The 144179-nt window shown below is 41.7% G+C and overlaps 1 protein-coding gene across 1 annotated transcript; it reads left to right on the forward strand.

Moving 5' to 3' along the window:
- Positions 1-328: 328 nt before the first annotated feature.
- On the forward strand, positions 329-81006 carry BARX2 (BARX homeobox 2). The gene is made up of 4 exons (XM_003819875.5): positions 329-3642; positions 64492-64792; positions 70600-70684; positions 78861-81006. The coding sequence occupies exons 1-4, from the start codon at positions 3456-3458 to the stop codon at positions 79125-79127; spliced, it is 840 nt and encodes a 279-aa protein (XP_003819923.1). The 5' UTR covers positions 329-3455; the 3' UTR covers positions 79128-81006.
- The last annotated feature ends 63173 nt before the right edge of the window (positions 81007-144179 follow it).

Below are 144179 nucleotides of genomic sequence, written 5' to 3' on the forward strand. Positions count from 1 at the left end.
GCAGATTTCAAATCAAAGAACTCGTCTGCGGGAGTGTCTGGATTTTGTGAGTTTTGTGCCTGTGGCCGAGTGGAAGCGGAGAGGAGTGAGAGCGCTGGGCGACGCGGCCAGCCAAGGCGAGGCCGGTCCCTCCTGGGCTTGGGCTCTGTCCCTGCGCGTGAGCCGCCTGCAGCCTTCCGAGGGGCCGCACCGCGACCAGGAACACGCGAACGCGAGTCCAGACCCGGGTTTGGAAAGAGGGAAGAAGGAGAGGAGGAGAAGGGAAGTTAAAAAGAGAGAGAGAAAACAAGGATGAACGATGGGGAGAAGGGAGGGCAGAAGAGAGAAAACAGAAGCGGGAAATTCGACAGAGGAGGAGAGGCCCAAAGGGCGGGGAGCAATGCGGGGAAGGGAGAAGTGGGAGGGAAGAGGAGGAGAGGAGTTAGTGGCGGTGGAAGGAAGGGGAAGAACCAGAGAGAAGAAAAGAGGTTAAGGAAAAGAAGAGCAATGCAAAGTCGGGGCCCCGAATAGTGCCGCATTCTGTGGGCACACGCCGGGCAGATAGAAAGTATAAACGCGACGCGCTCGGCCCCTGGTCGGGCGTCGGGTCCTGGTGCTGCCGCTCAGGTGCTGGTCCCCAGCTCCAAGCCCGCCTCGTAGTCGGCGCTGCGGGTGAGGTCGCCCGCAAGCACTCAGTTTACTGGCGGCTGCCTACCAGCGGCTCACTTTCCTCGGGGCGCCTACAGCTCCCCGCCCGGCATTGCCCCGGGAGCGAACGCTGAGCCCCTGCGCCCCAGCCCCGACTCAGCGCAGCGGTTTCCCTCTCGGCTTGCGCCCGGGAGAACCCCCTCCGTCGTGGCGTCGGACGGCGATGCCAGGGCTGAGCGGTGGGCTGTCCCGGGTCCCGCGCTTTGACCGCGGACCAGCCTCAGGGTCCCGCCGCGGAAGCAGGCGGCGCGCCTGGGGCCAGCCTGGAGACCCCAGAGTCCGGCGGCAGGACCCCCGGCGCCACCCGGACACCTGGCAGCAGTTCTCGCCTGCCCTTCAGCCGCCTCTGCATGGAGAAAGAGAATGAAAGAAAACAATTCTAGATGGAGAGGAGGGGAGGGGAGGCCAGTTTGCAAATACTTCGGGAATGAAGTTCCTCAAAGACGCGTTGCGGGCCTTGTCTAATGCTAGGCTGTGACTTGGCCTCTTAACATCTATTTTCTCACGCCTGTAATCCCAGCACTTTGGGAGGCGAAGCGGGTGAATCACGAGGTCAGGAGTTCAAGACCAGCCTGGCCAAGATGGTGAAACCTGGTCTCTACTAAAAAATACAAAAGTTAGCCGGGCGCGGTGACGGGCGCCTGTAATCCCAGCTTCTCGGGAGACTGAGGCAGGAGAATCGCTTGAACCTGGGGGGCAGAGGTTGCAATGAGGCGAGATCACGCCACTGCACTCCAGCCTGGGCGACAGAGTGAGGCTTGGTCTCAAAAAAAAAAAAAAATCTATTTTCTCTAACAGCCTAATGATTAGTCCTCTGGGCGTGTCCCTCCCTCCGAGGCCCAGGCGCCCGCATTTACTTGCTTCCGCGGCCACCAGGGCCCCCTGGGCAAGCAGCTCCGCAGAGAGCCCGCCGGCACTCGCGGACGCTTCTAGGCTGGGAGCGGGGAGGAAATGTCACCGGCCCCAAACTCGGCCCTAGGGAAGGCCATCCGCGTCTATACTTCTCAGTGTCCCTGTCGTGCGTTTTCCTTCCAACCCCATGCACACTCATTCCAACATAAAGTCGTGGAAACGGGCGTGCACTGGGCTGTTCCCGCCGAACACCGGGCGCGACTCAGGCTGCCGGAGGCTTCCCGGGCGCGGAGGCTCGGCGGGGTCCCCTTTACGCAGCAATTCCAATGAACAACTAAAGTCCGTACAGATTTTGATTGGAACAGACCCTAAGACTAAGAGCCTGGAAAGAAAAAGGCAAATCACCCAATAAACACCTGTCTTCGCGACTCTCTAACCCGGTCGTATCGCGAGGGATCCGGAGATTGAAAGCCCCTTTGCCGGAAGACTCGGGCGCTGGGAGAAGCCCGAATGGGACAGGCTGCCCCAGTGCCCGCCGGCTCCCTAGAATCGTGCAGCTCTGACCCTTTCCAACGAGGAAAAAATGTTTTTATAAACAATGTTTTTAAAAAAAACCGCACACTTTTTAAAAAAGTCAGAATCTCGCTCTTGTCGCCCAGGCTGGAGTGCAGTGACGAGATCCCGGCTCACTGCAGCCGCGAACTCCTGGGCTCAAGATTTCCTCCTGCCTAAACCTCTCCAATAGCTGGGACTACAGGTTTCCTCTTGCCTCAACCTCTCCAGTAGCTGGGACTACAGGCGTGCACCACCATGACTGTTTTTAATTTTTCTTTTGTAAAGACAGGGTCTCCCTATATTGACCAGGCTGGTCTCGAACCTCTGACCTCAAGCTATCGTCTCACGTCGGCCTCCCAAATGTTGGGATTACAGGCTTGAGCCACCGCGCCCGGCGATAACTCACACTTTTATTAGTTTTTCTTTTCTTATCTTTTTTTTTTCCTCAGTTTTTTATTAGGGTAACGGACGGGGCCAGGGTCATTTATGATTTGGGATCTTGGGGCAGTCAAGTTTGCAACTTCAGCTCAAAAGTCTTACGCTCGGAGCGCGCAGGCTCAGCGCGGGCTGCGAGACTGCGAGTGGAGGGCTTGGGAAGCCGCGGTCTTCGGGAAACCGTCCACGCGGGGAAGGAGAAAGGCACGGTGGGTCCTCGGGGGCACTGGCTCTGTGGCCCGAAGTCCCGGGAGCCTAGTGAGGACTAGACTTCTTTCTAGTAAGAGACCTGAACGTGCCCTCCCGCTGGGCTGCGGACACTGGGAGCCGGGCCGGCGGGTGGCAGGACAGGCAGTAAGGTGCTCATGGGGGACACTGCCCCGGGGAGCTACCGGCCTGGGCCTTGGCCGCGGGCTGGGGCGGTGCGCGCTCCCCGCACCGCGCGCACACTCCTGCACACACACCTGGAGCGCGTCCCGGGGGGGAGGGGGAGGAGAGCCAAAACGAGCGTCTTAAAATAGAGAGCCAGGCAGAGGAGCGCGAGACACCAGAGCGGGAGGCAGCGACTGAGAGCCGCCGGGCACTAGGCGCGCAGGTCGGCGACGGAGTGGCACGGGCGGGCGGGGGCGGGGTGGGCGCGGACGCCCCTCTGCACACACTCCGCACCCGGCCCTGCAGGAAGCTCGCGCTGATTGACAGCTGCGTTGTCCCAAAAAGGCTCAGCGAAGATGCTGATCTGCGGGTGGGTCTAGACGCGCGGCAGGCGCGCCCGCTACCCGCTCTCTTCCGCGCGCCACCCGAGCCCCGCCGCCTCCCCAGCTGCCGGGAGCGGGGCCCAGGCCCCGCCGTCGCGCCAGCCCCGCGGCCCCGGCGGGCCGGGCACTCGCAGCCGCGCTCGGGCCGGCGGACGCTCGCGCCGGCTCACCATGCACTGCCACGCCGAGCTGAGGCTGAGCTCGCCCGGCCAGCTCAAAGCAGCCAGGCGGCGCTACAAGACTTTCATGATCGACGAGATCCTCTCCAAGGAGACCTGCGATTACTTTGAGAAACTTTCCCTCTACTCCGTGTGCCCGTCGCTGGTCGTGCGACCCAAGCCCCTGCATTCCTGTACGGGTAAGACGCTCCGCTAGGGGATAAGTGGGGTTCGGTAGCTTTCACGTCCGTGTAGGTGGCCTGTGCTTTGCGACCCGAGGGCGAGAGGAAGGGTTAAGTTAAGGGATTCTTTTCCTGCGCCTCCGCAAGCGGTGGGCATTTCAAAGGCATCGGCGACGTGGCCCGGAAGGACCACGCAAGGTGTGGATCGCACGAGTGGAAATAAAATAAAGGCAGCAGGGCCTTAGGAGTGGGCTGATTGTCCACTCCTGATTGTCCTGCAACGCCTGATTGTCCTGCTCGGAGGAGAACGCTTCCTCGTTTCCTGCTGAAAGTTCAAACACTTGAGCAGGTTCAGCGCCTAAATCATTGTTTCAGGAAGTGGTGCTGTGAATTTCAAACTTGAGCTTGGCGGCCTTGCATCTCACCTTGAGTTAACTTGTCCAACCTCCTACTGTCTCCACTGTGAATTTTGCAAGTAAATCAGTATCCTGAGGTTCTCAACAAAATCTCGAATTCACTGAGCTTTGCTTAAAATGATCGCCCTCTGAGAAAGTAGTTCTGAAGTACATTGTCTTTGTGGCACAAGCCGAAAAGGTCACCCTCGTTTGTCTTAAGCCGAAAAGGTCACCCTCGTTTGTCTTAAGTGACCAAAACCAACAATGATAACAATGAAAACATTACTCACACCTGGGTTTCTCTCTTCACAGGAGCTAAGAGCAATAGTAAAGATAAAGAGAACTTAATACATATATTGAAAACGTAGTAGAGTTTCTATCGAAAATAAATCCAAGGTACTTTAAAAATTTTGAATGCATTAAGAGAAGATCCAAGTTTCAAAGTATCTCGGCATTGTTAGGATTTAGGTTATGGAACATGGGTATAATAAAACGAAAAAGAAGTAGGAGCACTTTTTATCAGAAAAAAGTTATTGAGTGTGCTTTCCATTAAAGGTAAGCATAAAGTATTTCCAAACCAAAAGAACCTTTGAGATTGTTAGTTGCATGAGAGGCATGAGATAAATTAAATTACACTTAAAATGAAAAAATGAAGGGCCAACAGTTTTGGAAGATATTTTTTGGAACATTTGAGTTGTTAATGCTCAATGCGTGGAATCCTGTATTTTCTCTTGGTTCCATTGATAGTCCCTATATGACAATCAGTAAACATATGATAAATACATACAGTGAAGTTCTTTTAAAACCAAATTGTTCCTATATGTATTTGGTTGTAAAATGTATACTGTATTCAGTTATGCCTTTTTAATTTGTCTGTAAGGTAGAATTAGGCCTGATGTCCCATAACAAGCCTTGTCATACTGAATTTTTAAAACCAAGAAATATATGAAACAAGGAACAAATAAGAAATTTTAGAAACAAGATAGATCTCCTGAGAACTGATATTTTTACATTTGTGTATAGGTGGTTGTGGACCCTTGGACACATATATACTGAATAGGGGTGATAAGTTGAATATTGTTTTGAGCACAAATCATCCTTTGTTATAATAACTCAATTCCCTTTGAGGAAAAAGAGAGGATCTGTTTCAGTCATTAACATTGCGTATGGGACATTCCCAGGACAAAACAGAACAACTTCTAAGCACCTAGGTAGAGCCTAGTGCCGGCAGAATTTTCAGTGACTTTGTGCTGTGTTGACTTGAAGGCAGCTTTTCCTGGCTTATAGGAGTCACAGAATTGGATCATAGAAGAAAACGTGGCAGAAGAGGAGTAATAAATAGCTGCAGAGAATAGTCATTCAGTCAGAGGTGGCTGAGTAAGTGCCATGTTTTATTGAACCTTGTGTGGGAAATAAATCAGAGGAAAATAAAATGATTCATATGTATTTTTGTGAGTGTTATAAGTGAAATGCACGTATGTCACAGACTTAAGTGTTGCTCAGCCTTGTGCTTTTCGAAGTTCACTGATGGTTCGTGGTAGAGGGTGGCTGTTGGCAATGGTTTTCTGGCTCCATTATTCCAGTACTTTCTTCTTTCGGATTGTTAGTTGAAAATGTGTCGTTATTTTGCTCTAGTTGAGAATTAAAATATAGAAACTGGGATTTGCTGGTGGAATTAAACCCATAAAAACTGGCTACAATAGTTCATACTTTCAGATCATAAGCCTTCAGTGGGTTTACAATTACAGTTAAAGCCTTACATGTATTAGATCATGGGAATCCCATTAGTGTCTTCTCAGGGGTTTTGCAAATACCATACTTTCAAAGCATTTTTGTTTTTAACAGTTAAGGTCAGGACAAAAATCTTTGATTAGATGAATGTAATCTTTTTTCTTATTAATTAAAAAAACCAATAAGTTGCTAGCATCCCAAAGGACACTGTAATTTTTTTCTTTTCTTTTCTTTTCTTTCTTTTTTTTTTTTTGCTAGATGGAACTAAATGTTGAGCACTGGTGGTGGAAGCAATGCATAAAAAGTTCAAGTGAAAGGCATACATTGGAATTAAAGTTACTGAACTTTCTCAGCCTTTCATTTGCTGATTTAAGATTTAAATAAGTGTAACCGAAGTGAACTGTGTCGGGTAAAATAATGAAAACTAAGAGAAAAAAAAGGCCTCAAAATTAAAAAGTTACCAGCATGTACAATAAGTACATAAAATTGGGATGGAAAGAAAACTACAGCATTAAAAAAAACCAAAAAACAAAAAACACTGCATAATGAAACAGTTCATGCTGTGTGGATTTAGTAACCTAAAGGTCAATTTATGGTACCAAATATCAGGCAGAATAGCATGTATTCAAGCAAACTGAGAAATGGAAATAGTTTTCATCTCAGGCAGATAATCACCTGACAGGAATTTATTGTTCGACATTCTAGCCTTGATGGAATCCTCACCTTCCAAAAATTGTTGTTTAACAGACCCTTTCTTATTAGAAACACAATAATTTTAATCTTGGAAAGATGTCTCTAAATTTCTTTCGGTTTCCTAGTACGTCTCGTAAATCATCCTAATAGACACTGCAAAAGGGAATCCTTTCCCTGTAAGCCCCACCACAGAACGGTTTATCATTACATTTAAACTAAAACTTGAACAGCTAAGCCCAAAAGAATGCCTCCATTGGAAAACAGTTGTGTCATTCAGGCCATTGGTGAGGGGTGGAATATGCTTAGAATTAAGTTAGTATATAAAAAGTTGGTTTTATTCTTAAATCTGTAAACAGTAATCCCTACTCAGAAGGCAGTGTAATGCCATTTAGAAATCAGCGATGAGCTCTCAAACTTCAGAGCATTGACCGTCATTACAAAGGCCAAAAAAGAGGTGCATTTTAGGATATCATAAATACGCTTCACTTTAGGATGCTTTATTTTCTTTTTCTGGTTGTGATTAATGTTTCTTGGTGGAAAAGCCCACTTGAAGAAAGCTGGTTTCTTGGGGTCGAATAGTTTGTGGAAGCATCGGCGTGGTCATTTTTGAAGCCTCTGCCTTTCTGTCTGATCTTTAGAATCAGGCAGTTTCTAAATTTGAGGCGTGTTGAGAAAAAATGGATAACTTGCTTCACAAAAATAAGGATTGTTACAATTACCCTAAGGGTTTTCACATGAAGATACTGATAAATGAACCTATGGTACTAATTACTTTTATTATAATTTTTCTACTTAGAACCTAGAATTACCTTACATTTGCACATGCATATTTGTGGGGAGGTGAGTGTAGATACTTGGACATTTTACAGCCTGCGAATAGGATGAGACTTTTAATTATTCCACTAACCTATAATCTAATTCTTTTCCCCTTCTCTGGCAGAATGGGTCTGTTGAATCTCTTACCTCTCTGATCTTTGGTGGTTAGACCTACAGAGCTGGAGGGGCTCATAAAATCATAGATCAATATCCTCAAGCAGAAGGTATTTTTTGCAAAGTGCCAGGGTCACGTCAGTGCTTCGTTATAGTTTCAGTCCACTGTATGCCACTCTCCTCCTTGTCATAGTACTCAGAAATCAGGAAGACTTTTCCAACTTGGTTACACACCCAGGACTCACCCGTGCAGTCACACCCAGGGGACAGTCAACCAGCCAGTTAGAAGGGACATTTGGGGAAGGGTGTTTATCTTTTAGGAGGTGGCATCAAGAACATTTTATCCTGTGGTGGATCCAAGAGAAGCAAGTCCTTTGGGGTAGTGTCCTTGGGTGCATTTTCATCACAAACATTGGGTGTCATCCCAGCAAAAAATTAAATGCGGTGCAGGCATGTATAGTGTCTCGTTTGGGAGTTAGGGAGCTGGCTAGCGCTTCATGGAGTTGGCTCTGGTGACTCTCCAAATCTCAGCTTGGTCTTTTTCAGTCAGAGACCCAAACTCATAGGATCTTAGGAACCTGAGAGTTGGATACTGGAATGTTAATGGAGAAACATAAACCAAGGTCTGGGAAAAATGATCGTTATCAACAAGCATTTGTATTTCTGCCAGAGGCACATAGGCTTTTATTAGCAATTACTCATAACTGCTTCTCCTGTTCCCATTGTAAGGGTAAATAAATAGAGGGATGCACGGGATCTGGGACTCATCCAGGGTCAGAATATATTTGGAACTGAGCTCTTTTGGGATCCTTAACTGTTATCTCACTACTCTTTTGTTAGAGATACCAAGGGATTCCTTAGGAGTCAGTTTTTTTTTTTTTCTTCCAATAGCGGGATCTTGGCTCACTGCAACCTCCACCTTCTGGGTTCAAATGATTCTCCTGCCTCAGCCTCCTGAGTAGCTGGGATTACAGGCGCCCACGACCACACCCAGCTAATTTTTGTATTTTTAGTAGAGACAGGGTTTCACCATGTTGGCCAGGCTGGTCTCGAACTCCTAATCTCGTGATCCACCCGCCTCGGCCTCCCAAAGTGCTGGGATTATGGGCATGAGCCATCGCGCCCCCTGTGGAGTCGGTTTTAACTCATGAATAGTTCATTAGCGGTGTCTTCTCTGGCTCTGATTTTTCTCAAAGCAAATGAAAAAACGATTAGAAATTTCGTTCACGGGTTGAAACGCCCCTCCAAATGTCCACTCTTCACTATCATTTAATTCAATAATTTCATTCAACAAATATTTATATTTGCTTGGTGATGGCATTGTCATTGAGTCTATTATTTTGAAACTTAATCTAACTGTTGACTAGCAGTTAGGGTGTTTAAAAAATCCCTCTCAACTACTTGTAGAACCATTGCTAAGCCCTTCTTTGTTTTGTTTTGTTTGTTTGTTTGTTGTTGTTGTTTTTTCCTAGTGTATGTGAGAGGCAGCTCGGAATTGGGATAGGGGAACATCTAATACTTTTGCTTACTATGTGGAATTTTCTCTTTGAACTCTACCTACAGGGTGTTATCACCAGCAAAATTGTCAAATCAACTTTGCTACATACAACTCAAATGAAACTCTATTATGAGGCTGATTTCCTACAGATATGTTTGTTTTTTGCTGGTTGTATTTCTGGATCCAAGACTGAATTTGTGATAGAAACATGGATAGTATAAAGTTGTTAGTTTTAGCATATCCTAGAAATCAGAGTGGAAACATTAAATGTAACATATCCCAAAAATCTATATGAAAAGGAGTTAGGGTTGCAAAGGATTATTTTATTTATAAAGAGAGATTGAAAGGAAAAAAAAGAAGGGAAGAAGGAAAGTAAGAGTGGGTTTCTTTGAAATTCTTGAGGCTGCACAGATTCAGCCTCATAGCACAGCATTCCTCCGAAGGGCTGTACAGGCAAAACAAAGGTGACTTGTGAAATTCTGTCGCTCCGTAGGTACTAAATGGCTAAAGTTGATTCTACTTAGACGCGTGCTGGGGCCTTTTCAAGGTTGAGATCCAGAGCTTAAGCTCTGCGCAGCATTTAGCCTTCACTCTGGAAGACTGAGTAAATGTTAAACCAGAAGCAATTTTAGGTGTTATTTGCACTTTGTTTTGAGGTCAGGTAGGAGGAGCAGCAGAGATGCAAAGGTAGGTACGTCACATGGGCTGAGGCCTCTTCATTTGTTTTTGTTTTTGTTTTATTTTTTTGAGACAGGATCTTGGTCTGTTGCCCAGGCTGGAGTGCAGTGGGGTGACCTTGGCTCACTGCAACCTCTGCCTCCCGGGTTCAAGCGATCCTCCCACCTCAGCCTCCCTAGTAGCTGGGACTAGGGCTGACGTGTGCCACCACGCCTGGCTAATTTTTGTATTTTTAGTAGAGACGGGGTTTCACCATGTTGGACAGGCTGGTCTCGAACTTCTGACCTCAGGTGATCTGCCCGCTTTGGCCTCCTGAAGTGCTGGGATTACAGGCGTGAGCCACTGCACCCAGCTGAGGCCTCTTAATTTGTACTGAGCTTGTGGACATGCATGCTATGGAGCCTGAGGGTCTTCCCTGCCACACGTCCTGCCCACGACTGTAGTTAGCAGACTAGAGTTGGTGGGTCTATGGCTAACTAAGCCCATTGACAAGCTCTCAGCTGGAATACGGTTAGAGGGCTGCAAGGACTCAGGTGGGATGCATAAATTAACGCCTCATTTTGCATCTTCTGTTGGGGATGCAGTTCTGTTTTACACTCTAGTCTTGTGGAATGGGTGTTTCTAGTGTGGCTCTAGGGACGCACTCACAGCTGGATTAACCACCTTTTCCCCGAGAACTTGCTAAAGCCCACAGGTGCTCAAAGGATGGGCGAAAGAACACTGTGCTGCAGGTGGCACCCTCTCTTGGAAGCAGCATGACGACGAGAAGAAGAGAAGCATTGAGGGCATTCGTGCAAAGACTGCGAGCGTGGAGAAGCACCTTGGGCCTGCCTGTCGGTGCCTGCCTCCATTTTAGCTACCTGAGAGGATAGAACGGTAGTTTCTTTCCACAGCACAGATGGCAAAATCAGAATTCATGTTAGGATTTATTAGTAACGGGAGTCAGACCAGGACTTTGTACAAACTTGGTGGCATTCACAAATACTCTCCAGGAAGAGAGGTGTTTTGTTTGTTTGTTTTTAAACCAGAAAACCTTTGCAAACCCTCAGGATTTAATTTATTTTTATTACAGCTTAGTAACAGTTAGAAGAAGGAAAGTCTTGTTAAAATAAATGCTCTAAATAAAAACACAGTTAATTTTCCATTACCATGTCTAATTACTCATCATCACCAGGGCATTTTTATATGGCAATTTAACTTCTTGAAAGTGGAAACTTGGCACACGTTTAAGGAAGAAAGCCATGCACCTAGATAGATATCAGAAGGCAGTATAATTATATTTGGGCTCGAGTTGAATCCTACATATGATTGCTCTGAAGAAGAGAGAAGAGAGGGCCTCTGTCCGTAGTCACTAAGGAGAGACTCTGGTTTCTTGAGTGCCAGTTGAAATTGAATACAGAGGGAGAGAATTCTGAAGATTAGGTGATGTTCAAGTACATCTGAAAAGGGCCCCTGCCAGTCACCAGTTGAAGCTGATTTCAGGGCTAGTTGAGAAGTCTGGAGGGCAGCTCTGTAGGCTTCCTCCTGGCAGAGCGCACACAGATGACACAGCCTTCCTCCATGCACAGGTCAAAAGACGACTGAAGAGAAGCCAAGTTGGGAGGATCTCAGCACCAAACTAACTACGTTCCATGTACAAGCGGACACGCACCAACCACGTCCCGCGTGCAAGCGGACACGCACCAACCACGTCCCGTGTGCAAGCGGACACGCACCAACCACGTCCCGCGTGCAAGCGGACACGCACCAACCACGTCCCGCGTGCAAGTGGACACGCACCAACCACGTCCCGCGTGCAAGCGGACACGCACCAACTACGTTCCGTGTACAAGCAGACATGCTTGCAGGATTCCTTTTTACCGCGTCCTTCCAGCTTACCAACATGTCCTTAGGAACATATTCTTCTGGGTATTGAGGAAAGATGAGTATTTTCTGTTTTTTGTTTTTTTTGTTTGTTTGTTTTTGAGACAGAGTCTCGCTCTGTCACTGAGGCTGGAGTGTAATGGTGCAATCTCGGCTCACTGCAGGCTCTGCCTCCTGGGTTCAAGTGATTCTCCTGCCGCAGCCTACCAAGTAGCTGGGATTACAGGCGTCTGCCACCATGCCTGGCTAATTTTTGTATTTTTAGTAGAGATGGAGTTTCACCATGTTGGCCAGGCTGGTCTCAAATTCCCAACCTTGTGATCCACCTGCCTCGGCCTCCCAAAGTGCTGGAAGCCACCGCACCCAGCCAGATGAGTATTTTCACAATGTGCATAGAATAGGATTGGCTGCTGCCTAGGTGATGTCAGATCATTTCTGATCTTTTTTTTTTTTTTAAAAACCAACATATGCATTTGGTAAGTGATATGATGCTTATCCTTTGGTTTTTCTTATTCAAGGATTACTTACCATGTGGAGAAATGGAGTGGTCTTGGGCCTGATGAAATTTCATGAAATAGTGGCTATATTTCTGTCCTGGGAAGTACCTGGTACTGGCAAGTCCCTGATATTGATAACCTGCCAACCTACACTGCCCACCTCTTTCTTTCCCAGAGTCCTTTTCACTCGGTGAATTAACCATCACTGAGACTCAGGATGATGGGCTTTTCCCAAAAGAGGTCACAGTCTCGTGTGGATTGAAGGAAGTGTAACTTCCATGCTTAGTTTAAGCAATATCTAAGGGAGCTGACTTTGCACATTTCCTAATGGTAACTTATAGACAATGGAATGCTGATATTGCATCTTCTTATCTTGAGGAAATATCATGGGCAAGAAGAGTTGCTGAGACTCCTTTTTCTGAGTCTTACAGTACTTATCCAAGGGGAGCCACAAACTTGAGAGAAATGCTAGAAATACTTTATACCCTAAACCATATTCATAGACAGGGCAATAATAGTAATAGCGACTGTTTAGAAATTACCTAACATGTAATAGGCACTAGACTCAGTGCTTTTTGATCAGCTTCAAAATATCCCTATGAAATAGGTTTATCATCTCCTTTGGTAATGGTGGAATCCTAGAAGCTAAGTGACTTTCCTAAAGTCTCAAGATACAAAGAGAGCTCTTATGAAGCAATAAGAAAAATGGGCAAAGGCTACAATCAGGCAATTCATAGAAAGGAAGATCTCAATGGCCAGTAAACATGAAAGGATGCTCAACCTCGCTGATAAGTGGGAACACCCGAATTAATATGAGATACCATTTCACACTCACCGGGTAGCCCAAAATGAAAGGACAAAATCGGTTGATGACAAGGAGATGGAGCAACAGGCATCCTCCACACTCCGGCGGGAGTGTTGTATGGTACGATTATTTTGGAGAGCAATTTGGCAACAAATGGCAAAGCTGCAGACGCACATACCCTAGAGCTCAGCAGTTCCACTCCTGGGTATGTGCCTGGAGAAACCAGTGTATGAGTGTAAAAGGATACCTGTAAAAATGTTCACCTGTGTGTTATGTTAGTAAAAAATAAAAAACAATTTAGCTGTCCTTTCAGAAGGAAAAAGGTTAAAATAATATATGCTATATCCATGCAATGAAATTCTATGCAGCAATTAAAATAAATGAACCAGATACACTTGTATTAATATGGATACATTTTAGGAATACAATGTTGAGAAAAAAAGTTGTAGATTGATACTTACTGTCTGATACCATTTATTTAAATGGTTGAAAAGGCACGAACTAATACTACGTATTGTTTAGAGAGGCAGGGGCATAGGAGTGGGGAGTGCTAACCACAGGTTTTTATTTTCCTATGTAATTTATGTATTTATTAAGACAAAAAGGCCTAATGTAAATATGGCTAAGTATTACGATGTGAAGAAACTTGGGTCATGGCTACATAGAAGTTATTGACATTATTCTTTGTACTTTTCCATACATCTGAAATTTTTCATAACATGAAGATTGAAAAGTGATAGCACAAGAGACCGCACATGTCCACAGAACTCTTAATCTTGTGGAACTTTTGATCTTTTTCTTAATAGCTTTTCTATCCTGAAACAGTAGCTTTTAAATGCAGAGCTTGTTGTACATAGTCTCACAGTGGGAAACTGAGAACACTTTATAACTAAACATATGTACAACTCACACTGAAACAACCACTGTGGCTTCTGAAAGTGGCTTTTGGACCTTACTAACCTTGCCTGGCTGATTGAGGGTATTATTTATCACCAAGATAACTGCTGTTTCTCCAGTAACGCTTTGGCATAGAATAAATAGTCTCTGAGTTGGGTACATGCTCTTGAAGGATGACTAGTGAAGTATTTGGTCCCCCAGTCGTGCAAGAGATAGTTGTCAGGGTTTTTCTGCTTCTTCTTACTGATGTTTAAAATCATTATAAACTGCCTCTGATTGCACCTTGCTTTTATAAGTATTTGTTGATATGACAATATACTACCCTTAGCATTTCACCAGTGGTCCTTTGCTATTGACAGTTTTATTTACAGAAATTATCTAAGGACAGCTGTGATTGAACCAAATAATCTAAAAATGTTAACGTGTAGCTTCTTAGCAGGAAAGAATAATGTTGATATTGGCATATTATTATCTGTCCAAGTTCTCTTTATAGTCCATAATCATGATCTGATTTTAAAAGTTTGTTCAATATGTGGTATTGGGGACTGTTAGAAGGGATGAATGTTACCATGGTGATCTCACAGAGATGTCTGTTACCAGTAATCAGTGGGCATCCTATTGTTTGGAGGAGTAAACCTGGACCACATTTTACTCCCTAATGACAACCGTAGTGGCAGAAACTTTATTCAGCCCAACACCAAAGACATTTTTCTTTTCTCAGCAAAGTAGTCCCAATTTAGAAATGTTGCTATTAGACATTTTGGCAAAAACGTGGCCTTTTGGGAGCTCTATCTTTCTGTGTCCTTCCAAAGGGAAAGTATTAGTGTGGAGGAAACAGTTTGTACAATCAAGAGTTTGCCAAAGCATTTCCCCTCCTGCCACCACTCCTGTCTGCCTAAATAAATACATAGACAAATAAACAAATTAAAGCTCTGGAGGGGGGGCCTCACCCCACCCACAGGATCTGTGGCCAGCGTGGCCAGATTTTCTTTGGTGCTAAGAACGAGGACTGTGCCCAAACTGGACGTGATGGAAAGGATGGTGGCTCTATCAGTTTCATTACCAGGGTTCAGACTTTCGCGGGTTACGGGACAAAGTCCTTCTGCATTTTATTATACCCAGGTAGTCGCACACTCTGGCTGGGATCAATTAAACAGACTGACACTTTTGCTTGTGCCTTACTCTTTCGACCTCCTGGAACTCTCCAGTGAAACCTTATTCCTCATAAAATGAACTAGCCAGGCTTGGGGCTGTGAATGTAGGAAACATTATCAAGGAAGATATTCCAAAGAGCTGCCGTGGGACTACATAAGTCAGAGAAAATGCAGAGGACTTCTTGCTGCGACCCAGGAGAGTCTGTTCACCGGCAACAAATCTGACAGATCCACTTTTGAATCCTCTGTCTGGAACTACTTAGGAAAAGACAAGCAAGGATTTAGGATATTTAGGGTAAATTTTAAACGTGTTTCACTGAAAGAGAGAGAGAGGAAGGTGTTTTAATATGGTTCCAATCTAAGACCTTTCTTTTCCATGACTAAACATTTCACTGAAATAATTGGTAAGTTACCCCAGAGGAGATATTTCGGGAAGGTGTTGTTAATATTGTTATCCCTGGATATCATGGTAACTCATTAATGAACCTCAGCACGTTAGACAGCTGTGGCTATTGGAAGCATGTTTTCAATCATCAGTTTAGAGCAAGGCACGAAGGAACACCCTATTGGAGTGCTTGCTTTTTTTTCTACTGGGAGATTGGGCCTTTGCTGGTTAGAACAATCAGGGGCTAAACAGCATGTTTCATTTCTTAGGGAGCTGCTAAATAGCAGTAACAACAATAATAAATGGTAACCATGTGCCCGGCACTGTGCTAGGTGCTTGTATACATAAATGTGTTCTAGTGAAATAGTTACTATTACCACTGCTTTTCAGGCAGGGGAAGTGAATCTCAAGGAGGTTAAGAAATGGGAACGGGGTCACACGAATAAGTGGCAGGGTTGAGATTGGAACTTGCATCTGTCTCTTTCAATATAGACTCCAGTACTGGATATGATTATATGAAAATGTGTAAATTAGAACATGTCTGTCTCATTACATATAGGCAACATAGTGTGTGTGTGTGTGTGTGTGTGTAGATATAAAAAATATATATGGCAAGGTCCAATTAATTCATCAGCTCTGTTGGAACTTATTTTGAACCTGCCAACTCTTTTACACATATTTATACTAATTTAATGTGTGCCAGTTAGTCTTTCATTTCCTGTGGTGATTGGGGTTTCTGAATGATTCCAGAGGGATTCCAAGAGGCGGTGGGGTTTTGGGGGGAAGGGAGGTGATTGGGAGATTGCAGACCTGTTACCATCTGGCTGTGTGACTCTCCACTCCTCACTGCCCTGGGGTCTGTGTCTGTGTCTGTGTAGCATTCGCTACCACTCTCTGGGTCACGGTGCTTCCATCAGCTGTCATTCTTTGAATAAAGCTTTCCTAGGGGAATCAAGGGTGGAATTCCTACTCATTCATTCATTATCAACTAGAGAGAAAGTGCTGAACAACTAAAGCCAACCAAATGCTTTGAGAGTTAACACTTCGGATATTTTTCATGGAATACTCATTAGGTTCAGTGAGAAAAAATGTCTGGCCGTTGATTGGCATCACTTAAAAGAACGAGATTATTTTTTCACATTATATCTGGCTGAGCTGGAGTGGATTCTGGGAATCTCTATTTTTAAAAACCTTTCTGTATGATTACAATGAAAAGTCAACTCTGGGAACCACTATAATGTAGATAACAGCTTAAATATGAGATTGATGTAATTTGTACCCCACGACTCAAATGTATGAAACCATTTAGTGGAGTAATCCTACTGTTGGGGTTTTGAGTCAGACGGTCCTGGGTTTTATTGTATTTTATTGCCTGTGTGACCTTAGGTAAATTTCTTAACTTCTATGACACTCAGTTTCCTCATCTGTAAAATGAAGATAATAATAATCACATACATAATAGGGTTATTGTGGAGGTTAAATGAGATAATGTATATAAAGCTCTCAGTATTTTATTGGCTGTGTGACCTTAGGTAAACTTAACTTCTATGACACATAATTTCCTCATCTGTAAAATGAAGATAATAATAATCACATGATAGGATTAGTTGTGGAGGTTAAATGAGATAATGTATATAAAACTCCTAGTATAGTTTGTGGTAACAAAGTGCTTAGTATTTGATAGCTTCTATTAAAAATAATTATCTTACAATAATAACCTCATCACTGAAGTACAACCCTTTAGGGAAAGATTACCATTATTGGTGAATTAAACTTAAGAAAAATTAAAATCTTAAAAAACCCCACTTTACTCCAGGGCATTTTTCTGGGTTACAGCGACACTGGCTGCTTTTAAGGCCCCTTGCAACCTGAGTGGTCTGTGAATTGTTTGAGTTCAAGTCTTCATGAATTAGGTATGTTTCATTCCTCCCACTTTTCTGTTTTGTAATATGAATTCAGAATTTTATAAATTCATAAACGAGTGGCACAAACAGGTCAACGCTACAACATCACAAGATGTGCTTTGTTACTTTATTTCTTTTTTTTACAAGAGTTTCCTAGGATTAATTGCCCCTAGGAAATGTTTCATCACACAGCTGTAAGAGTCTCGAGAACTGTCCTAGAAAAGTGGCAGAATTTCTCAACACGTTTGATTTCTTTTCTTCTTTCAAGAGTAGAGTTAGGGATAGTCTTTTTTTTTTTTTTTGGAAAGAAAAAATGAAACTATTCTTTTTTTCTTATTTTCGAGCACTGAGAGAGGAAAATAACTCCACTGAGATGTTCTTTTCCAATTAGGTAGCATGGAAAAAGGTAATCACTTTCCTAGTATATTATTGGGTCTGTGATTCAGAGTGAGTTCCAAATGAAGTGCCTTTGTGACAGCTTTTAAATTACTGGTGGGGCTAGCTTCTGAATGTATTCTAAGTGGTAACGATGGATGGCTGTCATGTGGAGGAACTGCCTGAGGAAGAGTTCCACGTGGATTTTTTTGGGATTGTGTTTCTCAGCTGGTCACTAGTGTCTTATGAAGTTTAGTATCTGCTGGTGAAATACTTTAATTGATGAATCCCCTCCACGGTGTGAGAACTCTCTTGATGAGGAGTTCTCACCTTCTATGGTGCAAAGGCATCGCCAGTGAACAGGGTGATGCCTCTGTCCAGCCATTTATAATGATATTCCGACAGGCAATCTCTAGCGGCCTCATCCAGGTTCTGTGGTGGGTGGGGGCCAGGTGGGATAAGACAGGTGGATGTGTCATCACCACTGAGACGGAGTGGCATGGATTTATGAAGAGTGAGAAGGCTGACTTTGTCCCCTAGGGTCCTCAGACCCATAGAGTCTGAGTTTTCTGAATTGTTGAAATAGGACTCAGTCAGAGACATGGATCGTTGGCATCTTGTTGAGAATATTCTATTCAGCCTATGGATTCAGAAAAACAAAATGCGCATGTGTTTGTGTTCCAGTAGGAGGGGAGTAGGCAGGAATGGGGTGGGAGTGGAAAAGGAATGTTGGCCAATAGGGAAGGGAGAGTGAGGGGTAAGGAAACAAGTTAGTCCACTGAAACAGGGATCCAAATGCTTACTCAGCATTTGTTGTCTCCAAGAGAAAAACAAATTGAAAAATGAGAATGGAAGATTTCATTTGGAAATGGCCCTGTGAGTACGTGCTTATTTTCAGAGGCGTTCCTCATAACTGACAGCAGTCAATGACTTCTGATTGGGCAATGGCCTGCCCAGCCACACAGGTAGCCCAATCATCATATGTATTAATGGTGCATTCAAAAATTTCATCATCCTGGGTCACAAAAGATCATGACGACTGTATTATAATACAGTAATGGTATTCATGCAGTGGCGCACAGAAAATTGTGTGTACTTGACGCACAGGCGGTGTGGAAGCAGGATTTAAAGTAGAACTCCTGTCAAAAACCTTTCCTCCAGAGCCTCCACTGCCTCATTCTGTGATGTTTCAATACGTCAGTTTCTGCTGTTGGTAAAACACATCTTACCTCCCCAGTATGTTGGGGAGCAGTGATTGATGAAGGAGGATTAATTTGCTGCTTTTCGGGAGGGACTCCGTGCAGTCTCCAGGGAATTACATGTATTATGGTGTTTCCACAGAAAGCTAGACCAGGGATTGGCTAAATCTGGCCCACTACGAATTGTTCTACTGCCACAAGCTAAGGATGGTTTTCACATTTGTAAACGGAGGAAAAGAAATCAAAAGCGGAACATTTTGTGACCTGTGAAAATTATGTGAAATTCAGAGATCAGTGTCCGTACATAAAAATGTTATTGGAACACAGCACATGCACCAGTCTGCGTGTTGTCTGTGGCAGCTTTCATGCTGTCACAGTGGAGGGAGAGGTTGTGACAGACACAGCATGGCCCATAAAGCCTAAAATATTGACTTGCTGGCCCTTTACAAGGAAGGTTCGCCAACCCTTCCACTAGACTGTTGGAAGCAGAGCTCCTCAGTTACGAAATAAGGTTTTTACTGATCCACAAACTATGATGTCATTCCAGGGCACAGAAATACCTCCTTTGATCCAGGGTTCTGTTGTCATCCTGTGACACGAGAAAGACCCGACAGTGGGAGTTTAATGGGGAATTTTGCAAGGACTCTCTTAAAGTGAGATCAGGCTCTGGGCTTTAAGGATAAATTTCCAGACCTTTCTAGAAGTAACACAGGATTTTCTGCACGGAGAGGGGGGTCAAAAATATTTATAGTAAAGTGGTAGAATTCAACAGAGTATTTTTGGGACTTTCTCTTTGCTGCCGCAACCCTGACCGGTTTTCCCAGGGGGAATCTGAGGATGGCCCCTGAGGAGAGGCTGGGCGTGTCAGCATCACTGGCATTTTTCAGTTTGAGATTTGGGTGACAGTTTATATGCTTCTTAATTGACTTTAACCTGCTGCCCATCCCTAGAAGTAATAGTAATGGTAATAAAAGTTACACAATCACATCGCCACAGCTCTGTCCTGAAGGGCTTGCATAGCTGGATGGAGCACTTAATTGGGATGGTCCACTCTGCTGGGGAAGTGCAGGAGACTATGTGCCTTTGGAATTTTCAACTCTTCAGGGTCAGGAACTGCCAGACCTCTCAGGAAGGATGAAGCATGACTCTTTCTAGTTGCTCTCTTATTTACATCGAGGCCCTTGGGTCAGGGTGAGGCTTTGCGTCTCCAAGGTAACCTTTGAGCTAATGAAACCCACTGTGGGGTGAGAGATGCGAAATTAACCTGATTTGCTGCAACTTCCTGTGCACTGTCGGGCTTACCAGCCAGTAGGCTGAAGAACCCTTGAGATCTGGCCCTTACCATAAAATGGAGAGGAGTGTGCACAAGTGCAAGGTTGATTAATGTCAGAGGAGATGACTGATGTTGGTAGGTAAAATTCCACTTCCAAGAAAAGTATGTGTGGTACAGGTGACACCTGATTTTCTTACTCCAAATCACAGATGATGTTGAGAAAACAATAATAATAACAACAATACACACACATAACAGGAAACACTGGTATAATACTATGTGCCAGGAACTGCTCTGAATGCTCTTATATGAATTAACTTTTTTTTTGTTTGATTCTTATTTTTTGAGACAGAGTCTCGCTCTGTTGCCCAGTCTGGAGGGCAGTGGTATGATCTCAGCCCACTGCAGCCTCTCTTTCCTGGGTGCAAGCAATTCTTGGGCCTCAGCCTCCTGAGTAGCTGGGATTACAGATGCGTGCCACCGTGCCCAGCTAATTTTTTGTATTTTAGTAGAGACGGGGTCTTGTCATGTTGCCCAGGCTGGTCTTGAACTCCTGGCCTCAAGCGATCCACTTGCCTCAGCCTCCCAAAGTGCTGAGATTAGAGGTGTGAGCCACTGCGCCCGGCTAACTTATTTAATTATACCACAGTCATATGAGGAGATACTATTATTATTCTCATTTGACAGGTAAAGAAACAGATAGAAGGCCAGAAATGGTTTTTCATGCCTGTAATCCTAGGACTGTGAGAGGCCAAGACAGGAGGATCATTTGAGCCCAGGAATTTGAGACCAGCCTGGGCAACATGGAGAGATCTTGCCTCTACTGAAAATAAAAATTAAAAAAAATTAGCTGAGACCAGAGGATCGCTTGAGCCCGGGAGTTCAAGGCTGCAGTGAGCTATGATTGCATCACTGCATTCCAGCCTAGGCAACAGAGGAAAATCCTATATCTAAAAACAACAACAACAAAAAGAGTGGAGGAACAGAAGACAAATCCGGTCCTGATCACCCTTTGGGAACTCTGTTGTCTAATGCGGCTTAGACTCAAGAATTTCTTATTTTGAAAAGTATGGTGCTGGGTACAGAGTAGATAGATCCTCAGTAATGCTTTCTAAAAATATTAAATATTTAAATATTTTCTGATTTTCTATTATTACTGATTTGATTTTCCTCATCTAGTTCTTTCTTTGTAGGCCATATAAAACTATCCCTAGAATGATTAGGATATCCTTTTTTTTTTTTTTCCTGGAGCAGTAAAGTTCTTACATAGCTGAAGTTCTAGGGAATGTATTAGTGTCCAAATTTGCAAAGTGAGTTAATGACACGGACACAGTTCAATATTTTATCCACAACCTTAGGAACTATTCCAGAATGGCTATGATTTAAATGAATTTTATCTTACTGTTAATATTTTCAAAAATTAAATATTGAGTAAGGAAAATGTTTATAAAATATATGTATGATAAAAAGAATAGTAATACAATGAACACTTGTGTCTACCCACCACCGAGTTTAAGAAAAATATTTCAGCTAGACAGGGTGGCTCATGCCTATAATTTCAACAGTTTGGGAGGCTGAGGCAGGAGGATTGCTTGCGGCCAGGATTGAGACCAGCCTGGGCAACACAGTGAGACCTCATCCCTATAAAACATTTAAGAAATAAATTTAAACAAAAGAAAAAGAACATTTCTTCTGGGTTGCCTGGGTTCCCCTCCCTGATGCTGTCTGCGTCTCTCGCCCATTAGAGGTCACCAGTATTTCAGTTCTCAGCTTTTCTCTGTAGTTTTGCCATGTGTTATCCCTAAATCATATGTTGTTGAGCTTTGGACATTTTTGAACTTTATATAGATGGAATCACACTATACTTTTTGTGACTTGCTTTTTCTCATAGCATTGCATTTCCCAGATTCCTCTCTGTTGCTGTGTGTACCTACGGTTCACTCATTTTCATTGATAGAGTGTCCAGTGTGTACATAAACCACACTGTTTATCTGTTTTGTTGATGGGCTTTGCGGTTGTTTTTGCTGCTTTGAACGTGCTTGTTAAATTCCTTTTTAGAAAACTAATGATCAGGAGGACTCATTTAAGTGAAATAGTTTTTCTATGAGAAAAATAGTTCTACAGTTTAATGAAAATTGTAATATCTGCGCCTTGAACAAACAGATGTAGTTTTTATTTTGGGACACATGCTAACTACCTATGAAGTGGATTTATTTTTAGTGGCTTTTTTTTGGTTAATTTTTTTTCCCCAGAGTTGAACAATGATTTATTTTAATTTCTAAACCAAATCAAGGCATTTATTGTAAAACCACTAGAAAATAAGTCTTCCCAATTTAACAGTATATGTTTTATAAATATTTTAATAAAATGAATTTTAAAATATTAAATAATTTTAGTTAGAATGTGAAGTACTTCTCTAAATTAAACATTAATAAAGCTTTTTCATCCAGAGCAACAAAAGAATTGCATTATATAGGTAAAATGGCCTCTGCCCTACTCACATTTATTTGCGGACTGGAAAAGAAATGTTTATTTCTAACATTTTTTTAGCTTCAAAAGACTTTAGAAACCTTTTGAAATAATCTGCAGAGCTGTGCAAAGGCACCGAGGTTTAGGACAGGCAGGAAGCTATAGTCCACTGAGCATTTTTTTTTTTTTTTTTTTGACTGGAAAGAAAACCAAAGCCCAGAGTAATTAAATTGCTCAACCAAGATCACTCGGAGGCTTGCAATGCCTTTGAAATACAATGACTCTAAACTAGCTCTATGAATCTGTACTACCATTTCTAAATTAGAAGCCACAAGTTGCTTTTTATAATAATATATATTTTGTTGCTTCTGTGCATCTTAATTTATTTCATATAATTTAAAAAACAAAGTCACTAATCAAATCCATAATGACAGTTTGGGATTTGATTTTTAAAATGCTTTTCTCTACCCTGTTGACTGTGCCGAGCCTAGAGAGTCTATTTAGTTCCCGTAGGCTGGTTTCTGGGATTGACAATATTTCCATTGTCATACAACTCTGCTGTCGCCAGTGATGTTCGAGGACCAGCACTACCCTTGAAGGATCCTGCTGTTGTGTCAACAAATAATGGCACAGGCCTCTCTGACAGCTTGTCCACAAACTGTCCTGAGGGTTTCTGTCTGAAGGAAGCAGCAGCTTTGCAAGAGTGATTTTAGTGAGGTCGTTTGGATTAGATTGAGTTAGTGGGCCGTGAGTTCCATGCATTTAGGGTTGTGTGTGAGGCTTTTCATGTTCTTGGAATCTCGTCCGGCCCTCCCGGTCACACCCCTCCAGTGCCACGTTCAGCCCTCTCTCTCTGCACCCATCCTGAAATAGCCATGGTTCAGCATGGAAGAAATCCACTCCTCTAATCCCTCAGTGCTGGTCAGCTCTGCATTTGCCTGGGGGTGGGTTTTGACTGTCTTCTCCTTAAAGAGAATCTCTGCACGCGTACAATCTGTTTCAGGAAAGTAATAGGAAGGCAGCAGGACTTGGAGCCTGATGGTGTGGGTTCAGCTTCCGGTTCTGCCGCTCACTGGGTGACCTGGGCAGGCTGCTCGTGGTGAAATGGGTATAGCGACACCCGTGCTCAGGGTTTGCTATAGAGATTGAATGAGCTCAGTCTCCTGAATCTCGTGTGGACAAAAGATTTCACCTCTGAAAAATATAGAATCTTAGATGTTTCTGTCTGTTTCTACAGCAGAAAGCCAGGAAACACAATCTGCAAGAAGCTAGGGTTGTAATAATAACCACCAGATCCATCCGTCAGCTGCCCTCTCTGTGTGCTCCGGTAGCACCGGCTTATTTAATGCATGACATCGACTGTCTCTCCCGTGGGGCTCTGAGCTTCCTTCCAGCAAAGACTGTTCCTTCATCTTGGGGCCCCTCACACCAGCATACATTTTTGCACTTAGTAGATGGTGAAAATAGTACGGTTTTGAACCTTACTAAACTGCTCGTGTTTCTTTACAGCACTTTTCTTCTCTTACTTGACGTAGGTAATATGTTTTCTCTTACTGGACGTCTCCCTGCCCTGGGATTTAGGGATCGCCCTGGCCCCACACCTGTGGCTTTCTGATATTGCCACTCCTCCCCACTCACCTTTTTTTTTTTTTGTCTAAGTATTTATAATATGCAGTTTGTCACACCTAGCTAGTAGACTATATTTTCTGCAGTGATCTCTTCCAGCTTGGGAATTCTTAAATTAAAGGATTTATTTGTAGGTAGTAAACAGTCTACTTTTTAAGAAAACTCTCTAAGTTCATATTGTCTGTACTTCATCATGAGGGATAATGGTTCATTTCAAGTTAATCTACACGACTAAAGTGTAACCCATGTGGTGGGTGGGGGGACGGGGTGAGGTGGCAGCTGTTAAACAGTGCATAGCAACTCTTCACAACAGTTTAAACATGAAAAAGGAATTGGAGTAATAGAATATGCTGGAATTTGATGAGGACACTGAGAGCTACAGGACGTGGGATTTGAACTTGCAGCTGTAGACAATGACTGTGTCTCCTAGAACCCCTGAACTCTTTGCCCCAAGATGCCCCAGAAGAAAGACTGGTGGAGTTACCAGCTCGTGGATTTTACATCCTATCTATTCTCACACACAAATGAACTCCCATAAAGTAGAGGCTGAGTAGTTCTTGTCACCTTAGTGTCCCATAAAGCTGATGATAAGAATAACTAGAAAACCTTTAAAAACTTACAAGGCTGGGCACGGTGGCTCACACCTGTAATCCCAACACTTTGGGACGCTGAAGCAGGAGGATTGCTTGAGCCTGGGAATTCAAGACCACCCTGGGCAACATAGTGAGACATCATCTCTACAAAAAATCAAAAGTTAGCCGGGCGTGGTGGTATGTGCCTGTAGTCCCAGCTCCTTGGGAGGCTAAATGGGGAGGATCTCTTGAACCTGGAAGTTCCAGACTGCAGTGAGCTGTGGTCATGCCATTGCACTCAGCTTGGGTGACAGAGACCCTGTCTCCAAAAAAAAAAAAAAAAAAAAAAAAAAAAAAAAAAAAAAATTCAGAGATGAAAAGTGCTAAGAAACTGAAGTCATTAAGTTATCTAATGCATATAACTAGTATTAAGCATCTTTTCATGAAGGAACCTGGCTTGTGCTAGTAGATATTGGAAAATGGCCTAAGAATGTTTAGAGTATCATTTAACAGTGCTGACCCATTTGAAATAAAATTATTCATGAGCTCACTTGGCTCTTTTTGTGCACAGGAGATTGTATAGGTGGCTATGATTATTTTTATAAAAAATTGGATCCTAAACAAGTTTATCAAATACTTAGTATCCACCTTAAAAGCTTTCACAAATTAAATTTAACCCTTAAATGATGCAGTGATCCGCACTGAACTTTCTGATTAAAACAAAGGAAAGCTAACAACACTTATCGTTTCAACTAGAGTTCATTAACAAAATATTGTGGAGCATTTACGCACCAGGCGCTATGTGAAGACTGCACAGATGATGGTGATGTGAGCGTCAGAGCCCCTGCCCTCGTTCTTGTGGGAGGCACAGATGAGTAAATACGCAGTTACCAGAATCATATGACCAATTCCATGATGGGGGAAGGTGGGTGTGCTGAGGGACACCTAACTGAGACTGAGACTTGGCCGAGCAGTTGATGAGGGCCCAGGGAGGGCAGCCTCTAAGTTGAGACCTACAAGATGAAAAGGAAGGCTGAGAGGAATGAGCTAGCAGAGGCAGAACATTTCTAAAATGAGTTCTTTTTCTGAACACTATGTTGAATACAGCTGAACATTTTCTGATGGTTGAGGATCTCATGACCTTCAGGGTAATTGTTTTTATCACCAATCTTTAGCTATCTAGTGCTGTGGATGTCACTGTATAAGATGTAGTAGGCTATTACTGATAACACGATCTCAACTGCATCTTTAGAAGTTGCATTTTTAAAATGAACCTGTGTAAACTCAACCTAATACTTGTATAATGGAAGCATGATGCAGACTGTGATGGTGACTTGGGTGTTTTTGTAGTTAGGTGGTTTTGGACTTACTGTTGCTCCATACATTTATAGCTGTTTTGCTTTCTTCTCTTCATCATTGCTGCCTTGGAGGGTCAGAGTATGATCCATGTGTCTTGATGAAATTAGATAGGGCTTTGTGTTTTACCAGGAAAAGAGGCTCACTCGATTAGGCTGGGTTTACTTCTAGTTTTGTAATGCGCCCCTGGAGTAGCATGGATGAGTTGTTTCACTTCTTTTGAACTCTGTTTCTCTTTTTGGACAGAGATATCATGCTAATTGCTGAAGTGCCTGAAGATTCTTAAATATCAAATAAGACACTTAGGAAAACACCAGATATGATTATGTGTAAAATTTGCCTATTCCAAGCACATGCTCAATAAATATTTGCTGAAGTAATTCTAATTGAGAGTTTAAACATTCACAGTTCATGGCAAAGCATTGGAATAGTTGCAACAGGTGAACTAAAAAATAAATCTTGTTGCTGTTCCCATTGGAAATTTAGAACCCCGTGTTTGAGTATTTTCGATTCTGGTTCATCCATCATTTGGTTAGCTAGGTTTATCAAAATTCTGCATGGGAGGTCAGGAAATGTGTTAGCTCACTTTGTGTAGAACACAGTTCAGCATTGTTGGTAAAAGCTAAGTTTGATTTAGTTCCAATAGTTGGCTCAACAGAACCTTAGGAGAACCAACTAGCTAAGCAGGGCAGTGAGAGAAGGGATCTACGTGGCTGTGTTTGCTTGACCTCAAAAGCCTGGGGATAACTATGTTTTGTTCCTTTATAATACAGTTGCTCAGAGAAAGTCATGCTGTACTCTTTACCTCCATGAGCACCATTCTGGAATTGCAGTTCAACCTAGGGATATTTTCAGCAAGGGAAAAAGCATAAACACTTTTCTCAATGTTCAAGGAACATCATGACAGACTACCTATATCATGGTCCCCTGGGTCAGCTCAGATTGGCCCAATGGATTAGCCTGTCAGTGGAATATTGAATTCATAATATATAGAACTTCAGTATTGTAGGCTCTCTGGGAGTGCAGTTAATTAGGCAGCTTCTTAATTGGATTGCTGTTCTTATGGGAAGACCTTCATATTGACCAGAGAGGCAAAGTGGGATGACAAGTCGTCTGGAATGTCAACAGAGCAAGTTTGACTTTAGGTTGGCTGCTGCTTTCTGCTTCTCTTGAATCTAGAGACCTTCTCTCTCTCTCTACCTCTCTGTCTCTCTCTCTCTCTCTTTTTAAACAAGGTGAGGTCTCACTATGTTATCCAGGCTGGTCTTGAACTCTGTGGCCCAAGCAATCCTCCTGTCTCAGCCTCTCCAGCAGCTAGGATTGACACAGGACAGGTGAGCCCCAGAATTGGGGCTTAGTCTGGGCAGGTTCTTGGCTTTGCCCAGAAAAGAATTCAAGGGTGAGCTGGTGGTGTTAGATAGCAGCTTTTATTGAAGTGGCAGTGTACAGCAGCAGCAGAGGGACGGCTCCCTGCAGAGCAAGGCTACCCCATAAGCAGTGTGCCCAGAATGGCAGCTCAGGGGCAGTTCTACAGTCACTTATATCCCCTTTTAATTATATGTAAATTAAGGGTGATTTATGCAGACATTTCTAGGAAAAGGGTAGTAACTTACAAGTCACTGGGTCATTGCCATGGAAAGGGGTGGTATCTTCTGGGTGCTGCCTGGCAATGGTAAACTGACCTGGCACACTAGTGGTCATGTCTTATGGGAAGCTGCCTCCCACCCCAGACCTGTTTTAGCTAGTCCTCAATTTGGTCTGATGTCCAACTTCCACCTGTGGTGTCTGAGCCCTGCCTCTGGCCTCGAGTCCAACCTCCTACCTCAGGATTCCAGGTGTGCATCACCATGCCCAGCTGAGACTTGGTCTTTGATTAGAACAGTAGACCTTTAGAGCCAAAGGGTACTTATGACTGCTTATCTAGTGAGCACCTTCATTTGGGAGAGGAGAAGTAGAAGTTTAACTCAGCTCTGAAAACATTCATTGAGTGCTTACTTTTTGCCAGGTTGAGAGGTTGAGGGAGCAGCTATAATGATGCATTATCCTCTCGAAGAGTTCCTGAGTAGTAAAAGGGTACAAACATGTTAGAAGTCAATTTAAATACCCTGGGCGCTGCTGTGAAAAAGGTAATAAGCATGGCGGCACCATGGGAGCATGAAGGAAGTGGGACTTAGCCCAGTCTGTGGGGGAGGCTGGGGAAGATCTTCTGGATGAGAAAACCTAAGCTGAATCTTAAAAGATAAATGAGAGTTAACCAGGAGAACGAGACTTCTGGAGTGAGGCTTTGGACATTCTGAGAAGAGGGGAAAATGTGACCAAAGATAAAGTGGCTGGAAACAGATAGTATGTGTCTGGGAACTAAGGGTAGGCCAATATTAATAGAACGTAAAGTATACATTCTGTACTCAAGAAGGCTTGTGCCGTGGAGATTTTATTCTGTAGGCTCTGGGGAATCACTGAATGGGTTTAAGCAAGAGAATAACATAATTGGATTTGGGTTTGGGGAGAATCATTGTGGAGGATGACGTGACAGGGATAAGACTGAAGGCAGGAGAGCCTGTTGGGAGTCTTCTGCCATCATCCAGGCAAGAGATGACCCAGGGCGGTGGCAGGCGTGGGTCAAGGATGGAGCAGAGGGACTCCCAGCATATAATGGGCAGGAGAGAATTAGGTGTCTAAGCAAAAGCCTACCCAGAGAGATAAAGAAAGATTAGAAAAGAGAGTCAAGAAGAGAATTTCCAGAGGAACAAGTGATCAGCTGTGTTAAAGGCAGCTGAAGGATCCAATGAGATAAAGACTGAAAAGTGGTCAGAGCCGTGCTCCTTAAAATGTGATTCATGGGCCAGCAGCACCGGTGATATCTGGGAACTTGTTAGGAGTGCAAGCTCCTGCTCTTCACTAAGAAACATATTCTGGATATAAAAATGGTTGTTGATGACCCTGACATTATCATCTTCATTGGCATGGTTGAGATAGAATCAACATTGCAGTAAATTTAGGAGTTAATGGGAAATGAGACGGTGGAAATAATATAGTCTTGCAAGAAACTTGGCTAAGGTAGGAAAGAGAGAAATTGTTAGAGATGGTTATAAGTTAAGACATAGTTTTAGTATGGCAGAGACTTGAGCACCTGTTTTTTTGCTTAAAGCAAAGTATAGACAGTTTGAGGTTTATGAGGAAGTTGGATAATGGATGATAGTGAGTCCTGGAGGAAACCAGAGGGGTTGGAAAATAGGTAAAGTGGCTTTATTTCTTTAAATTATTTTTTAAAATTTTTAGACTTCAATAATTTAATCATGCAATTTTGTGGTTAGAAAGAGGTTGTAGTGACTATAAATTGACATAGGATATGTAGAGACAAGATCAGAAAGAGCAACTAACTCCAGCCTGCAGTTTACACACAGTGGCATCTGCAAGGTTGATCCATTTGGCCAAAGTTGTCCATAGCACCTTGTAGGTAGAGACTTGTGATAAGTGGATCAAGCATTCAAAGAAGCTGGGCACGGTGGCTCACACCTGTAATTCCAGCACTTTGGGAGGCTGAGGCGGGCAGATCACTTGAGATCAGGAGTTGGAGACCAGCCTGACCAACATGGTGAAACCCCGTCTCTGCTAAAAATACAAAAATTAGCCGGGTGTGGTGGCAGGCACCTATAATTCCAGCTACTTCAGAGGCTGAGGTGAGAGAATCGCTTGAACCCAGAAGGCAGAGGTTGTAGTGAGCCAAGATTGCACCATTGCACTACGGCCTGGGCAACAGAGCAAGACTCTGTCTCAAAAAAAAAAAAAAGCATTCAAAGAAATGAAGGCCAACTTCCAGAACATGTGGTTGACAGTGGTTTTTTTTTTTTCAGATAAAATAAATATGCAAAAGACATAAATATCCTTACATAGACGTGTATGAACAAATATAAATCATCGTAGTGTATGGGATGAGGTGAAATGACTGCCGTTTTAGAGGTGTGAAGCTTGGCTTTCCGTCCAACTATGTGTCTCAGGGTTTCCTTAAGAGGCATCGCTGTATACCAGCAGAAGCCTGCAGCTTTGGGGGCACAGACCTGGCTTGAATTCTCAGTCCCTTACTTCTTAGCATGTTAGCTTGGGCACATTGCTTAGACACACTGAGCATTTGTTTCCCCATTCCAAAAAAAAAGGCATACTCACTACACAGGATTGTTATGATGATTAAAAGACAAAGTGTGCATGTAAACTGTCAGGGGTACCATACTATTATAGGCCTGATAAGCATCCAACAGCTGTTTGAATGCATAAATGAGTGAGTGAATGTAAAAATCAGTGCATGACTAGGCAGGCTGTTTAATATTGAAATGTCACTGTTTCCCCATCTGTTAAAAAAAAGGGCTAATAATGGTGCCCTTTCATTTATAGTATTTTATACAGAGAAAAATGAGCTATTCATGAAAATGCTGTTAATGAAATTCAATGTTTCAGAAATTAAAGCAATCAATCCACTATTTTGTAAATACTGGGGAGACTTCAGTGGTCAGAGGATTAACTGGTTGGTTAACTCTCTTTGTCTCAGGTTCCCAGCAGATCCTCTAAAGGAGAAATCAGTGAATTAATCACTTAGTCAACAACTGCTACTTGAATGCCTAAGCTATGGAAGATGCCATTGTAGACACAGAGGGAGATCCAAACCAAACAACAACAAAAACCCTAGGAGTCCTTGTCCTCAAGGAGCTTAAAGTCTATCAGAACATAAGACATTCCAGGAAGGAAGTGATTCAGGCCAAGTGAGGAGCCAAACAGCACACAGTGAAGAAGGTACTCAGATGAGGAGAATGGTATTTGCAAATCAACTCTATATGCAAATGCATATTTGGAGAAGTAGGCATGTAGTAAGACCAGGTGGAATGCTAATGGTGTCCTTGAAAGAAGGCTCAGCTGTCCTCGTGTTGCAATGGCCTCACCTGCCGCTCTGCTGCTTTACAGAGCTCTCAGCTCAAATGGGTTTTTCCAGCCTCTTTGGGTTCCCCAGTCAGGTGGCCACTGTTAGTCATTTACTTTGAAATTGTTTCTTCTACTGCACTCCTAATTGCTTATAAAATAGGTGGTGGAAGAAATTGAAGTGGATATATTAGGGCAGTGTTGCAAACTTAATTTTTATCATGGGAATGAGATGGCCTTGCACTGGATCATATTTAAAGGCTTGTGTGAAATCTAGATGTCTCTGCATGTTATTCCTAGTTCCTCCAGGAGGCTGCTACTGGTTTCTCAGCCTTCAGGAGAGGCAGCCTTTACTCTTGCACCACCATTTTCCAACATGCCATAGGCCACAGTCCCCACTCGGCACTCTGGGAGTGTTTCCTCAGCTAGAGGTGGTGGTGCCCCGCTTCCCCTCATGACTGTCCATTTTACGTTTGCCATACAACTGGCTGGCATTTCCTACTATAGATTTTATGTGGAATCTCCAGTGCCTGGATGGAAAACAGTAACTTAGCCCTCATCCTGCTTCTTGCTGAAATAGTCTTTGGTTGCTTTCATTACAATTGGAGTTTGGATCACATGGCAAATTGTATTTTTAAAATATTTTTTAGAGACAGGATCTCATTCTGTTGCCCAGGCTGGAGTACAGTGGTGTGATCATAGCTTACTGCAGTCTTGAACTCCCGGGCTCAAGTGACCCTCCTGCCTTAGCCTCCTGAGTAGATAGATGGGACTACAGATGTGTGCTGCCATGCCCAGCTAATTTTTAAGATTTATCTCAGAGACAGGGTCTTGCTATGTTGCCCAGGCTAACTAGTACTTTTCTGAAAGGCACAGAAAGGTCAACAGGTATAAGGACACCACCAGAACAAGGGTTTGGAGTCCTGCACTGGAAATCCACTCTAATGAATGATTCTATCAAAGATTTCATGAAAAATAATCCAGTATCTATGATGTCCTGAAATTTTCAACAAGGACCACTGTGGAGTCCCATACCTACACACATTGCTGCACTCATTGCTACACCCATACCTACACACATTGCTACACAGCCATTTTGGTCACGGTTCTGAATGACGTTGCCACGTCCTGAAGAAAACCCCAGTCAGCTTGGAGAGGGCAGCGAGGGAGGCTGCAGGCTGATGGGGTGAACAGTGCACCATCCACAGATTACAAGGGCATGCCTATCTCATGCACCAACCAAAATGATGGTGGGAATCAGTATCACTCCATGTGACACTTATCACCTTGCTTTGGGTGATTAGAACCAATTAAGAGGGTGACACATAGCAGAGATGGAGAAAGAAAACACAAGGGCATCAGTTTTTTCCCTTTTGCCCAACAGAGAAAGCAAGTGTTTGCCATCTGCCCACTTCCTAAGTCCACTTTCAAATTGCTGGATAACCTTTAGTTTGTCAGTTGACCTTTCCGGGCTTTTCCCTGCCTCCCACTTGGTTGATAAAACAACAGTGATGTTACCTGTTCTGCGAGAGTAATGTTGGCTAATAAGCCTGGTGGGAAATTCTTTTCTCTTCTGAGGGCCTTGCTGTTATTTCATGTTTCATTCCCAGGAAGACACAAAGCCTGTCCATTTGGTGTGAGCAGTGAATGGAGGATTCCGACAGGTGCCCTTGCAAGCTTCCTGGTGGAGGAGCCATTCCGAGGGCATCAGTCTTGTTTTGATCTTTGCTCAGATGGAAGGCTTGAATGGAGCACTCTCTCAGCCTGGTTAGGGGGCTCTTTGATCTTGCTGTGCCTAATAGGCAGAACTCTCTTCTCTTTTTCCTCTGAGGACAAAAATAAACATAGACGCTGAGTTTGTGAACAGCTGCATAAACAATGCAATTTGGAAGTATGCAAAAAATATGTGGGTTATATATACATCCATACGTATAGCCTCTTGATTTGACTTTTGCATCCTTGTGACCACCGCTTGATCTGAGAGACATTTCCATCTTATGCAATGATATCAGTCCCTTTTAATGCTCCGAGGGATTTAAGGCCTTAGAGCATTTGGACAGAAGCATTTCTTTCCTCTGGATGTGGCTTAATTCTGGGATATCCCGACTACAGCACAATAAAATAACTCTCCTTAATGTGCCAAGAGTAGGCTACTCACACTCTTGAGGGTAGTTGACTTGGGTTAATTTTCTAGAAGGGGTGATAATAGAGTTTGCTAGTCTGAAACCAAACTCATCACCTTTCTGCTACCGCTGCCTCCTAGGGAACCCTTTCTTTTGACATCCATCCCTATTTATTTAATGGGATCCCCATTTGTCCCCTCACATAGGCATGGGGCTCCAAGTACCCTTTATTTATCTCCTTCACTCCTTACCTCTGATTAGTCTTTATAAACTGTATAGTTCTTTTTTGTTTATTCCTTCATTGATAGTTTTAGTTCAGGCCATTATTACCAGCACTAGTATTGTGGCAGTTCCATAACTGATAATATAACTTTACACTTTAAGATGATAGATAAAATGTGATTTTTTGGGGAATACAGATGACAGAACAGAGAGTGCTGACATATCCTTTAGGCTCTCGGGAGAACATAGAAGAAATGATGACTTTGAATAGGCAAAAATGGTTTAAAGTTTAGAAATTCTATTTTGCATTCTGACCCTAGTCTCCACGTCATGCATGGTTTTGTATTTGTGCCTCTGTTGCGATGTCCCCTTTGCCTAGAATGCTTGCAACTCTTTCTTCTACCAATCGGAGTTATCTCTGTTACTCAGAGTCCAGATCATGTACCATCTCCTTCCCTGACCACTCCAGGCAGAAGTATTTGCTCTTGCTGCTGATTTCTAGAATGCTTATATTCTTTAGTCCACATTTAAGTGATTGTCTTGCTTTATAGGTACCTATGTATGTTACTTATCTATCTCATTACTAGATTATGAATTCCTGGACCAAGAGGTTTTTTTCTTAAACATATTTGTTACCTACCGAGCATAGCACAGTGCCTTGCCTATGGTAACTCTAAATCAATATTTAAAAAATAATAAATGGATGGTACTAAATCATGATAAACACACATTCATCTGAAATTCCTTGTGCCCATTGTTTTAAACAAACATTTAAGGAGCTCTTCATTCATAAAAGTCACACAAATCTCATTTAATTCTTACAGTAATCCTACGGCAAGATTCTTACTTTTGTCTTCATTTTCACAGTTTAGAAAAATGGCTCAAAGAGATTAATTCCTTCAGGGCTACCCAACTTGGTAGTAGCAGAGTCTAAACACAAATTCAGGTCTACCCGACACCAGAGTGCACACTCATATTCCCGGGCTGTATTGTTCCTTGGGTGACCTATGTAGAGATACAAGGTGAATAAGGCACAGTTCCAGCTTCTAAGGAGCCTCCAGCTAGTGGGGAGACAGATGTGCAAGCAACAGTTGTATTGCAGTAACATAGCTAGTGTAGGAGAGGTGGCTGCTGTGACAGTGCTTGGGGAGGTGGAGGAGGGAGGACACTGCAGGCACATCCCAAGGCTCTGCTCTCTGAGAAGGGACCCTGAAGGAGGTGGATCCCCAGTCCTGGGCTAACCAGCCTCAACGGTGATTGAGTTCATAACTGCCTCTTTAGTTCAGTTGAGCCTGCATGTCATGGCAAACTAGGACATCGACCCTCAGTTTTTGGATTCACATGAAATAATTGATGATGATGATGTTGATGATGACAGAATGGGAGCAAAGGGACCACTGGAGTAATTAAAGAACCGGTTTTATAGGAATATTTTTAAAATCTGGCTAAAAAAATGCAACTGTGACTTTCTTCTGTTTTCAAGTATCCAACCCATGGAGTTGGAAGCACTTAGTGGGCAGCTAATTAATAAAGCTGACAGTGGTCTACTTTGTATCCTACTACGGGAAGGATATTCTAGGATATGTTGGGCACACACCTCTGCTCTTGCGTATATTCCAGTATAGACTCTAAGTCCTACAGCTTGCTGGATGGGACCTCAGAAGTCACTTGTTTAACCTCCTGCATGCTGCAGAGCCTTCACCCACAGAGCCTCAGAGCCTCCATGGTGGTCTCAGCCTCTGCTTGAATACGGCTGGTGGAGAGGACAGCTTCCTATAACCCTACTCAGTCACATCAGACCAAACTCCTACATCTTCATGTAACACGTTTGAGAAACCTCAGTTGAGCACCTGTTTTGCGTATTTACTAGGGATACAAGTTGAAGAAGACATAGCTTTCCCTCATTAGGGGCTCATTTAGTTCTATTAGCAATTCCTTAGATGACATTGTTTCCAAACCCATCCCTGTTCTCAATACCCTCTTTTGCAGAGTTACAGGTCATTTAAAACCTGACTTCAAAATTGGACATAACACTTTATGCACAGTCTATGCTTTGCACTTCTGTTGAGACTTGCGCTGGGATCAGCCCAAATCCCATGTTTTACTCATCCCCACTTCACAGACAGCTGTGAAATCAGATGTTTTTCATATTATACTTATTAGTGGATAATACAGTTCAGTAAACTTTGAGTACCTACTAAATATGCAGCACTCTACTAAATGTTGTTTCGAAAATATGATTCTGGACTAAGATGCAGTTTTTGGATTCAAGTTCAGTCCAGTAGGAAAGACATGCATAAACAGAAATTATCCATACAGTGTGGTAGGGGTGTGACAAAAATGCGTGCAAGATGCTCGTCAAACACGGAGGAAAGGCTCTTACCCCTCACTTGCAGTGGAGGAGGGTGTGGATGGGGTCAGAGAAGCACCCTGGAGGATTTGGCGCCTCTGTTAAAGGTTGGAGCACAGGCTGGGCGCGGTGGCTCACACCTGTAATCCCAGCACTTTGGGAGGCCAAGGCGGGCCGATCATGAGGTAAGGAGATTGAGACAGAGCCAGACTCCGTCTCAAAAAAAAAAAAAGTTGGAGCACAAATGAAAGCTAACCAAGTGAAGAAGGAGGAGCAGGTAAACAGAACAACCTCTGCAGGAGTATGGCATGGAAAGGCCTGGGGCATTTGCGGGACTGACAGAAGGACTAGAACAATACATTCAGTGATTAGAGAAGAAGCTAAAGAGATTGGATTCCCGAAAGCCACTGGAAGATATATTCGGTTCTGTTGATGTTAGTCCATTTTAAGCTTTAAAAATCCCGATGATGTCATGCAATACATTACTTTTTTTGTGACATGAGATTTGATAGAATACCTTTTTTGTTTCTAGACACATTTTAGTAAAAATTTAGTAAAAATATTGAAAAAGGAATAATAAAACAAGGACCGCAGCCCCTCACAGGCCCTAGAAGATAGCCATTAATCAACCCGCACAGGGATGCTTAGCTCACAGTGCGTCGGTTTTGTTCCTGCATGACCTGGCCCTGCCTGTCTCTTCACTGTGCTTCATCCACATCCTCTTTGCTGTTCCTACAACATAAGCTTTTCCGTGTTTCTGGTTCTTAACCTATGTTGTTCCACTATCTGTAACACTCTCTGGCTGGTGCTTTTCAGCCTTTCGATTTCTTCTGAAATGTCTCCTCTTTGGAGACTATCTCGGCCTCCCCACCCTCAGCCTCCCCCAGACATGCTCCATCACTGAACCCTGTTTATTTCTTTCATGGTACAGTATTTACCCCAAGTCATGATTAAATATCTGTTTATATACTTCTTTATTGGATTATTTGTTTATTTTTCTCTCTCTAGACTGCAAGCTCCTTGAGCAGACCATGTTTATTTTGTCTACCACAGGTGCTCAATAAATATTTTTGACTATTTATTACGTGAGAAGGTTTCCATGCAAACACCCATTGAATACGATTGAACTTGAACCCTAAGAGATGGGCTGTGACCTTTATTGCCCTCAAACTAATCAAAGGGGAGTGGTATTCACCATCCAGAATCTAGAATAACTTAGACCTTGTGGGCCAGGAGCTACCCATATGATAATACAAGAGCTCTCAGAGAAATCATGGAAGTTTTGAGCAATCTCTCTCTCCCTTTGCTAATTTACTTTTCAAAACCGAAGTATAATGGAATAACTTCCCCACCTCTCAAATGTCAGCATGCTCTGAAATTTCATGTTTTCTCAGGGGAGCGATTCATGTTTTCCATCCCACCCACTGTTCTCTGCCTTGTGTTTAAGGATGCGAGTGATAGTCTATCTACTAGTCTAGGATGCTACTGAAAAGTAAAGCAACTAAATACTTGCTTTTAGTGAATTCTTCAGTCTGTTTTTTTTTAAGGGCTCAAGCACAATTTTTAAACGGTCTGTTCTAGGATCTCTATCATCCCCCACCACATACACATTCCCCCCACCCTCCAGGGGCTTGGTAACCAAGCTGACTAAACCATAGGCTTGTTTCTCTTTTATGAAACAGGAACATCTTTTAGATGACGTGGTGAAAAGTGAATATATTTGATGGGATAATTGCTGTCCATTCACCATTTTTAGGATTGATAACTTTGGAAGAGCTGGTAAAGGTTAAGTTCTGCCTTAGAGAAACTTTTACCAGTAACTGTTCTTTTATTGTGCTTTTATTGTGATATCAAAAGTGCACGTGGCCTGGTTTGATTTTTTCCCCTCTTTGGAAACTTTTAGGACTTGATTTCCATCCTGTTTCCTGAAACTTTAAAATGATCTGCATTTTGGTGAGTCTTTTTTCATTCATTGTTAAGATGGCTAATTCATCTTATTCACCTGCAGTTAAGAAATATTCTGTTATAGTCTTTTATTTATAATTTCCTCCATTATTTTTTCTTGGAATTTCTACCAATTGGATATTACAAGTCCTAGGTTGATCCACTAATTTTCTTATCTTTCGCTTCCCATTTCTCTACTTTGTATTCTGACTCTGTGTCCTATCTTAGAACCTTGACTTAACTTATATGGGCCTTAATAGCCTCATCCATAAAATGGAATTATTGATGGTACCTTTTTACAAAGATCAAATGTCAATGTACATTTACAAATGAATAGAAAATGTTTATGGAACAGTACCTAGTATTGTTGTTAATATTACTTTCTACAGATTTGTCTTTGCTCTACTATTGTTAATATTATATTCTATATCCTTGTGTTTTAATCTATTTTTTATTTTTTCCTCAATTTGATCTTCCAGCTGTCTTCTACTTTGAAAATTCAGCTATCATATTTTTATTTTCCAAAAGTTATTTCTTGTTCTCAAATTGTTTCCTTTTTGAAATCACATACTATTTCCTGGATACAGTATTTTTTCTCATCTCTCTGAGGATGTTAATGACAGCTTTCTTTATAAGTTTTTCTTCTACCCCCTGAATTGCCTCTGATTATGCCAGTTTCCTTTTTTCCACCTGTTTGTTTGATTTCTGTCTTTCATGTTTGAGGCTTTCCTCAGATGTTTAGTGACTTGGGCCATCTCTTTATCTGCAGGAATGAAGCTCTGAGACACTGAGTGGGAGGGGTGTGTGGGGCTGTGTGTGCATGAATGAATATATGCACACCCTGTGGGCCAGCAGGCCTCCCTATAGGGTCCAGGCAGGGAGCAAGCTGTTAGTTGGGAGCCTATAAACACCAGAGCCAGTAGGTCATTTACGGTGGCCATTTGGTTTCACTGGAGAAGAATCCCCCAGTTTTCTGCCAGCAGGTGGGGTGAAGATACATGTCTGCTTCTGGGATTGAGAGGGTTGAGTCACAGCAGGGTTCACCCCACAGTTCTGCACACAGCCATCCATTAAACTCTCTGCCCTCTGCTGTGCCTGACTCTGCCTGGTCCAGACCCTCTTCAGATCCTGAACTATTGAAATCATGTTCTCCTCACAGTATACACGGTGCAGCCACAGTATAGCCAAGCCCAAATTATAACAAGATTCTTTCCAAGTACATTCTTAGACAGGCTTGAAATAGGTCTGTAATACACAGATGTCCCAGTCTCTCTGTTGGTGCTATGGTGACACTCTATGTGGAGCGGAGTGTCTAAAGAATAGCAGAGTGGGCCGGGCCCAGTGGCTCACGCCTGTAATCCCAGCACTTTGGGAGGCCGAGGCGGGTGGATCACGAGGTCAAGAGTTCGAGACCATCCTGGCTAATATGGTGAAACCCCGTCTCTACTAAAAATACAAAAAATTAGCCGGGCGTGGTGGCAGATGCCTGTAGTCCCAGCTACTCGGGAGGCTGAGGCAGGAGAATGGCGTGAACCCAGGAAGCAGAGCTTGCAGTGAGCTGAGATCATGCCACTGCACTCCAGCCTGGGTGACAGAGTGAGACTCCATCTCCAAAAAAAAAAAAAAAAGAAAAAAAGAATTAAAAGACTAGCAGAGTGGATATTACTGAAAATAATACAGACATGAAGAAGTTATGCTCAGCAAATAGCACTTTCAGGGGAGCTTTGCTTACATGGCAATTCTATAAGTGAATTGCGGGCTCATGGGCTGGATGATATCAGGAAGAAAATAGTAAGAATCGGGATGAAGCCCGTGTAAAGGAAAGTTAGAGAAAAAGGGTTTACATACCCAAAGACAGAAGCGCTGAGAGACTTCATTATAGTCTGCAACTTGCCAATTAGCAAGTCAACAAGAATTTGTTGACTTTTGATGTGTGCTGGGAGCTGAGCTACTTCTCAGCTCTGGCCACACGGCAGAATCACCAGGCCCGGCCACAGGCCGATTAAATTAGAATCTCTGCGGGTGGGGCCTCAGCATTAATATTTTTTAAAAGCTCACAAGGTCTTTTGAATTGCAGCTGGGATCGAGACTCATAGGAATGGCACCTCTCTGGAAGAGCATCAGATAGAAAATAGGACTCCTGTCCTTTCGAGGAACTCGGTTGGAGCTTGAAATTTAACATGCAAAATTTAAGCAACATATAAAGTGTTTATAAGTGCCAAAGAAGTCGTTTATGGCTGGGCACGGTGGCTCGCACCTGTAATCCCAGCACTTTGGGAGGCCGAGGCAGGCAGATCACAAGGTCAGGAGATTGACACCATCCTGGCTAACATGGTGAAACCCCGTCTCTACTAAAAACACAAAAAGTTAGCCGGGCATGGTGGCGGGTGCCTGTAGTCCCAGCTACTCGGGAGGCTGAGGCAGGAGAACGGCGTGAACCTGGGAGGCGGAGCTTGCAGTGAGCTGAGATCACGTCACTGCACTCCAGCCTGGGCTACAGGGCGAGAATCCGTCTCAAAAAACAAACAAACAAAAAAAGAAGTAGTTTATAAAATATAGGTAGATGATTTTGAATAGGGAGTTACTTTGGTACTTGGAATGTTTATGATTCAGGACAGGCAAAACCCCAAATTGGGACTTAGCCTGGAATGGTTCTCGGCTTTGCCTAGGAAAGAATTCAAGGGCAAGGCAGTGGTATTAAACAGCAACGATTATTGAAACAGCAGTGTACAGCAGCAACAGAGGTCCTGCTCCTTGCAGAGCAGGCAGTGTGCCCAGAGCAGCAGCTCAAAGGCAGTCTGCACTCACATTGATACCCACTTTTAATTATATGCAAATTAAGGGGCAATTTATGCCGGGTCATCTGGTCATTGCTGTGGAAAGGGGTGGTAACGTCTAGCTGTTGCCATGGCAATGGAAAACACGTGGCACACACTGGTGGGTGTGTCTTATGGAAAGCTGCTTCTGTCTCGGCCCTGTTGCAGCTAGTCCTCACTTTGGTCCGGTGTCCAGGTCCCACCTCTTACCTCAGTTAGGGACTATTAATTGAGTTCCAATTATGTGTCTGGCCCTAAAATAAGTTCTGAAGAGGTTCAGAGAATAATACACAGTATATGTTCTCAAGAAACTTCTATTTTAGGTAGAGGAAAACCAAAATATACAGCTTAAAAAGAACCGGAGAGCTATTTGATGTTAAATTATGTTTGGAAACTTAAGTGCAGTGGGAGTTTGGAGAGGAATTCTTAGGTATGTTTGGAAAAAGTTTCTAGTTGTAGGTAGAATTTGAGTTTTGCCTTAAAGAACTGCAAATAATTCATTTGATTTAGTAATTTAAAAAGTGAATAATGGGTACATGCTACTTCCCAGGCACCGTGCTAAGCATTTACATGAATCATCTTATTCTCATAATATATTTTTGAGCTATGCATTATTATTATCTCTTTTCAACAGGTAGAAAAACCAAGGCTTATCAAACTTAAAGGAATTTGTCAAAAGCCACGCAAGTTACTAAGTGGTGAAGCCAAACTCAAAAGCAGAGCTGTATGGCTCTTGAGCTGGGCTTGTAAGCACCATCTGTAGGACCAGAGTCGGCAGCAGAGAGAAGCCAGAGCGTGGCAAATGTATTTCTTGAATATTGAGTAAGTGGCTGCTTATGCTGAGCAGATATTTGGTTGGAAAGGTGAATTGGGGCCCAGTTCAATTTGTCAGGGGTCTTGACTACCATTTCATGGAATTTAACTTTATTTTCTGGACGCTGGAGAGTCCAGAAGGTTTTTGAGGCAGGAATACAATGTTGGAAAGCATTTTCTAGGAAACCGTAAAGGCCGGAGATAGGGGAACCAGGTAAAAAGATATCTCAGTGGTCAAGGCATGAAGCTTAGGGGCCTGAGAGAGGCGGGTGGAACGGAAAATGGTGGGGAAAGGTGTCATCGGCACCTTGGAGAAGAATCTTCTTTATTTCTAGAGACAGCAGGGATGTGAGAATGGACAGTAGGCCGGGCGCGGTGGCTCACGCCTGTAATCCCAGCACTTTGGGAGGCCGAGGCAGGCGGATCACGAGGTCAGGAGATCGAGACCATCCTGGCTAACACGGTGAAACCCCGTCTCTACTAAATACAAAAAAAAAAAATTAGCCAGGCGTGGTGGCGGGCGCCTGTACTCCCAGCTACTGGGGAGGCTGAGGCAGGAGAATGGCGTGAACCTGGGAGGCGGAGCTTGCAGTGAGCCGAGATCACGCCACTGCTCTCCAGCCTGGGTGGCAGACGGAGACTCCATCTCAAAAAAAAAAAAAAAAAAAAAAAAGAGCGTGGACAGTAATAGCTCGGGGATTATTTAGGTTTGATATCAGTTTGAACTTCCTTACATTACCGTGAGGAAGGGAGGTTTTGGAGTTCAGAATGTATTAATACATTCTTCAGAGACTTTTAAGGAAAAGGCAAATTGTGATTTTTTTCTGACACGGTTTAAGTTCTATCTACATTAGTTCTAGGCTTGTAAGTATTGTATGACCTTTGACTCAAATCAGTTCTGGATATAATTTAGTTTAGGCCCTGTGACTAAGCTGTTTTATATGGCTTATCTAAGAGCTACTGAGATAAAGGATTTACATAAGTATAGTCTTTCATTCTAATGTTGGACTCTGGTAATACTTCTCAGTATGCCAATAAACCTTATTCCCTGTTCCCCTGCCTTCTTTTCTTTAGTATTAATGATAGCCACTAGGTTGGGTGCAGATCTCAAGGCCGTTCTCTACTGGATGAGATTCTCTCCAAGTCTCAGATGAGAAACTTCCATAAATCCTTTCCCTAGGCTTCCATAACCCTATGGTTATACCTAACTCATGTCCTCAAATCCCATATTAGCATGACATGCAAATGATAGCAGTGGGGAGAAGCAGGGAGTGAATCAGAGCCTGTTGACGGCTCTGTTTTGATTACAGCCATGGGTTTGCGTAAGAAAGAGATTGTGCCTTCATTGTGACTGGCATCAAAGGTATGTGAAGATACTACCTAAGCTAGGTGTGAGAAGCCCAAATACATTATTACTAATGATTTTCATAAGGGCTAAAGAGTTTAGGCCAAAAATAATTAAAGAGAACAATAGTGCTGTCAATAAAACTCCTAAATAATGAGATAGTAATTAATGGATGAATGGCCTCATTGTTCTTTTTGGCTCTAGGCATTAAGCATCTCATTTTAAAAGTCGAGGTAAGTAGTGCAATATTGCTCATTTATATTTTTATTTAGTACTGTTAATTTATTTCACTTTTTATTTAATCTTAAATCTTTTATTTTAATATAAAAATTGGAATAATCCTCTCCTTTCCCCCCATTATAAACTTTACAAGCAAGAGTGGTTTTGGTGCTTTGGAACTTTCTATGTTCACTCCCTATGATAGGTCCTGTAATCAGGCTCTTACTACATGTTTTGATGGTGTTATTGATGATCATGATGAGTTTCAGGTGTGTTTTTGTTGCCTAATAATACAGATTCTTTGGTGTTTTCTATGACCTCATTGTACGGGGTCAGCCTAGCCAGTTCTCCTCATGGCCCTTTCTCCCTTTAAGCCTCAGAAGCCATCAGGAAAAGCCTTTCACCTTATATTTTCAGCAAAGCCTGCAGGATGCCATGGGGGATACTCTTACAGGACTATTCTAGGCAGCAAGTTTTCTTCATACAGTGGTTCAGAGATTTTGGATAAGCAATAAGAATTGTTCTGCTGGGCCCACTGGTCATAACTTGTCTATTAAATGCATCTCCCATTACTTCTGATATGTCTCCCTTCTCCCCAGGAAACATCAGATACTTGCAAACCATTTTCCAAATCACAGAGCACTGGGCCCTGGAAGCTTTCTTGGGCCCCTTCTTAAGACTAGATTGCTCAAAGAGTTGTAGGCCAAGGAATGAATGTATCCTGTGTTGCACAAAATACATTTAGATATTTATCAAGACTTAATTTAATGAACTTTTCCTCCCTTGCTCCAACTTTCCTTTGTATCCCTCCTCCTGAAGAAAAGGTGCCAACATTCCACTTTAAGTCTAAGCTGAAGTCATAGATGATCCTAAGTGTTTTAGAAGTAAATTAGTGACTCAAGTCCCACCAATTTTCCTCTGTCTTCCAAGTGACACTTTTTCCTGAGGCTTCCGATTGGATCCAACGTGACTGGGGCTTTTAGCCCCCTTCTTAGGCTCCTCAGAGTCCATGCTGAGAATGACTCAGCCAATTTCAGAGATATGGATCCTTTTGAAGACCCCTGTTTCATCTTTGACTTTTATAGGAAGGGTTGGATTGGATGGGCTGGCTGTTCTCTGTGTGGGCACTTGAAAGGCAAGGCCTTCGAACTTGGCCTTCAGGTGTGTTCAGGGCCAGGGACTGGTACACAGAGGAAGTCTGGATGTGCTTTTTAAATCTTAGCACTGTGACTTGAGTTTTGCCATTTCATCTTGTGGTGTTTGGGAATCGTGTCGTAGATTGTTGACCTAGCCTTGACACTCAGTGGTTGTTGAGGAGTGAGGAGGGTGTGGCTAGGGGGCGGAGGCGGGAATGTTGGTTGAGAAAGACTACCAAAATGTTAGTGTGTTGAGAAGTAAGAGGAACAGTGCTTGGGCATGGAAAAGTTTGGCATGACAGCCTCTTCCTACAGAAACTTTCCCAGAAATTTCTCAGGAGGAAGGAGTTGGCTCAGGGTTTCCAATGGATTATCTTTGGCTATGATGCCCAAAGAATCTTGACACTAAGGATTTATAGCTTTTACTAGTTCTGAATATTAAGAAATAGTAGAGTCCATTAAAAATGCTTGGAGTTTGTTGATATGTTGGGGGCTGGTCATTTCCTCCTTGAACTCTGACCTGCTAGAAGCTCTAATGAGTAATGAATGGGCTAATGAGTTGTCACCTTTAGTTTATATTTAAATACTACCTTAGAGATGTGAAAACTTGAACCTGACTCTAATAGCTTCATTAAGGACCCACAAATGTAACCGACTGGATGGATGGTTTCCACTGAGATTTTGGCCTGGTGTAATTCGGCTGCTGCTTGAGGCTATTTTTGGAGGCTTTTGGAGTATCGTAGGAATACATCTATCCAGTGTCTTTGTTTTTTTTTTTTTTAATTTTTATTTATTTATTTATTTATTTTTGAGACGGAGCCTTGCTGTGTCGCCCAGGCTGGAGTACAGTGGCGCGATCTCAGCTCACTGCAAGCTCCACCTCCCGGGTTCATGCCATTCTCCTGCCTCAGCCTCCCCAGTAGCTGGGACTGCAGGCGCCCGCCACCATGCCCGGCTAATTTTTTATATTTTTAGTAGAGATGGAGTTTCACTGTGTTAGCCAGGGTGGTCTCGAACTCCTGACCTCGTGATCCACCCACCTCGGCCTCCCAAAGTGCTGGGACTACAGGTGTGAGCCACCACACCTGGCCCAGTGTCTTTATTTTTATTTTAAAAGATATTACAGCACTCCTGTCTTCTGCCAGTGCTTTGCTAAGTTGTGGGATAATAAAATGGACACAGCTAGATGGGAAGGATCACTGCTCTGCCCTGACTCAGCTCCATTCCCCAGGACAGGGAGGCCACGTCCCGGGAATATTTCTTATCTCCTGCTCTCAGCTGTGCGGTGAAGAGGGAAGGCAGATCTTTCCTGAAAGGATCAGGTGGCAGCTGGATGGAGAGTGGTGGGCTTGGGTCACTAGAAGAGAGCTGGGGCCCAACGAAAGGAACGCGTGCCTGCAGGGCAAACTGCATTTTAAACTCTTCTCTTTCAGGGCCTAAAAGTTGCTTTTGTCAAAAATCCTCTTTTCTGTGCCAAACCTGAATAGCAGAGATGAAAGCACTGGGGTGTCGGTCTGCTGCAGAATCAGAGTCTGTGTTGGTTGTTATACTTGGTGTGGGAATTGGGTTCTCCGATGCTGACTCCAAGAGAGGAGATGTTTGGCGAAGGATTGTGCTAGTCCAGAGTTCCTCTGTCAGGTAATAACAGTAGCCTCCATTTGTATGGCCTTTGCAGTTTATAATAGTGCCTATACAATAAAATATGTCAAATATTACATTGTCATTTTCGTAAGTTTCTATTTTCTGATGCAGTTTCAAAACCTTGTTCTGGTACCCATCTTATTAAGTAGGCAGAAGAGATCCTGCAGTTTAAAAATAGATACTTTAAAATTCTGTGCTTTGAAATAATCTTGGTAAAATTCGACACTGCAGCTTATTGACCTTATTTTTCTTTCTGTAGAGAGAATGATGATTTTTGACCCTGTAATCCTGAGCTTAGAACCTAGGGAGAAGAGGAAGCATTTATTTGTTTTTGCACTTTGTTTTGTACCACATTTGGTAGGTTGTTACCAGCTGAGGAAGTAAATTGACTAATCAGGGGAAACCCAAAGCACTATTGATATCTATCTCTAGGCGTAATGGTTGCAAATTCTATAAAAAGGCCTCTCTGCTTCTCATGTGGTCAATAAGGAAATGGCTCATGGAAAATGAGAAAATACCTGAACAGCTGGCTGTAAATCTGAGTTCTCTGCCCACGGGTGTGGCTTGGCTCAGTTCTTTGGACTTGGTAATGGGGTCATTATTTCTGTATTCGATGGATTTCAGAATGTCATGTTATTTCAGCCCAAGCGGTTCCCCAGGAAACACAACTATTTGCCCTCTTCTTCCCAGCACTGAAACTAGAGTGCCTTCTTTCTCCCAGTCAGGGAGAAACCTCTCCAAATAGGGCTTCCTTTATCTTGTAGAAGTTGCTTAGCTTTTCTGTATGTGGGAAAATACATAGCTGTTTTTAGTGTATACATTTCTACAGTTTGAAATTTTCTACACTGAAACATATTGTTTCCTATTGGGAAGAAGTTGATGTGATCTCTATCACGAATGAAAACATATCCTTTATACTGCCTTTTTCTTTTGGGAATTGGGTACCCTGTCATGAGAATTATGGGGGCCTATTCTCAAGTAGTATAACCAACGCCTGGCATAGCTCATTATTAACACACCCTACGAGGTTTTAACTATGTTGGAATGCACATCAACTGCCTGGAAGACAGAATGTCAGAAAGGAAAGTCTCTGGTAAGTTGTACAGAAAGTCCTCAAACAACATCGTTTCATTCAATGTTGTTTCATTATAACGTTGATGAAAAACCTTAATCTTGGCCTGGCCACTGTCCGTGTGGAGTTTGCACGTTCTCTCCATGTCTGCGTGGGTTTTCTCTGGGTCCTTCAGTTTCCTCCCATGTCCCAAAGCTGCGCACATGAGGTGAACAGGCATGCCTACATGGTCCCTGTGTGAGTGAGTGTGGGTGTACATGTGAGTGTGCCCTGTGTTGGGGGGTGTCCTGTCCAGGGCCGGCCCCTGCCTAGCACCCTGAGTGGCTGAGAAGCCTCTGGCCACCTGCACCCCTAAACTGGAAAAACTGGGTAAATACTTACCCTACTTGATTTTATTAATCATTCTTCCATGTTTATGTAGTTCATGTTTATTTCAGTGTTTCATATTAGAAATGTCTTGGCCTTTGTTTGGAAGTTTGATGTTTTTGTCGCTAGAAACGTGCTGTAGGAACTTCACTCTTGTTTATATCAATTGGCCTGTGGGAAAATTGGTTTCTTATATTGGTTTCACTTAAAGCCGAAGTTTCCAAGAACCTTTCTATAATATTAAGTGAGGACTTTATTTGAGAATTGTGGGAGGTAGCGTGATATATACTTAAAGGATGATGGCCATGAATCAAACAGACTTCTGCTCAAATCTCAGACATGTGACCTCATCATGGGATAGTTTCTGTGTGGAGTGAAGGATGTATGTGCAAAGTCCAGCCCCTAGTGGTGCCCAGTGAGCGAACTTCCTTTTGTCCCTCTGTCCTTGGCCTTGAGACTTGTGGGGGAATCTAAAAGACACCAGGCTGATTTAGGTCTTGTGGAGCCTCTCTGCTTGTGGGCGGTTGACTCTTCCTGAGGCCTTCACCACAGGTGCAGCATTACTGGCTATATTATTATTATTATTCTTGTTTTTGAGATGGAGTCTCACTCTGTCGTCCAGGCTGGAGTGCAGTGGCACAATCTCAGCTCACTGCAGCCTCCGCCTCCTGGGTTCAAGCGATTCCCATGCCTCGGCCTCCCAAGTAGCTGAGATTACATGCATTAGCCACCACGTCTGGCTAATTTTTGCATTTTTAGTAGAAATGAGGTCTCACCATGTTGGCCATGTTGTTCTCTAACTTCTGACCTCAGGTGATCCGCCCGCCTCGGCCTCCCAAAGTGCTGGGATGAGCACAAAGGCATGAGCCACTGCACCCGGCCTATCAATATTATTTTTTAGTGAACAAATCAGTGTCAGTGTTGTGGGCCTTTGGGTTGTAATGCAATCCAAGGTCTACTGTTCCTTTCCCCCCTCCTTCTAAACATATATTAGCCAAATTTGGGGAAATTTTCCAAGCAGAAGCTTTTTGGATTGGTTGTTAATACATCACATCATTAGCTGTGAATCTTGGATACACTCAAGCTCTCCCAAAAATAGACCACATGAAGGAGGAAAATAAGAACCTGAGGCCATGCAAGCACTCAGTATTTGGTGGCTCTTGCCCAGAAAGGCAATACAGTGATGTGAACAGAACACTCGTTTTCTCTCCTCTGGAGGCCTGAGCTCTGTTTCTAGTCCGGACCTCAGCTTTCTTCTATGTGACTTTGTTTAATGCCCTCTGCCTCATCCATCAAAGACTGGATTAGAAAAAATAATCTCTGTTCTGTTATTTAGTGTGTTATTAGCTATAAATCACCTAATCTCAAAGTCTTAATTGTGCATGGTGCAAATATAGTCTTTTGCCTCTCGTAGTTACAGTCTGGACCACCCATGGGAATATCAGGTAAGTAAATAGTTTATAGTTTATTACTTCACCTCCTTGTGAACTGAGATGATTGAGCAGAGCTGGAGAAGTTTATATGCATGCATTAATATTTTGTTCTTTGCACACGTATTCAACTAATATTTATTCAGTTGATACCCTGTGCAAAGTACAGGAAGAACACTGTGGGAGATAGAAGTAAAAGGCAAAAACTTTAAATGTGGTTGAGAAATATTAGACAGACATATTGTTTCCTAGTGTAATATTAGTCATAAAATCATTGTACCTTGGTACCAAAAAGGGACCTTCAAAATCATCTCATTCCCTCATTTACGGATGAGGAATATTCAGAGCAAGAAAGACCTCACTGTGGCCCAGAGGCTGAGCAAGTTTAACGGGGTTGTCAAGGCCAGAGTTCAACCTTCATAGACAGGATTTGGCTCCGTGCAAGGGAAGAGAAAGGCCTTCTTGCTGTAGGGAGCAACTGTCTTTGGTCCTGGTAGCCAGTTGGATCCCATGGTTTGTGAACTGATGTGCATTGTGTTGCAAAATCTTATTGCTGTTATTCCTGTGGTTACCCCTTATTATAGTAGTGTCTTCAAGAGGAAGACTCAAACATGAGTAAATATTGATGTCTCATGTAAAAAATTTCCCTCAACTGTCTGGGGATGCACTGGCTGCCATTTATTCTTAACTTAAATAAAAGAGAAAGCTTAAATAAAAGAGAAAGGGAGAGGAACTCTTCATTCTCTCCAACAAAATCCTTCCATCAAACACAGAGCTTCCCTTTCCTCCTTACTTCGACAGGTAGATTCCTTCAAAGTTGGAATCCTTTTTGCAACATAGTTTGATGACCCCTGTGTGCATTGGATGCATAATCACTAAGGATACACATCTATTAGAAATGAATAGAATACCAAAAAGAGAAAATCAATGGGATTCCATAGAAGTCATACAACTGACTGCGTGAGATGGAAACGTCCTGATGGAAATGCCTGTATGATGCCAGTCATCACAGTAATGGGAAATCTTCCGATCACTGACTATATTTTGGGGGCCTTGCCAGACACTGGTTTGTTTGCAGGTGCTCCAGTTTAATGATTTGCCTTCATGTTCCAGCAAAGAGCTCTTCCTGCTTGTCCTTACTCTAAGGAACCAATTCCAACATCAGAAGTTGAAATGAGGCACAAATGCCTTTTCCTCTATTTTCTCTACTCCTCAGGTTTTTGGTTTTACTTTTTTTTTTTTTGGTTTTATAATTTGGCAAATTTTTATACTTTTATGCTGGCATATCTTAAACTTTTACCTGTTGCTTTATATCATTCAGTTTGGATCACATTGGAATCTCAGCTAACCTCATTCTTAGAATGTCAGTTAAATGCCACTCTTTCATGAGAATCCTGACGGCCTATATTTGGTTAGATCTTCCTGAATACTCTTTTTCCTCCCCTTAGAGATGGGGTCTTGCTCTGTTGGCCAGGCTGGCCTCGACTGCCTGGCTTCAAATGATCTCCTGCCTCATCTTTCCCAAGTGCTAGCTTTACAGACATGAGCCACTGTGCCCAGCCCCTCAACACTCTTTATAGCACCTGAACTACTGCTTTTTAAATCATCTGCCATCCTGGCTAGACCCTACGCTGGACAAGGACCTGGTCTGTCTTTTATGATTTATTTAATTAAATTTTCTTCCTTTTCCTTTTTTTAGAGATAGAGTCTCACTCTTGACACCCAGGCTGCAGTGCAATGGTGCAATCATAGCTCGCTGCCTCCTCCAACTCCTCGGTTCAAGTGATCCTCCTGCCTCAGCCCCCCAGGTAGCTAGGACTACAGGCACACACCACCACACCTGGCTAATTTTTAAAATTTCCATTGAGATGGGGTCTCACTATGTCGCCTAGGTTGATCTCGAATTTCTGGCTTCAAACGATCCTCCTGCCTCAGCCTCCCAAAGTGCTGGGATTACAGGCGTGAGCCATCGTGTCCAGCCAGGACATGGTCTTCTCGTGTATTGTTTTATCCCCAGTTAGTGTGTAGATCTCTTGTGTGTACAGTAGGGATTCCACAATTTATTTAGTTGAATTGGATTTTATTCTCTTTTTTTTTTTTTTTGAGATGGAGTTTCACTCTTTTCGCCCGGACTGGAGTGCAATGGCACCATCTCGGCTCACGGAAACCTCTACCTCCCAGGTTCAAGTGATTCTCCTGCCTCAGCCTCCCAAGTCACAGGCATTACAGGTGCCCATCACCACACCTAGCTAATTTTGTATTTTTAATAGAGACGGGGTTTCACCATGTTGGCCAGGCTGGTCTCGAACTCCTGACCTCAGATGATCCACATGCCTTGGCCTCCCAAAGTGCTGGGATTACAGGCATGAGCCACCCTGCCCGGCCAGATTTTATTCTCTTTTATCTCCCTTTGTTTTTAATTCTTTGCAACTAAGTCAAGCCACAGAGAGATTTAAGTCAGGATTAGAATGTGTAGGGAGAAGAATGAAATCAGATTGGATTTTTTTTTTTTTTTCCCAAGACGGAGTCTTGCTCTGTCACCCAGGCTGGAGTGTAATGGCGTGATCTCAGCTCACTGCAACCTCCGCCTCCCAGATTCAAACAGTTCTCCTGCCTCAGGCTCCCGAGTAGCTGGGATTACAGGCACCTGCCACCACGCCTGGCTAATTTTTGTATAATTAGTAGAGACAGGGCTTCACCATGTTGGCCAAGCTGGTCTCGAACTCCTGACCCCTTGATCCACCCACCTTGGCCTCCCAAAGTGCTGGGATTACGGGCTTGAGCCACCACACCCGGCCCAGATTGGATTTTTTAAATTACATATTTTTTTGCATAAAATATTCTGAGTTTGGCAGATGTATTCTTCTGGGTAATCAGGAACTTGCCTGTGGACCCAGGGGGCCACATGCAGAAAGGTAATCTCCAGTGGCTTTTTCTAGTAACTGGGTCCAGTGCCCTGACATTATGCACATCTCCCCAGCATGCCTGGTGGAGATTTCTAAACCAGGACTATAGTCCACTTCCAGGGCCATAGTCAGAGAAGGGGAGAAAGTTTCAAAACTTATGTGAAAAGGTTAATGAGTAACCTCGTTGAATGTTTATCATTCTTGAAATTCTCTTTGGCCGTTTTTACTAGTCCTGTACTCTCTGGCTTGTGCTGCTGCCTCTTACGCTATATAATGCCTGTCTCTTCTATTGATGATTTCCTCTTCCAGCCCTGTTGATGAAGATGTACTCCAAGGTCCAGTCCTTCATTCTCTGTTTCTTTCTCTCTCTCTCCTTTTTTTTTTTTTTTTTTTTTTGTTGAGATGGAGTCTCACTCTATTGCCCAGGCTGGAGTGCAGTTGGCTCACTGTAACCTCCACCTCCTGGGTTCAAGCGATTCTCCTGCCTTAGCCTCCCAAGTAGCTGGGACTACAGGTGCCTGCCACCATGCCTGGCTAATTTTTGTATTTTTAATAGAGACAGGGTTTCACTATATTGGCGAGGCTGGTCTCAAACTCTTGACCTTGTGATCCTCCCACCTCGGCCTCCCAAAGTGTTGGGATTACAGGCGTGAGCCACTGCGCCCAGTCCATCCTCTTGTTTCTTAAATCTTTCTTCTTGGGAGATGAATTCTGCTTTCAACCCTTCAATTTTGGTTTTGAGTGAATTTATGCATTCATCTCAGAGCCCTTCTGGGGAGCATCAGCTTGTGACTGTCTCTGACACTTGGATGTGTGATTGTCACTTCAAACTGTAAGCCTCATGTTTTCTCCCAAAACATTCCCACATTGCAGACATCAGATTTCTCTCAATGGCCCTAAATCCGCAGTCACCTCGAGCGTCTTGAGTCTTCCCCTTCCTGTGTGTCTGCCTGTCTTCTCCCCGCCCTGCAGGTTGTTTCCAGATACTATTGGATTTTCCTCGACAATGCCTCTGGAATCCATCCCTTCCTTCCCCTGTTGGAACTCAGTTCCTGCTCTTTTCACAGCTCACCCTGTCACCAGGCACTGTACTCTCTAGAATTCCTACACTTCCTACGCCACTCAGCCTTTGCCACATGTTTCTTCATTTCCCTCTTTACCTTTAAATAATTAGTTTTTTTGAGGGCAGAGATCAGGAATTGCTTCTCTTCTTGTCTCTACCAGTCAGCACAGAGCTGAGTAGCTGTTCAACAGAGTTCCCTAATGATGATGACAGTGAACCAGAGGATTCCTCCCAGGAAATTTTGTGTGTGGGCTTTGCCTCTGTGAATGCCAGGACGTCAGCTAGAAATGATTGAGCACAAGCTATGAGGCAGAGGGATGGATGAGGTTAGCACAACAAAGCAGTGTTGTGACTTCTTAGTGAATAGAGACATCTTTACAATATGGAACATTCATTGGGTCTGCTAAGTTGGGTGTTTGAAAAAAATCAGTGCCTTTTTTGGAATAGTTCTTCATTGTCTTTCATATTCATTTGCAATGTTATCCCCCAACAAGCTTATAGAGAAGTATTAGTATTGCCTTTTTATAGAAGGGAAAACAGAAGCTTCGAAATATGACCAAGGTCATAGAGCCCAAAGGTGTCAGAACCACATCTCTAGCCCTGATATCCTGATTCCAGGTAAAATCAATTCAACAAAGCATGGAGTTAAGCACCAGGAAGATGGAGTTTCAAATTTTTTTCCTAAAGAAGTTTTCAATCTCGTGAGAAACAGATGGGTAAACAACGTAACTCCTAATTCAAGGTTTTAATTAAGTAAGAGTGAATCAGGACACAAACAGAATGTGTGGGTGCATGAAGGTAGGAGTGAGTGATTCTGTCTTTGTACTAAACAGCAGCTGTTCCTGGCAGCTTTCCGTCAGGGAGTGCTTGTGAAGCATGGATGAAAGCAGGTGTGGGTGTATATGGAAAACAGCATGGCCGGGAGGAGAAAGACCACACCATGTCCATGTGCTCACTGGCCAATAGAGGTGAAGGGTGGTGGAGGCTGCGGGCTGGATGATGACTGAATTAGGTGATGTGACATTTTAGGCAGCATGAGAAAGTCTAGAAACCTACCTGTTGGGCTAGCTTAATTGATCTCACTTAGCTCCAGCATTGCTGAGTGGTTTTGTGGGTGTCTACATTTCTAGTGATATTGCAGGGATAAGGTGATAAGACTTGGCTTGTCTCTGCAAAATGAAGAATATGAAAAGAAGGTGTGAAGCAATCAGGCTTCCAAGGTCTCTCTGATGTCCTTTGCTTATTTTCCAAACTTTCTTCATTTTTCTAAATCTCCCCAATCTTTTCTCCCCACTCCACCTCTCTGCCCTTTATTTTTAAACCTTTGTAAACTTCTTAAGTTTTTATTTAACTGGAGGGTTATTCCAGAGTCTCTATCATGGTAGTCTAATGTGGATTTTAGAATAAATTTATTCCGTGTTTCTAATTCATTTACATTTAACTCACAAAATGCTCTTCCTCCTCTTTTTTTTTTTTAATGAGGTAGTTAATGTTGCTAAGACATTTTGTCAGCCTTTGAGTTGGTCTCTTAAAACATTTTCTGTTTTCTTCAGTTACACAAAACTGGAATCTGTAGAGAGTGCATCTGTTTCATTCACTCTTGCTGGACTAGAAACTTGGTGAATCACAGTTAAAAGGCTACTCAGAATCTCTTTGTATTTCCTCCCTCCCTCTGTCCTCCTCTCTCCTAGGCTTACAGATTATGCGTATGGGGACACGGTCATGGAATTTTCACATCTGGTGACCACCAACACTCAGCTCGCTCTCAGCATAAGACAGGGCAAAGTAACTTACTTTAACCACCCTGTATCTGTTTTCCATGCTGGTTTTTTTTTTGTTTTTTTTTTTGAGACAGAGTCTCACTCTGTTGCCCAGGCTGGAGTGGAGTGGCACAATCTCGGCTCACTGCAACCTCCATCTCTCGAGTTAAAGCAATTCACCTGCCTCAGCCTCACAAGTAGCTGGGATTACAGGTGTGCACCACCACGCCTGGCTAATTTTTGTATTTTTAGTAGAGATGGGGTTTCACCATGTTGGTTGGCCAGGCTGGTCTTGAACTCCTGACCTCAGGTGATCCTCCCACCTCGGCCTCCCAAAGTGCTGGGATTATAGGCGTGAGCCACCACACCTGGCCCCGCTGCCTGCAGTTTTTAGAAATTGGCTTTGGTTCTGTCTTGTGACCCCCAACTCCATCCTTCCTTGCCTGTTACTAACCTTGAGAAGGGCTGTGCCTTGGGACCCTCAAACTTTTCTGTGGATTTTTTTTTTTTTAACAGATCTACTAAACCCAAGTAACTATTTGGGGAGTGTTGGTAGTTTTAGGAAGATGTCTGGCCAGGTGAGCCCTTCCTCTGACTTCTCTGAGCTCCCTGGTTGCTGTCAGTCTCGGTATATGGCTGCAAGGGCATTGGAAGACTTCCATTGAGCAAAGAGAAACTGGCCGACTCTGCTACTGCTGAATCTTGCTTTGCATGTGAATGCACAGATGATAAGAAGATACGTATGCATCCTTCACAAGTAGGTGTGCTTTCTTGATAAGAAAATTAATCTACTTTAATTTGGCTCAATCACTGAGCATTATGAAACTAAGTGAAGGGAAAGAAAGGGAACCAAGTGCCCCCTGGGCACTTCACATATATTAATGCCGTTAATCCTCACGATAATCCAGGAGGGAGAACTGTTATTGGCCTAACTTTATAGGACATTGAAATCAAGAAAGTCTTGGTAACCTGCTCAGGGTCACTGTGTGAGTCAGGAATAGAGGCCTTATTTTTTCCACTACCCCAAATTACCAGCCAGTTGGTAGGAATGGGAGCTTAGGGGAATACTTCGGTGTGGGTGATTTTATGTTTTTTTTCTAGGAAACTCAGCTATAGCTGCCCAGTTATCCATGGCGTACATCTTCCAGGTTATCTGCATACTTCTGGACCAGTGTCTTTGTGTGTGTGTTGTTTATGTCCCTCTGAAGCTTTCTGTGTATATATAGGTCACACATTCCTGCAATGTAAATCAGTCAAGCAGGCAGCTTAGAAATTCTTATCCATTCAGACCTTTGGCCTTTGCTTGTGTAAACTGGAAATGTGGGTGTGGAGAGTCAATTTGGGGACTAGAATGTTGGAAGAATAGAAGAGAAGCCCACAGGAGGTGTGTGAGGGCAGAAACTGTACTTGGGGGATTTTGCTCTGAGGTTCAAGTATGGCTGTAGCTGCAGGGACCTGGCTTCTGCCATGAAGGAGGACTTAGATGGAGGAGCTGTGCCAAGAACCAGCAACCCTGGAGTGGGTACATGCCTGGCCCAAGCATGTTCACATGCACGAGTTCACTGACAGCTTTCAGAACCAGCATGACTGAAAATACTCTGTTTAGCCTACCAAATGTTCCACATCTCCCCAAGCTCCCAGGATGTCTCCGGCACCCGCCAACCACTCATGTACTCAGGTTTTCCAGAATCCAAAAACAGATTCTCAAAAAGGCCGAACATTTGGCAGGGAAGTATTTCTAGGTAAATGATACGCACAGTTATGTGATCTCCATCCCAGAGGGAAACATTGGCTAAGGGGATTGGTTGAAGAAAAACAACTATTAGAAAATGTGTTCAATGGGGTCATGTTTACGCTCCTTCTGTCAACTAAAACTGTGTGTTTAAACAATGTCTTTGGTTTATTACAGTCATCACACTCTCAGTAGCAGATAATGTGCTTGAATTTCACAAGTGTATGTAAATGATCTAGGGTAGCAGGGCAGCTGTCCCCAGTCAATGTTTTCACATTGTGATAATTCTCAGGAAAGAGAAAGACATACTTAAGAGTTGTACGTTATCTGTCTTCTCAGTAACCAAAGTGTCTCCTAATGTATGCATTAATTTATAATTTGGCACTGTTTTTAAAACCTGGGTTTGATTTTTAGTCAAAATACAGATTTATGGTGGGATTTATTTCACAGTACTTTTTTGCAAGAGTAGGAAATGTTGGAATGCAAGCGCTTTGTGAAATTAAAGCTCTGGGTCAATGCTACTTTGTTGGAAATCAAGTCATATATTAAAATTAGAAAAGACAGCAAGCAGCTGGCTCAAGTATATTTTGTCTCACTTTTCTGCTCCCCATGGGTTTGCTTTTCAGAGAGATCCAGTGGTTTGTAGCACACACATTACCCACCAACTCCCATTCCAGCCGTGCCTGTTCTTCTGAACTTTAGAGACACATATCAAATACCAAGAACTCAAGACAGTGCCTCATTGCGATTCTATTTATTGACAATGGTGATCCTTTTAAGATCCTGAAATGTTTCTCAGCATCACGGCAGCTTTGTGTGTGCACCTCCAACTTCAGGGGGGTGCTCTCAGCCAGTGGGGAAGAGTACACTCTTAGAGCGGAATTTGCATCAGAACATTGGGTCAAGATTGCTGAAACAATGGACTTTGGTGATTAGGATGTTGCTTTAAGTCACTATTATTTATTAGAAGTTGTGTTTTTTTTTTTTTCATGAAGATTTTTCATTAGGTTTAAGCTTTATGGAACCAAATTGCCCAAATCTCTAGAAGTCATTTTTAAATAACCAGCAATTGCTTTTCAGCCTACTAAAGGATAGGATCATCAGTAGAATCATTTCTATAAATTAATCTATAAGGTTAGTGTAACTCTAATCAAGTTTTTAATGGGACTTGCTTTCTTTAGAGTCTAACAAGTTGATTTCTAAAATTCAACTGGAGGCCGGGCATGGTGGCTCACACTTGTAATCCCAGCACTTTGGGAGGCTGAGGTGGAAGGATCACTTGAGGTCAAGTGTTTGAGACCAGCCTGGGCAACACAGGGAGACCCCGCCTCTAAAAAAAAATTAGCAGAGTGTGGTAGCATGTGCCTGTAGTCCCAGCTACTTGGGAGGCTGAGACAGGAGGACTGTTTGAACCTAGGAGTTCAAGATTACAGGGACCTATGATTGCACCACTGTACTCCAGCCTGGGTGGCAGAGGGAGACCCTGTCTCTAAGGAAAAAAAACGGAAGTTCAACTGGAAAAATAAATTAATGTCAATAGCCAAGAAAATTCTGTAAGAAAAATAAAGGGGGGACTCGTTCTACCAGATAAGAAAACTCCCTAAAACCCCACAATCATTAAAGTGGAGTGATCCTATAATAGGATCATATATTAGTTCAGTAGAACAGAACAGAATCTGGGAATAGACCCATGTATACATAATATAACCCAACTATTTCTAGGGCCCCATATGGCCCAGTGGATGTAAATCAGAAATCTGACTGTGGAAGCCTTGAATATGAAGATCTTTATTTTACTTGTTCTTAAAGGAGTATATTCATGGATTTCACAAAGTATACTCCCTAAAATATTTTCCAGAAATCTTGTCTAAATAGCCTTCACTCTCCTGCAAGGTGCAAACTCACGGCAGCCTCTATAAATGTGTCCCCATCTCTCCGGTCCTCGTGGTTTTCTAACTTTCTCTTCCCCCACCATTCCCTGCCCCCCATACATTGTGTTCCCAATTTGTGACCACCTCCACAGAGGGCAGCCCTTGGGAAGGGTAGTTTTTTTCCCCAGTTGGCTGCTTTTCTGGAGAGCGGGAGATTCCCGGAATTCTGCTGATGGAAATTCCCCAGGAGACTCCCAGAATTCTGATGAGCAAAAATTCCCAACTTCATTTCTTTGGGAATTTACTATATCTTAACCCTGCCATTTTAAGGCACTGAACTAGTCAATATATGGTGTTAGGGTTTTTGGCTATCCATTCAGAAAAAATAATGTGACATACTTATATTTTGTAAAATAACCATTTTGTAATTATATGTTTCAATAGATTAATATACATATTACTGGATTTAGGTCATATATATATATGTACACAGGAACAATTCTGTAAGTTTATCTCTAAGATTTGGGGTTGAAAGCAGTGAGGGGAGTCTTCTACTTTATGTAGTTTTGAATTGTTTTAAATTTATTTTGTAGCAAATGTGTGTAACATTTTAATTTTTTTTGAAATTTCCTTTTAATTTATATTTAGTAAAAATTCACTATTTTGGTAGAAGAGCAAGTTTTGACAAATGCAAAAAATTATATAACCACCACCGTGGTTAAGATACAAAACAATCTTAGCACCTCCCCTGGCATCTCCTCCAGTCCCAGCCAGTTCTCCTGTGCTTCCCCTTTGTGGTTAAGCTCTTCCCCGACCCTTAACCTCTGGCAGTCTATTCTCTATTACTAGTTATGCCTTTCCTGTAATGTCCTATAATAGAATCATATAGCCTTTTGAGTCTGGCCTCTTTCACTTAAGCATAGTCATTTGAGATTCATCCACTATTCATCAAGTTTTTTGTTTTGTTTTATTTTTTTGAAACAGAGTCTTGCTCTGTCGCCCAGGCTGGAGTGCAGTGGCATGATCTCTGCTCTCTGCAACCTTCACTTCCCGGGTTCCAGCAATTCTCATGCCTCAGCCTCCTAAGTAGCTCGTATTATAAGCATGCACCACCACGCCTGACTAACTTTTGTATTTTTAGTAAAGACAGGGTTTCGCCATGTTGGCCAGGCTGGTCTCAAAGTCCTGGCCTCAAGAGATCTACCACCTCGGCCTCCCAGTGTGCATCAATCGTTTTATTGCTTTATATTTCTGAGTAGTATTTCGTTGTGTGTCTGTACCAGTTTTTGTTTATCCATCCCCAAATGAGGGACATTTGGATTGTTTCCAGTTTTTGATAATTACTAATAATTCTGCTATAAACATCTGTATACAGGGTTTCATGTTCTCTTTTCACTTGGGTTAATATCTGGGGGGTTTTGCTAGGTCAAATGGTAACCGTTTGTTTAACTTTATAAGAAACTACTAATTCTCTTTCCAAAGAGGCTGTACCAGTTTGCATTCTCGCCAGCAATGAAGGAGAGTTCCAGTTGCTCCACATCCTCACCAGCACTTGATATTGTCAGTTCATTAAAAACGTCAACTGTTCTAGCAGCTGTGTAACAGTACCTCTCTGTGGTTTTTAATTTGCATTTCCTTCATTAGCATCTTTTCATGTGCTAATTTGCCATATGTAGAACCTCTTTGGTAAAGTGTCTTTTCAAAACTTTGGCACGTTGTTATAGGGTTATTTTTTAATTGTCAAACTTTGAGAGTTCTTTATATATTCCGGGTAAAAATCATTTGTCAGGTGTGAGATCTGTCAGGTCTCACAGTCTGCAGCTTTTTTCATTTTCTTAACAGTATCTTTTACAGAGCAAAAATTGTTAATTTTGATGAAGACCAGTTTTTTGCCTTTTTATTTTATGCATCATGCTTTTGGTGTCATGGCTAAGAATTCTCTACCTAACCCAATGTCACAGAGATTTTTCTCTAATGTTTCTTTCTAAAAATTTTATAGGTTTGTGTTTCTACTGAAGGTCTATGATCCATTTTGAGTGAATTTTTAAAATAATTTATGAGGTCAAGGCTCTTATTATTTTATTTATTTTTATTTTTATTTTTTGCATCTGGATGTCCAATTGCTCCAGCACCATTTTTTTTAAGCAATTATTTTTAAAATTTTTTATTTTATTTATTATTTATTTTTTGAAATGGAGTGTTATGAGTGCAGTGGCATGATCTCAGCTCACTGCAACCTCCGCCTCCCGGGTTCAAGGGATTCTTATGACTCAGCCTCACAAGTAGCTGGGATTACAGGTGCGTGCCACCACACCAGCTAATTTTTGTATTTCTAGTAAAGACAGGCTTTCGTCATATTGGCCAGGCTTGTCTCGAACTCCTGACCTCAAGTAATCTGCCCACCTCGGCCTCCCAAAGTGCTAGGATTACAGGTGTGAGCCACCACACCCAGCCTCATTTGTTGAAAAGACTATTATTTCTCCACATTAAATGATGTTTCTTTTAAAAGAATGAATGTGATTCAAGAACCCAAACATCTTTTGACATAAAGGGAGAAAATTGACATAAAGCGAGAAAATTCTCTAGACCTTTGGATTCTGAATGGGCTAAAGAGCCCCCCTTTCCCAGGAGAACACCCACAATGTTTGTTTTACTAGAAGTGTCATAAAACTAAACACATTTTATACTCAATTTCTGGGATTTCTAGACTGATTTTCTTTGCCTAGCTATTAGAAGAAGTTTTAACCACTCCTTGGGATCAAGGGTCAATGAAAGATTATTCTTTTTGACAAACTGAACATAAAATTAAACTTTAGAATGGGAATGAAACTTATAACTCATTTAATGTAACTTTCCTTTTTAAAAAATTTAAAAAAAAAGATACGCACCTGTGCAAAATGTGAACAATGCAGAAGTATCATCTAGATTTGGGGATGCCGAGGGACATGGGCTTTCCTACTGCTTCTCTGTCCCCTCCTCAGTGTCTTTGGCCGGCTCGTCTTCCTCTCTGTGACCTGAGATGTTGGCGTGCCCCAGAGTTCAGCCCTTGTATTTCTTCATTTTTTTATTCCACTCACTCCCTTGGTGATCTCATGCAATCCCGTGGTCCAATATGCCACATAGACTCCCAGGAGTTGTGTCTCTAACCCAACCTCTATCTGACTGACTCCTCAACATGTGCAAGATGTCTAATAGCAACTTACCTAACACAGAAATCATGGTTTTCTCACTTAATCCTGCTTTTTGCCCAGTCTTTCCCATCTTGGTAAAGGGCACCATCCTTCCTCCAGTTGCTAAGACCAAAACGTCAGGCCTCTCCTGGCAACTCTCTCTCTCATACCTGACATTCAGTCCTTCAACAAGTCCTCTCAACCTTAACTATAAAATGCACCCCCTCTCACTGCTGTAGCTGCTGCCTCTGGTCTAGAAGAATACGGCCTGGCCTCCTCACTGGTTTCTCTGCTCCCACCCTAGCCCCTGCAGTCCAACCTCCTTAGGGATCATTTAAGACATCAGTCAGATCATGTCCTCCCTCAGCTCACATCTTGCCAATGGCTTTTTTAAAAATCACATTTTGAATAAAATCCAAGTGATTTGCCCTGACCTACAAGGCCCTGCGTAATCGGGCTCCAACAGATCTCTTCCCAGTTTTCTCTCCTGTGACTTCTGCCCTTGCCTACTCTGCCTTTCTGCTGGTCTTTCAACCCATGCTCATTTGGCCTTTAGGGCTTTGCCTGTGCTGGTTCTGGGGCTGGGGTGCTTGTCCCGTGCTTTCTCCAGGCTCTCCTCTGCGTGGGGGTGCTTACCTGCAGAAGGGTCATCTTCCCACCATGGCCTTCCCTGACTCCTCATCCCCAATACCTGCCCTCTGCCCCACCTGCCCCATCTTCACACTTTGCTGTATTTTTCATCATAGTTTATCACTACCTGGCACTATTTACATATTTACTTGTTTATTTGTTTGCTGTCTGCCTCCCCAAATGGATGTAAGCTCCATGAAGGTAGGACTTTATAGTATTCGTTGCTATCTCCCCAGCTTCCAGAGCGGAGTGTAGCCCATAGTAGATGCTCAGTAAATATTCATGGCTGGATTGAATGCAGGATTAGATGCAAATGTGTAGATTCCTTTTCACCCTGTTTTATTCCAAGCCCAGAGGTTATCACTGTTAACAGTTTGATAACTAGCCTTCTAGACTTTTAAAAATGCATTTATAAAGGAAGACCAAGAAAATCATAGTTTTAAAGAATAATACAAATGATTTTACATCATATTTTTCTCAATAATATATTAGGTATTTTCTCGTATTAGTTTATATATAGTTTATCCATCTATTCATCTCTCTTTCTCATCAGTTTGTATGTTTTTTTTTTAAGAGACAGAATCTCTGACTGGGCACGATGGCTCACACCTATAATCCCAACATTTTGGGAGGCTGAAATTGGAGGATTGCTTGAGGCCAAGAGTTCAAAACCAGCCTGGGCAACAGAGACCCTGTCTCTACTTTTTTAAAAAAAAAAAAGTAAGTAAAAAAAAAAAAAAAAAAAACAGAGACACGGTCTCACTCTGTTGCCCAGGCTGGTCTTGAACTGCTGGCTTCAAGCAGTCCTCCAGCCTCAGCCTGCCAAAGTGCTGAGCCACCACACCTGGCCTAGATAGTACTTTTTAATGGTTACATTGTAGTTCATACTATGGATGTACCACAATTTATTTAATTATTTTCCTGTTGAGAGATATTAATATATAGGTTATTTCCCCCGCTCACGATTATAAGCAAGGCTGCAGTGAATATGCTTGTATATAAATCTTTGTACGCATAGACCTCAAATTGCGAAATTCCCTGTCAGTGACTTGGTAGATACTGCTTAATTTGTCCTCAAGGATTATACTGTTTTATACTCCCACCAACAATATATGAATGCCTATTTCCCTGTATGCTTGCCAATGCTAGATATTACCACACTTTCAAAATATTATTCAATGTTGGGTAAAAAAATATTTAACTCTCTTACAAAAGAGAAAGGTGATACAAAGCCTTCCTTACAGGTGGATTGTTAGTCATTTCCTATAATGATAAGCTTCTTAGTTTCTAGATTACACATTAGCCTGCTAAAGAAAGATAGTCTCTTTTGAAAGAAGTGACAGACTTAAAGGAGTAAGGTGATTTAAGATGAGAAACATCTTATGCCTTTTTAAGAAGCTTCCAACTTCTTTTTCAAGAAGTATCATTTCAGGATGTGTGCTGTGAGATCCAAACCACAAGCCCACATATCCTCATTTTCTTGCTCTAAAATATCATTCCCAGGTGAGTTTTTTTTTCTTAAAAAGAATCCACAGCACAAAACATCAAGTGTTGGAGTTGGCTGGAGAGTTAATGGAAGTTGTAGCAAGTGGTGATTTATTTTTATTTAACCACTTTGTGGTTTCTGCTGGGCCTAGCTAGAAGTGTACTCAAAGAATAAGCGAAGCTATTTGTTTTAACAACTGTGACTGGGGGCCAAACAAAGGCATGGGAAGGAATAAGAAGAGAAATGCCAACCCAGAGAAGAGAGCTGGAGCACAGGTAGTACCTGGATGCTTCTGTGATGTTAGTCGGTTTCAACTCAGAGATAGTGTGAATGTTGGTTGGCTCAGATGCTGGCTGTGGCCTTGAAGTCACTTTTCAGGGCTGGACTGAGTCCCAAAGGGCAGCCCCTGGGTCTTCTCCATTTTCATCAGATATCAAATGGGGAGGATGAGAGGTCCTTTCGTGGCATCAGTATATTAGAGTTTGAAGGATTCTTTGGAATCAGCTAGCTTTCTTACTCACCTTATAGATGATGAAACGGAGAGATAAAATGATTCACATAGGTAATGATCCAGACATTTTAAGCTCTGTAGAATAATCAAAGGAAAAAGCTCTTTACTTGAACTTTACAGATTTAACAGATTGTTGGACAGAAAAGAACTCTTGCCTTGAAATTCCTAACGCAGGAGTGGCATATAACTGGTATGTATGCCACCATACCCTGCCCCTGCCACATGCCCATAGCAGACATTGTTAATCGACCCCAGCACCTTTTCCTCAGCCAAGCTCTGGCCAGCCTGAGAATCCTCCTTAACATAGTGCTGGAGGCGCCAGTCATACCGATCTCAGCTTTCATGTGATTTAAAATCTGTTTGCCTCCCTCTTCTGAATGATGTATCCATGTGATTCATGATGTGCTGATAGCATGGGACTTCAAGTCAGAAGAACTTGGTTTGACTCCTCCATCTGCTTCTTCCTAGTTACGTTATCTTAGGCAACTCACTTAACCTTCCTGGGGCAATTTACTCCCTCTGAGATGAGAAAGTTGAATTAAATAATCCGAAAGCATCCTGTCAAGCTCTGAAAAATGCTATGATTCAAGGTACACAGACTTCTCAGGAAGAATTCATAGCTACAAGCATGTCTTTTTATAAAGACCACAGGTGGTTCTCAGGAAGTTTGCATATTACAAATCTATTTCGGGTTTCTGAAATATGTGTCTCTAGCTTTTCCTGACTACTTCTTTTCATCTGCCTGGTCCCATGGACCGAGAATTTAGGGATTCCGAAGGGAGAGAGGGGAAAGATCTGCTTGAAACCAGAGGACTTGCAGGACCCTCTTCTGGGCCGTGGGCTTCATCCTCCCACACCGAGCAGAGCAGACCTCTGTGCCTGCCCCGCAGCTGTAGGTCTTGAGTTACTTCTCCTTCCCCTTCCTCCATCTGTACCTCCTTAAGAGCAGGGCCCTCCCTGTCAGACAGACCTCAGCCAGCGGCCCTCCGCAGGTCCTGGCCTGCTTCCCCACACCGTTCCCTGTGGTGACCTGCCTCCCTGCTTGTTTTCCAGGCTCCCCTTCCCTGCGGGCATATCCGCTCCTCTCGGTGATCACCCGCCAGCCCACTGTCATCTCCCACCTGGTCCCCGCCACCCCGGGAATTGCCCAGGCACTGTCCTGCCACCAGGTCACCGAGGCGGTCTCTGCTGAGGCCCCAGGGGGCGAGGCCCTAGCCAGCAGCGAGTCAGAGACGGAACAGCCCACGCCCCGACAGAAGAAGCCCCGCCGGAGTCGCACCATCTTCACCGAGCTGCAGCTCATGGGCCTGGAGAAGAAATTCCAGAAGCAGAAGTATTTGTCAACCCCAGACAGGTGAGGACGCGGGGAAGGGACTCTCCGCAGTGAAGGCCCCTGGGAACGGGAGACTTGCTCCCATTGTGGGCCGTGGAGCCACAGCACTGGTACAGTGAGGCAGGACACTATGGCAGAGTCCACTCCTTGGCTCAAATCATCTCAGCCTTGGTTAAGGGAACCCAGCCCACATGAATCCACCACACGGTCCCTGGAGCCTGCCTGCGGCTAAACTTAACTCACCACTCTATCTCCATATTTGAACTTAACTATTTCAGTATCATAAACAAGGTCCAGTTTAGCAAATGGTTGCTCAGGCGGTCAGCTGGGAAACAGGCTTGGTTTTTAAGCCACTCACTCTTAGGATTGGAGGCAGCAGGACTAGATTCGGAATTGGGATTCATGATCTTCTCAATCTTCTCCACAGCCTCCAGCTGATTCCCCACTGACTCAGTTTGCTGGCCTGGCTATTGCTTGGGAAGGACTGGAGTGATCCAGTTGAGGAGGTCAGACATGTTGGTGAATTTGCTGGATGTCAAGTCAGAACCATTTGACTGAGACCCAGGAGGACCTGGCTGAGAGCCCCTTCTTTGAACCCCTCTGAGATCCGTGTTGGGGAGGCTGTGACCCTTGCTTTCTTGGAGGCCTCAATGCCTCACCTCCTTTTCTTTAATTTACTATTTTAACTGAAACATATGCCAGAGTGTGTGTCTGGGCCGGGTATTGTGGCCCACACCTGTAATCTCAGCAGTTTGGGAGGCTGAGGCAGTAGGATCGTTTGAGGCTAGGAGTTTGAGACCAGCCTGGGCAACGTTGTGAGACCCCGTCTCTACAAAAATTAAAATATGAGCCAGGTGTGATGGCATGCACCTGTAGTCCCAGCCACTCAAGAGGCTAAGATGGGAGGATCACTTGAACCCAGGACTTTGAGACTGCAGTGAGGTATGATTGCATCAGATTGCATCGCTGCACTCTAGGCGAGACCCTGTCTCCTTAAAAAAAAAAAAAAAAAATAGCTGGGTGTGTTGGCTCACGCCTGCAATCCCAGCACTTTGGGAGGCCGAGGCAGGCGGATCACGAGGTCAGGAGTTCAGGACCAGCCTGGCCAAGATAGTGAAACCCCGTCTCTACTAAAAATACAAAAATTAGCTGGGTGTAGTGGCAGGTACTTGTAATCCCAGCTACTTGGGAGGCTGAGACAGAGAATTGCTTGAACCCAGGAGGTGGAGGTTGCAGTGAGCCAAAATCATGCCACTACACTCCAGCCTGGGCAACAGAGCGAGACTCAGTCTCAAAAAAAGTGTGTATCTCAGTGTCTCATCTTGTTCTTTCAGACTGACTCTGGAGATGGCTGAGCTAATAATGTGTGATCCTATTTATTGAGGAGATTTCTCAGGTCCTTCCTCCTCTTCTTTTGCCTACTGCCTTGGACATACCAGGTTGGACACCAGTCCTATCAAAAAGTAAAGGAAGGAACCTCAAATGAATCTCTTAAGCTGTGTAGTAGCTCTTTGATACAAATTTAAGTGACAGAGGAGTCTGCATATCACCGACTAAAAGGGAATTTAGCTTCTGATTCTGTTAACGAGGCACCGTCAGCTGTTTGGTAAGGGCCTTCTGGGTGCCACTGGGGCACTGTGGCAGGGATTACGGGTCCAGAAAGCAGTCGAGAGAGTCCTGTTGTGACAGAAAGGGATCATGGGGAAGGAACGACTACAGGAACAAAGACGCAGCAAGCCAGGCACTGGTGCCTGTGCGTTGCTGAGTGCAGTAGGAACACAGGATATTGCTGAGCGTGGGAGACGGGGTTAGGGGAGGCTTCTCAGAGAAGGTAACATTTAAGAAGAGCTTTGATTCCGGGAGGGACAGGAAGTCCCGCACTGAGGGGTTGGCACACACAAGGCAAAGAAGCGTGTCTCGCCGGGTATGTGGAGGAAACTGCAAGTAGCCAGGACATCTCCAGCTTAAGGTGTGAGCCAGGACATCTCCAGCTTAAGGTGTGAACAGGCAAATGGTGGACCTCATATGCCTGGTTGAAATGTGAACTTGGTTGTTTAAGCAGTTGGCACTGCCTTTATGAGCTGGAGGTGACATGATTAGACTTACATTTTAGAACTGTCTCTCTGGTGGCACCATAAATGATGGATGAGAGAGGCCAGAGACGGAGCAGGGACGAGTTAGGAGAGAATCCAGTGATCATCAGGAAGACTTGAATTAAAGGGTGGCAGTGGGAACAGAGAGGCAGGAATAGAGAGGAGGACAATTTTTTTTTTATTATTATACTTCAAGTTCTGGGATACATGTGCAGAACGTGCAGGTTTGTTACATAGGTATATACGTGCCATGGTGGTTTACTGCACCCATCAACCCATCATCTACATTAGGTATTTCTCCTAATGCCATCCCTCCCCTATCCTCCCCACCCCCAAACAGGCCCTGGTGTGTGAGGTTCCCCTCCCTGTGTCCATGTGTGAGAAGAGGACAATCTTGAAGAGAAAATTGGCAGAATCAACATTGCAGAAGGAAGCAAGAAGGGAGTTGAGAATTCTGTGGTTTCTGGACTGGGCCGGCAGGTGGATAGGGACGCCATGAACTGAAGTTGGAAGACAGAGGACAGAGTAGACTTAGGTGGGGAAAGGTTGAGTTCTGTTCTAGACCTGTGCATTTGGAGTGTCTTTGGGCAGATGATGGAGACAGGTCTGTGAACCGGAGGTTAGTAGATGGGCTCTCCAGGTATGACATGGCTGTTTCCACTTCCCTAGCATATAATTGAGAGCCTCATGAACTTGTGCACCCAGTGGAGTGGGCACCTTTGTCTATGGTAGCACGGTGGTATGTCAGACGGGCTTCAGCGTGCATGACTAACATATTAGGCTGATTTTTCAGAAGTCAGAGAATTTTTTTTTTCAGAAATATTCGTTCTTCTTAAACCTCCTGGGGCTCCCTGATACCTGCCCAGGCATCTCTCAGGTCACCTACACAGGATTGATTCACTTATCTGGGAGGACACCATTGGCTGGCATGGAAGCTGCCATCTTCACCCGCCCTCTCAGATGTTCCTCGCCTCCCTACGTGACCAGGGCCATGAGCACTCCCTCCTCCCACAGCTCTCACCCTCCTCCTCTGTGTTTGTTTCTCCAGTTTCCTAGGTGACCCCATTTAAGCGAATATGCAGAAGTGAGAATTTGTAACGGTGGCAGGTAATGAGAGAAAGCTGATGACAGTGAAGCATGTTTCTGTAGCCAGAGTGAGTCAGGGCTGCATTTTTCCCAAGTGAGCTAACACTGTTTGCTAATGCAGTTGCAGAGCTGTGAACTGAGCCTTCCATTGACTAATGCACCTGATGGCCTCAGGTGAACTGGGCTCGGGAAGGCACCGCCAGCCAGAACCATGGAGGACCCGTCTCCAGGGAGGCCTGGGAGACCAGAAGTCTGTGGGGTGGCCCCCTGGGTTCTTGGTTCTCAATGAGTGACTGCTTGGGAAGCAGTGCTTCATTTGTGGGAAGAGCCAAGTGCTGTTGGCACTGGGAATTTATTGGCTTTAGCCTGTTAATCACTTTCAATAAAACTGCCAGCTTCTAGTAGCTCTTCTACAGGGATGACCAGATGGATGTGAGTACTGATTTAAGACCACTTCCAGGGTCCTCTGAAGGAAGACTCTGTGTATTATTGGGGCTTTAAATTATGCAGCCTGGTCAGAGCAGGGCAACTGGGCAGCTGCACCTGAGACCATCAGGGCCGGTCCCTGTGGGCCTCCCTGATAGTTAGATCTCCCCAGGTGGAGAGCTGCAGCTGAAAACCCACACCTGAGACTCCCCATGGAGCAGGCAAGTGAGACTGACTGTGGGCCCGAGATCCACAGACGGCAATTCTCAGAAACCTAGGGCCTTTCAAAAAGTGGGGGTCGCTGCCCAAGCTCTGCCAGGGGTGATTGTCCCAAGTTGCTGCATTCGAAGTCCACACTGCTTTGCTGAGCAGGGCTGGCGTGGCAGTGAGGCAGCTTATGTTGGCTTAAGGAGGTGGCTCTCCAGTTGGTGCTGAGGTAGACCTGGGGTTCTTATCCTATTAGGTCAATGGTTGTTGTCTCAAGGACTGATGTTGGAAGTCTGACTGCAGACTTCCTTTTCTCATTCTACTTGTCCCACCCGGTTGTTTGCTGCTTCCTGGGATGAAGCATCCCTGCAATCCCCTTTGACAGGTTCAACTTGTGCAGATATATCGTGAGTGGGTGTGAGCCCCAGTGCAGGAGCTGGTGTACAGGTCAGACATCGTGGGTTTGAATCCCGCCCCACTTCTTAACTCTACGATCATCTGCCAGAGGTCGGTAAAGGTTTTCTGGGCAGAGCCAGACAGTAAATACTTTACATTTTGTGGGCCATATGGTCTGTGACAACTACCCAATTCTGATATTGTAGCACAGAAGTAATTTATTTTTATTTATTTATTTATTTATTTTGACAACGTCTCACTCCATTGCCTAGGCTGCAGTGCAGTGGCACCACCTCGGCTCACTGCAACCTCCGCCTCCCAGGTTCAAGCACTTCTCTTGCCTCAGCCTCCTTAGTAGCTGGGATTACAGGTACCTGCCACCACACCCAGTTAATTTTTGTATTTTTAGTAGAGATGGGGTCTCACCATGTTGGCCAGGCTGGTCTCCAACTTCTGACCTCAGGTGATCCACCCGCCTCGGCCTCCCAAAGTGCTGGGATTACAGGCATGAGCCACTGTGCCTGGCCTGTTACAACAAAACTTTATTTACACAACCAGGTAGCAGACAGGATTTGGCCACAGTTGCTGAGAGAGTCTAATCTCTCCAAGCCTCAACTCGCTTATCTGTAAAATGGGAATAATTATACTACTTCACTCTGTTGTGAATGGGATAGATAAGACAGCATGTCAGGGGCTTAGCATGTAGCCTGGGATGCCGTGGTGCTCAGGAAATGGTGGGTGTGTTAGATTTAGCCCCAGAAATGGCTTTGACTTTTAGGACTTTTCGGAAGACTACAGAGAAGTACAGCACCATGATTAGCAGTAGAATGGAAAACAGGAAGGGCTGTGGATTTAATGTTTCTTTTGGAATCTTTATAATATTTATTTATTTATAACATTTTAATTGTTATAACAATTTAGGACAGCTACAGCGATTGAATCAATCCATTAAGAAGTATTTTTTGAGCACCGGTTCTGGATTTAGCAGTGTGATGGGCACTTTCATGGGTAGAAAAGAAGTGGAAGGTATACGCTGCCCTGGCTACTGAGTTAGGGAGGCAGAAATAACACAGTCGGAGTGATCAGAGAACAGCAGGAAACGTGGGACCATCTGGGTGACTGCTGGCCTGTGGGAGGGTGCAGAGGAGACGAGCTGTGGGAGCCAGGAGAATCACCTGCCGGAGGTGGGACCGGGGCTGGGTCTGGAATGATGAGTGGATTCCCATCAGCAACATCTGGCTTTGCCTTTTGTTTCCAGTCTGGACGATGGGCCAGAGGGTCAGAGTGAATGCTCTTGTCAAGCCAGGAAAAGGACTGTGTGATGAGAAGCCCCAGGCATCCTTCTCAGGTCCCTTGCAGACTATGAATGTTTCAGGATGGGGACTGGCCCAGGTGTCCTCAGGCATGGGCATCTGTTTCTCAGTTTCTCAGCTTCCCAGAGTTTCCTCTGTTGGATTCTTGGAAGGAAAGAAAAGCGCTTTGGGGAAGACCTCGTTTAATGGGGGAGGTCCGAGCCTTGGTAGCCAGTGCTGGAGCCTGTCTGGAGCCTGTCAGCAGGATCCCATCTCTCCTGCTGCCTCCCATTCTGCTCACCTTTCCTTTGTATCTTGTGCCTTCTAGGTTGGACTTGGCTCAGTCTCTGGGACTCACTCAGCTGCAGGTGAAGACCTGGTATCAGAATCGCAGGATGAAATGGAAGAAAATGGTAAGAAAGGAGTGACTAACCATGATCCCTTCCTGATGGGAAGGACTTTTACTCCAGGGCTGTTGGGAGGGAGGCCGGACCATTTGGCAGTCTGGGCTGCAGAGATTGGAAGGCCTTCTATGCTGCTGGCTTGCGGGGAAGCTGTTGGATCTGTAGGTTGAGCCATTCCTCTTGACCTGGAGTTCCTAAACAGAGGGATATTCTTTTTCTGTTTCCTTAGAAATCAAAGGAAAAAAAGCTTACAGGCTTTTAACTTGCTAGTTTTATTATTATACTTAAGTTCTAGGGTACATGTGCAGAACATGCAGTTTTGTTACGTAGGTATACATTTGCCATGGTGGTTTGCTGCACCCATCAACCCGTCATCTCCATTAGGTATTTCTCCTAACTTGCTAGTTTTAACCCTACCTGCTAGCCTTTTCAAACAACTTCCTTCTTCCTCCTACCAAGAGCTAAAAATAGAAGTCAGTACTCTTTGTTTATAATGACGTAGAGGATGCATCTGTTCTTTTGGCTGTGCGTCCTCTAACGCAGTGATCCTCAGACTTTGGTGGGCATTAGGGTCCCCTGGGTAGCAGGTTAAATGCAGAACTCTAGGCCCCCTCCCAGGATTCTGGTCCCAGAGGTCTGGGCCAAGGCTGGGAATGTGCGTGTTAACAAGAGCCCTGGTTATTCTGAAGTGCCTGGTATGATGACCACAGTTTCCATCATCCTGCTCTAGTGCCTAGCTAATGAATATTTCCATCTTTGATTTTTAAGTATTAGAATAGATACATCCCTACGTTGTGAGGAACTCAATTTCATTATCATTTATTCTTTTCACTAAAAAAGGCACTATTAAATCAAAATTTTCCAGAGTAGTTGAGTGTTTCCTTTCTCAGCTTTGTAAACCACTGAGACAAGGTCAAAGCCCAGAGCAAAAGAAAACGAGGAGGGGTGGCGATAAGGGAAGAAGCCCTGCTGTTCTCTGGAGCCCAGGTGCCACCATGTCACCTGCCATAGGCTTCTTACCCCCTCACCAAACCTTAGTGGCTCTTTCTCCTCTCGTCCATGCCATGCCTTCATGATGACATTCTAATTTGCTAACCTGTGTGGTCACAGGCCCTATTTCTTGGTGTTTCCGGGCTAAAATATGATGTTTTTCACAATCATCAAATAACTACGGGGTTCTGCCAACCCCAGTTTTCAGGAAAAAAAAAAGTCAGTGGATAGATGTTTTCTCAATGTTGTGGTTTTGTCCAATATTGTTTTTTCTTAAGCTTTTAGTTCTTGCTATTCCTTGCTATTTTCTGCTAACAATGAGGAGAAAAAAAAACCAAAATAAGTAAATTGCAGATGAACATCAATGGGAAAAATTAGGGAAAAAGTCAACAAGCAGCAATTATTATATTCCCAAAAAAGAAATTTCTGGGCAAATCTTGTAATTTCCTCTGGGGGGATCTGACCCTGAAATGAAAGGGTTTTCAAATGGAGGCGACTTGGCTCATGAAGTGCCCACGAATTAAGACAGAGATGCCAGTTATGTGTTCAAACACATGGATATGGCATGAGTCAGCAAATATATATTGTGTGTCTCTTGTGAGCCATTCCTTGTCCTAGGCACTATAAGAAGTAATGAAATAAAATATCACCCTTGCCTTCATGGAATTTATGATGTAGTCAGAGAAACAAGGCCCAGGAGGTAGCTGCCGAGCATGTTATAATTAAGTGCTGGTTGTTACGGATTTATAAGCCCATCGGAGTTCAGAAGAGAGGTAATGGAGAAGGTGGCCGGGAGAAGTTGAAATTGAAGGAAGTGGCCGGGCACGGTGGCTCACGCCTGTAATCCCATCAGTTTGGGAGGCCGAGGTGGGTGGATCACATGAGGTCAGGAGTTTGAAACCAGCCTGGCAAACATGGTGAAGTCCCGCCTCTACTAAAAATATAAAATTAATTAGCTGGGTGTGGTGTTGGGTGCCTGTAATCCCAGCGACTTGGGAGGCTGAGGCCAGAGAATCACTTGAATCCAGAAGGCAGAGGTTGCAGTGAGCCAAGATCACACCATTGCTCTCCAGTCTGGGCCACGGAGCAAGACTCCATCTCAAAAAATAAAAATAAAATAAATAAATAAATAATAAAAATAAAATAAAAAACCAAGAAATTGAAGGAAGAATGGATTCGGTTAAATAGATAGTCTTCCAAAAACTCTACAGTGCCAAGCACACATGGACACGTTTTGGGGGATTGGTCTCTAAAGAACTAGACTTGAGAGTGAGAAGCACCAGGCCGTGTTCCCATGCTTGCCCTTCCCTGGCTGATTTTGGGCAAGTCCCTTCACTGCTTTCTGTGCAAGATCCACCACCCACCTTCTTCCTCGTCAGTCATCAGCATTGAAATCAATGCCTCCTAAGTAGCAGAGGCATTGTTTAAATTGGTTATCAGCAATCTTTTCGTGAGTCAGATGGTTAAGGAATTGACAGGCAGCCTCCTCTGCCAGCACCGCCCAGTGCCCGTGGGACAGTGCGTGTGCCTTCGTCTCTGACGTCACTTGTTTTTCACCAGCAACAGCGTTGCTGGCATGGTTGTGGGCCAGTTATTGATGGGTATCGATGCCATGTAAACCAAAATGGAAGAGTAACTTAGCAGATCTAACCTCAGAACATTCTGCAAGCCAGTCACCTTCAGGTCCCTTTAGGAGCCAAGAGGCCCAAGCTGTCAGTTCACTTTTGAGATCATTCATTGAGCATTTAACATTCGTCAGGCCATGGAGATGCAAAGATAAGACATGAGCCTGTCCACCAGAAAATAAAATTATAAAAAGGTACTCAGTCAAGTGCAGAAGACACACCTGCAAACTGGTATTATTATTTCACGGAGCGGTCAGGGCAGCAGCAGGGAGATTTATAGGATCAGCGCGGAGTGGAATAGCAAGGCTGTGTTGTGATCCTGATTGCTTCATCTAGTTTCCCAGTAAAACTCTTTCAAGGCTATCTGTTTAGGTACCAGGGAGGAAAAGAAAAAGATAATTGAGTAATAAAGATGTCTCAAGGCTAGTAACCTAATTGGAACTGGAAAAAGATTAGCAGTTGATTCTCAGACTTATTCACATGGCTGCCAAGGGTAACTTTGCCAGAACCAAGATAGCATCTCTGACGAGTTCTGACCCGTCAGCATTGGTAACCTATAGCGGGTTGGGTAAATTTAATCTTGCACATTGAAGATGGGATGCGCACCCTCTATTCCATGTCTGTTGGCTTTAGTTCCCGCAGGACCCACAGTGTTTTGCAACAGGCTGAAAGAGCCTCATTATTTGGTGGTCTCTTTGAGCTCTAAAATGCAATTCTGTTCCATGAGAGGATCCAAACAGATACCTCCTTTCTCTCCTAGTCACAGAATTGCGTGGGCCCCACACTATTCATGGTCATTATCTTTCTCATGAAAAGTCCCCAAATAGTTAACAACTCCATGAATTGTTACCAGTAGCTCTCTGTGTAATCTTGGGCAGGTTACTTAACCTCTGTGTGCCTGTTTCCTCTCCAGTAAAAGGCCTAACACGTACCTTGTAGGGTTGTGTTATTAACTGAGCTAATCTCTGTAAAACACGTAAATAGGACCTGCCATATAGGATACAGCCAAGAGATGTTATTGCCGTTATTATTATCATTATTAGTATTTTTATTACCTAGCCACAAAATCCATGTCTTCAGAGAATCCAAATATTTGGAGGCCAGGATACATAAGCCAAAAGTGAATTCTATGAGTTTCAGGGACTCCGCACAGCCCTGAGCATTTGTCCTTTCTCAGTCCCTGCTCCCCAGTCATCTCCAAGTCAGCGCCTTGGCATTTGGGGCCTTGCCTGAGGTCCAGTGGAACATCACATCTTCAGGCTGAGAAAGTCAGCTAATGGGAGCAGCAGTGTCTGGGAGGAGATTCATGCTGGGGAATCCAAACTTGTTTCTCAGCTTCATGGAAACAGTCATCAGTTATGTGGCCCTCGCTGCCCTATAAAGCTGCAGAGAGAGACAGAGAAAAAGGAACAAAGATCACCCCCACTAATAAGTCTACTGCCTGGAGTCTGCTGGGAGGTTGGGTAATTGCAAATAAATAACCAGACGTAGAACAGTGGCCCATTTTACATATCCCTCGCGCATTATGCTGAATGCAATACTGCTAAGACTGTTAGACTCAAATGGTCAGGAGGTTTGTGTTCAAATCCCAGCTCTGCCCTTGGCTTGCTCTTTGATACTGACAAACTCTGTCAGCTCAGTTTCCTATCTGAAAAGTAGAGGGAAGGAGAGAGTTCCTTCCTGCACTGACATTCCCTGCCCCCTACCCAGGCTGCTTGGAGGGAAGCAAAAGATCCGGTCTTAACACCCTCAGCAACAGAACGTCTGAATACCTCGTTGCAGAGTTTGGAGGAGGGCTGTCACCAGGCACGGCTAATAAAAGTGGATGGTGTGCTAGGTGTTCTTCCGAGAGGCAGAAGGAGGCATGTGACCTCTTAGACAGGGAGCTCTCTGGCTTCTCTGGACCACTGCGACTAAACTGGCTCTAAGAATAAATGGGGAGAGGGCTCCTAGGAAGAGGGCCACAGGGTGCATGTGAATGGGCAGCTCCTGATGGAGAGTGGTTCTGAGATAATCGCATGTCTCAGGTGTGCTGGAAGGCAAGGGGCCAGAGGTTGAGTGCAGAAAGCAGCCAAGAGGGTAGTTATCTCCTAATTATTGCTTGTGCTGGAATGTTTTATTCCATTTAGAAAATGGTCTAATTGTTTTGGGGATTTTTTTTTTCATGCAGTAGGAAAACAGCCAGGTGGGGTCCGTCCAAACCGTGTGGGTGGTGTTCTCTAATTGCTGGGCTGGACTTTCTTTTGCCAATTAGGTGGCTTCCATAGACCTGCCCTTTTCTAGTTTGATTACTACATGGGGCAACTTACTTTTGTATAACCTCTTTCATACTGAGTGGATCTGCTTTCAACATGTAAATTCCATCTTGGCACAATTGGGTGCTTTCAAAAGCCTGCACTCAGACTGAAATCAAAATCAGATAATGACTTACTTGAAAAGAAATACAGGGAACGTCTTCTCCCCAGGGTTGGTTTCTGTCAGCATCTCTACCTCGTTAAAGGTCCCCTTAATATCTGTGTGTTAGCTGTTGATGCAGAAAGGACAGTGGTTGAGCAGATTTTTAGCTAAAAGGAGGTGTTTACTGAGAACTTCTTGGTTTTCTTACTTCATACTCAAAAATTAACTCAAAATGAATCATCATCTAAATGGTGAGAGTGAAAACTATAAAACTTAGAATATGAGTAAGTATTCATGACCTTGGATTAGACAAAACCTTCTTAGATATGACAGCAAAAGCACAAGCAACAGAAGAAAACATAAATTGGGCTTCCTCAAAATTTAAAAATTTTGTGCTGTGAAGGACATCATTAGAAAAATGAGAAGACAGCCCACAGAATCAGAGAAGCTTACATCTGATAAGGGACATGTATCCAGAATATTTAAAGAACACTTACAACTCAATAATAAAAAGACAACCAAATTTAGAAATGGGCAAAAGATTTGAATAGACAATTTCTCCAATGAAGATATACAGCTAGCCAATAAGCACTATGAAAAGATGCTAAACTTCATTAGTCATCAGGGAAATAAATGCAAAGCAGAACCACAATGAGATACCACTTCCCACCCTCTAGGATGGCTGTGGTCAAACAGCCATCAACAAGTGTTGGTGAGGATGTGGAGAATTGGAACCCTCATATGCAGCTGGCTGGAACGTAAAATAGTGCTTTGGAAAACAGTCCTCAAAATGTGAAACATAGAGTTGCCAAATGATCCAGCAATTCAATTTCACTTCTTTCCCATGTTCAAAGCAGCTTCATTCACAGTAGTAAGCAACCCACGTGTCCATCAACTGATGAGTGAATGAACAAAACATAGTATATCCATAAAATGGAATATTATTTACTGATAAATGCTACGGCATGGATAGACATTGAGAACATTATGCTAAGTGAAAGAAGCCAGTCACAAAAGTGCACATATTATATGATTCTGTTTATATAAAATGTCCAAAAATAAGCACATCTGTAGAGACAGAAAGCAGACTAGTGGTTGCCCAGGGCTGTGGGCAGATCGGATAGGGGCTGGGGGAAAATAGGGACTGACCGCTAATGCTATGGGGTTTCTTTTTGGGGTGATAGAAGTGTTGGAAAATTGCACTGTGGTGATAGTTGTACAATTCTGTGACTATCCTAAAAATCACTGAATAGTGCACTTTAAATGGATTTGGCATGTGAATTATATCTCAGAGCTGTATACAAAGTAAGTTATGGTTTTATCCTTAAAATTCAGCACCTGGAGGTCCTCTGCTACTCTTGAAGGAAAGAGGAACAGTCAGTAAATATTTAGGGACTGCATAGAAGTTAGCTGGAAGTTTGATTCTTGGAGCATGGAGTAATAGAGAGAAGCAGGGTTTGTCTTCAAGGAGCTTATATACAAATATAGAAGACAAGATTAGGCTAGGTTTATAAATAGCAAAAATATCTCCCACCCCTAATCATCTGTGCTAATCCAAGTCCTCTGGAAGCCCTTCTCACTAACTGCCCAGAAAATCAAGAACTATGCCAAGCCAGTGAAGGAAGGAGTGTCTATTACATTCCAAAGTAAAATATAAATATTTTTAAAATTATCCCTGTCTGCCTCCTGGGACTCTTGTGTGGGTCACAAATTGGGATAATAAAGGTGCCAGGCCTTTGAAGTCAGCCAAGGCCATTTAGGGTCCAGTTATTTGGCTTGCTTTATATCTTTTCTTGACTCTAGGGAAAGGTTTGTTGAGAAAGCTTAGTTCATTTGGTAACAGTTGTCAAACACCTGCTATGTGCAGGGGCTGAGTGAGAGGGGCAGCAGGTAAACATGCAGTGACCATAGTTTCTGAAAAGTGCTCTGGCCAGGACAGTAGAGGCTGCTCCTAGGGCACATGGCAGAGGGCATTTAACCTAGACCTGGGGGATGAGGAAGGCTTCCAGGAGAAGTTAGCCAGGAGAAGGAGGGCGGATGGTATATATATTCTGGGCAAAGGAAACCTACCATTCAGGTGCCGTTCTGGTCCTTTCATACACATTATCTGTTGGTCACCCTGTCACCCTGTAATACAAGGTATTATTATTCTCATTTTACAGATTAGAAAACGGACACTCAGGGCCTTTAAAGGACTTCCCAAAGACAAAGATGATAAGTGGCAGAGTTGGAATTTAACCCAGTTTTTCTACTATCAAAGCCAAAATGCTTTTTAAACTCTGCTGTACTACTTCTTCGAACACTACAAGACTACATGTTTTATAACATATTTTTTCTGATTACAGAAATACTTATGTTTGATCATTGTTGAAAGTTTAGAAAATATAGAAAAAACATAAAGATTAAAAATGATTCATGATCCTGCAAACAAGGTGGTGTATAGGTTGTCTAGCCTCCAAACTGGATTATGCTAAGAATCTGTTTTTTACAAAACTATATTAATAATGTTTTCTGTGTTATTAAACATTCTCCTATATAATGGTTGTCAAGTATTCTGTCTTTGGGATTTACTATAATTCTACCCAATTACATGGCTAAACTTTTAGGATATCACCCCCCTCCAACTTTTGCTGTTATAACCAATATTGTGATGAATATTTTTGCAGATCAATCTTTGTCTCAGTCTTAGATAATTTTTTAGAATTTAGCCTAAGGAATTTCTGTGTCAAAAAGCCATGCACATTTTAAGGCTTTTGACTTGAACTCTCAGGTTGTCTTGAAAAGTGTGTAACAATCACACTTTCATACAGTGTGTTTTTTTTCCTGCTTGCTACAAATATTGTTGTCTTTTTAGCTTGTCAACTTGATAGTTATTGCATTAACATTTTAATTTTCATTTCTTTCCTTATTGTTGAAGTTGAATTCTGAAGCTGCCTATGATTGTTGTATTAAATGCCAAAATATATAATGTTGACCAAAAGTGCATTGAGCATTTAAAAAATGGAGGTGTCTTTGTAGACCAGAGGTGATGGGTTGAGAATATATTTTGCCAAATCCTGCAATTTCACTGCTGGAACAGATGGTTTAGATGCAATGTGAGGTTATACTGGGAGTGGAAAGGTGGAGGGAAGGAATTATTTCTTAGATTCAATAACAATTTTTTACTCACGTAGGTTCTTAAAGGTGGACAGGAAGCACCCACAAAACCCAAAGGTCGCCCCAAGAAGAACTCCATCCCCACATCAGAAGAGATTGAAGCTGAAGAGAAGATGAACAGCCAGGCCCAGGGTCAGGAGCAGCTGGAGCCCTCTCAGGGGCAGGAGGAGCTCTGTGAAGCACAGGAACCGAAAGCACGTGATGTCCCCTTAGAGATGGCAGAGCCACCAGACCCGCCCCAGGAGTTGCCAATACCCTCTTCGGAACCCCCACCATTAAGCTAAAGTAAAACCCTTTTGAGGGAAGAGGGAGACTGGGGAGAAGGGAAAAGAGAGAAGGCAGGGAGAGTAGGGAGAGAAAACCTTCTAGCAGCCCAGTAAACTGGGGGCGAAGAGATCTACCCGTCTCCCTCCCTCCCACAGTTACCATTGGCCTTGTCATCGCAAGCATTTGACAAAGACTTGCTTGTCTTGGGCCTGTCACTTCCTGAAAAGCTGCTTTAGCTGTGGATGCCCTTGATTAAGGGAGAGAGCGCCTAGGAGCTGCCTGCCCCAGCTGGGGTGACGGCTGTAGGGCTGGGTCTATGTTGCAAGCCGTATATCCTAGCATGCAGTGGAAAGTGCTTAGCTCTCTCCCTCCCGACCTCTGGGCAGCCAGTCATCAAAGCAGAGAGACGTGGCGGCATGTGGGCAGCATGCCCAGGTTCCTTGCTGACTCAGCACTTATTTCTGTAGTTTTAAAAAAGAATTTAATGTTTTTGGTTGTATTTTTGGGGGGGTGAGGGTGGGCAAAAACATGGGGGGAGTTCTGCGTTGTTAGAAATGTTTCTGAATCAAGTTTGTTTGAAGACACGTGTGCCTTTGTACCCATTATAAGATGGTCATAAGACCCAAGAACTGATAAGCTTTGGTTTTTTTTTTGGTTTTTTTTTTTTTGCTTCATTTACCCATTCATGCCTAGGGTTCCATTATTGGAACGCTAAGCTTTTGGGAGTTATTTCTATCCTACTGCTCAAGGTCATCACCAAGATCTGATTTTTCATAAAAAACATTTGTGACCTTCGGCATAAATGGGTTAAGGTGCCATCCCTGAAACTGCAATGCAGATATGTTCAGATAACTTTTATTTTTTAATTAAAAATAAATCTTTCAAAAGGATTGAGTGTTTTGTGTCTTCTGAGGAGTGTATCTAACCCTTCCTGAATGTGTCCTATGGGAAGAGAGACCCAGAGAGTGAACCAAACTAGGGGGGCCGCCTTTTCCCCATCTATAAAACAAAGGATTGGGCCAGGCCATTGGTGTCCAAGTGCTGAGAGCTGTGGGAGTGGAACCGAGCCTCCGGGATGAGGACAGGGCAGAGTAGCTAGGCTCTCCCTTCCACCTCTCCCACCGCCTTCTGCCAGAGCAGCTCCCTTCTCAGCCGCTTCACATTTGGGGCGTCCAATGGTCTTACTTTTTTAAAGAGGTAAGAAATGTATATGCTTCAAAAGTCAAAACTATAAAAAAGAAGTCTTGGGCTGGGAGCAGTGGCTCACGCCTGTAATCCCAGCACTTTGGGAGGCCCAGGCAGACGGATCACCTGAGGCTGGGAGTTCGAGACCAACCTGACCAACACGGAGAAACCCTGTCTCTACTAAAAATACAAAATTAGCCGGGTGTGGTGGTACATGCCTGTAATCCTAGCTACTTGGGAGGCTGAGGCAGGAGACTCGCTTGAACCTGGGAGGCGGAGGTTGCAGTGAGCCAAGATCATGCCATCGCACTCCAGCCTGGGCAACAAAAGCAGAACTCTGTCTCAAAAAAAACAAAAAACAAATAAACAAAAAAAAAACTTTCTTCCACCCTGCCTTCTCCTCCCCTGAATCCCCGGTAGGTAATTATTTTTATTGGTTTCTTGTTCATCTTTCCAGCGTTTCTTGACTAAGTATTCATTTGGATGATGGGCTCTGCAACTTTTAACAAAAGAAGACCTGAGAACTACTTGACTAGATGTGCTGGGTGATTTTAAATTTAAAAATGTTGTTCCACGTTAATTTAAGACCAAAAAGAAGGAGGCTCTAGACTTCTTAGCAGGAGGACTCTGCCTCTGTTTTTTTTTTGTCTGATTCTCATGCATTCTGGCCCAGAGCCTGATCTCAGAGGGGTCACCTTTACGATCACTGCCCCAGCGTGCTCACCTGTGATGGCTTACAGGGCCGAGTGCCCATTTAGTGGACTCTCAGTTATTAATTACACACGAACTCTGCCCAGTTGCAGGCTTGGAGAATACCGACTTTCAACAGTGGCCTTAACAAGGAAGCCAAATCTGTTACTACTTCTGTAAAACAATCACATAATTCATTTCAAAGTTAAACAGGAAAGATCTGCGTGTTTTCCATCACCTGGCAGGGTGCCTGCTTTTCTCCATTAACAATCAGAAAGTGACTGCAATTTTGACTTTGCCAAGGCAGTGCCTCATCCCCTTTGTTATTGAGATCAACAGAGAAAGCAGTCTTTTTCTTAACTCTTGTGAATAGACAAAGGAGGGGAGGATTTGGCTTCTGAGAACCAGTTTGAGCAGACCACACCTAGCTGCCTGTGCGAGGTTGCTTGCACCAAGCAGGCAGAATGCTGTCTCCTCCACCTCTAGCCCACCCCATGGTACAGTTTTATGATCTGCCTACCAGGTGGTGTCACAATGAGCCAAAGAATGTGCACAATGGCCAAAGTAAGCCGGTGGGTCAGTGTTAGTTCTGTGTCAATCCTAAGGAAGTGTTCTGTCCCATTTGCGCCACCGCAGAGAGGCCTCCTGTCTGGATGCTGGCTTCCCAGGATGGTGTTCCATCTCTTGCCCTGGGCTCCCATGATGTCCTTTTCTTTTTTTTTAAGTTCAGGGGTACATCTGCAGGTTTGTTACATCGGTAAGTTTGTGTCATGGGGATTCGTTGTACAGACGATTTCATCGCCCAGGTATTTCAGCCTAGTACCCATTAGTTATTTTTCCTGATCCTCTCCCTCCTCCCACCGTCCTCCCTCTGGTAGGCGCCAGTGTATTTTTTTTTCCCCCTCTATGTGTCCATGTGTTTTCATGATGTCCTCTTCTGAGGTGCCTGACAGTGACTGTCACCGCACAATATACGTGTCCATACACAGTGGTATTCCTGAGCGCTGGGTTCTGGGAGCTATTTCGGACCTCCGACTCTCACTCCTTGGCATGTGACCTGTGCTTTTGTGTCTTGCCCGTAGGGGTTGAATTCATTGGTGAAGGTAAGACCTCTGATGATCTTTCCTTGTGTTTTGGAGGGTCCAAGCCCAAGACTTTGGCTTGTCTTCCGGCCTCAGTTATGCGTAGCTTTGCCTGGTGACCCAGAGAGGCCAGGCTGGGCCTTTTAAAATGTTATTTTTTTAATTGACAAATAAAAATTGTGTATATTTATGGGGTATAACATGATGTTTTGAAACATGTATGCATTGTGGAATGGCTAAATCAAGCTAATTAACATCTGCATGACCTCACATATTTATCTATGGTGAAAGCACTTAAAATCTACTCTCTCAGCAATTTTCATGTATACAATACATAATTCACAATAGTCACCATGTTGTACAATACGCCTCTTGAACTTATTTCTCCTAACTGAAATTTTGTACCCTTTGACCAACATCTCTCCAACCTCCCTCTACCCGCTACCGCTGGCAATCACCATTTTACTCTTTGCTTCTATAAGTTCAGCTTTTTTAGATTCCACATGAAAGTAACCTAAACGCCCATCAATGATAGACTGGATGAAGAAAATGTGTTACATATACACCATAGAATACTATGCAACCATAAAAAAGAACAAGATCATGTCCTTTGCAGGGACATGGATGGAGCTGGATGGAGGCCATTATCCTCAGCAAACTAACGCAGGAACAGAAAACCAATTACCACATGTTCTCACTTATAAGTGGGAGCTGAATGATGAGAACACATGGACATATGGCGGAGAACACCACACACTGGAGGCTTTCAGAGGGTGGAGGGTGGGAGGAGGGAGAAGATCAGGAAAAACAACTAATGGGCACTAGGCGTAATACCTGGGTGATGAAATAATCTGTACAACAAACCCCCATGACGTAAGTTTACCTCTGTAACAAACCCACGCTTATGCCCGGAGCTTGAAAGTTAAAAATAAAGTGACAATATGAGATATTTATCTTCCTGTGTCTGGCTTATTTCCCTTAACATAATGTCCTCCAGGCCATCATGTCACCACAAAGGACAGGATTCCCTTCTCTTTAAAGGCTGAGTAGCATTCCATTGTGTATATAGACCACATTTTTTCTCTCCATTCTTCTTGTGATGGACACTTAGGTTGTTTCCATAGCTTGGCTATTGTGACTGTGGCTGCAGCAAACATGGGGGTGCAAGTATCTCTAACACGCTGATTTAATTTCCTTTGGTGTACACCCAGGAGTGAGATTGCTGGGTCATATGGTAGTTCCACTTTTAATTTTTTGAGGAAAGGGCTGGCCTTTTGAATGTGAATAGGGACCCTGCTGTCTGAGCCCTGCTTAAGAGCCAAGCCCTGCTCCTCCAACTTCATCCTTCCCTTTTTTTCCCCAGTTCCCAAGGCTTGCGACTGGCAACCAGAAACCAGCTTCACAGCTTTGCTCTGAAGCATGTTGAGTTGGAGGCAGTCCTGTGTGGGTCTGGAGCAGGGCTACGCAACGATCTCCAGCATGGAGTGCACTTTCCTCTCTCAGCTTCTTTCTCTGGGTGTCTCAATTTTTGCTTTCCCACGGCCATTTACCTTTCCAGGCCTTGACAAACAAAAGCATCCTCTCCCTTTTCCGGCATCCAGGATAGTGGCTCCTGCAAGTTCAGGGTGTTACGCAACACCCTGCTGCTGTTTTGAAGTTTTCCAGAAAAAGGAGAGAGCCATGACAAGTTCTCAGGAATCTGACGTGGAGAAGCCGACCTCTTAGGGACTTTAGCTCTCTCCTCTAGGAGGCTTGGATTGCACTTACACAAGCACACTGCCCTTCTGCAGCCCCCTTGGGCTTTGAAATGGGCTGTTTCCTCCAGTTTTATACAAACTCATTAATTCACAGAGAGCTTAATGTCTTTCCTGGGGTCCTATGGTTACTCAGGGGCGTTGTTGGGAACTAAGGTCCCAGGCCAGACTCCCCGCAGTGAGTCTTTGCCATTAGCACGCCTTCCCTCCTCCTGGAAACGCTGCAGTGGAAAAGCTCCCCGCACTCAGTTTTCTTCCCAGTGCAGGGATTTGGAGGTGGGGGATTCCTGCCTCTGCCTCCGCGGTGTGCATCTTAACTGCAATTCCTGCAGCAGGTCCCAGACTCCAAGTCTGCGTGTCTGAGTTCCTGTTCTGGATCACGGTGCCCTCGGTTTGCTTACACAGGGTCTGCAAAGGTTTGCTAAGACACAACAGCAGCCCTATTTTTTTTTTGAGACAGAGTCTCACTGTTGCCCAGGCTGGAATGCAATGGCATGATCTGGGCTCACTGCAACCTCTGCCTCCTGGGTTCAAGCGATTCTCCTGCCTCTGCCTCCTGAGTAGCTGGGCTTACAGGTGTGCGCCACCACACCCGGCTAATTTTTATATTGTTAGTAGAGACGGGGTTTCACCATGTTGGCCAGGCTGGTCTCTAACTCATGACCTCAAGTGATCTGCCCGCCTCAGCCTCCCAAAGTGCTGAGATGACAGGCGTGAGCCACCGCGCCCGACCCCAGCAGCCCCACCTTGACAGCCAGTTCCCACACGGGTCTCATGCTATGAGCCATGAGCCCTCAAACTCGTCTGAACAGATCTATCCAAAACCAGCCTTTCTGAGGCTGGCTTAAGGTTTCTCTGAGTCTGGCCAGTTCTAGAACTGTCTTGAAGAGGGGTTATGAGGGCACTGTGAGCCTTTTCTCCCATCCACAGAGTGCGTAGAGTTCAGCCACCCTTCTCATGACCCTTGAACTTTATTCCACCTCAGCCTTGCCCCACGCCCCTGGGCTGGGTCTGGCTTAGAACTGGACTGGAGGCTATGAAGCTCTGTCCTCCTTAGAAATACTGTTTTGTTAGCCTGGCCTAGTGTCCGCTCAGCAGGAAGTGAGCAGGGACTTAGCAGTCACCTGGCTGACAGTCTGCATTAAAGACCATCCCAAGGGCTTCCCCCCCCACTCTCTCCCACCCGGATCAACGCTAGCTGGTAGTCGGATCGTCTGGCAGTTTTCCACAGGTGCTACCTCAATCTTCCCCCGCATTATATTTGAAAGGAACCTTTGAGGGGCAGGTAGTGTTGGGGTTAAAGAGCTAAAACATGCTTTGCACAAAAACTTGTTTCTCAGGATTTCTACGCATTTAATTGCCTGTGTTTGCCTACAGCCCTGAGTGTCTCTGTTGCTCTTTGTGTAAATATCTCCTCTTCCAGTCCCCTCCCACTCTCCACGTGGTAGCCCTTGTTAGTGCTGTGTCCCTTCCAGGCACAGCGGTATCTCTCCTCCTCTTTTGACTCTGCCCTAGAGTGCCCTGTGGCCAAGGGTCCTTTCTTCTGGCCACCTGGCTTGCCTCTTTCTTAGGCTTCTCAGCATAATGGTTTGAAGTCACCATTCCCTGCAAGTGTTCTTAATTAACCTCACCTTTTCTCCAGTCTATTCTGTTAACTCCTGCCTCATCTCTTCCTCTTAATGCAGCATTTGTAATTATCATTGCAGTCCTGACATATTTCCAGGGGACATGGATTAGTTTTTTTCCCCGACTAGAGTGTAAATTCCTCGAGGCATTTTTTCAGTTTATATGTTCTGAGTTCCTTTTGCTGTGCTGAAGTCTCCAAAGCCCAAAGACAGGACTTAAAGGATCTGGATTCTCGTGGTCTCCAGCTGACTTCTGTCTTGGAGGCTTCTCCAGGAACTCAGCTTTCAGGATTGGAGCCAAAATCTCAGAATAAGCAGCAGCCAGAGACATCCTTTCCATTTTGCAGAGGGGTAAACTGGAAGAGATGGCAACGACTTGAGAGAGGGCCTCAAGGCCAACCAGGGCCAGAGCCGGTGCAGCCCTGCCCTTAGAAAGCAGTGCCTGGGACCTCCTACCACCAGAAGCTCGTCAGCCACCATCCATGCCAACAAGTATTTCTTCAACATTTATTTTGTGCCTAGCCCTGTGCTAATACTATGGGAGGAAGGTGGGTGGGAGGGGGAGAAGGGGGCAAAGTAACCTGTTCCTTCCCTCAAATACACTAAAATCTTGTTGGAGAAACTTATAATCTAGTGAATTTGGGGGTGGGGCCAGGGATTCCAGCCAAGGTTTTATAATATTTACGCCTCCCCTTACGCTGCACGATGGCGTTCTTTCTGGGCAAGAAAGGTGATTCATGGAAGATGCATTCCTAAGCACATCCTCACCAGGCTAAGACACTAAGAGAGGGTTCATGCCTTAGGTAGGCCTCTTGTGCCCCTGGAAGGGTGATTAACACTGGAATAAGAGGTGTTTGCTAAATTCACCTGAGTATGCCTCTAATCCCAGATTGTCAACCAACCAAATCCTGGGTGGAGAATGGTTTGGGACAAGCAGGCAGATCCAGATAATACTGTCTGTAATCTGGGCACCGATCCTGAGGAAAGTGGCTGCCGCCAGCCTGGTTTCCCTGCCTTGCACTTTGCCTTTGCCTTACCCATGGACAGTGGATGGGGCAGCCTTCCTGCTTCCTTTCCCACTCTGCTTGCACTCCATCCAGGTGTGCTCTGGCACTGGCCTCCACCTGCTGCTCTGTGCTGTCAGCCTCTGGCATCTGCAGGTCAGCCATGGCCAGGAGGGGCCGGGGCGGAAACCGCCTGCCGAGGGGTGCTGTGTAAATCACCATGACAGGCTCCTTTCATGCCTGCTGGCCTGGCCTCCTTTCTTTCCCAAACCCTCTTCCTTTCTGTTTATTTTTGTTGCGGATTTATTAGACACACAGTTAAGTGCCCATTTAGCTCTGCAAACTGTCATCATGCCTGCTTCATGAATAAGATCATTCACTCACAAAAGCCTTTAAACATTTTTTTTAAAGGGGGTGGGGGAGGCATGGGGGACAGGAGAGGAGGAGGAAATAGTGCCCCAGGTTAGTGAGGAGGCCAAGAACAACCAAAACCCAAGCAGCGGCCTCTCCTGTAGCTCAAGAATGTAACAAGGGCCCTCACAGTTGCCCTGAATTTACCCTGTTTGTCAAGACATGTATCATCGCTCCTGCAGGATTCTGAGGTCTAGAGTTCTTCTTTGTCTGGGCTGCCAGAGAGCAGACGGTGTGGGGCGGGTTCAGTGGCTGCTGTGCACCTGCTCAAAATGGTTCCCAAGAACCTCCGGGCATGTCAGGCCAAATCTGTGCCCCTTTGGGATCCTCAGTCAATTTCCTCAATCCAAACTCTCTTGGTTTTCCCAGGGCTTCCCTCCTTCTGGTGGCATCTCTTCCCAAGCACCTGGCTCCTTAAACACACAAATTTCTCAGCTGCAAGTAGCAAGAGTCCTAAGTGTGGTGGCTCATGCCTGTAATGCCAACACTTTGGGAGGCTGAGGTGGGAGGACTGCTTGAGCCCAGGAGGTTGAGGCTGCAGTGTGCTGTGATCATGTCACTGCACTCCAGCCTGGGCAACAGTGCAACCTTGTCACACACACACAAAAGGTAGCTAGAGTCTGGTCCAGTGTCATTTTAATGCATGCAGACTATACATCAGGCACCAGAACAAGGAAGTTCTTTATATCATCACGTTTCATCACCTCAGCAGCCCTATGCAGTAGGTCCTATTACTGTCTACATTTCAGAGGTGGGGAGACTGAGACTTAATGTGGCTAGGTAACTTGCAGAGTTATCAACACAGCTGGGAGGTTTTTTATCCTTATATTGGGCCTGTGCTTACCTCCAAGGAGTCTGAGTTGGCCAAGCCTGATCTCAGAGCAGAGTGCCGAGGCAGGCTGACCCTGCACGCCACAGCATGGGTGGGTGCCCCTGCCCCTACACTGCTGTAATGGGGCTATCTCTCACAGCCTACTCTCACTGTTTAGGGTGCAGTCCTCCCCTCGAGTGTGAATGATCAAGCCCTCCATCCACTCACCTGTACATACTAGCAACAAGTCTGGGTTCCCTGCCACCTCTTTGGTTGTGTATCAGGGGGTCAGGAACATTTGAGGGCATTGGAGTGTGTTGGCACGTGCACTGACCTTGGGAGGGGTGCCAGCCTCTGGAGGAACTTGGAGGGTGAGCCCCCATCTGAAGCACAGTAACAGGATAGCGTCCTCACTGTGGTGCAGCAAGCCTCGCTAGGGTACATGGCTTCCCACATCAGAGCAGGAGGGGCACAAGTGGAAGTTTGAATCTCAGTAGATGCTCCTGGAATGCCGAGTCCTCTGTCCAAGCTGCAGATGCGGATGCTGCCCCTTCTCAGCCATTGTCGCAGTGACCGCTGAGGTCTCAGTAGCCTTGGGGCCCTGGCTCTGGCCCCAGGATCACTTGGCTTCTGCTCCTTAAAGGCCCGGAGCTACTCTTCCTTTCGCTGCTCCCCTATCTCCTTTTCTTCTCTGGTTTCTCTTTTGGCATTTCTTTTTATTTGCAGTGTGTTTTCAATGCAAATACAGTCCATAATATGAAAAAGTTACTATGAACAGAGCATAATTACACACATACAGTGAACAGTCAAAACAGATGTTCCACAAGCAAATATGAAGCAAGAAGGAGTGTTCATTCACCCATACAGAAGCTTGGGATGTGTTGGAGCTGGTTGTTTTGTATTGCTTTCTAAGGATGGCAAATATTTGCTTTTGTTATCAAAGGTACTATGCTTGCTGGGCCCTGGAACACCAGTGCGTGGTCATGGGAATCAGAGACTTCAATGGGTGCATATTTCTAAAGGCTTTTGCCCTCGGAGGCAGCTGTAAAAAACTTTCCAGAATTGAGCCAATTCTAGACTTAGTGGCAGGATCTGACTATTTAAAGCATCAGCTGATATAGAGTGCTCCAAAGACAGCTAACTTTATTCATAAAGGTGAAAAAAAGTATTTATAGACATAGCATACCAGAATTTTTGGGAGGTGAGTTTCCAATGTTCAATTTACCTTATTTTTGACTTTTTGAAAATTAAATAAATCTTTTACAATTTTACATATATTTTACATATGTTGAAATAAAAAGCTCTAATTTAAAGTTATTTGGGGTCATATTCCTGTAGCTAAAAGAATCCAGCCCTCTTTTGGTGAATGGGGATGTGTGAAAGGAAATATCTAACTTTTGACCTTTTTAACACATAAACCAGATTTAATAACTAGCCTTAGACTTTGAGTAGCTTCCAATCCATCATTGCCCTGGCACATGTCAATTACTTACAGCAAGTTAAATGCAAAACCCTAGAAAAGACAATTTAGTTCCCAAGAGAAGAGTAAAGGCTTAGCAATGGAAAACTTTAGAGCACATGAGCACTAAATTAGCATTGCTGAAACAATATGAAACATGGAAACTTTTCATATTATCTAAGACTTTTATAAAGCCTTATAGATTTCATAAGCCAAAGTGAAAACTGAATCTCCATTCCACATCCTATTCTTTTACTCTAGATCAGAGGAAGACTTCTGATTTTTATTCCCAAGGCAGAGCATTTAGATGTCCAAATTTCCTGAGCCATATTTAATAAATTTACAACTCCTTTCAGTCTTGAATGAAAAATTCCATTTGCCTGATTTGTCATGGGCATCCACCATCCAATTAAATCCCTCTCCAATCACATTTGGGATTCTCAATATTTTCCTAATCATATTTATGTCAATAAAATTAAAGTGTGTGATGCCTCCATCTTTGTTCTTTTTGCTCAGGATTCCTTTGGCTACCCAGGCTCTTTTTCAGTAGCAAACGACTATTAGGATTGTTTTTTCCATTTCTGTGAAAAATTTCATTGGTATTTTGAGGGAGAATCTATAGATTGCTTTGGGTACTGTGGTCATTTTAATGACATTAATTCTTCTGATCCATGAGCATGGGATGTCTTTCCATTTGTTTGTGTCCTCTTCAATTTCTTTCATCAGTGTCTTGTAGTTTTCCTTATAGAGGTTTTTTTTTTTTTGGCCTCCTTAAATTTATTCCAAGTTATTTTATTTTTTGATAGCTATTATAAGTATTGTAAGTGGGATTGTCTTCCTAATTTCTTTTTCAGCTAGTTCATTATTGGTGTATAGAAATACTACAGATTTTTATAAGTGAATTTTATATCCTGCAACTTTACTGAATCTGTTTATCAGTTATAAGAGGTTTTTGGTGAAGTCTTTAGGGTTTTCTAAATGTAAGGTCATGTCATCTGCAAAGACGGACAGTTGCCTTTTATTTCTTTCTCTCATCTGATTGCTCTGGCTAAGATTTCAAGTACTTTGTTAAATAGTAGTGGTGAAAGTAGGCATCCCTGTCTTGTACCAGTTCTGAGAGGAAAGGCTTTCAGCTTTTCCCATTCAGTATGTTGTGTGCTATGGGTTTATCATATATGGCCTTTATTATGTTAAGGTATATTCCTTCTATGCCTAGTTCATTGAGTTTTTCTCATAAAGGGATGTTTAATTTTATCCAGTGTTTTTCTGCATATATTGAGGTGATCATAGAGTTTTTGTCCTTCATTCTATTGGTGATGTATAACATTTATTTATTTACATATGTTGAACCATCCATGCATTCCTGGTATAAATCACACTTCATCATGGTGTATTATCTTTTGATGTGCTGTTGGATTTGGTTTGCTAGCACTTTGTTGAGAATTTTTGTAATCTGTTTTCAACAGGGATACTGGCCTGTAGTTTTTGTTTTGTTCTGTTTTGTTTTTTTCTTGTGTCTCATCTGGTTTTGGTATCAGGGTAATACTGACTTTGTAGCATGAATTGGGGAGAATTTCCTGCTCTTTAATTTTTTGGAATAGTTTGAAGAGAACTGGTGTTCTTTATATGTTTGGTAATTTGGCATTAAATTCATCTGGTCCTGGGCTTTTCTTTAGAGGGAGGCTTTTTTATTACTGATTCGATCATTACTCATTTGTTCAGGTTTTCTATTTCATTCTGATTCAATCTTGGTAGGTTGTATATGTCCAGGAATTTATTTATTTCCTCTAGGTTTTCCAGTTTGTTAGTTTGTAGTTGTTCATAATAGTCTCTGATGATCCGTTATATTTCTGTAGTATCAGTTGTAATGTCTCCTTTTTCATTTCTAATTTTGTTTATTTGGGTCTTCTCTCTTGGTTAGCCTACCTAGTGGTTTGCTGACTTTGTTTATCTTTTCAAAAAGCAATCCTGAGCAAAAAGAATAAAGCTGAACACATCACACTACCTAACTTCAAAATATGTTACCAGACTATAGCAACCACACAGCATGGTACTGGTATAATAACAGACACATAAACCAATGGAACAGAATAAGGAACTCAGAAATAAATCCACACATTTACAGCCAACTGATTTTTTACAAAGGCACCAAGAACATGTACTGGGGAAAGGACATCCTTTTCAATAAATAGATGGTGCTGGGAAAACTAGATATCCATACTTAGAAGAATGAAACTAGACTCCTATCTCTCATAATATACAAAAAGCAATTCAAAATGGATTAAAGACTTAAAGATCTGAAACTATAACACTACTAGAAGAAAGCACAGGGGAAACACTCCAGGACATTGGTCTAGGCAAAGATTTTATGACTAAGATCTAAAAGCACAGGCAACAAAAATAAAAATAGACAAATTCGACTATATTAAACTAAAATCTTCTACACAGCAAAGGAAACAATCAACAGATTGAAGAGGCAACCTATTGAATGGGAGAAAATATTTGCAAACTATTCATTCAACAAGGGACTAATATCCAGAATATACAAGGAACTCAAGCAACTCAAGAGCCAAAACCAAATAATCCTATTTAAAAGTGGGCAGAGTAGCTAAATAGATATTTCTCAAAAGAAACAAATGGCTAATAGGTACATGAAAAAATCCTCAACATCACTAATCATTAGGGAAATGCAAATCAAAACCACAATAAGATATCATTTTAATCCAGTTAGAATAATTATTATCAAAAAGACAAAAACTAACAGATGTTGACAAAGATGCTGAGAAAAGGGAACTCTTTTACACTATTGATGGGGATGAAAATGAGTATAGCTCTTATGGAAAATAGTACAGAGATTTCTCAAAAAACAAAAAAGTAGAACTACCATATGATCCAGCAATTCCACTACCAGGTATCTATCAGAAAGAAAAGAAATCAGTATATCAAAGTGATACCTGCACTCCTGTGTTTACTGCAGCAGTATACACAATAGCAAAGATGTGGAATCAACCTAAGTGCCCATAGATGGATGAATAGATAAAGAAAATGTGGTACATATACACAATGGAATACTATTTGGCTATAAAAAGGAATAAAATCCTGTCATTTGCAGCAACATGGATGGAACTGGAGGTCTTTATGTTAAGTGAAATAAACCAGGAACAAAGGGACAAACATTGCATGTTCTCACTCATATGTGGGAACTAAAAGAATTGGTCTCATAAATGTAGAAAGTAGAATGATTGTTACCAGAGGTGGGGATAAGTGTGTGTGGGCAGGATGGGTAAGAGAGGTTGGGTAATCAGAACTAACATATACTTAGAAGGAATAATTTCTAATGCTTAGTAGCAAAGTAGGATGACTATAGTTAACACGAATGTATTTTCTATTTCAAAATAGCTAGAAGAGAGGACTTAAAGTGTTTTCAACACATAGAAATGATAAATACATGAGGTGATACTTATCCTAAATACCCTAACTTGATCATTACACATCATGTACTCCAGAAATTTATACAAATACTATGTAATAATTTTTTAAAAATTGTAAAAAGGTAAAATTTTAAAAAATTAAGGAGAAAATTTCATAGATTTGATAAAAACATTTTGAGTCTTGATTTCTTTTATTGCCATTCTGGACTTCGAGAAGTAGCCTTCCCAATTTTGGAAAATGGGTTAGTGAAACATGATGGCTTTTGGCTGGGGCCAAGGACTTAGCCTGGGCTTATGAGCTATTTCCCTTAAGTCTCTTTTCATCCACAGATTTCTCTTCCATGTCTTTCCCCCATCTTGTAATTTTTTTTGGAAATTGAATATATTGTTCCCATGAAATTTATAGTCATTGATATCAGAATGAACCCATGATGTATCTTATATTTTTAAAAAGTGTTTTCTAGCATGGTTCACTCAGTGGCAATGAAAACTCCTAGCACCTAGATGATAGTCTCCAAATTCTACTTCCCACTAAAAAGAACGAAGACTTCTTACAGGAATGGATCATCCAGATCTGGGGCAGGCCTTGTGTAAGTTTTGCTTGGAATATCTTGTCATGCCAGAAAGCAGTGAAGCTATCAAACACTACTAGGTCATGTCAAAAGGATGTAGAGGACAGAGGAACTAACTTGAAGAGGCTTCTGTCAACTTAAAGTGGAACAATGCAAGTATCAGTAAGAATACTAATTGTAATGGATTGTAGCACATCAAATATGTAAAAATCCATGCGTTCAGAATTTTAAAAATAAAACTAAATCCTTATCTTCAGAGAGAAGCTAGGAAACCAACTCATGATTTTGAAAACTAGTAAATAAAGGTGGGAAACTTGTCAGAAGCAAAACAGAGTCGCTTACATCAAACCATAACACAATGAAGCCAAGAGGCCATGAAGAAGGCAGAGGGCTCACACACAATTGCCTGATAATAGAAACTATCCCAGGAGACTTTGCTGGACTGCAATCCTCTTGCTGAAGGCCACTTAGAAAAAGATACCAGCCCAGCAACTGCCTGTTCAACCTTGGACAGATGCCACCCTTGTTATTAATTGTAGCCAAGGATAATTGTTTCAAAACAATGTATGTAACCCTCCTCACTTTGCCTTTAAAAGTCTGCCCTACCCAGCCTCTCCAGATATGCCTGTGATCCATTATGCCTTGTGTATCCAAACTGTAATCCTCATCACTCCCAAATAAACTTGTATGTTTTTGGAGAGCCTCTCTCTCTGTCATTAATTTAGGTTGACAAAGGGAAAGCATCAAGCATATATTCTATATAACCTGTGCCTGCAGGTAACTAAATAATTGATGAGGGGAAGTTTCTCTTTATAGAAGACAATAAGTGAACAAGAAATTACTGATTTAGAATGCTACCTTTAGGAAACTTATTGAATTAATGAGTCTAGGTGATGTCAGTCATTATGTACATCCCAATAAAAGTACACACCACTAACCACAAAGGAATCTTGCAAAAAATAAATAAATAAATAAAACCTGGGGGTTTCCAGGGCAAGATGGCCTAATAGGAACAGCTCTGGTCTGCAGCTCACAGCGAGACCAAAGGAGAAGGCGGGTGATTTCCACATTTCCAACAGAGGTACCTGGTTCATCTCACTGGGACTGGTTAGACAGTGGGTGCAGCCCACAGAGGGTGAGCAGAAGCACAGTGGGGTGTTGTTTCACCTGAGAAGTGCAAGGGGTCAGAGAACTCCTTCCTCTAACCAAGAGAACCCATGAAGGACCCCGCAGTGAGGGACGGTGCTATCTGGCCCAGATACTATGCTTTTCCCATGGTCTTCACAACCCACAAACTAGGAGATTCCCTTGGATGCCTATACCTCAAGGGCCCTGGGTTTCAAGCACAAAACTGAGTGGCCATTTGGGCAGACACTGAGCTAGCTGCAGCAGGATTTTTTTGAACCCCAGTGGTGCCTGGAACACCAGTGAGACAGAACCATTCACTCCCCTGGAAAGGGGGCTGAAGCCAGGGAGCCAAGTGGTCTTGCTCAGTGGAACCCACCTCCATGGAGCCCAGCAAGCTAAGACCCACTGGCTTGAAATTCTTGTTGCCAGCACAGCAGTCTGAAGTCGACCTGGAATGCATGAGCTTGGTGGGGGAAGGGGCGTCTGCCATTACTGAGGCTTGAGCAGGCAGTTTTCCCCTCACAGTGTAAACAAAGCCCCACCAGGAAGTTCGGACTGAGTGGAACCCACCACATTGTGGTAAAGCCACTGTAGCCAGACTGCCTCTCTAGATTCCTTCTCTCTGGGCAGGACATCTCTGAAAGAAAGACAGCAGCCCCAGTCATGGGCTTATAGATAAAACTTCCATCTTCCTGAGACAGAGCACCTGGGGGAAGGGGCGGCTGTGGGCGCAGCTTCAACAGACTTAAACGTTCCTGCCTGCCAGCTCTGAAGAGAGCAGCGGATCTCCCAGGACAGTGCTAGAGCTCTGCTAAGGGACAGACTGCCTCCTCAAGTGGGTCCCTGACCCCCGTGCCTCCTGACCTCCCAACAGGGGTCAACAGACACCTTATACAGGAGAGCTCTGGCTGGCATCTGGCAGGTACCCCTCTGGGAAGAAGCTTCTAGAGGAAGGAGTAGGCAGCAATCTTTGCTGTTCTGCAGCCTCTGCTGGTGATACCTATGCAAACAGGGTCTGGAGTGGACCCCCAGCAAACTCCAGCAGACCTGCAGAAGAGAGGCCTGACAGTCAGAAGGAAAACTAACAAACAGAAAGCAATAGCATCAACATCAACAAAAAGGATGACCATGCAAAAACTCCATCAGAAGGTCACCAATAGCAAAGACCAAAGGTAGATAAATCCATGAACATGAAAAAAAGGAGCGCAAAAAGGCTGAAAATTCCAAAAACCGGAATGCCTCTTCTCATCCAAAGGATCACAACTCCTTGCCAGCAAAAGAACAAAACTGGACGGAGAATAAGTTTGATGAACTGACAGAAGTGGCTTCAAAAGGTGGGTAATAACAAACTCCTTCAAGCTAAAGGAGCATGTTGTAACCTGATGCAAGGAAAATAAGAACCTTAATAAAAGGTTAGAGGAATTGCTAACTAGAATAACAATTTTAGAGAAGAACATAAATGACTGATGGAGATGAATAACACACCACAAGAACTTCGTGAAGCATACACAAGTATCAATAGCCGGATGGATCAAGCAGAAGAAAAAATATCAGAGATTGAAGATCAACTTAATGAAATAAAGCATGAAGACAAGATTAGAGAAAAAAGAATAAAAGGGAACAAACAAAGCCTCTGAGAAATATGGGACTATGTGAAAAGACCAAACCTATGTTTGATTGGTGTACCTGAAAGTGACAGGGAGAATGGAACCAAGTTGGAAAACACACTTCAGAATATTATCCGGGAGAACTTCCCCAACCTAACAAGAAAGGCCAACATTCAAATTTAAGAAATACAGAGGACACTACAAAGATACGCCTTGAAAAGAGCAACCCCAAGTCACAAAATCATCAGATACACCAAGGTTGAAATGAAGAAAAAAATGTTAAGGACAGCCAGAGAGAAAGGTCAGGTTACCCACAAAGGGAAGGCCATCAGGAAGTGGATTTCTCAGCAGAAACCCTATAAGCCAGAAGAGAGTGGGGGCCAACATTTCACGTTCTTAAAGAAAAGAATTTTCAACCCACAATTTCTTATCTAGCCAAACTAAGCTTTATAAGTGAAGGAGACATAAAATCCTTTACAGATAAGCAAATGCTGAGGGATTTTGTCACCAACAGGCCTGCCTTACAAGAGCTCCTGAAGGAAGCACTACATATGGAGAGGAAAAACTGGTACCAGCCACTGCAAAAACAAACCAAAAGGTAAAGGCCATTGACACTATGAAGAAACTGCATCAACTAATGGGCAAAATAACCAGTTAGCATGATAATGATAGGATCAATTTCACACATAACAATATTAACCTTAAATGTAAATGGGCTAAATGCCCCAATTAAAAGGCAAAGACTTACAAATTGGATAAAGAGTCAAGACCCATTGGTGTGCTGTATTCAGGAGACCCATCTCATGTGCAAAGACACACATAGGGTTAAAAAGAAGGGATGAAGGAAGATTTACCAAGCAAATGGAAAGCAAAAAAAAAGCAGGGGTTGCAATCCTAGTCTCTGATTAAACAGACTTTAAGCCAACAAAGATCAAAAAAGACAAACAAGGGCATTACATAATAGTAAAGGGATCAATGCAAAAAGAAAAGCTAACTATCCTAAATATATATGCACCAAATACAGGAGCACCCAGATTCATAAAGCAAGTTCTTACAGACATACAAAGAGACTTAGACTCCCACACAATAATAGTGAGAGACTTTAACACCCCATTGTCAATATTAGACAGATCAACGAGACAGAAAATTAACAAGGATATTCAGAACTTGAACTCAGGTCTGGACCAAGCAGACCTAATAGACAACTACAGAACTCTCTACCCCAAATCAACAGAATATACATTCTTCTCAGCACCACATAGCACTTATCCCATAATTGCCCACATAATTGGATGGAAAATACTTCTCAGCAAATGCAAAAGAATGGAAATCATAACAAACAGTCTCTCAGACCATAGTGTAATCACATTATAACTCAGGATTAAAAAACTTACTCAAAATAGCACAACTACATGGTAACTGAACAACCTGCTCCTGAATGACTACTGGGTAAATACCGAAATTAAGGCAAAAATAAATAAGTTCCTTGAAACCAATGAGAACAAAGACACAACATACCAAAATCTCTGGGACACAGCTAAAGCAGCGTGTAGAGGGAAATTTATAGCACTAAATGCCCACAGAAGAAAGCAGGAGAGATCTAAAATCAACACTCTAACATACAATTAAAAGAATTAGAGAAGCAAGAGCAAACAAATTCAAAAGCTAGCAGAAGACAAGAAATAACTAAGATCAGAGCAGAACTGAAGGAGATAGAGACATGAAAAACCCTTCAAAAAATCAGTGAATCCAGGAGCTGGTTTTTTGAAAAGATTAATAAAATGGATAGACCATTAGCCAGACTAATAAAGAAGAAAAGAGAGAAGAATCAAATAGACACAATAAAAAATGATGAAGGGGCGATCACCACTGATTCCACAGAAATACAAACTACCATCAGAGAATACTATAAACATCTCTACACAAATAAACTAGAAATCTAGAAGAAATGGATAAATTTCTGGACACATACACCTTCCCAAGACTAAACCAGGAAGAAGTCGAATCCCTGAATAGACTAATAACAAGTTCTGAAATTGAGGCAGTAATTAATAGCCTACCAACCAAAAAAAGCACAGGACCAGGTGGATTCATGGCCAAATTCTACCAGAGGTACAAAGAGGAGCTGGTACCATTCCTTCTGAAATCATCCCAAACAATAGAAAAAGAGGGACTCCTCCCCAACTCATTTTATGAGGCCAGCATCATCCTGATACCAAAACCTGGCAGAGACACGACAAAAAAAGAATATTTCAGGCCAACATCCCTGATGAACATCGATGCAAAAACCCTCAGTAAACTACTGGCAAACCAAATCCAGCAGCACATTAAAAAGCTTATCCACCATGATCAAGTCGGCTTCATCCCTGGGATGCAAGGCTGGTTCAACATAGGCAAATCAATAAACATAATCCATCACATAAACAGAACCAATGACAAAAAACACATGATTATCTCAATAGATGCAGAAAAGGCCTTCAATAAAATTCAACACCCCTTCATGCTAAGAACACTCAATTAATTAGGTATTGATGGAATGTATCTCAAAATAATAAGAGCTATTCATGACAAACCCATAGTCGATATCATATTGAATGGGCAAAAGCTGGAAGTATTCCCTTTGAAAACCAGCACAAGGCATGGATGCCCTCTCTCACCACTACTATTCAACATGGTATTGGAAGTTCTGGCCAGGGCAATCAGGCAAGAGAAAGAAATAAAGGATATTCAAATAGGAAGAGAGGAAGTCAAATTGTCTGTTTGCAGATGACATGATTGTATATTTAGAAAACCCTATCGTCTCAGCCCCAAAACTCCTTAAGCTGATAAGCAGCTTCAGCAAAGTCTCAGGATACAAATTCAATGTGCAAAAATCACAAGCATTCCTATACACCAATAACAGACAGAGAGCCAAATCATGAGTGAACTCACATTCACAATTGCTACAAAGAGAATAAAATACCTAGGAATACAAGTTACAAGAGATGTGAAGGACCTCTTCAAGGAGAACTACAAACCACTATTCAAGGAAATAAGAGAGGATACAAACAAATGGAAAAAAATTTCATGCTAATGGATAGGAAGAATCAATATCATGAAAATGGCCAAACTGCCCAAAGTAATTTATACATTCAATGCTATTCCCATCAAGCTACCATTGACTTTCCTCACAGAATTAGAAAATACTACTCTAAATTTCATATGAAACCAAAAAAGAGCCCAGATAGCCAAGACAATCCTAAGCAAAAAGAACAAAGCTGGAGGCATCACACTACCTGACTTCAAACTATACTACAAGGCTACAGTAACCAAAATAGCATGGTACTGGTACCAAAACAGAGATATAGACCAATGGAACAGAACAGAGCCCTCAGAAATAACACCATACATCCACAACCATCTGATCTCTGACAAACCTGACAAAAAGAAGCAATGGGGAAACGTTTCCCTATTTAATAAATGGTGCTGGGAAAATTGGCTAGCCATATGCAGAAAACTGAAACTGGACCCCTTCCTTACACCTTATACAAAAATTAACTCAAGATGGATTAAAGATTTAAAAGTAAGACCTAAAACCATAAAAAGCCTAGAAGAATACCTAGGCAATACCATTCAGGACATAGGCATGGGCAAAGACTTCATGACTAAAACACCAAAAGCAATGGCAACAAACGCCAAAATTGGCAAATGGGATCTAACTAAACTAAAGAGCTTCTGCACAGCAAAAGAAAATATCATCAAAGTGAAGAAGCAACCTACAGAATGGGAGAAAATTTTTGCAATCTATCCATCTAGCAAAGAGCTAATATCCACAATCTACAAGGAACTTAAACAAATTTACAAGAAAAAAACAACCCCATCAAAAAGTGGGTGAAGGAGGCTGGGCACGGTGGCTCATGCCTGTAATCCCAGCACTTTGGGAGGCTGAGATGGGCAGATCACTAGGTCAGGAGTTTGACACCAGCCTGGCCAATATAGTGAAACCCTGTCTCTACTAAAAATACAAAAAAAATAGCTGGGCGTGGTGGCAGGTGCCTGTAATCCTAGCTACTCGGGAGGCTGAGGCAGGAGAACTGCTTGAACCTTGGAGGAGGAGGTTGCAGTGAGCCGAGATGGTGCCACCGCACACCAGCCCAGCTGGCAGTGCGAGACTCCATTTCAAAAAAAAAAAAGTGGGTGAAGGATATGAACAGACACTTTTCAAAAGAAGACATTTATGCAGCCAACAAACATGAAAAAAAGCTCATCATCACTGATCATTAGAGAAATGCAAATGAAAACCACAATGAGATACCATCTCATGCCAGTTAGAATGGCGATCATTAAAAAGTCTGGAAACAACAGATGCTGGTGAGGATGTGGAGAAATAGGAACACTTTTACACTGTTGGTGGGAGTTTAAATTAGTTCAACCACTGTGGATGACAGCGTGGCAATTCCTCCATCATCTAGAACCAGAACTACCATTTGATGCAGCCATCCCATTACTGGGTATATACCCAAAGGATTATAAATCATTCTACTATAAAGACATATGCACACGTATGTTTATTGCAGCACTATTCACAATAGCAAAGACTTGTTACCAACCCAAATGCCCATCAATGTTAGACTGGATAAAGAAAATGTGGCAAATATACACCACGGAATATTATGCAGCCATAAAAAAGAATGAGTTCATGTCCTTTGCACGGACAAGGATGAAGCTAGAAACCATCATTCGCAGCAAACTAGCACAGGAACAGAAAACCAAACACCGCATGTTCTCACTCATAAGTGGGAGCTGAACAATGAGAACACATGGACACAGGGTGGGGAACATCACACACTGGGGCCTGTTGGGGGGTGGGGGGCTAGGGGAGGGATAGCATTAGGACAAATACCTAATGTAGATGACAGGCCGATGGGTGCAGCAAACCACCATGGCATGTGTGTACCTATGTAACAAACCTGCACGTTCTGCACATGTATCCCAGAACTTAAAGTATAATAAAAAACAAAAACAAAAACAAAATACAGACATCTAAGCCTCCTCCTCCAACAATTTTAATCTGGACAGTGGGGGTAACTGGCTGTTACACCTGCTTTTACCATGTTCCTCAGTGATTTCGGAGCCTGTCTAAAGTTGAAGACAGTCATTCCTTCCTGCCTTCAATCACTCGACATATATTATTGAGCTTCTGTTTAGAGCACACAAGAGTGAGTGAGGCAGACATGATCCCTGCCCTGCAGAGCTTTCACCCTGGTCAGGGAGACAGACTAACCAGTGCTTTAAGTTCATAGAAAACTGAAAAGCCTCCTCAACTTGGAGTTTCAGAAAATCCCTTCAGAATAATCAGGGAGAGGGAGGCTTAGGCCAAGCCAGTTGCAATCCTAAGGTGTAAGGATCCTCTCCAGGCCAATGCAATCTCCATTTTCCAGTTCTCTACACGCGAACCCTTCCAGCTCTCTACTAGTCTCCCGTTGGTTTGGGGTTGTGATTTGAATCTATTCTTTTAATACATAGGGCTCTGATTTTTTCTTTCTGCTTTGCTGTTTCATTTGATCTCCATTTCAAATCTGCCTTAAGCCTGCGAGTATCATGGTATAATTTGAAAAGAATTCCACAGGGGGGTGGGAGGAAGGAAATAGTGAAATGGCTCTCAGTAAATTCCTAAGAAATATAAAATTCAAAATTGAAAAGGCCTCATTTCTCCTCCTGCAACTGTGTTCACTTCTATGGCTCTTTGATAGTCCTTATAATCTTATCCCTTTTCTTTCTGTTCTGAACAAACCAGGTAAAAAGACACACCACGAAACTTTATGAGGGTCTCATGAGGTGGTCTGTAAGCCGATGACAGTACCTGGTTAAGTTTCTGAAGTCCTTGCTGTACCCAGTCTACCCTGAGGCTTGGGTCTCTAGAGGCCAACTTTGAAAGTGACCGACTGCCCCTTTTTCATGTGTATTTTAGCTATAGTGACCTCTAGTTCTCACCCAACATTAGGACAGAAAGAAACTGCGGAAGATCATTTCATTTGACTTCTTCATTTTGACAGATGTGGACAGTGAGGCCAGGGAGATAATGAGTGACCTTACTTTACTGAATATGTTTCCTCCAGACCTGTGTGCAATCAACTTCTTCTCAGTTAAGTATTATTATTCTCTTGACTTTAGAGTGTTAGGGTTATCTTATTCTTTTATATTAGTGTACAACCCCTAAGCAGTAACGACACTTACGGTGGCCCAAGGGTCATGGGAGCCTGGCTGTACCTGGTTACCTCCGTAACACCTGTAGTGCTCTTCCGGCCATTAGTTGGAAAGGACAACCTCAAGGAGGGCAGCCAGTGCAGGTGCAGGACACACTATGTTTGCTGCTTGCTATTCACTTATGGTACATACACAGTCAGTCGGGGAGTGAAGGGAGGAACCTTTTTGTTCCTCTTTTCAAGCTTTGCTGTTTTCATAACAAACAAACAACATCAGGGAATTCTGTCTTTGCTGCTACCTCACTCACTCTCTCTCACCAAGTAGCCTTCCAAAAACAACTGGCTTTTCTTCCATACAGTCTCCTCATTTAACCCTTTCTCCATCTTCTACATGACTGCTATCACCTCCTTTTCACAAAATCTCAAATTCCTGTATAGGTCTACTTTGAAAGCCATCTCCCCTTGGCTCATACCATGTCTTTCTCTTGCCTCAGCATTCCCTCACTTTCTGTAGGAACTGAATCAACCATTGATCAATATATGTACATGTTATGCCTCTTCTTCCTCCTGCTTCTAATTTCTTCACCTTTCTAGAAGGTTCATATCTGAGCCTCATTTATTCCATCCATGTCATTCTGATTCCTAGTTACAGAAAAACAAACTGTTACAGCTGGAAGGGAGCAAAGAGATTAGCAGGCCCAACCTCCTTAGTTTACAAACGAGGAATCTGAGGCCCCAAAATAGTTCATAACATATCAGGCACAATTGTAGGCAGGTGATTGGTGAAAGCAAGACCGACATTCTGGTGTCTGTCTTGACTGTCACTCTGCCCCAGGCTTCTTTCTTCCCTACCATGACTGGACTTAGAATGAATGTCTCATTTATTTATTCATCGTTCATTCTCCTGCCTCAGCCTCCCTAGTAGCTGGGACTACAAGTGCACGCCACCAAGCCCGGCTAATTTTTTTTGTATTTTTAGTACAGACGGGGTTTCACCATGCTGGCCAGGCTGGTCTCGAACGAGTAGGAGTGATTTTTAACATTCATCTTTGTTTTCCAAGAGCCTGTCTTGGGGCCTGGAAATGTTGAATGAACATTTTGTTTTAGTTACAATATGTTGCAAAAATCTTTTTTCCAGTGTGTGGCATTTCTTTTTCACTTTATGTTTTAAAAGTTCTCTGTATCTTCTTCTATAAATTTTAAATGTTTCCTTTGAAAAAATTAATATCTCTGAATTCTACTTTTTTTGTATCGTGTGAGGTAGGGATACATTTTCTCTGCCATATGGATAGATACCATTCGTTAAATACCCAATCCATTTTTCATAGATTTGGAATGACACCTCTGTCACATACCAAGCTTCTATATATATTTAGGGCTGTGGGTGGGCTCTCTGTTCACTTCATTTGTCTTTTGTCTATTCTGGTGAATAAACACCATGCTTATTTTATTATCTGCTTTTCTAGTGAGTCTGTCTGGTGAGATTAATTATTCTTCATGCCTCTTCATCTACATAATTGTTTTGGACATTTTTAAATATGAAATTTAGATTAGCTGAACAAGTTATATGGGAAAAAAAACCCTGTTGGTAATTTGACTGAAATTACATTAAATTTGTACATTAATCTGGGGGAATATAGGGTTCTTTTAAAATTCTTTAAATTCTTTAAGTTCCTTTTAATAATTTAAAAATATTTTCTCTCCAAATGTCTTGTGTATCACTGTTAGAATTATTCCTAAGTACCTTATATTGTTGATATTGTTTTTAAAAACTTCTTTTTAAAATTATATTTTCTATTTTAAAATTGTTGGCCTATTAGAACACTGATGAGTTTTGTGTATTGATTTTATATACAACTTTGTTAAGTTGTCTTATCAGAATTACGGATACTCTCAGGCAGTTTGGGTGAACAATTATATCCTCTGTGAACAATGACAATTTTCTTTTATGCTTTCCAATTTTCTCCCTCCCTCCTTTCCCTCCTTCTTTTGTATTAGTGGAAAGGATAAGATCACAGTGGAATGTGGTATTAAAGTCATGATATCAGGAATTCTTGCTTTATTCCTGACTTTAAAGAGAATATTTCTACCTTTTTAGCATTAAGTATGCTGGTGTTTGTAGGTTTTTGGCATATATGCTTTAGCAGATTGAAAGGTTGTGTTCTATTCTTATTTGCTTAGAATTTATAGTTTTTGTAACCATGCATGGATGCTGTATTTTATCAAATACTTCTGAGTGTGATCATATGACTTTATGACTTTTCCCCTTTCATCTGTTAAGATTTTCTAATATTAAACCATTCTTGCATTCCAGAAATTAACCTACTCGATATGATTTATTTCCACATACATTGAGAAATTGGATTTGATAACATCTTATTTGGAATTTTGTATTCATGAGTGACATGTATGAGTAACATGAGCTTACATATCTTTTTTTTTTTCTGAGACAGAGTCTCGCTCTGTCACCCAGGCTAGAGTGCAATGGCGCAATCTCGGCTCACTGCAACCTCTGCCTGACCTGGTTCAAGTGATTCCCCTGCCTCAGCTTCCCGAGTAGCTGGGATTACAGGTGTGCACTGCCACACCCAGCTAATATTTTGTTTTTAGTAGAGATGGGGTTTTATCATGTTGGCCACGCTGGTCTCTAACTCCTGGCCTCAAGTGGTCCCCCTGCCTCAGGCTCCCAAAGTGTTGGGATTTCAGGCGTGAGCCACAGCACCCAGCCGAGCTTACGTATCTTTTTGAATTATTGCTATTTTTTGGAATCGAGGTTATATTAGCCTCAAAAACAGTTATATCACCTTCACTTTTTCTCCTCTCCAGAAATTTTTATGTAAGATAGAGATTATTTCTAGAATATTTGGAAAACTTTTGTGCATAAATTCTAATCACTGAATCAATTTTGACAACTACAGGTTGATTCATATTCTCTGTCTCTTGTTGAGATAGTTTTTATCATCCTATTTCCCTGGGGAATTTTCCAATTTGGCTAAGATTTTTTTTAATTTGTTGGTTTAAAGTTTCCACAACATATTCCTAAAATTTTTTAAATGTTTACTTTATTTGTAGTTTTTTTACATTTAAATCCTGATATTGCTTATGTATTTAAATTTTTTATAGCATCAATTTCTGCTCTGACCTTTACTATAATTTCTTTTTTTCTCTCCTGTATATGCCTATGTGTATGCAGCATCCTTTGTACCATTTCTAACTTTTTGTCTATTTAGCTTTTTAGTGTCTAGAATATCTTTCACTTAAATATATACATGTTAGGCTATGAATTTCCTTCTAAGTGCTGCTTTATCAGCATCCTATAAGTTTTAAAATATGCTAGTTTTTATTATTTAGTTTTAAATATTTTATAATTTCAATCTTTATTCACCTTTGACATGAATTATTCAGAAGTACCTTTTAAATATTAAACAAATACTTCTAGTTATGTTATCAGTTTCAAAGAAATACTGATCAGGTAAGATTTTCATAACATCAATTCTTTGAATACTTGTTGATATTTGCTCTATAGTATAGGGGTGGTCAATTTTTAGAAATATTTTGTGTGTAATTAATAAGAAGGTATTTGTCTAATTGTTAGGTGCTATTTCTTACATGTCTAACTTGTTAATTGTGTTATCCTAAACTTCTCAAATTGTAAAAATTTTTTTTCTACTTGATCTCAGTACAGCTATGTTAAAATCTCCCACTATGTCTGGGAATATCTCTATTCTTGTAATTCGGTCATTTTTAAAAATGCATTTGAAACACACTGTGATGAGCCAAATTATGTTCTCCCCAAATTCATAAGTTGAAATCCTAATCCCCAGTACCTCAGAATGTGACTGTATTGGAAATAGGGCCTTTAAAGAGGTAATTAACTTAAAATAAGGTTAATTACATTTGGCTGAAAAACAGATACCAGGTAAATAAAATAAGATCATTAGGGTGAGCCTTAATATGACCGTTGTTTTCATAAGAAGAGGAAATTGGGATGCAGACACACACATAGAGGGAAGACCATGTGAATACACAGGGAAAAGAGTCATCTACAAGCCAAGGAGAGAGGTCTCAAAGGAAACCAAACCTGCTGATACCTTCATCTCAGACTTCTAACTTCAAGAACTGTGAGAAAATAAGTGCCTGTTGTTTAAGCCTCCCAGTCTGTAACACTTTGTTATGGAAGCCCTAGAAAACTAATATACACATGTTGTTAGACTCATAGAAGCTCAGAATTGTTAGACTTTATTTCAGAACAGTTGCTTTTTCATTCTTAAGCCCTTACCTCTTTCATCCCTTATTTTTTTTACAGAAAGTTCATTTTTTTGCAGTACATATTTGTAAATATATATTACTATATATAGTGACATATCTATAGAAGCTTATTTTAGTATTTACCTAATATTTTTCAGCCAAATGTTAATTTTAATGTTTGTATCTTTATGATTCTGATGTGCTCATATATATACAATATATACAAGAATATAAATACATATAATATATAAGTATATAAAAATATATATTTGGATTTTTGAAATTATATATTCTTATATATTCATATGCATAATTGTAAAAATCCAAACTGACAGAAATCTACATTTAAGTGAGCATATATTTTTCAGCCAACTTTAAATTTAGTCTTCCTCTGGCCTTACGGTTCAGGTAGGTTCGTTAAAAAGAATATATATACAGGCATAATAAGCATATATGCCTATTATGCCGATTACAAATAGGAAATTTGTCCATTAATACAAATTTAATCGTTTTACATTTCTTGTGATTACAAATATATTTCAAGGTATTTCTCACATTTTTGTCATATTTTCTAAGCATTTGCTTCTTTCCCCCTTCCCTTTCTCTGAGCTCTATTAAATTGATCTAATTTTATCCGCGTCTGGCCCCTAGAGTCTCTGTTTCGCTGCAATGTGTACCTTGACACAACACCTCCTTTTCTTTCTTAATAGTGAATTGTGTGGACCAATGATGATAGTGTGTTCTTAACCAAGTATTATTACTAACCAAGCTATGTGCATAAAATAATATAAAATGTAACATGTAAACTATAAAATATAATAAACACCCACGAATTCACCACGTAGCCTAAGGAGATTGCGCCCACTGTGTGCTCCTCCCCATTCCAACTTCTCTTCCTCCTCCCTACCCTCTTCCAGAGATTACTATCCTGAGTCTTATGGTTATCATTCCTTTTCTTCCAAAAATGCATAAATATATATGCCTAAGCATATAATTAAATTTTGCTTTATTTGAGCTTTATTAAAATTATATCATACTCTCTGTAGGCCAAATGAAAAGGGACTTGCCTTTTCATTCAACATATTTTTTCTAAGATGTAAACATTTTGTAGTGCTTAACTGTAATTCAGTTATTTTCACTACTACATGTGAATTACCATTATCTTCTATCCATTCTCTCGCTAGTGGATATCTGGGCTGTTTTCAATCTTGTCTGTTCTGCCTCTCATCCCTAGAGCCTCTGCTCTGGACCATCACAATGCAGAAATACAGTACTCAAATTTTATGAGGGCCTGAGACCAGGGAAAGGAAAGAAAGTCAATGGAAGGCAAATTTCTTCCGTCCAAGTGTCAAAGAAGTTGTGCACATTACTTCCACTTACATTTGACTGATGCAAAACTTAAGTCATATTGCCATAACTAGCTGCAAAAGAGGCTGGGAAGGGTGGTCACTGAGAGGCTACACACCCAAAAACTCTATTAATGTGAAAGAAGTGTAGAAGGAATTTTGAAAGAAAACTACCACTCTCATCTTCCTGACACCAAAGACTTTGCTCTTCACATTTACATACTACAGCTTCTTGACTATACAGAGCATTGAATAACCTAGGAGCTATGTGTATTGGTTGGTTGGTTGACCTGACATGGTTGCCAACGAATTGACTCAAGCTTCTGCAGAACATCTTAGAGAATGAGCATAACTCTATTTGTCCAAAGCTTGTACACTGTTTTGCCCAGCGAATCCATTTTTGCTTTGATTTTGCTGTGAGGGTGTCAATAAGCCCATGGGGATTTTTCCAAATGGAAATGGAGGACATCAAATTAGAAAATGATCTGTCAAGACATTTTACCTAACCACAATTTCCATTTTGAAAAATTCTAGCCAGTACCAAGGAACCTGTCCCCTCCCCATCCATATTCATAGAAAGATGGCAGTTTTAAAATATGAGGAATGAAAAATATGATGAGGAAATTTAGGATATTTAGCTTGAAAAAGGAAAGACAGTGGGTGGGAGCATGACAGTTGTCTTCCAATGTCTGAACAGCTGTCAGGTTAAAAAAAAATCTGAACATTTTCTGTGTATTTCTAGAGAGCAAATCTAGGCTTGATATGTGGAAGGGAAATGGATGCTCACGAATTAGTGAATTTATTGTGAAGAAGTGAATTAGTCAGGGAAGGGCAACTTGCATAATAAACCTTTTAATTTCAGTATCCTGATGATAAATATATGTTTTATTTCTTGTTATGGCAATAGTTCAGTGGGCTATTCCTGGCTAGGCTGCTACTGCACCTCTCCTCCCGTGGAGTTGCAGTGACCCAGGCTCCTTCCCTTTAGTAGGCTGTATCCCCAAGGGCTCCAGAGTCCTCTAGGAAGAAATGCAGCTGTGGAGGATAACAGGTTTAATGGGCCAGGCTTGGAAGGGATGTGTGTCAGTTCTCACCACATTCTACGGGATAGAACACAATTGTGAGGCCAACCCCCAGTTGCAGGGGAGATTGCAAAATGTAATTTAGCTGTGTGCCAAGGAATGAGAGGAAATCTATTCATTCTGTTTCTACCCAATCTCTGCCATGAACTGCCCTTACAGACACCAAATACTGTTTTATTCTTCTTCCCACACATAGAATATACTTCCTGCTTTTCAAGGAAAATAGCCACAAGTCTGGCCCAGACTTACTAGATCGTGTCTAGCTCAAATCCAGTGTTTCTGAGTATTGCATAGACCTCTCTCTCAGATTCAATTGATGCTTCTTGTGGTGTGAAAACCTATGAACTAAAAAGACAAGTTGTCTGCCCACTCGCAATACCCCAACATTCACACACACACCTAACAGACTGTGATGGAGCAGTGGCTGGATAACCTCAGTAGGTCATCCTATTTACAAACAGGGGACACATAGCAATCTTTTGTCTATAGTATTTGTAAAAGCATATTGGGCAGGCATTACAAAATCCTCCTATTAAGGCGGGGAAGAGGGTGAGAGAAAAGCTTTTTGATTAGACCTTGATTCTACTAAGGGAGAGACACTCTTTTTTATTCTCTATAGTCCTTGAATCCACTCACTGTAAGGTTCTTCCATCTTTATTTCACTATATTGAAGTGAGTATTTTGGAGTATGCCTCTTTGGGGGTCAAACAACCTTAGTAGCTAATCCATGCTTATGTAAGTTTTGGGGCCCAAGGATTATTTTGATGCTTGAACAGTTAAAAATGTTTTAGGTCCAGGCACGGTGGCTCACGCCTGTAATCCCAGCACTCTGGGAGGCCAAGGCGGGTGGATCATGAGGTCAGGAGATCGAGACCATCCTGGCTAACACGGTGAAATCCCGCCTCTACTAAAAATACAAAAAAATTAGCCAGGTGTGGTGGCGGGCGCCTGTAGTCTCAGCTACTTGGGAGGCTGAGGCAGGAGAATGGCGTGAACCCGGGAGGCAGAACTTGCAGTGAGCCGAGATCACGCCACTGCACTCCAGCCTGGGCCACAGAGCGAGACTCCGTCTCTAAATAAATAAATAAATAAATAAATAAATAAATAAATAAATAAAATTGTTTTAGTATGGGGTTGTGGGGGCTTTTTTGGTAATACAATAGTCTTAAAATTTTACTGGGATTCTGATCTGTTTGCTTCCAGTTGGTTCCATGTACAAGTAACTATACCTTAATTTCTTTAATTTCTGTCCCAAGCATAATTCTCAAACTTGATATGTTTCTTTGCTTCCTCACCAAGCTTATTGTTCCTTTGAAGCTAGCCAAGCTAATAGGTTTGGGTGGGAAGGCCACACTCCTCATCTCATCTTTACTGGAAGACCTTTTTTTTTTTTTTTTTTTTCTGAGCTCATGTCCTTCTTGTAATATGTACCCATTGCAGCCAATAGTAGCCAATACACACGGACACTAGAATTATTTCCAACACTTGCCCTAAAGTTACACACTCAGTGTGCATGGGGCCTCCTTCCACATTATTGTAGGCAATATTTTTACCAAATACTTTGCCATTGCAAATACCTTTCCCAGCAGTAGTTTTGCTGCCCATCATCTTACTGCTAAGCCAATGTCACATATTTTAGTCCTTTTTTTTTTTGAGATGGTGGTACTCTATTTCAAGGCGCCAAGTTTTGTGCACGTCAAAGCATACTAACTGCTCCAAGAGACAACCTTCAAATTCCTGTCCCTCAACACAGTGAAATCTATATCTTGCTCCTGCAATAGTCCATTCTGTATATTCCTAGTCAGGCAGTTCTTCTATGTGGTTTTCTTCCAAGCTCTGCCATCCCAATCCTCTCTGAATGCTCTGCATACAGCTGGCAGGTGAGGGCAGAGGATGCAGCGGAGGACACGGTGAGGGGAGCTTAGTGTCCATGCCTACAAGTGGGATACATTCTAGAACTTACTCACATGCCACATCTACTTGATGGAAACGTGGGAAATGTCATCTAGCTGTGTTCGCAGGAAGCGGAAATAGGTTTGCTGAGCAGTTAGCCAGTCTCTGCCAAATCAAGGATGCTTTCTTAACAACTATAGCTATCTGAAAATGAGAGCATGCTGTCACTGAAACTTCTCAGGGCCCAACAACTGTCCATTTGGTTTCCATCCTGTATTGGGTAGAAAGTTAGATTAAATTATCTTTGAGGTCCCTTCCAGCTTCATTATCAGAGAAGACTAAAAGTCAACTAATAGCCACATGGAGAAAAGATAATTAACATGTTCATAGATACTGATCCTGTTTACCTTTTTCTTTTTTTTTTTTTTTAAACACAGGGTGTTGGTCTGCTGCCCAGGCCGGAGTGCAGTGGCATGAAATGGCTCACTGCAGCCTTGACCTCCTTGGCTCAAGCAATCTTCCCACCTCAGCCTTCTGAGTAGCTGGGACTATAGGAGTACACCTCCATGCCTGACTAATTTTGTTTATGTTTTGTAGAAACCAGGGTCTTACCATGTTGCTCAGGGTCTCGCCATGTTGAATCCCTGGGCTCAAGCAACCCTCCCACCTCAGCCTCTGAGAGTGTTTAGATTACAGGCATGAGCCACCGTACCTAGCATATTCTTTTTTTAATGGAGCTTTTACTGCACTATGGTTTTACTTTATTTTCCCTCAGCTTTATTAAGGTATAATTGATAAGTAAAAATTGTATTTATTTAGGGTGTACAACTTGATGTTTTAAGATATATATATTTATACATATATCATGAAATAATTAAATCAAGCTAATTAACATATCCATCACCTCACATACCTCACATACTGTAGCATTTTTTGTGGTGAGAACATTTCATATCTACTCTGTTAGCAATTTTCAAGTATTTCAATTATTATTAATCATAGTCAGCATATTGTACAATAGATCTCCAGAACTTATTCATCCTGTCTAACTGACACTTTGTACCTTTGACTAACATCTCTTCATCTCCCTGCTCCCACCTCCTAGCCCTTAGCAACCACCATTCTGCCCTCTGCTTCTATGTGTTCAACTTTTTAGATTCCACATATAAATGAGAAAATGTATTACATGTGTCTCTGTGCCTGGCTTATTTCATGTAGCAAAAATAGCCTCCAAGTTCATTCATGTTGTAAATTACAGAATTTCTTTCTTTTCAAAAGCTGAATTGTATTCCATTGTATGCATATATACCATATTTTGTTTAGCTATTTATCCTTCAGTAGACACTTAGGTTGATTCCATATCTTGGCTATTAGGAACAATGCTGCAATGAACATGGGAGTTCAGGTATCTCTTTGACGTGCTGATTGCATTTCCTTTGGATATCTATACCCAAAAGTGGGATTACTGGGTCATATGATAATTCTATTTTTAAGTTTTTGAGGAACCTCCATGCTATTTTCCACAATTGCTGTATTAATTTGCATTCCCACCAACAGTGTGTAAGCGTTCCCTTTTTTCCCCATCCTCACCAATACTCATCTTTCATCTTTTTGATAATAGACTTTTTTTTTTTTTTTTTTTTTGAGATAGTCTCCCTCTGTTGCCCAGGCTGGAGTGCAGTGGCGCGATCTTGGCTCACTGCAAGCTCTGCCTCCCGGGTTCACGCCATTCTCCTGCCTCAGCCTCCCGAGTAACTGGGACTACAGTCGCCCCCCACCGCGCCCGGCTAATTTTTTGTATTTTTAGTAGAGACGGGGTTTCACCGTGTTAGCCAGGATGGTCTCAATCTCCTGACCTCGTGATCCGCCTGCCTCGGCCTCCCAAAGTGCTGGGATTACAGGCGTGAGCCACTGCACCCGGCCTTGATAATAGACATTTTAACAGGTATCTTATTGTGGTTTAATTTGCCTTTCCCTGATGATTAGTGATTTTTTCATATGCCTGTTGGCCATTTGTATGTCTTCCTTAGAAAAATGTCTTTTCAATTCCTTTGCCCATTATTTAATTGTAGTATTTGTTTTGTTGATATTGAACGCTTTCTAACACATTTTTTTACATACTGCTATCCTTTTACCAGACTGAGAGCTCCTTGAGAAAAGAACTATGTCTTACTCATGTTAAGCTGTAGTGTCTAATGTACTGTAAGGCTGGCACAACTAGAAGTTTAATAAATATCTGCTGGATGACTGAAAGAATTACTGTTCTTCATAATTTAGATGGCCCTCTCCCAGCCCTGTGTGATTTAGGACAAGCCCGTTCTGCAGAGAAGGAGAGAAAGTTAGGGGGAGTTCTCATCCCAGATCCTGTTCCAGGGGCTTCAGGGCAGGAGTGCCCCCCCGTCACTCCACCCCACCTCCCTCCCCCTCAGATCGCTGACAATATTTTGGGTATTAACCTCTTATCAGATGTATGGTTTGCCAATTTTTTTTTACCATTCTATAAGTTGTCTGCTCACTCTGTTGTTTCCTTTGCTGTGTACAAGTTTTAAGTTTCATACAATCCCATTTATCTATTTTTGCTTTTGTTGTCTGTGCTTTTGGGGTCATATCCAAAAAATCATAGCCCAAACCAATGTCAAGAAGCTTTTCCCCTATTTTTTCTTCCAGTAGTTTTGCGTTTCAGGTCTTATATTTAAGGCTTTAATCCATCTTATTTTTTATGTGCTGTGAGAAAGGGTTCAATATCATATTTCTGCATGTGGATATGCAGTTTTCCTATACAACTTATTGAGGAAATTGTCTTTTTCCCGTTGTGTGTTCTTGGTGCCTTTGTCAAAGATCAACTGACCATAAACGTGTGGATTTATTTATAGGCTCTCTGATCTATTCCATTGGTGTACATGCCTCTTTTTATGTCAGTACCATACTGTTTTGATTATTGTATTTCTGTAGTATATTGTGAAATCACATAGTGTGATGCTTCCAGCTTTGTTCTTTTTGCTCAAGATTATTTTTGCTATTTGCAGTATTTTGTCATTCCATATGAATTTTAGGATTTTAAAATTTTTATATAAAATGTCATGGGAATTTTGATAGGGATTACATGAATATGTAGATAGTTTTGGATAGTATGGATATTTTTACAATATTTTTCTAATCCATGAACATGGGATATCTTTCCATGTATTTTTGTCTTCTTCCATTTTTTTAGATTAATGTTTTATACTTTCAGTGTACAGATCTTTCACATCCATAAACTTATTCCCAAGTATTTTGGGGGTTTTTTTTGGATGCTATTATAAATGGAATTATTTTCTTGATTTCTTTTTTAGATAGTTTATTGTTAGTACATGGAAACTCTACTGGCTTTTTTGCATTAATTTTGTATCCTGCAACTTTATTAAATTTGTTTGTTTTATTCTTAAGATCTTCTATTCATAAGGTCAATTAGTTACCTAAGTTAGGCTCTCACTGTGATTAGAGACAATAACAAATGTTTGGTGAGCTTTTTGAATGCAGACAAACTCAAGAAAATGTGAGTACATTTTTGTTTATTATTATCTATAATTAGGCCAAAATATTTACTTAAGTGACTAATTGCCTCTGGGAATGAAAGTATAAACTAAAGCACAGTGAATACATTTGCTAACTGCCAGGCTTTGCTGAATCTTTAGCCATTACATTACTATTATCTTTATGAGTGGAACTTGCCTTAATATAGCAGTCTTTATATTAACCTGTACTTACAAAATGTAAGGGTTCTCACAAATCGAAAGATCATCTTTCGCCACCTAAAGATTCAAAGGGATTCTCTTATTTAAGGGAAGGTTTTATCACTACAGTCTTCACTCTTACTTCTCATTAGTAAACCTCTTTTTGCATGGAAAAAGTTGGTTATTAAAGACTCAGTCAGCCATAAAGAGTGCAAGAAAATTCTGCAAAACGAAGTGGAAACAGTTATTACAATTTGTATAGTGTTTTACACTATATATTTTATATAAATTATATAATATATCATTTGTATATTATGTTACATAATTTATATAGTATGTATATTTAAAAATATAAACTATTATTTATACAATATGTATATGTAATTAATATACAAAGATGTTTTTATATAATTATAAATATATATAATTATAATACGTAACATATATCTATATTATATCTAATACATCTAAATTATGAAGAACAGTAATTCTTTCAGTCATCCAGCAGATATTTATTAAACTTCTAGTTGTGCCAGCCATACAGTACATTAGACACTACAGCTTAACATGAGTAAGACATAGTTCTTTTCTCAAGGAGCTCTCGGTCTGGTAAAAGGATAGAAGTATGTAAAAAAATGTGTTAGATATCACTACACAGTAGAATAGGGCATGAAGGGCAAAGTGCTGATGTCTAACTAGGGGATCCCAAGGTTGGGGTCAGAACAGATTTATAGAAAGGGTAGTGGTTGAGCAGAGTCGCTTGTCTAATTACAACAATATCGCTGAGAGGCAGATGTTATTCCAACCATTCACATGAAGAAACTGAGGCTCAGTGAAGCCAAGTGACTCATCCTTGCAGAGTTAGACATGGAACTTCCCCCAACCCCCTAGACCCTACCTCTGTGTCTTTCTGCTCTACTACACTTATACCATAAACCTTACACAGGTTGCTCAGTTATAGGTACACAGCAGAGTTACAGAACCCAATTTTAGAGTTTAGTTGATAAAGCTGATCTCTGCTTTTAGTTACCCCTCATCATCGGGTTAATTAAGTTCTTTCTCAGGACAAAGCAAATTAAGTTCTCTTTTGAGAAGACAGACTGTTTCTTAGCTGGTAATACTCATCTAGGCCACCCCCTACATTCACAATTGGCTCCTTCTCCTCCCCTTCTTGAGTGTTTTCATTCCAAGGACTCAGTTGGGGTTCCACCTTCCTGGTGAAGTTCTCCCCCAGACCCCTGTTCCTAAGAGCCAACTCTTGCTCCCACCTTCTTAGCACATCTTGAAATGACTTTGAATTGTTCTTCACTGGATAACTGTTACCCTGTTCCCCCACCCCTCCCAGGCCGTTGGACCCTCAGGGAGGGACTACCTTATTGGGTTCCCTACTCTCCAGTGCCAGGTCCAGGGCTGAGTCCATACACAAGACTCAAAGTAATACTTAAGGGGTGACAGCTTTATCCAGGAGACATAAAGAGCAATTTCCTTTTCCTCTGATGATTTATAGTATCCTTACTGAACAAAAAAATAAAGTGGCAGCCTACAGTGAGCTCCTCAATCGTGTGTGTGTGTGTGTATGTGTGTGCACATGCACATGTAAATCTTATTGATTGTGAAATACAAAAGTCTAGAAGGTGGTTCCTAAGTCTGCAGGACATAAGAACAATTTGGGGCAATCAAAATACAGATTCATGGGCCTTATCCCAGAACTAAGGAAGTGGGAGATCCCAAGAACCCAGGGAATCTATGTTTTCAACAAACACCTGCTGATTATTCTGATGGTGGACTGAATTTAAATTATGCCTCAAACAATCAGGAGCATTTGGGGTAGATAACAATTGCGGGGAGGTAGTGGCAAAAAGAGGCTCTGTGAGCATGAACATTGTGAGCAAAGTGGAGAAACAAGCTCTAGGAATGGTGAGTGAACCTAATGGGATAAACAACTCATAAAAGGGAGTCAAAGGGGTTCTAGTCAAGAAGACAGATGGTGGCTAAACTGTGACAAATTTCAACCTTGTGCTGAGAATAGTAGACCCTCCAGCAGAAGATGGGACAAAAGAAAGAGAATTACTGAAATCCTAATATGCAACAATCACTGTCTTTGGGCAGAACAAATAATGTCCCACTCAAATATGTATTATTTAGAATGATGTAGATGCTGCTTGGATTAATAAGATATGACTTAATATAAAAGATTTCCTGAGTTATAAGTAGCTTTTTGTTATTTTCATAACCAAAAGTACAATTTCTATCATGATTATAAAAGCACAATTTCTATTATGTGGGAGGCTCTGAATGTTTTTAACCAAAAGGTTGAGAAACACTCTTGGAAGCAGAGGGAGTCCCTGAGCAGGAGAATAATGGGTCCTTGGGGTGGACTGAGGAAGGGCGCTGTGGAAGGTGGAGACACAAGAGATGAGGCTGTTCAAATAGCTCCAGAATGAGGTAATGAGGACCTGGGTGGAGGTGAACAGCAATGGGTTTGGTGTCAGCATCATATTTTGTGGTCTGCCTATGAGTCAGTTGCTCCCTGCTCTCCTTTGTCACATGTCTGCCCTTTAAAGACCTGTCCAAGACCCCATGTCTGGGTTGAGTTATATGCCCCAGATGCAGGGGCTGTGCCTCCTGCTGCTTTTTCCCAGAGTCCTGGTGGAGCAAGTGGTAAGAAGGGATTTGATGGATGTGTCTTGCTAATAATGATCTTTCCACATACCCCTACTGGCTTGAAAAGACTTCTGAATCCGGAGATCTTTTTCTCTGGACAAAATTATAGTCCTGAATGAATGATGGCAGAAAAATTGGCAAAGAACAGCCTACTAATAACTCTGAGAGAGATCAGATTTAAAGAGGCAGCAATCCTTTAATCCCAGGTGATATTACTTCCGCTGTAAACCCTGGAGTCCACATCACCACATAGATGAGCCCTGGCTGCAGTCCTCAGCCACCCGATCCCCAGAAGCAGGACAGAACATTAGCTATTCCAAAAGTGGTCATGATGGGCTAGCTACTGGGGGGTCAGGTGGGGCTGGTTACTGTAATTTTAGCCACGGCCGGCCTCTGTCTTTTCTGGGAGCAATTGATGTAACCAAGATGCAGAGAACCCTAATCCTATCTTGGCACAGAGGCAGCCTGACATTCGCCAGGGCTCTCCTACCCAGAAATTCTGCTTTATAAATAGAGGAACGAGTGTGCAATATTGTAGCAAGGGTCACTCAGGTATATTGTATGGTGACGGAGTGATGGAATTTCCAGGAGGGAGGGGCGCTCCTGGCACCACATCTAGTCTTCCTGTCTCAGGCAAGACTGCTTTGAGGGCTACTTTGGCTTCTTTTCATATCCCTCGCATTTCCACTTAAGCAGAGAAAAGTAAATCCAAATGGAGGCTTTTACTGATCTTCAAAGTTCAGAGATTTGGGGCAACTAAAATTGTGCATCTCTGTGTATACATACAAGTGTATTAAATTATAAATGTGCACTATGGGTAACAGTGGCTAAAAATTCCACAACTTTAAACTTCTTACATTTTGGTAATTTCCCATATTATGAAATCTGTCTTCCCAACGTAGAAGCCAGAAGATGCACAACTGCAGACCTCGTGGAGCTAGGTACAGTCAAATGATCCAAATTCTGGCAATCAAACACACCTTCATGAGACCTGGATTTGGAAACAAGCAATATGATGAAACAGCTTCACGTGAGTGATCTCAAGTCTTCAAGCACGTGTGGTGGCAGAGGTCTCTGGATCTTTGGGAGTGGCAGAGGTGGAGTTTCTCATATCCAGTAAACTGTTATGAGACCACATAGTTGGACACTGTTTCTGGCTGTTTACCTTCAGGGTTTGGCTCTTCTGGCCTCAAGGAGATTCTAGGAGTTACTTAATATTCTTAAATCATTTTTTTTTTTTTTTGCTTAAATTGTCAGAATAGATTCTACTGATTTCATCTAAAGACCCTGACAGATGTACTGATTGGTACTTAGAATGGTTACTAGCAACAGATCCCCAATAAAATGGGGACTTGGTGGTTGGTTATCCGACATGGTTGAGTTTGAAGGCAAGGTCATGTTTAGTTAGTTAGTACTGAAGGATGGGATTCTGGCAGCCCATGACACAGAGTGATGAAATAATTACTTACATTATCCCTGATCTACCTACTTAAGGCTTTGGGGGCCTCCATGACATAGGAGGGGCTGAGGAATGCAAGTAGTATGGACTGAAATTGCTGCTTCTAACTCAGGTGGGGGCTTTAAAGAAAGAAAATGATAAATCAGAAGTTAAAATTTTAAGTTTATTAGACTGTCCTACAAACAGATAGTTTCTATGCTATCTTTTGCAGCCATAGGGCTGATGTAGCTGAAAAATCAAACTCACAGTGAGATGCTGAATTATGAAATAGGTTGAATTCATAGCCTTAAGAGGATTCTTATGTGGAAGTTAGGGTACTGACTGAGAAAGACTGAAACATGGAGAATCAGTATGGGACTTTTTTTTTTTTTTTTTTTTTGAGACAGAGTCTTACACTGTCATCCAGGCTGGAGTGCAGTGGTGCAATCTAGGCTCACTGAAACCTCTGCCTCAAGAGTTCAAGCGATTCTCCTGCCTCAGCCTACCGAGTAGCTGGGATTACAGGTGCGCGCCACCATGCCCAGCTAATTTTTGTATTTTTAGTAGAGACGAGGTTTCACAATGTTGGCCAGGATGGTCTTGATCTCTTGACCTCGTGATCTGCCCACCTCAGCCTCCCAAAGTGCTGGGATTACAGGCATGAGCCACTGACGCCTGGCCAGTCTGGGAACATTTAAGAGCATGTCAATTTCCAAAGTCTCAGCAGGAGAAACCTTTCCTTCCTTCTTTATTAAGGCTTTTCCTGCCCTGATTTATATCTGAAATTACCTTGCTAAAGGATGTTATCTTAGTAGTAGAAATTAATATTTTCCTCATGTACTGTTACCCACTTCTCATTGCCTCATATCTGTAATAAAGTCAGATTGCAAGATATTACCAAAGAGGCAATTACAATGTCATTCTGGCAAAGTGAAGCAAAATAACGAGATTTTGCTAATTTATATAGTCAAAAACTTGGAAATATGCATTTTAATAAATGATAGGCTACATGAGAGTGGATCTAAACAATTTTAGATTGTGTCAAATTCATTATTATGAGTTCACTTAGTGAAGATTTTGGATCTCCACTAGTGTGCTAGCTCAAACAGTTGGGGGTAATTCTAATAATTTCTTCTTTGGTTGGCTAAAACTTAGTCTCAGCAGAGATCTATACCAAACGGAAGTTGAGATGCTAGACGGTGTTAGAGAAAATGTAGAGATGAAGAAATTCCAAGACTTTAGAAAGAAAAAGAATGTTGGAGTGAATTTAATATGTGGTCCATTCACACAACCAATAAATATGTCCTTGAGACAGCCCAAAATATACTCCATTTTCCAAAGCCCTAAGATATAACATTAGTGAAGGGAGCACCAATGGATTGGTGTTGTATTGTAGCAGCTATTTTCTGTAGACTGGGGATGCATGTGGAAGATGTTACCATTGAAATTATCTCTCTGACTGAATAAGGATGACGAAGGTATTATGGTAGCAGAGGTCAAGCAGAATTTATCCAACAGAAGCAAGGTTGACATAAGTATCAGTCAAGGATCAATGGCAGATAATGAGGACATTAATGTCTGGTCAGGATGGAATAGCAGGAACTAAATTTACTCTCTCACCTAAAATATCGAAAAAACAAAACAGAATATAAGAAACAATGGTTTTAAAAATGAAAATCTGGTAATAAAGAGATGTATTCCCCAAGAGATGAGAAACAAATGAGGGGCCCCTATGATTGTACCAACTTCCAGTCTAGAGAGAGTTTCTGGGGAACTCTCACTTGGTTCAGGGAGGGGGAACCCAAGCAGTGTTTGGTGACATCCCTAAGTTGAGGAGACAAAGATAGAGATGTAGGGAGAACATGAAAATTCAAGTTTGTAGAGCAAAGGACCAAGAAGAAAGAGCTGCATGGAGTGAAAGACCTCTGCATATCTACAAAGGATCCCTCTTGAGTCCTCACCAGAGAAAAGATTAGTAAATGCATGTGAGGAAGCTACCCAAGGAGAGGGAAAGAATCACATTAAAGGATTAGAGTGAACAATGTTTGGAGCTCACACAAGGCTGACAATAGCTCCTATTCTCATCTTCTAGAGTGTAAAATTTCATCATCCATGAAACATCAGACAGAATATTTGGAAGGGCTTTGATTCAACAGTGGAGAAAATTTAGTCCTAGATTAAATGCTGCTCTGATGTCATCAAACTAAATGTAAAAGCAAGACTTGAAAGAATAAGAATGTTTACAAGCAATTTAACTGAATTCCAGAACAAAGCCCAGAATATTTATTGGACTATAAAAATGTTCAGCACCAAATAAAGCGAAATATACAACAACTAACATACAGTCAAAACTTACCCAACATACACATGAGCAGTAAAATATGACTTGTGATATGAAAAAAAAATCAGTTCAATGGGAGGGCTTCCAAGATGGCCGAATAGGAACAGCTCTGGTCTGCAGCTCCCAGCAAGATCGACGCAGAAGACAGGTGATTTCTGCATTTCCAACTGAGGTACCTGGTTCATCTCATTGGGACTGGCTGGACAGTGGGTGCAGCCCATGGAGGGCAAGCTGAAGCAGGGAGGGGCATCACCTCACCTGGGAAGCACAAGGGGTCAGGGTATTTCCCTTTCCTAGCCACAGGAAGCCATGACAGACTGTTCCTGGAATACGCTCCTGACCAAATACTGCACTTTTCCCACAGTCTTAGCAATGGGCAGATCAGGAGATACCCTCCCGTGCCTAGCTTGGTGGGTCCCATGCCCACAGAGCCTTGCTCACTGCTACCGCAGCAGTCTGAGATCGACCTGTGAGGCTGCAGCCCGGCAGGGGAGAGGGGCGTCTGCCATTGCTGAGGCTTGAATAGCTCAGGCTTGAGTAGCTCACAGTGTAAACAAAGGGGCCGGGAAGCAAGAACTAGGTGGAGCCCACCACAACTCAGCAAGGCCTACTGCCTCTATAGATTCCTCCTCTCGGGGCAGGGTATAGTAGAACAAAAGGCAGCAGACAGCTTCTGCAGACTTAAACGTCCCTGTCTGACAGCGCTGAAGAGAGCAGTGGTTCTCTCAGCATGGCGTTCGAGCTCCATGAACAGACAGACTGCCTCCTCAAGAGGGTCCTGACCCCCGTGTAGCCTGACGGGGAATCACCTCCCAGTAGGGGCCGAAAGACACTGCAAACAGGTGAGTGCCCCTCTGGGACGAAAATTCTGGAAGAAGGATCAGGCAGCAGTATTTGCTGTTCTGTAGCCTCCACTGGTGATACCCAGGCAAACAGGTCTGAAGTGGACCTCCAGCAAACTCCAACAGACCTGCAGCTGAGGGACCTGACTGTTAGAAGGAAAACTAACTAACAGAAAGGAATAGCATGAACATCAACAAAAAGATCATCCACACCAAAACCCCATCTGTAGGTCACCAACATAAAAGACCAAAGGTAGATAAAACCACAAAGATGGGGAGAAACCAGAGCAGGAAAGTGGAAAACTTCAAAAAACAGAGCACCTCTTCGCCAAAGGCTCGCAGCTCCTCGCCAGCAAGGGAACAAAACTGGATGGAGAATGAGTTTGATGAGCTGACAGAAGTAGGCTTCAGAAGGTCAGTAATAATGAACTTCTCTGAGCTAAAGGAGCATGTTCTAACCCATCGCAAGGAAGCTAAAGTCCTTGAAAAAAAGGTTAGATGAATGGCTAACTAAAATAAACAGTGCAAAGCAGACCTTAAATGACCTGATGGAACTGAAAACCACAGCATGAGAACTTTGTGACACATGCACAAGCTTCAATGGTTGATTTGATCAAGTGGAAGAAAGGATATCAGTGATTGAAGATCAAATTAATGAAATAAAGCAAGAAGACAAGATTAGAGAAAGAAGAGTGAAAAAAAAAAAAACTATTAAAGCCTCCAAGAAATATGGGACTATGTGAAAAGACCAAATCTACGTTTGATTGGTGTACCGGAAAGTGACAGGGAGAATGGAACCAAGTTAGAAAACACTCTTCAGGATATTATCGAGGAGAACTTCTCTAACCTAGCAAGGCAGGCCAACATTCAAATTCAGGAAATACAGAGAACGCCACAAAAATATTCCTCAGGAAGAGCAACCTCAAGACACAAAATCATCAGATACACCAAGGTTGAAATGAAGGAAAAAATGTTAAGGGCACCTAGAGAGAAAGGTCAGGTTACCCACAAAGGGAAGCCCATCAGACTAACAGTGGCTCTCTCAGCAGAAACCCTACAAGCCAGAAGAGAGTGGGGGCCAACATTCAACATTCTTAAGGAAAACAATTTTCAACCCAGAATCTCATATCCAGCCAAACTAAGCTTCATAAGTGAAGGAGACATAAAATCCTTTACAGACAAGCAAATGCTGAGAGATTTTGTCACCACCAGGCCTGCCATACAAGAGCTCCTGAAGGGAGCACTAGTCATGGAAAGGAACAACCAGTACCAGCCACTTCAAAAACATGCCAAATTGTAAAGACCATTGATGCTATGAAGAAACTGCATCAATTAACGGGCAAAATAACCAGCTATCATAATGACAGAATCAAATGCAAACATAACAATATTAACCTTAAATGTAAATGGGCTAAATGCCCCAATTGAAAGATGCAGACTGGCAAATTGGATAAAGAGTCAAGAGCCATTGGTGTGTTGTATTCAGGAGACCCATCTCACGTGTAAAGATGCACATAGGCTCAAAATAAAGGGATGGAGGAAGATCTACCAAGCAAATGGAAAGCAAAAAAAAAGTAGGGATTGCAATCCTAGTTTCTGATAAAACGTAGTTTAACCCAACAAAGATGAAAAGAGACAAAGAAGGCCACTGCATAATGGTAAAGGGATCAATTCAACAAGAAGAGCTAATTATCCTAAATATACATGCACCAAATACAGGAGCACCCAGATTCATAAAGCAAGTCCTTAGAGGCCTACTAAGAGACTTAGACTCCCACACAACAATAATGGGAGACTTTAACACCCCACTGTCAATATTAGACAGATCAACGAGACAGAAGGTTAACAAGGATATCCAGGACTTGAACTCAGCTCTGCACCAAGTGGACCTAATAGACATCTACAGAACTCTCCACCCCAAATCAACAGAATATACATTCTTCTCAGCACCACACCGCACTTATTCCAAAATTGACCACATAATTGGAAGTAAAGCAGTCCTCAGCACATGTAAAAGAACAGAAATCACAACAAACTGTCTCTCAGACCACGGTGCAATCAAATTAGAACTCAGGATTAAGAAACTCCCTCAAAACCACACAACTACATGGCAACTGAACAACCTGCTCCTGAATGACTACTGGGTAAATCACGAAATGAAGGCAGAAATAAAGATGTTCTTTGAAACCAATGAGAAGAAAGACACAACATACCAGAATCTCTGGGACACATTTAAAGCAGTGTGTAGAGGGAAATTTATAGCACTAAATGCCCATAAGAGAAAGCAGGAAACACCTAAAATCGACACCCTAACATCACAATTAAAAGAACTAGAGAAGCAAGAGCAAACAAATTCAAAAGCTAGCTGAATACAAGAAATAATTAAGATCAGAGCAGAACTGAAGGAGATAGAGACACAAAAGAAAACCTTCAAAAAATCAATGAATCCAGGAGCTGGTTTCTTGAAAAGATCAACAAAATGGATAGACCGCTAGCAAAACTAATAAAGATAAAAAGAGAGAAGAATCAAATAGATGCAATAAAAATGATAAAGGGAATATCACCACCGATCCCACAGAAAGGCAAACTACCATCAGAGAATACTATAAACACCTCTACGCAAATACACTACAAAATCTAGAAGAAATGGATAAATTCCTGGACACATACACCCTCCCAAGACTAAACCAGGAAGAAGTTGAATCTCTGAATAGACCAATAACAGTTTCTAAAATTGAGGCAATAATTATTAGCCTACCAACTAAAAAAAGTCCAAGGCCAGATGGATTCACAGCCGAATTCTACTAGAGGTACAAGAAGGACCTGGTACCATTTCTTCTGAAACCATTTCAATCAATAGAAAAAGAGGGAATCCTCCCTAACTCATTTTATGAGGCAGCACCATCCTGATACCAAAGCCTGGCAGAGACACACAAAAAAAGAGAATTTTAGGCCAATATCCTTGATGAACATCAATGCAAAAGTCCTCAATAAAATACTGGCAAACTGAATCCAGCAGCACATGAAAAAGTTTATTCACCAGGATCAAGTGGGCTTCACCCCTGGGATGCAAGTCTGGTTCAACATACGCAAATCAATAAATGTAATCCATCACATAAACAGAACCAACAACAGAAACCACATGCTTATCACAATAGATGCAGAAAAGGCCTTCAACAAAATTCAATGGCCCTTCATGCTAAAAACTCTTGATAAACTAGGTATTGATTGGATGTATCCCAAAATAATAAGAGCTATTTATGACAAACCCACAGCCAATATTATACTGAATGGGCAAAAACTGGAAGCATTCCCTTTGAAAACTGTCACAAGACAAGGATGCCCTCTCTCACCACTCCTATTCAACATAGTGTTGGAAGTTCTGGCTAGGGCAATCAGGTAAGAGAAAGAAATAAGGGGTATTCGATTAGCAAAAGAGGAAGTCAAGTTGTCTATGTTTGCAGATGACATGATTGTATATCTAGAAAACCCCAGTGTCTCAGCCCAAAATCTCCTTAAGCTGATAAGCAATTTCAGCAAAGTCTCAGGACACAAAATCAATGTGTAAAAATCACAAGCATTCTTATACACTAATAATAGACAAACAGAAAGCCAAATCATGAGTGAACTCCCATTCACAATTACTACAAAGAGAATAAAATACCTAGGAATTTAACTTACAAGGGATGTGAAGGACCTATTCAAGGAGAACTACAAACCACTGCTCAATGAAATAAAAAAGGACACTAACAAATCGAAGAACATTCCACGCTCATGGATAGGAAGAATCAATATCATGAAAATGGCCATACTGCCCAAGGTAATTTATAGATTCAGTGCTATTCCCATCAAGCTACCACTGACTTTCTTCACAGAATTGGAAAAAACGACTTTATAGTTCATATGGAATCAAAAAAGAGCCCACATAGCCAAGACAATCCTAAGCGAAAAAACAAAGCTGGAGGCATCATGCTACCTGACTTTAAACTATACTACAAGGCTACAGTAACCAAAATACCATGGTACCGGTACCAAAATTGATATATAGACCAATGGAACAGAATAGAGCCCTCAGGAATATCACCACACATCTACAACCATCTGATCTTTGACAAACCTGACAAAAACAAGAAATGGGGAAAGTATTCCCTATTTAATAAATGGCGCTGGGAAAACTGGCTAGCCATATGTAGAAAGCTGAAACTGGATCCCTTCCTTACACCTTATACAAAAATTTACTCAAGATGGGTTAAAGACTTAAATGTAAGACCTAAAACCATAAAAACCCTAGAAGAAAACCTAGGCAATACCATTCAGGACATAGGCACGGGCAAGGACTTCATGTCTAAAACACCAAAAGCAATGGCAACAAAAGCCAAAATTGACAAATGAGATCTAATTAAACTAAAGAGCTTCTGCACAGCTAAAGAAACTACCATCAGAGTGAACAGGCAACCTCCCCAATGGGAGAAAATCTTTGCAATCTACCCATCTGACAAAGGGCTAATATCCAGAATCTACAAGGAACTTAAACATATTTACAAGAAAAAAACAAACAGCCCCATCAAAAAGTGGGTGAAGCATATGAACAGACATTTCTCAAAAGAAGACATTTATGCAGCCAATAGGCATATGAAAAAATGCTCATCGTCACTGGTCATCAGAGAAATGCAAATCAAAACCACAATGAGATACCATCTCACACCTGTTAGAATGGTGATCATTAAAAAGTCAGGAAACAACAGACAGTGGAGAGGATGTGAAGAAATAGGAACGCTTTTACACTGTTGGTGGGAGTGTAAATTAGTTCAACCACTGTGGAAGACAGTGTGGCAATTCCTCAAGAATCTAGAACTAGAAATACCATTTGACCCATTGACCCCATTACTGGGTATATACCCAAAGGATTATAAATCATTCTACTGTAAAGACATGCACATGTATGTTTATTGTGGCACTATTCACAATAGCAAAGATTTGGAACCAACCCAAATGTTCATCAATGATAGACTGGATTAAGAAAATGTGGCACATATACACCATAGAATACTATGCAGCCATAAAAAAGGATGAGTTCATGTCCTTTGTAGTGACATGGATGAAGCTGGAAACCATCATTCTGAGCAAACTATCACAAGGACAGAAAATCAAACACCACATGTTCTCACTCATAGGTGGGAGTTGAACAACAAGAACACATGGACACAGGGCAGGGAACATCACACACCCGGGCCTGTCATGGGGTGGGGGGATGGGGGAGGGTTAGCAAACCAACATGGCACATGTATACCTATGTAACAAACCTGCATGTTGTGTACGTGTACCCTAGAACTTAAAGTATAATAAAAAATCAATTAAATGAAATAAACTCAGAAATGACACAAATGATGGAATTAGCAGACAAGGTTGTTAAAACAATTATTATAACAGTCATAAGGTCTGAGATGAGAAATTCACTAAATCAGATTAACAGCAAAGTAAACATTGCGGAAGAAAAGATTTAGACATGGCAATAGAAACTATCCAAGAAGAAACATAAGAGAAGACTGAAAAACAAAAACAGAGCACTAGGGAGCTGTGGAAAAACTTTAAACAGTACAATATACATGTAATCAGAGCTCCTGAAGGAAAGAAGGAGTGGGTGGGTAACAGAAAAAAAATATTTAAGAAATAATGGCCAGGTGTGGTGGCTCATGCCTGTAATCCCAGCACTTTGGGAGGCCAAGGTGGGCAGATCACTTGAGGTCAGGATTTCAAGACCAGCCCAACCAACATGATGAAACCCCATCTCTACTAAATACAAAAAATAGCTGGGTGTGGTGACCCACACCTGTAGTCCCAGCTACTTGGGAGGCTGAGGCACGAGAATTGCTTGAACCATGGAGGCGGAGGTTTCAGGTTGCAGTTAGCCTAGATTGGGCCACTGCACTCCAGCCTGTGTGACAGAGTACGACTTTGTCTCAAAAAAAAAAAAAGGAAAAATAATGGCTGAAAATGTTCTAAATTTAATGAAAATGTTAAGTCTACAGATCCAACAAGTTCAGCAAATCCCAAACCTAAGAAACATGAAGAACACTACACTACAGCACAAGTCACATCATTGTGAAATTAATTAAAACACATCATAAGGAGAAAATCTGAAAAGCAGCCAGGAAAAAAGCTACATTACTGTACAGAAGAACAAAGATAATTACTGCCAATTTCTTCTTGGAAACATTGTAAGCCAGAAGACCGTGGAGCAATATGTTTGAAATACCAAAAGGAAAAGAAAACCCTTTCAACTTAGAATTTTACACCCCTTAAAACTTTCGAAAATGAAGGTGAAATTGACTTTTTTCAGACATTCAAAAGCAGAAAGAATTTATCACCAGCAGACCTATTTATTCTTCAGGCAGAAGAAAAATGAGAAAAATGACAGAAATCAGGTTCTACACAAGGGAATGAAAAGCACTGGAAATGGTAACTACATGGATCAATACAAAATAACTTTTATTTGTGTATCTTTAAAAGATAATTGATAATGCATATAAAAATAAATATCATGCCTGTAAGCCACTCTTCACCAAAGCATTAAGAATTGCATTGGTAACAAAAGAAATTCAAGACCAGACACAGTGGCTTACACCTGTAATCCCAGCATTTTGGGAGGCTAAGGCAGGAGGATCACTTAAGCCCAGGAGTTCAAGACCAGCCTAGGCAACATGGTGAGACCTCATCTCTACAAAAAATAAAAAAATTACCTGGATGTGGTGCACGCTTGTAGTCTCAGCTACTCAGATTGTTGAGGTGAGAGGATTGCTTGAGCTCAGGAGTTCAAGGCTGCAGTGACCTATGATTACTGTTGCACTCCAGCCTGGGTAACAGAGTGAAACCCCATCTCCAAAACAACAACAACAACAACAATAATAATAATAGGGGTGTTTATAGCATGTGTATATAAAAGGTACAGATACCAGATAAAAGTTTGAATCTACATAAACGATTAAGGAGACTGGAAATGGTAACTATGTGGATAAATATAAAAAATTTTTTCTCATTTTACAAACCTTTTAAAAAGTAATTATTTAAGCAAAAATAATAATAATAACACATTGTAGAATTTCCAACATGTGTAGAGGAAAAACATATGACAATAATAACTCAAAGGCTAAGAGGAGAGAAATGGAAGCATATTGTAGTAAGGTTTATGTAGTAAGTTTTATGTGAAGTACTATAATATTATTTGAAGATAAACTGTGATAAGTTACAGATATATACTATAAACCTTAAAGTAATCTCTAAAATACTTAATAATACATATATTAACATATCATATACATGATACAGGTTGAACATCCATAATCCAAAAATCTGAAGTCTAAAATTCTCCCATAAGCATTTTTTTGAGTGTCATGTTGACAATTAAAAAGTAGATTTTGGAGCATTTTGGATTTTGGATTTTTAAATTAGGAATACTTAATCTGTATATATAAAAATTGTATTTATACATATTTAAATGTAATATATGTGTAGGTGTTTATCAGCTATTTTATTAGGCTCATGAACATGTAGAATTTTTATATCCTCTGTTGAACTGGCCATTTTATCATTATGAGATGAACTTCATATGGAACTATAAAAATAATCTAGAGCATCACAGGAGGAAAAAATAAACAAACGCAAGTGGAACAAATTGAAAACAAATAGCAGGATGAAATATTCGAGCCTAACAATTACATGTAAATGGTCTCCACCACCCCAATTAAAAGGCAGAGATTTTAAGATTGGATTGAAAAAAATAGCAAGATCCAACTATATGCTGCCTACAGGAAACCCACTTCAAATTCAAAGACACAGCTAAGTTCAAAGTAAAAAGAATAGAAAAAGACATACCATGCTAACACTAGTTAAAGGAAAACCAACGTAATATATTATTAACAGACTAAGTAGATTTCAGAATAAAGAATATTACCAGGGATAAAAACGGTTTGCTCATAATGATAAAACAGGCCATTCATTAGAGGACATGACAATCCCCAATGTTCATGCATTTAATATAACATAGCATTGACATATAGGAAAGAAAAACTGATAGAAAAATAGACAAATACACAATTATAGTTAGTGATTTTAACATGCCTATTTCAATAACTGATAGAGCATATAGACAGAAAATCAATGAGAATACAGAAAACTTTAACAACACTAGCATCCTGACATATTGGCATTTATAGAGCCCGCAGTACATTACACATTATTTTTAAGGGTGTACAGAACATTTACCAAGATAAGGTATATTCTAGGCCATAAAACAAGTCACAATACATTTAATTCAAATCCAAGTATGTTGTCTTTCCACAATAGAATTAAATTAGATATCAATAGCAAAAAGACACTAGGATAATTTCTAAATATTTGCAAACTAAATAACATACAAGTAAATAACTCATGAGTAAAAAAAGAGATGACAGAGGAAACTAGAAAATTATTTTAAACTAAATGAAAATTCAACATACCAAATTTTGTGAGATGCAGCTAAAGCAGTAGATAAAGGGAAATTTATAGAACTAATACCTATGTTAGAAAAGATTAAATGATAAATAACAGAAATCATCTATTTTCAGCAGAAAGAGATTAAATACTGGGAGTGAGTGCTTATGAAAATCCTTGGAAGGGCTGAAGAAATGAATTTTAGGACGACACTACTAAACTTGCCAGTCAGAGAAGGGAGCTTCCTGCTTACCTTTTCAAGAAGCAGGAAAATTGGGAATCAAGAATCCACCACTATAAATGATGACTCTAGAAATACACCATTTTATCCACCATCCACACCACAGAAAGCCACCATTATGCAATAGTGAATTCCATAATCAAATGATGCTTCCTAAATCCAAACAGCAAAACATATATGCTCCCCTAATTCTGCCTTTTAACAACAATAAAGCTAAGGATTGGATAGTAGGAATCCTGCCAACTCTAACCAAAGAACAAAAAATCAAAACCAAAACCAAAACAAGAAAAACAAAGCACTTACACACATACACACCCCAAACTTCAACACAACCAAGACTAGCTAGGAGAATCAACAGAGATAACTAACAAAAGCATGGCCTCCACCTCAATTCTGCCTTCCAAATCTTACGTAGGAGCATGGGATTGGTGAATCCTAAATTACATCCTGAGTCATAACTGCAAAGGTATCTGAGACATGTTTTTAGTTTTCTAGACTCTGTTGTACAAGAAGGGTAAAATGGATAGCCATTTCTTATCGTGGCAGCCAGCATTTTAAAATATCCTTCCTGTATTTTTTCAGATCTCCTATATTTTAAGACTACTCTTCTAAGGTAGAACTCAACTAACTTTGCAGTCATGTGATCTAGGTTCTATCAATCAGATCCTTGCTGTTAGGACTTGAATGAAGAAGTGAGCTATGTGAGGAGGTGGCCAGATATGGGGGAACAAGTAACTGGTAGGCATTTTAGTGGAAGGTGGATGTTTCAGCGGAGGTGGCACTGGTAGTATCTCTGGCATCTGGCTCCAGGCATTACAGGTGCCAAACAGCATTTGTAGAGATATTTTTGGTGGAGAAGCTCTTGAGTGTGGTTGCTACTCAGCTTCAGAATATGGCTCTCTGGCTTTTCTGGAAATGCTGTGTACTATCTACCATACTTTAACAAATTCCTAACATTCCTTTTTTAAATAAATTAGTCACGGTGGATCCTGTTTGCAAACACAAACCCTAACTGATACAACAAATCCTCGGGTATGCATTTTAAGCAGGTTCCTTAGTGGAACTCTAGTTTCTTTCACAATAAAAAGAAAAAACAAAAGAAGAGAAAGATCCTCAGAAAACAAATGTACAGTAGGAGTTAGGTAATAAGGAGTTTTCGGAGTACGTTTTGGATTCAGTAGATACTTAATGTAAATTTTCAGGCCATCTACATAAATTGGGCTTACGGTGAAATCATTCAGTGTAATGCCACTGAAACTCTGTAAGATCCTCTACCATCAGAGAGATATGGGGTATAATTCTTTTGTCAGATGTATGCATCCTGGAAACATTTTCTTCTCATCTGTAGGTTGCTACAGTCTAGCAAATCTAGTTTGTAGATTTTCCAAATAGTATCTTTATTGGGTAGTAGTTTTAATTTTGACGAAGTCTAAGTTATCAAATATTTCTTTTACAGTTATTGCTTTCTGAGTCTTGTTGATGAAATCTTTACCTACCACCTTTTGGTTACAAAGATATTCTTTCTGTTTTCTCTTAAAGAAATTTCATGTTGGAAGAAAATAATAATAGGTACCATTTAGTAAGCACCAATCATATGCCAGATGTTTTATCTATATGATACTGAATGGCTACAGCAACGCTAGGAGGAATATTAATATTCCCATTTTACAGATGAGGAAGCATTCTCGGTTAAGTTAAATAGCTTGCTAAGATCAGCAATCCACCACTATCCACCACATTAGCAATATTGGGCAGTCAAGATTTGAATTGAGATATGGCTAGCCAAAAAGTCTATGGTTTTTCCACTATATTACATTTTCTCTCTTCCCTTTCCCCATCAAGATGATGATGAAGAGATGCAAAAAGATTCTGGAGTCAGGAAAATTTCTAAAGAACACTTCAAGCCTGGAACTAAATGTAAACCTGAGTTAAATTTTCTGTTTTTGTTTTTTAGCTTGACTAGTATATATTTTTGTGTGAAGTGTTGAAAGAAAAAGTTCAGAGGTGCCACACCTCCCCAACAACCTCCACCTCCAAGAAGGACCTTTTGCAAAGTTTGTCGGGGGGACCTGAGACCAGGAGACAAAATGACTTTCAGAGAGCTCTCTTGACCCTGACATTGGATTTAGCTCTCTTCGTGTGGCCACAGGAATGGGCACATATGTAGGAATCACTGTCCGTCACCCCCTGGAGTGTCCAAGCTCCTCACACAAGCAGGCAGGTGACACATTTTTCTGCATCTTTGGATGCCTAGAACCTTACACAATACCTGGCACTGAATTGAAAGACTGAATGAACAAATGATGATTTAACTTTACAGGCGTATTTCTGAAGCTGCAAATGCAGAAAGGACATGTGGCTTCTTTTAGGATCAATAGGTTATACTACTGAACCCATAACTTTTCAGCAGATTCCGTTGCTTCAGCAATAGGGAGGCTGCATAGTACAGTGGTTAAGAACACATGCTTTCTCATCAAATAGATCCAAGTTCAAATTACTGGTTCTTCCACTTGCTGAGTGAACTTGTACAAGGTTACATAAGCTCTCTAAATTGCTTAAGGATTAAATTAGAGAGTGCATACAAAGAACTTGCACAATGCCAGGCATAGAGTAAGTGTTCAATAAAGAGGTGCTATCATTACAGAAGCTATTTCATAGTTCCTTGTTGTCTAAGCACAGGTTAAGTTCCTTTTGCCTGCCCCTTAATATTTGACATGCACTCATTAAAAAAACCTTTTTAATAAATAAACATTTTTAATTTTGAGAGAGTTGTAGATTTACATGCAGTTGTAAGAAATAACACAAAGAAATTCTGTGTAGTCTTTACCCAGTTTTCCCTAATGGTAACATTTTGCAAAATAACAATATCACAACCAGGATATTGACACTGATAGTCAGGATACAAAAAAATTTCCATCACTACAAGTATCCTTCATATATCCTTCAAGTATTCTTCTTTTATAGTCCCACCCACTTCCCTTCAGCCACCACCACCATCCTTAACCCCTGGCAATCACTTATTTGTTCTTTTCATTTCTATGATTTTGCCATTTTAAGGATGCTGTATAAATGGAATCAAACAGTATATAAACTTTTGCAATTGGTGTTTTCTTTCAGCATATTTCTCTGGAGATTCGTCCAGCATGTTGCATGGATCAATAATTTGTTCTTTTTTATTGCATGATTATTACATGATATGAGTGTGCTAGTTTGCTTATCCATTTACCTGTTGAAGGACATATAGATTTTATAATTTGGGGTTATTACAAATAAAGCTGCTATAAACATTTGTTTGTGGTTTTTGTGTAAATATAAGTAAACATTTATTTGGAATAAATGCCCAGGAGTGCAATTACTGGGTCATGCGGTCGGTGCATGTTTAGTCTTTTAAGAAACTGGCAAACTGTTTTTCAGAGTGATTATTCCATTTTACATTCTCAGTAGCAATGTATGAATGATCCAGTTTCTCCACATTCTTGCTAGTATTTGGTGTTGTCATTATTTTTTATTTTAGCTGTCCTGGTAGGTATGTGGTAATATCACATTGTAATTTTATTTCCCTAAGGTTAATTATGTTAAACATCCTTTCGTGTGCTTGTTTGTCATCTACATAACTTCTTCAGTGAATTATCTCTTAGCTATGTTCTAACTGGCTTGTTAGCTTTTTTACTATCAAGTATCTAGATACTAGTCCTTTGTCAGATATGTGGTTTGCAATATTTTTTCACATTATGCTTTTCCATATTTTAAACATGATCTTTTGTAGAGAAAAAGTTTTTAAATTTGATGAAGCCCAATCTATTTTATTCCTTTTATGGAACATGCTTTTGGTCTCAAGTCAAACTCTTTGCCTAGTTCTTTATCCCAAGATTTTTTCTTATATTTTTTTCTAAAGGTTTTATACTTTATGTTTCACATTTAAATTTGGATAAGGTGTAAGACCTAGGTCGAGGTTCATATTTTGGCCTATGGATTTCCAATTGCTCAGAACCATTTGTTGCTTGTTTTGAATTGCTTTTGCAAAAATTAGCTGAGCATATTTGTATGGGCTTATTTCTGGGTTCTCTATTCTTTCCCATTGATCTAAGTGCCTTTCCTTCTGCTAGTACCACAGTCTTGAGTTGTGTAGCTATATAGTAGGTCTTAAAATTGAGTACAGATGCTCCTCAACTTATGATGGGACTGTATCACAACAGACCCATCATAAGTAGAAAATACTGTAAGCCAAAAGCACATTGAGCACATTTAATGTACTGATGTATTTAATGTACATAAGTACATTAAATGTGCTCAATGTGTTTTTATAATAATATAATAATGTAATTTTATAATAATAATAATAATAATGAAACATCACTTAATGTAGCCTACTTTAAATGTGCTCAGGATGCTTACACTAGCCTGAAGTTGGGCAAAATCATCTAACATAAAGCCTATTTTATAATAACAAATAATAATAAGGCCTATTTTATAATAGAAAATTATTTATTATAATAATAAAGTCTATTTTATAACAAAATCATCTAACATAAAGCCAATTTTATAAAGCCTATTTTATAATAATAGCTCACATAATTTATTGAATACCATACTGAAAGTGAAAAACAGAATGGTGTATGGGTACTCACCATTAACATACACAGCTGAAAACGCCATTGTAAAGTTGAAAAATCATGAACCATTGTAAGCTGGGGTCCATCTCTAGGCTGGTTCCTTCCACTTCGTTCTTTTTCCAAGTTGTTTTAGTTATCCTACTTCCTTTCCTTTCCATAAAAATTTTGGATAATCTTGTATTAATAAGTATCTACCAAGAAAACCAAAAGCTTGCTGGGATTTTGATAGGAATTGTGTTAAACCTGTATATCAGTTTAGGAAGAATTTACAACTTTACTACGTTGAATCTTCCAATACATGAACATGAAATGTCTCTCCATTTTTTTAGATTTTCTTTTATTTATTTCATCAGTGTTTAATGTTTAACATGTTTTATTAGACTGACATCTAAATATTTCATTTCTTGGGGTGATTAAAATGTTACTGTAGTTTTAAATTTGGTGTCCATTTTTAGTGTCATCACTAGTATATAGAAATACAACTGATTTGTCGGGCCAAGTGTGGTGACTCATGCCTGTAATCCCAGTACTTTGGGAGGCCGAGGTGGGTAGATCGCTTGAATCCAAGAGTTCTAGACCAGCCTGGGCAGCACAGCAGAACCCCATCTCTACTAAAAATACAATAAAATTTGCCGGGCGCGGTGGCGTGGGCCTGTAGGCTCAGCTACTCAGAAGGCAGAGGCAGGAGGATTGCTTGAGCCAGGAGGTAAAGGCTGCAGTGAGCCGAGATCTCACTACTGCACTCTAGCCTGCCCTGTCTCAAAAAAAAAAAAAAAAAGAAAAAGAAAAAGAAAAAGAAAGAAATGCAATTGATTTTTATATGCTTATCTTGTATTCTCTGGCCTTACTGAACATAGGAATGTTTTTGTGGATGCTTTGTGATTGTCTATGTAGAAAATTGTGTAATCTGCAAATAGGGACAGTTTTATTTCTTCCTTTCTGATATTTATTCCTGTTTTTTTTTTTTTTGCCTTATTGCCTGGCTAGAATATCCAGCACTATGTTGAATAGCAGTGATAAGGGCAAGTATCCTTGCCTTGTTTTCAATCTTAGAAAGTATTTAGTTTTTTATCACTAAGTAAAATGTTAGTTGTAGGGTTTTTGTAGATGCTCTTTATCAGGTTGAGGAAGTTCCTATTTGTGTTTTTCTGAGATGTTTTGTCACAAATGGTCAAATACTTTTCTGCATATAATCATATGTTTTTTCTTCTTTATTAAAATGGTAGATAATATTGATTAATTTTCTAATATTGAACTAGCCTTGTACCCCTGGGGTAAATCCCACTTAGTTATGACGTATAATTTTATATATATATATTTTTTACTATTATACTTTAAGTTCTAGGGTACACGTGCACAATGTGCAGGTTTGTTACATATGTATACATGTGCCATGTTGGTGTGCTGCACCCATTAACTCGTCATTTACATTAGGTATATCTCCTAATGCTATCCCTCCCCGCCACCCCCACGCCACAACAGGCCCTGGTGTGTGATGTTCCCCTTCCTGTGTCCAAGTGTTCTCATTGTTCAATTCCCACCTATGTGTGAGAACATGTGGTGTTTGGTTTTTTTGTCCTTGCGATAGTTTGCTGACAATGATGGTTTCCAGCTTCATCCATGTCCCTACAAAGGACATGAACTCATCCTTTTTTATGGCTGCGTAGTATTCCATCATGTGTATGTGCACATTTTCTTAATCCAGTCTATCATTGTTGGACATCTGGCTTGGTTCCAAGTCTTTGCTATTGTGAGTAGTGCCGCAATAAATATACATGTGCATGTGTCTTTATAGCAGCATGATTTATAGTCCTTTGGGTATATACCCCATAATGGGATGGCTGGGTCAAATGGTATTTCTAGTTCTAGATCCCTGAGGAATCACCACACCATCTTCCACAATGGTTGAACTAGTTTACAGTCCCACCAACAGTGTAAAAGTGTTCCTATTTCTCCAAATCCTCTCCAGAACCTGTTGTTTCCTGACTTTTTAATGACTGCCATTCTAACTAGTGTGAGATGATATCTCATTGTGGTTTTGATTTGCATTTCTCTGATGGCCAGTGATGATGAGCATTTCTTCATGTGTCTGTTGGCTGCATAAATGTCTTTTTTGAGAAGTGTCTGTTCATATCCTTCACCCACTTTTTGATGGGGCTGTTTGTTTCTTGTAAATTTGAGTTCTTTGTAGATTCTGGATATTAGCCCTTTGTCAGATAAGTAGATTGCAAAACTTTTCTCCCATTCTATAGGTTGCCTGTTCACTCTGATGGTAGTTTCTTTTGCTGTGCAGAAGCTCTTTAGTTTAATTAGATCCGATTTGTCAATTTTGGCTTTTGTTGCCATTGCTTTTGGTGGTTTAGACATGAAGTCCTTGCCCATGCCTATGTCCTGAATGGTATTGCCTAGGTTTTCTTCTAGGGTTTTTATGGCTTTAGGTCTTACATTTAAGTCTTTAATCCATCCTGAATTAATTTTTGTATAAGGTGTAAGAAAGGGATCCAGTTTCAGCTTTCTACATATGGCTAGCCAGTTTTCCCAGCACCATTTATTAAATAGAGAATCCTTTCCCCATTTCTTGTTTTTGTCAGGTTTGTCAAAGATCAGATAGTTGCAGATGTGTGGTATTATTTCTGAGGGCTCTGTTCTGTTCCATTGGTCTATATCTCTGTTTTGGTACCAGTACCATGCTGTTTTGGTTACTGTAGGCTTGTAGTATAGTTTGAAGTCAGGTAGCACGATGCCTCCAGCTTTGTTCTTTTGGCTTAGGATTGACTTGGCAACGTGGGCTCTTTTTTGGTTCCATATGAACTTTAAAGTAGTTTTTTCCAATTCTGTGAAGAAAGTCATTGGTAGCTTAATGGGGATTGTATTGAATCTATAAATTACCTTGGGCAGTATGGCCATTTTCACGATATTGATTCTTCCTATCCATGAGCATGGAATGTTTTGCTATTTGTTTGTGTCCTCTTTTATTTCATTGAGTGGTGGTTTGTAGTTCTCCTTGAAGAGGTCCTTCACGTCCCTTGTCAGTTGGATTCCTTGGTATTTTATTCTCTTTGAAGCAATTGTGAATGTGAGTTCACTCATGATTTGGCTCTCTGTTTGTCTGTTATTGGTGTATAAGAATGCTTGTGATTTTTGCACATTGATTTTGTATCCTGAGACTTTGCTGAAGTTGTTTATCAGCTTAAGGAGATTTTGGGCTGAGACAATGGGGTTTTCTAGATATACAATCATGTCATCTGCAAACAGAGACAATTTGACTTCCTCTTTTCCTAATTGAATACCCTTTATTTCTTTCTCCTGCCTGATTGCCCTGGCCAGAACTTCCAACACTACGTTGAATAGGAGTGGTGAGAGAGGGCATCCCTGTCTTGTGCCCGTTTTCAAAGGGAATGCTTCCAATTTTTGCCCATTCAGTATGATATTGGCTGTGGGTCTGTCATAAATAGCTCTTATTATTTTAAGATACGTCCCATCAATACCTAATTTATTGAGAGTTTTTAGCATGAAGGGCTGTTGAATTTTGTCAAAGGCCTTTTCTGCATCTATTGAGATAATCATGTGGTTTTTGTCATTGGTTCTGTTTATATGCTGGATTACATTTATTGATTTGCGTATGTTGAACCAGCCTTGCATCCCAGGGATGAAGCCCACTTGATCATGGTGGATAAGCTTTTTCATGTGCTGCTGGATTCAGTTTGCCAGTATTTTATTGAGGATTTTCACAATGATGTTCATCAGGGATATTGGTCTAAAATTCTCTTTTGTTGTTGTGTCCCTACCAGGCTTTGGTATCAGGATGATGCTGGCCTCATAAAATGAGTTGGGGAGGATTCCCTTTTTTCTTATTGATTGGAATAGTTTCAGAAGGAATGGTACCAGCTCCTCCTTGTACCTCTGGTAGAATCGGCTGTGAATCCGTCTGCTCCTGGACTTTTTTTGGTTGGTAAGCTATTAATTATTGCCTCAATTTCAGAGCCTGTTATTGGTCTATTCAGAGATTCAATTTCTTCCTCGTTTAGTCTTGGGAGGGTGTATGTGTCGAGGAATTTATCCATTTCTTCTAGATTTTCTAGTTTATTCGCATAGAGGTGTTTATAGTATTCTCTGATGGTAGTTTGTCTTTCTGTGGGATCGGTGGTGATATCCCCTTTATCATTTTTTATTGCATCTATTTGATTCTTCTCTCTTTTATTCTTTATTAGTCTTGCTAGCAGTCTATCAATTTTGTCAATCTTTTCAAAAAACCAGCTCCTGGATTCATTGACTTTTTGAAGGGTTTTTTGTGTCTCTATTTCCTTCAGTTCTGCTCTGATCTTAGTTATTTCTTGCCTTCTGCTAGCTTTTGAATGTGTTTGCTCTTGCTTCTCTAGTTCTTTTAATTGTGATGTTAGGGTGTCAATTTTAGATCTTTCCTGCATTATGATGTATAATTTTTTAATGTATTGTTGAGTTCTATTTGCTAATATTTTCTTTATTTATTTATGAGAGTGTCTCACTCTGTCACCCAGGCTCGTGTATAGTGGGATAATCATGGCTCACTGTAGCCTCAACTTCCTGGGCCCAAGTGATCCTCCTGCCTCAGCCTCCCAAGCAGCTGGGACTACAGATGTACACCACCAGAGCCAATTAATTTATATTTTTTCTAGAGATAGGATCCTGCTATGTTGCCGAGGCTGGTCTTGAACTCCTGAGCTCAAGAGCTCCTCCTGCCTTGGCCTCACAAAGTGCTTGGATTACAGGCATGAGCCACCATGCCCAGCCTGCTAATATCTTATTAAGGATTTTTTGTGTCTATGTTCATAAAGAATTAGTCTTTAGTTTTCTTCTTTTGAGCAGTTTTGTCTGGTTTCTGTATCCAGGTAATACTAGCTTCATCAACTTGGAAAGTGTTCCCTCTTCTTCAAGTTTCTTGAAAAAAGTGGTAGAATTAGTATTACTTCTTCTTTGAACATGTGGTATACTTCTCCAGTGAAACCATTTGGGCCTGAAGACTTTTTATTGGAGGGAGTATTTTAATTAAAAATTCAGTATCCTTATTATTTATAGTGATATTCAAATGGTCTTTTCCATGTTGGGTGAATTTTGGTAGTTTATGTTTTATATGGAATTGGTCCATTTCATCTAAGTTGTAAAATTTATGTGTATACAGTTATTTGTAGTATTCCTTTATTCCCTTTTTGATATCTGCAGGGTTGGATAGCATTCTTGACATTGGTCATTGGGATTACAGGCATGAGTCACCACACCCGGCCTGACAAATCAGTTGTATTTCTATATACTAGTGATGACACTAAAAATGGACACCAAAATTAAAACTACAATAACATGGTCTTTTCTTCCTTTATTTTTGTTAGTCTTACTGGTGGTTTGTCAATTTTCTTAATCTTTTACAAGAATCTTATTTGTTTTCTTTATCTCTGTTGTTTTCCTGTTTTCAATTTCATTAATTTCTGTTATTTATTATTTCCTTCCTTCTTCCTGTTCTGAATTTATTTTGCTCTTCATCTTCCAGGTCCTTAAGGTGAGATCTTACAATGTTAATTTGAGAGGTTTCCTCTTTTCTCATGTGTGTATTTAGTGCTATAAAATTTCCTCTCAGTACTGCTTTAGCTATGTCCCATGAATTCTGATACGTTATATTTTCATTTTCATGCAATTTATTACATATGTTTTTTATTTCCCTTGAAACTTTCTTTTTGACCTGTGGATTATTTCAAAATGGGTTGTTTAGTTTCCAAGTATTTGGAGACTTTTCTGTTATCTTTCTATTATTGACTTCCACTTTGATTTCAATGTAGTCAGAGAATACACTTTGTAGGATTTTCTTTTACTTTTTTGATGTTTGTCTTATGGCTCAGGATATGGTCTATTTTGGCATGTATTCTGCTATAGTTTGGTGGAATGTTGTACAATTGTTGATTAGATTCTGTCGATTGATGGTGATCTTGAATTCTTCAACATCCTTGTGGATTTTCTGTCTAGTCGTTCTACCAGTAGTTGAAAGATGGATGTCAATATCTCCACCTGAAATTGTGGGTGTGTCCATTTCTACTTTCAGTTCTATCACTTCTTTCACATATTTTGCAGCTCTGTAGTTTGGTGCTAGAATTGCTATGTCTCCCTGGATTGACCTTTTTTGTCATTATATAATTTCCCTCTCTGTCTGGTAATTATTTTGGCCCTGAAATCTACTTTATCTGATATTAATATAGTCACTCCTGCCTACCTGCAGTTAATGTTTGCCTGATATATCTTCTTCCATCCTTTTTCTTTCAACTTGCCTGTATCATTATATTTGAAGTGAGTTTCTTGTAGACAGTATATAATTGGATCATAGTTTTAATCCAGTCTGCCAGTCTTTGTCTTTAAATTGGTGTATTTAAAAATTTTGCATTTAATGTATTTATTGATATGCTGGGGTATAACTTTGCATTTTCTTTTTCTTTTTCTTTTTTTGCATAGAGATCTTATTTATTTTTTTTTTTTTACTTTAAGTTCTGGGATACATGTACTGAATGTGCAGGTTTGTTACGTACGTATACGTGTTCCATGGTGGTTTGCTGCACCTATCAAACCATCTAGGTTTTAAGCCCTGCATGCATTAGGTATTTGTCCTAATGCTCTCCCTTCTGCTTTCCCACCATCCCCTGACAGGCCCCAGTGTGTGATGTTCCCCTCCCTGTGTCCATGTATTCTCACAGTTCAGCTCCCACTTATGAGTAAGAACATGTGGTGTTTGGTTTTCTGTTCCTGTGTTAGTTTGCTGAGGATGATGGTTTTCAGCTTCATCCATGTCCTTGCAAAGGACATGACCTCATTCTTTTTTATGGCTGCATAGTATTCCATGGTGTATATGTGCCAAGTTTTCTTTATCCAGTCTATCATTGATGGGCATTTTGTTGGTTCCAAGTCTTTGCTATTGTAAATAGTGCTGCAATAAACATACACATGTATCTTTATAGTAGAATGATTTATAATCCTTTGGGTATACACCCAGTAATGGGATATTACTGGGTCAAATGATATTTCTGGTTCTAGATCCTTGAGGAATCGCCACACTGTCTTCCACAATGGTTGAACTAATTTACACTCCCACCAACAGTGTAAAAGTGTTCCTATTTCTCCATATCCTTGCCAGCATCTGTTGTTTCCAGACTTTTTAATGATCGCCATTCTAACTGGCATGAGATGGTATCTCATTGTGGTTTTGATTTGCATTTCTCTGATGACCAGTGATGATGAGCTCTTTTTCATGTGTTTATTGGCCGCATAAATGTCTTCTTTTGAGAAGTGTCTGTTCGTATCCTTGGTCCACTTTTTGATGGAGGTGTTGGTTTTTTCTTGTAAATGTAGGTTCTTGTAGATTCTGGATATTAGACCTTTGTCAGATGGATAGATTGCAAAGATTTTCTCCCATTCTATAGGTTGCTGTTCACGCTGATGATAGTTTCTTCTGCTGAGGAGGAGCTCTTTAGTTTAATTAGATCCCATTTGCCAATTTTGGCTTTTGCTGCAATTGCTTTTGGTGTTTTAGTCATGAAATCTTCACCCATGCCTATGTCCTGAATGGTATTGCCTAGGTTCTCTTCTAGGGTTTTTATGGTTTTAGGTTTTACATTTAAGTCTTTAATCCATCTTGAATTAATTTTTGTATAAGGTGTAAGGTAGGGGTCCAGTTTCTGTTTTCTGCATACGGCTAGCCAGTTTTCCCAGCACCATTTATTAAATAGGGAATCCCTTCCCTATTGCTTGTTTTTGTCAGGTTTATCGAAGATCTGATGGTTGTAGATGTGTGGTGTTATTTCTGAGGCCTCTGTTCTGTTCCATTGGTCTATATACCTGTTTTGATATCAGTACCATGGTATTTTGGTTACTGTAGCCTTGTAGTATAGTTTGAAGTCAGGTAGTATGATGCCTCCAGCTTTGTTCTTTTTGCTTAGGATTGTCTTGGCTATACAGGCTCTTTTCTGGTTCCATATGAAATTTAAAGTAGTTTTTTCTAATTCTGTGAAGCAAGTCAGTGGTAGCTTGATGGGAATAGCACTGAATCTATAAATTACTTTGGCAGTATGGCCATTTTCACATTATAGATTCTTCCTATCCATGAGCAGGGAATATTTTTCCATTTGTTTGTGTCCTCCCTTATTTCCTTGAGCAGTGGTTTGTAGTTCTCCTTGAAGAGATCCTTCACGTCCATTGTATGTAAGTTGTATTCCTATGTATTTTATTTTCTTTGTAGCAATTGTGAGTGGGAATTCATTCATGATTTGGCTGTCTGCTTGTCTATTATTGGTGTATAGAAATGCTCGTGATTTTTGCACACTGATTTTGTATCCTGAGGCTTTGGTGAAGTTGTTTATCAGCTTAAGGATTTTTTGGGGTAAAATGATGGGGTTTTCTAAATATACAATAATGTCATCTGCAAACAGACAATTTGACTTCCCCTCTTCCTATTTAACTGGAGTATTTGGCCCATTTACATTTAAGGTTAATATTGTTATGTGTGAATTTGATTCTGTCATTATGATGCTAGCTGGTTATTTTGCACATTAGTTGATGCAGTTTCTTCAATATGTCATTGGTCTTTATATTTTGGTGTATTTTTGCAGTGGCTGGTACCAGGTTTTCCTTTCCTTATTTAGTGCTTCCTTCAGGAGCTCTTATAAGGCAGGCCTGGTGGTGACAAAATCCCTCAGCATTTGCTCTGTAAAGGATTTTATTTCTCCTTCACTTATGAAGCTTAGTTTGGCTGGATATGAAATTCTGGGTTTCAAATTCTTTTCTTTAAAAATGTTGAATATTGGCCCTCACTCTCTTCTGGCTTGTAGGGTTTCTGCAGAGAGATCCACTGTTAGTCTGATGGGCTTCCCTTTGTAGGTAACCTGACCATTGTCTTTCGTTGCCCTTAACATTTTTTCCTTTGTTTCAACCTTGGAGAATCTAATGATTATGTGTCTTGGGGTTGCTCTTCTCGAGGACCATATCAGTGGTGTTCTCTGTATTTCCTAATTCAAATACTGGCTTGTTTTGCTAGGTTGGGGGAAGTTCTCCTGGATAATATCCTGAAGTGTGTTTTCCAGCTTGGTTCCATTCTCCCCTTCACTTTCAGGGACCCCAACCAATCGTAGGCTTGGTCTTTTCACATAGTCCCATATTTCTTTGAGGCTTTGTTTGTTCCTTTACAGTCTTTTTTCTTTAATCTTGTCTTCATGCCTTATTTCAGTAA

Source organism: Pan paniscus, chromosome 9 (assembly GCF_029289425.2).
Source record: "Pan paniscus chromosome 9, NHGRI_mPanPan1-v2.0_pri, whole genome shotgun sequence".
Classification (NCBI taxonomy): Eukaryota; Metazoa; Chordata; class Mammalia; order Primates; family Hominidae; genus Pan; species Pan paniscus.

Excerpts from the sequence above, each read along its gene's own strand:
- BARX2 (XM_003819875.5), top strand. The coding sequence starts at position 3,456 with ATGCACTGCCACGCCGAGCTGAGGCTGAGCTCGCCCGGCCAGCTCAAA. Across the intron at positions 3,643-64,491 it reads GCCCCTGCATTCCTGTACGG|GCTCCCCTTCCCTGCGGGCA; the intron begins GTAAGACGCTCC and ends CTTGTTTTCCAG. Across the intron at positions 70,685-78,860 it reads GGATGAAATGGAAGAAAATG|GTTCTTAAAGGTGGACAGGA; the intron begins GTAAGAAAGGAG and ends TTACTCACGTAG.